Source organism: Onychomys torridus, chromosome 1 (assembly GCF_903995425.1).
Source record: "Onychomys torridus chromosome 1, mOncTor1.1, whole genome shotgun sequence".
Classification (NCBI taxonomy): domain Eukaryota; kingdom Metazoa; phylum Chordata; class Mammalia; order Rodentia; family Cricetidae; genus Onychomys; species Onychomys torridus.
In genome coordinates, this window is record NC_050443.1 from 31,893,507 (window position 1) to 32,036,885 (window position 143,379).

The following is a 143,379-nucleotide window of genomic DNA, read 5'->3' on the forward strand; positions in this document are numbered from 1 at the left end:
TTTCTGTCAGCTCAAGGCCAACCTGGACCCCAAAGCAAGTTCTAGACCAGCCTGGGCTACACAAGCAAACTGTCTTTGCCCCGCCCCCCACAACACACTATAAAGAGAATTACTTTAAACAAGAACACAAATCTTGAGCCACTCACGCCAATGTCTGTTTTATGGTCTTTATTATTGTTGTGATAGTTTTTTGTCACAAAAGACAATTCTTTCCTGAGCACTTACCCTCAGACAGACTGAGGGCTGGCTCGCTCTCTCTCTCTCTCTCTCTCTCTCTCTCTCTCTCTCTCTCTCTCTCTCTCTCTCTCTCCAGTTGAGGCCACTGAGATAAGATGACCTACACAATATTAAGTTTGTGAAGAACAGGTCTTGGCTCCTGGTCCATTTTTTTCCCTTGAAAAACTGATTCTTGGGGTCTAAATGGAGAGAGAGTGGGAGATTAAATGTAACAGTGAATTATAAATGTTTCCTTATTTAGTGGGTCTAGTACACAAGGCGGTGTGCATTTTTTATACATAGTATAAAGTTAGTGTGAAAGAAAGTATCAAGTTCATGGTTTGTCAGGAGACTGAAATCAAACAGTCAGAGCCGGAGCAAACAGCTCCTGCTCACCAGGCCCAAGATGCACTGCGCAAGGAAAAACTCAGGGCAAACATTTGTTTCTCTAGGCAAAGATACTTTAAGACAAAAGGTAACTTTTTCTTTTTCTTTTTTCTTTCCTTTTTTTTTTTTTTCCTGTTTATTTCTTTTTTGTTTTCCCAGACAGGATTTCTCTGAGTAACAGCCCTGGCAGTCCTGGTACTGGTTCTGTAGACCAGGCTGACCTCACAGAGATCCACTTGCCTCTTCCGTCCCAGTGCTGGGATTAAAGGTGTGCACTACTATGACCTGCAGCTTTTTCTTAAAAAAAAAAAAAAAAAAAAAAGGATTTACTTTTATGTGTATTTGTGAGTGCCTGCCTCTAAGTACGCATGTGCACCACCTGCAAGCCTGGTGCCCCTGGAGGCCATAACTGGAGGTTTAGGTAGTTATGAGCCACCATGAGGGTATTTGGAACCAAACCCAGGTCCCCTGCAACAGTAAAGCATACTCTTGACCTCAGCCAGCTCTTCAGCCCCAAGAGTAATTGTTCTGTTACAGTCTTAGCTGGGAACCAGGTATGGCAGTGTGGACCCATGACCCAACCTGAGAAGATCCCGGGAGCAGAAGGGTCAAGGCTATCTTGGGCTGTATAGCAAGTCTGAGGTCAGCCTGGCCAAAATGAGAAGGTCTCCTCAAACAAACAAACAAACAAACAATAAATGAATAAATAAATAAATAACAATTCTTAACTTAAATTTTTCTTCATACTTACTACTACCTTAAAGCAATTAACTTAGAGATGGGGAGATGGTTTAGTGGGTAAAGGTGCTTGCCAGCAATCTTGCCCAAATTGAGACCCCACATGGTAGGAGGAGAGAAGTAACTCTTAAAGTTGCCCTCTGACCTGCACATGCATGCCATGGTACACACACAGAACTAAATACTGAGAATATTTATTGCCGGGCAGCAGTGGTGCACGCCTTTGATCCCAGCACTGGAGAGGCAGAGGCAGGAGGATCTCTGTGAGTTTGAGGCCAGCCTGGGCTACAGAGAGAAATAGAGGACAGGCACCAAAACTACACAGAGAAACCCTGTCTTGAAGAAAAACAAAAACAGACAGACAGACAAAAGGATATGTTTAGTTAATTGGACCCCAGTTTGTCACAGATGTGCTACGGTTTCATGTTCATGGGCCTGCTCCTCTATATGGGCGCCACATGCATGCAGGTGACTGTGGGAGCCAGACCAAGGCGTCAAAGCCTCTGGAATGGAAGTGGCAGCCAGTTGTGAGCAGCCTGATGTGGATTCCAGAACCTGAACCCAGGTCCTCTGCAAGAGCAGCAAGTGCTCTTAACCGCTGAGTCATCTCTGCAGCCCCTGCCACAGATATCAAAATCAATGTTTTTCAAAGCCTTTTCTGAAACCCCACTACATCAGACAAGACACATGTTTAAACTTGATGCTGAACATAGGTATTTCTATGGAGTCTGCAAAGAAAACAAGCAAATCAAAGCCTTTTGAAATTTTAACGACAGGTTTCTTTTCAGGTGGTGTATTTGATAGAAGATGTCTGCAGAGAAGTGAAGACATGCAGCCTGCCCTTTGTACATGACATCATCGGTACCACGTGGTAAAAACAAACAAAGAAACAGCACATTGAACCCTAGCCTCTCTCCTTTATTTTCCAGCTTCTTCACGTTCTCCATTTTTTTCCTAGAACCTGAAACTCAGTGCATGCTAAGAGTCAACAACTGAACAGCATCCTTAGTCCACAACTTGACTTTCTGAGTCTTGATTTTCCTAAATGTAAAACTGAATTAAGCTGGACACGGTGGCTCCTACCTGTAATCTCAGAACTCAGAAGTGTAAAGCAAGGGGATTGCCGGAAGTTTAAGACCAACCTATGCTACATTGTGAGTTCCAGGATAGCCTGGGCTATATGAAACTCTCAAAAAATTAAGTAAGTATAAATTCTTTTCAACACATTGAAAAATGTATTTTTATTCATGTGTGTGTGAGAGAGTGTGTGTGTGTCACTTGTGTGGAGAGTCTGCAGAGTGCATAAGAACTAGAACTGAGTCACAAATGGCTGTGAGCTGCTGGACATAGGCACTCAGAAAAGCAGTAAGCATTTTCAAGTGCTGAGCCAGCTCTCTGCCCACACAGTATCATCTTCAAGAATTCTTTTTTTAGTTTTACTTACTTGTTTACTCCATGTGTGTGCACAAGAGCTCCACAACATTTGAGTAGAAGACAGAAAACACCTCGGGGTTAGTCCTCTTCCATTTGACTTGGATCCTGGGGATTGAACTCCGGTCATCAGGCCTGGCAACAAGCACCTTCACCCACAGAAGCATCTTTTTGTTCCTTCAATACATTTTAAAAACGGACACTTGATCCTTCCAGCTTCCAAATACTCAAAAGAAATAGTTTGTAGACACCAGCCACGAAAAGGTCCTTAGAAAGTAGAACACAGTTTAACATACATTATTCTCTCATTTGTCTGCAAAGACACTGCAACCTGAAACGCAGGCACTGGAAATATTGCCCAGAATTAATGAGCACTGATTTGGAAAGTGTCCTCATTGCCTCCTTGTGATTTCCCTTCACTTCGTATTTAGTGACATAAACCAACTTGGAAGAAGCATGTTGAGAGCCAGGCTCCATGGTCCACATCTGTAATCCCAGCACTCAGGAGGCTGAGACTCAGGATTGCATGCTGAGAGCCAGGCTCCATGGTCCACATCTGTAATCCCAGCACTCAGGAGGCTGAGACTCAGGATTGCATGCTGAGAGCCAGGCTCCATGGTCCACATCTGTAATCCCAGCACTCAGGAGGCTGAGACTCAGGAGAAACCCTCTCTTGAAAAACCAAAGGAAAAAAACCCATATACAGAATGTGTGAGGGGTTGGATGGAGAGATGATGGTTGGGGAAGCAGGGGTTAAGGAAATGGCTGTCAGTAAACTGCTTGCCACGGAAGCATAAGGGCCTGAGTTTGAATCCCAAGCACCCACATAAAAAGCCAGGCTGGCTGCATGTGTATAATCCTAATGCAAAGTCTGGCCAAAAAACTGAGCTCCAGGTCTCAAAAGACAACGTGGGAAGTGATAGAGGAAGACACCTGAAGTGGACTTCTGGCCTACACCCATGCGCATGCGCGCGCACACACACACACATACCACACCACACACAACACACACAACACACACACGTCACACACACACCACACCACACACACCACACACACCACACCACACACCACACCACACCACACACACCACACAACACACACACATCACACACACACACACCACACACAACACACACACATCACACACACACCACACCACACACACCACACACACCACACCACACACCACACCACACCACACACACACAACACACCACACACACCACACACAACACACACATGTCACACACACACCACACCACACACACCACACACACACACCACACAACACACACACATCACACACACACACCACACACCACACACATACCACACCATACACAAACACCACACCACACACACACCACACATACAACACACACACACCACACACACACACACACACACCATACCACACACACATATCACACACACCACACCACACACACCACAACACACACACACATCACACACACAACACAACACACACACAACACACACCACACATACCATACCACACACACACACATCACCACACACCACACCACACACACACACCACACACACCACACCACACCATACCACACACACCACACACACCACACCACACACACACCACACAACACACACACACACCACACCACACAACACACACACATCACACACACACCACACCACACACACCACACCATACACCACACACACCACACAACACACCACACACACACCACACACACACCACACATACCACACCACACCACACACACACAACACACACCACACACCACACACCACACACACATCACACACACAACACAACACACACACACCACACACTACACACACCATACCACACACACATATCACACACACCACACCACACACACCACAACACACACACACACACACACATCACACACACAACACAACACACACACACCACACACCATACCACACACACCACACCACACACACACCACACCACACACATCACACACACCACACCACACACACACACCACACACACCACACACACCATACCACACACACCACACCACACACACACCACACCACACACATCACACACACCACACACACACCACAATACAGCACACACATACACACACATCACACACACACCACACCACACACACCACACCACACACACACATCACACACACACACATACACACACATCACACACACACCACACCACACACACCATAACACACACACACACACACACACACACACACACACACACACACTGTGTGATATGAACAGTAAAAACTGGGAGAACACTAAACACAACAGGCTCCACCATGGGGCGGTGGAGCTACAAGAGCTAAGAACAGCAGCTGTGAGTCCACAGGAGGCAGAGACGAATTTTAAAATTGTTTTACATTTAGTTGTGGACATGCGTGTGGATTCCAAGGACAACTTGCAGGAGTTGGCACTCTCCTACCATATGGGTCACAGGAATCAAACTCAGGAGGACGCCAGGCCTGGTAAACAAAGAGCCTTTACCCACTGAGTCATCTGGATAGCTCCCGGAAATGTCTGACTCACTGCACACAAACGTGATGGAGACTTTCTGTGATGCTACCTGAGATTTCATTTGCAAGTCTAAATGCCCATGATTTAAATTTTCAACCCGATGAACTGAGTTAACCAAGGAACACGTGTTAGAACATTCATTCATTCATTCATTCATTATTTTTGAGTTTGCTTGAGTTTATAAAACTATAACTCACACCTTAAATGAGGAAAACCCCTGATGCAATTTCTAAGGACAAGGTAAAATAATCTGTGTATTGAGAGGATGCCAGGGTTGAAGGCATCTTAGAAAAGGGTCAGACGGGGCAGCAGGCCCTTGGACAAATTGTTTAAAAAACAAACAAACAAACCACCAGCAGATGTGCTGCCCCTCCGCTCCTACACCCAGACAATTAGGAGCTGCACGCCAGATATTTCCTGCCGTAACCTAAAGGATGTGATACTACATAACCCAAGCACCAGGTCTGTCCTGTGGGGTGTTTTCTGCTGTTTTAGATTGTATACCATAGCTGTCAGAGGGAATGAGTTTCCTGAAGATAAAATTGGGATGTCTGACTATCAGAGGAAATGGGTCTGCTGGTGATGTAGATGCGAGCACAGAAACTACTAGAGGACATGGCAATTTCCTCGCAGCTGCAGCTCTCCAATCAGTTCAAAGCAAGCGTCTCTAACCTGAAGTAAGCACCACTACTGAGCTTGTAACTATATAGAGCTAGAATTCCCCCAGACCCCCACCCCTAACCATGTGAAAACCCGCCCCATTGCTACTCAGGGTCTCTCCTGCTCTGCTGCTGCGTCAGATGGACAGAGAGGCCCGAGTTAACTCACAACAATAAAAAGACTCTGCTTTTGCATCAGATTTGCTCTCTAGGTAGTGTTTGGGGGACTCTGGGTACAACAGTATTACCAGAGTCCAATTACTTAACAAAACCAGGCAGGAAAGACCTTGAGAAGCAAGTTAAATAGTCACGGGCCATCTGGTTCAAATGCCTGATACCATCCCATGCTCTTGATAATTCTTTTTTTTTTAAATATTTATTTATTTGTTTGTTTGCTTATTATGTATACAGCATGTATGACTGCAGGCCAGAAGAAGACACCAGATCTCATTACAGATGGGCTGTGAGCCACCATGTGGTTGCTGGGAATTGAACTCAGGACCTCTGGAAGAGCAGTCAGTGCTCTTAACATCTGAGCCATCTCTCCAGCCCGCTCTTGATAATTCTTTAAGGCATCCATCTTAACAGTTTATGATTCCCTGTAGGGAAATCCCACGATCAAACATGACTCTCTGTAACAAATATTTTCATCTAAGCCGTGTGTGTGTGTGTGTGTGTGTGTGTGTGTGTGTGTGAGAGAGAGAGAGAGAGAGAGAGAGAGAGAGAGAGAGAGAGAGAGACTGTTGCCCACGCTAGTATCAATCTCCTAAACCCAGTGCTTAAATGATCCTCCTGCCTCAGGCTCCCCTAATATCTGGGATTGGATTGTGTGGGTCACCAGCTTCTTGCCTCTTGTTAAAATCAAGGTTTTTTTTAAAGGTTTAGTATTTATATTATTCATCCATAGATTTAATAGAGCCTTAAATAAGAAACTTAGATAAAAATATTTAGCTTTCAATTTATGTAGAAGGTACATTAAGCAGTGTAAAAATGTTTCCCATAAATCATCAGACCAGGCTTCCTGTTTTCCTTCTCTCCCACTCTACTCCTTTCTGAATTTGCAAAATAACTGCCCTGTAAGAAGCTGCCAGCACCAACCACAGCAGCCACATCAACCCACTGAGTTAACATTTCGAAGGTGTGACAAGAAAGGGGCATCTCTTTCTTCCCCTAAGCAAAAGGGCTCTCCTGCGCCCAACTTGTCATTTGGGGCCAACTATGCTATGGCTGGCAGGAACTTTTTCTCCTCAGGGGCAGGAGATGCTGGCTTCACATGCCCTGGGAAGGAGCTGTTTTCCTGGGCCTAGCTTTTCTCTGTGGTGCTGGGGGCGCTGAGCATGAGCCCAGGATTGATGGATTCAGATGGGTCCTCGCCAGTGGGCACCCCCTCGCCCACGGATCTCATATGGGTCTGGGTCCTGCACCTGCTCCTGCCACCTACCCAGATGAAAACACAGGTTCCCTCATTGGGGAGGAGCCATGCCTCAGGCTGCAGCAGGAGGCCCTCCTCAGCCCTGCCCACAGTTCACAGGTCCACAGGCACAGCAGGGCAAGCAAGGCCTCTCTCCTGGGACCGTCCAACCTTGCCTGAGTCATGAGCTTGTGCAAGACCTGGCGATCCCAAACTTCCTGTCTTCTTGACCATTTCTCCTGATCCCGCCTCTCAGGAACTTGTCACTGGAGAATGACGTGCCAGCCAGTGTCCTTTCTCTGTAGACTCGTCCCTCTTTCCCTCTCGTTTTACGTCAGACTGTCCTCCCGCTCCACTTCTCTGAGACTGTGCTTCATAAAGTCACCTTTGACTGGACGCTCTTTCTGTCTCCTTTTATTTCCTTTCACACACACACGCACACACACACACACACACACACACACACACACCCTCAAAATAGAATCCTGAAGCATACTGTACTCATTACATTTCTCGTTTTATGACAAAATACCAGACAAGCAACTAAAGGAAGGCTTTAACTCAAGAAAGGCAGGCTCACATTTCAGAGGGGATCCATGAGGGTGGGGGTGAGGGTGGGGGCACAGGAGCAGGAGCATGCAGTGGCTGGTCACATTGCATTCACAGCCGGGAAGAGCAGCCAGACTATAAAACCGCAAGGCCCATCCCCAGCAACCCATTTTCTCCAACCAGGCTCCACCCTCTAAAGGTTCCTCAACCTTCTGAAACAGCGCCACCAGCTGGGGATCCAGAGTTCAAACATGTGAGCCTGTGGCGGAGCACACCACACTGAAGCATACATAGTCTATTACAAGGACTACAGCAATTTAAAATAAATTCTAGGCATGCAGTAAGAAATGTTACCCAATAGAGTTTGTGTGTTATGGTCATACTTTTTGTTTTATGCCAAGAAAAGACCTTAATGAGAAACTACAATGATCGTAAGCCCAGATCTTCATCCATAAAGTTAAAAAATATAATGATCCTCTCCCCCTTAGGAATAAATGGTATATGCAGTGAGCCGTCTCCTCAGAGAATGCCTGGCATCCTTTACTATAATAAAGGCTGGGGCTGAAAAGCGGTATAATTGATAGAATACTTCCCAGGGTACATGAAGCCCTGGGTGAAAACTTTCCATACACTGACATTAAGCCCAGCCACTGACACAGTAATCCAAATCAAACCAAATTAAGAAAAAATTCCAGGTTTAATGAGTATAACACTCCCAGATGATTTTCCAGCTCCCTGAGAGATGAGACCGAAAAACCACGTGTCTGTTCTCTCCAGGGCAGTTTAAATACCCCTGTAGGATTGATCATGAGCATCTCTGGGGGAGGAGTCGTGTTTGACGGGCTTTCTGATGGAGCAAGGCATAGAGAGAGATGGAGGAGGGGGCTGAGGGGGAGCTTCCACCTGAACCCTGGGTTTGCTCTCCAGGCATGCTCTACCCCCAAGTGGTGTGGACTGCCTCCCCAGCTGGTCCCTGATTCCATCTTTCTAAACCAAGAAAACAGAAGTCTCCTAACTCCAAAACAATCTCCGCTGTCCCCAGGCACCATTCCTACCCCCCTAGCTCGCAGCCAGTTCTACTGTCCTCCAGCCAGTTTCTACTCAGCTGCCCTGCTCTGTTTTTACGCCTCTCTCTTCCAGGACTGTGCTCAAGCACCTGTCCCCCACACCCTCCCCCACTTCCCTCTACCCTATTATAAAAGTAACATGCTCACTTCGTACTAGGCTGGGGAGGCAGGCAGCCTATTCTAATAGGTGAGTTCCAGGCTGGTGAGAGGTGCTGTCTCCAAAAGTTAAAGTGAATGTGCCTAAGGAATGACGGGTGAGGTTGTTCTCCGGCCTTTCCGTGCAAACATACATACATACCTGGGAATACACACACACAGGGAAAAAATTCAAATTATGCACTTTGGCTTGTTTTCAATTTGCAGTTTACATGGAACATCATTCTTTCTCATTTCAAGATCTTCCAGAACATTCTTAGAAGTGGCGAGATGATGCAACTGCAGTCTGATTGACCTCTCCCCTAATACTTTTGGATTCTTACTCTATCATAAATAAACCATGTTCCTAGATTTCTGTTTCCCTGGGAGAGTCTTTCTGCTGGGGACATTTCTCCACTCTCCTCTTGTATCTCTGACTCCTTTATGTCAGCTTTTGTCCCACATCATCTTGACAAAGATGTCTGGAGACCAGGTTTATGGGTGCAGGCATACCCACTGCCTCAGATTGCAAGGCCTCCTTACAGGGCAAGGGCTGGGCAGCCCTTTGGGAAAAGACCAGAATTGCTAACCCAGGGACTCCTTAGCTGGGAGGCACATTCAGATGCACACCACCATGTTGGTATTGTGTCTGTGTGCTGGAGATCAGAACGGAATTTTCTCTAAAGTCCTTGGGACCATTTTATTAAAAGATATCAAACTGTTTGACCTTCAGACCCCACAAAATCTGGGTCTGGCTTCTTCAAGGTAGTATGTTCCCTGTGGCATTTTTGGAGAAGCCCTGCTGCTTCCCATTCCTGGGACAGAAGCAGGCTCCCACTGTTGGGAAAAGAGGTCCCTAACCTAGCTAGGAAAGATGCAGGTTAGCTGGATGCTGGAGGGATTGGCTTTGCAGAAATGTCCTGAAACGATTAGTTATGTTCACAGAAAGAGCACCAGTATGCAATGTCTGGGTCCCCAGTTCCTTAGCCTCTTCCTCGGGAGGAGATGAAGGGTGGAGAAGGGAGGGCCCCCGCAGCTGGTGCACAGCATACTTAACTAAGCCACTCTGTCCTGAACTGATTTTTTTTCCTTAGGCAATATTGGAAAAGTATCAAAAACACCCTCCACTTTGTCATGTAATAGCTAAGATAACATTCACTGGCTGTTACAGTCTTGACAGACATCCAGTATTCCAATATTCAAGCCACTTCACAGCATAGTTACAAGGGTTTTGACCTCCCTGTGAGGAGGTTCAGCAATGGTAAAAACCCACACTGGTGGAAGGAAACACTAGAGTATCTGTAGGCCCAATGAGGCTTTTTAAAAAAGAAGACATGAATTTGGGGAGGCAGGAAGTGGGGGTGGCTCTGGGAGAAGCTGGGAGTGCATACAAGCAAAATACATTGTATGAAATTCTCAACTATTTTTAAAAATGGTTTTAAAAGATTTAAGCTTCCATTTTTATTAATTATGTGTGTCTGTGTGTGGGCATGTACATGAGTGCAGGTGCCCTCAGAGGCATCCATCCGACTCCCTCCCTGGCTGAGCAACTAGATATGGTACTTGTACGATGTAGGGAGGTCCTTGTGCTCACAGAGAAGCACTAGGGGAACCAGGAATGTTAAACACACAAGGTTGTCCCTTCAAAGGGAGAGATGTACAACCTGCTTTCCACCCAGAGGGCTGGGAGCAGAGGTGGTGGCCAGGCCACACCAGCTCCCCCAGATGCTTATCTTGAGCCTGCTCTTTTCAATCTATCTATAGGGCTATTCTCCCTCGGACACTTATGAGCATGTTTATCCTGAGCCTCCTTCCTTAATTGACAGGCCATCACCTGTACTCAGTCATGTCCTAAGCGTCACTGAGTTCATTATCACCAGGAACATTTTCCAACTGTACTGTTGCTGTGGAACAATCCTCTTATACACTATGAATATGCATTATATTCACTGACTAATAAAAGCTGCCTGAGCAGTTAACTCTGCAGTTCACACACAATTGAGCCTGTATGATAATGAGTATTCAGAGATGGGTAATGCCTGGGGGGGCGCTCACCAACCTAAGACAGAGCACCTGTGTAGCCTGGACAGGTGTCTCCATGACGAATAAGGTGACCTGCTGACGTCCCACGCAACCTAAGTCAGAAGCTCATTTTTTTAGTAAAAAGGGGGACCTGTAGGGCCCTGGCCCCCGTTTTGGGTAACTGTGGCCTGGCTTGCTGATCTTGACCTTCATATCCTCCCCATGCTAATTCCCTGCGAGATTCCATCCTCCTGAATGCTTTAGGGAAGCTCCTTGTCTGTATATCCTGCATATTGGGTGTTAACAGCTTAGATGCAAGATTGTAAAACATTGGTAGCAAACTTCTGCCCTCTGGGGTTCTCCCATTGTGCTGTAAGCCTGTATTTAAGACCTCCTCCCTCCTTCAATAAATGGCATTCAGCATTCAAAAAAAAGTTAAAAATAAATAAATAAATATATAGAGAAATAGAGAAAGGAAGGAAGGAAGGAAGGAAGAAAGAAGGAAGGAAGGAAGGAAGGAAGGAAGGAAGGAAGGAAGGAAGAAAAGGAAGGAAGGAAGGAAAGGAAGGAAGGAAGGAAGGAAGGAAGGAAGGAAGGAAGGAAGAAAGGAAGAAAGAAAGAAAGAAAGAAAGAAAGAAAGAAAGAAAGCGAGCGAGCTGCCTGGCCAATAGCCAGGCAAAAAGTATAAGTGGGCAATCAAACTGAGGATAAGGGAGAAAGGAGGGTGGAGTCAAAGCCGAGAGGAGACACGGAGAAGCAAGATGAACATGCCATGCTAATAAAAGGTACTGCCACGTGGCAGAGTGTAAAGAAGGAATATGGATCAATTTAAAATGCAGGAGTTACTTAGTAATAAGCCTGAGCTATTGGCTGAGCATTTACAATTAATATAAGCCTCCATGTGGTAATTTGGAAGCTGCTGCTGGGACAGGGAAACTGCCAACGTACTGAGGGCTTTACTATGCCTATTTGGGGTCAGACTCTGGGTTTGAACCAACACTGGCTACTGAGTTGTGTTGAACTGGATTTCCTTCTTGCCTCATCTGGACTAATACTCTGCTGGCTGTAGTGTTTGCACACACACACACACACACACACACACACACACACACACACACACGGTACTGGCACAGAATTTGGGAGTCTCTGGAAGAGCAGTATGCATTCACTGCTGGTCCCTAAAGAGAACTGGAGATACAGATGGCTGTGAACCACCACATGGTGCTGGGAACTGACCAAGACCCTCCAGAGACTTGCTTCCATGGGATTCTAAATCCCATTAAGCTGACAAGATAAACCATCATAGTGATTAAGCCAGCTTTGCCCCCTGAACTTGCCCAACTTTCTCTTGGGCTACTCTGACCTTTAGGGACGCGCCCTTTCCTGCCTTTGGGTGCTCCCTCATGTGACTCTGCTTCCACAGCAAAGCTGATGAACAGTGGAAGGTCCTTGGTCACTTGCAGCTGTTGTAACCCACCTGTCACTGTACCTACCCGCACACATCACCCATTTACTAGACACTGGCACATCAGTGCATTTTTATGTTCCATGTGGCAGTGGTGGCGGAACACAGTGGTCAGGGACTCTTGATCTGAGTTCCAGCTGTAACTGTAGAACAAGCTGATGATAATCAAGGTCCCTGGAGGCTACACACCAGGACCCAGCACAGAACCCAGGGCGCTGGATAGGAGTGCTGAGCTACATCACTGCCCTCTTTTTAAGACAGGGTCTAAGTCCCCTAGGTTGGTGAACTCCCTCTGAAGGCCAAGATGGCTTTGTACTCTCAGTCCTCCTGCCCCAGCCTCATCCATGATTGGGGTCACAACGAGCCCATGTAAAGCCAGGAAGGGATACTGCTTTCCTTCTACTTCATTCACCTTCCTTTCCAAAATTAGGGACTTAGAGTTAGGCACAAGGATGGCCCCTTCCCCCCAAACAGGAAAGAGCAGAAGGAAAACGTGTGGCATGGCTTTAGAAGGGTGCCGGCCAGCTTTCTGAGGTGTCCTTCCTTAACCAGCTAGGGGTGAGGGTTGTTTTCAAGGCATTTTCTCATGTAGCGCGAGCTGGCCTCAAACTCATTTTCTAGAGTTAAGGATGACCCTGAATTTCTGATCCTTCTGCCCCAACCTCCCAAGTACCAGAGTACAGGGTGTGCACCTTTCTGCCCAGCCTTGAGAATGCTAGGCAAGCACTCTACCAACTGAGCTGCATCCCCCAGCCTCCAAGAGCTGAACACAGCTAAGTGTCTCATGACCAGTGTGGGTCAGAACTTGTGAATCGCTCACTATAGACAGAAATGTTTACTCACTGCAGGGGAACTAGTGCTCTGCCCCATCGATCCAACAAACGGAGGAAGTCAGAACAGGACAAGCCCCGCTTTCCAATGGACTGAGAAAGGGGGCTGAACCAACATCAATGGTGACCCATGAGTGACACGGTGAAGCTGCTACATGATGACCACTTTCAGACCTGGACAGAGCCCACTGACATTTAACTGTCTCTCACAAGCTTTTAACCTTTACAGAGTGTCAATAAAAAGCCCATTAAACTTTCAGGGCGGTATCCACTTGGAGTGAGAGTTAGAAGCACTCTGGATGTGGATGATGTCTCATCTGTCCCAGAGGCTCGTGTGGTTCACCATCCCATGCAGCGAGCAAACTCACACAATGGCCTGTGTCAAGTGGCCAGTCAATTTAGACACACAGACAGACAGACAGGCACACACACACCAAGAAGTAAAATAATTTTAGAGCCTAGCAATACAAAGTCTTTCTGGCTCTAGACTATAGAACATACATTCCAGGGGCCACAGTGAGCCTGAGTTCAGCCACAGTTGTGCCCTAACCCCCGTGTCTTCTGTGCAGTCGCTGTGCCTGAGTGGCCACACTCTCTGCATGCACCAGCACTCTGCCAAGCCCCTGAAGATGCACTGAGATGATCTACAACACACGTGAGTGGGTGACTTTATTCATTCCGGCTCTCGACAGATCCTTCTGTGTGGACAGACGCTGCTGCAGCTCCCAGAGGGCCAACTGCAGAGGGGAGTTTGGGAAAAGTCCAGCAGGCGCCTCACCACGCAGACACATGCCAAATTTACTGGACTCTTTTTGCAAACGAATGTGGAAGATTTGAATTAGGTTCTCACGCCACCAGCTCGGCTTAAATACTTCTCTGACAAAAATAATAATAATAAATTATCTTCAACTCAGAAAATAAATTGTGTTCAGCAGGGTGACAGAAGGGTCCAATCGTCGCATTGCACCACAGGGCTACACCGGAGAGGACAGACAGGAAGGACACCAACAGGGGTCACAGGGCCCAGGGCCTGCCTGAAGTGAGGGAGCATGTGCCTTTGTCCCCTGGTGGGTGGCAGCCCTGGCTGTGCCATCACAGGGAACAAGCCTCCTTCCTCCTCACGTGCGTCTGGTCTTCTGTTTCTTGGTCTGTCTCTTCATGTCCTCGGGGCCGCTGCCTTCAGAGGCTGCCTGGCCAAGGGCTCTGACTCCCTGAAGACGACTCGTCAGCTGCAGCAGCAATGGAATGAGCTGGAATGAGAGAGACCGTGAGACCAGGAAGGCTCTGCCCTCACAGGCACCGGCCTCTGCTATGGACACTCCAGGGCCCGCAGAATGCTGTCAGGGAGATTCTACCCCAGGGTGTTACCTCTCCAGGGCAACCCTCCCTAGATGGGCTGGGCCTATGGGTTAGGAATGCTGCCACTGGAGTTAATAACCCCAGAAGGAGACATAGGGCCCCTACAACCTTCACCTTCTTCTTCTCTAACTTCTGAGACACTGGGCACACTGCAGCGGTCTGTCTCCCGACACCTGGCTCCCTACCTTGTCGTGGTTGTAGCCCGCCAACAGCAGCAGCAGTGTCAGGGGCAGGGCAATGTAGGAGCCTTGGGCAATATCCTGCTCAGGCAGCTTCCTCTGCAACAGAGAACCGTGACTCCTTATGATGATGTCAACCACTGTTATCCAGAGCTTCAACCCACTCAGCCACCAGTACACTGGCACCAAAGTTACCCATAATCCCTTGATACCAAAGAAACTAATCAGGGTGTGGGTGGGTGTGAATGTCCTGACTCAGATCTGGAATCCACACACAAGGAGACGCCAGTGACCAAGAACTCTCTCTTACTATCACAAATGAACTCACTCTGGCTGAGGATGACCTTGAACCTCTGACCTTCCTGCCTCTACCTCCTGAGCGCTGAGATTAAAGATGTATACCAACTTGCCTGGTTGCTGTGGGCTGGGTATCCAATGCAGAGCTCTGTATGTACCAGCAGGGCTACATCCCCAGCCCTGCACAGCCTTGACTGACAAGCACTCAAAAGCATGCATGACAGCAGAAAAGCACAGCAGGCTGCATGTCCACACCAGGGGATGAGCTGGGCATACTGTGTGCTGTGGTTAGGAACACTGTCTCCCCAGACTCCTCTGTTGAGACCTATCCCATCTGAGCCAATGTGACACACTGACACAAGGGTCTGGGACACCACTTTTAGGAGACGATGAAGGAATGAGAGAAGAGTCTTCATGAATGGGGTCAGCAGCCTCATAGATCAGGCTGAGAGGAACTGGTTCACCCATCTGTGGTGCGGGAACAGCCACAGTGCATCATTTATGCAGCAGAGGGACTTGGGCTCTCATTATCTGCCAGTGGAGTCTCGAATCCCAGCCTCTAGAACTTCGAGGAGCAGTTGCTGTTTGCAGTTACCTGGTCTAACGTGGAAATTTGAGTACCCTGAAGAGACTGAGAAACACAGTGCCTCCAGACAGTGAGGACCGTGCAACTAGGGAACCGAGTGATCCCTAGGCTTCTCAAAGAAACACATTCTTACTTTTCCCAGAAGCAATGTGTAGTAGAATATTATTTTAAGGTGTGTTACTTTTGTTGAACTCTGTGAAGCTGTGTTACTGTGCCTCTCTAAAATACCTGATGGTCTAATAAAGAGCCGAATGGCCAATAGCAAGGCAGGAGAGAGGATAGGTGGGGCTGGCAGGCAGAGAGAATGTATAGAAGGAGAAATCTGGGAGCAGAAGAAGTAGCCAGAGAAGGAGGTGGACTCTAGGGGCCAGCTACCCAGCCAGCCACACAGAGTCAAGTAAGACATACAGAGTAAGAGAAAGGGGAAAAGCCCAGAGGCAAAAGGTAGAAGGGATAATTTAAGTTAAAAAAAAAAAAAAAAAAAAAAGCTGGCCAGAAACAAACCAAGCTAAGGCCAGGCATTAGTAAGTAAGACAAAGCCTCTGTGTGTGATTTATTTGGGAGCTGGGTGGCGGGCCCCCAAAACAGCAGAAATCACCGCTAACAATGACCAACTCCATAGCTGTAAAGTGAGGCTTTTCTTTTTCTGCACCCGTGTTTTGCATTTATTTAGTGTGAGTGTGTGTGTGTGTGTGTTTGAGTCTATGTCTGCATGTACCACACATGTGTGTGTTCAGAGGATAACCTGTGGGAGTTGGTTCTCCCCTTCCACCACGAGAGTCCCAGGACTGAACTCAGGTCACCTAGTGTGCCGGTGAGTACCCTTACCCGCTGACCTACTCAATGGTACTTCTCTTTTGTAAGGCAGTCTCTGGGGCTCCACTCGCAGGCCCCCGACCTGAGCTTGGGCCTGGAGCCCACCACTGACATCTCAGTTAAGTTCACAGTGACTCCACCACACACAAGCTCCCAAAACCAACCCCAATGATCTCTGAATGTAGAATACACACACCAGCTTTGCTGGCCACAGTGAAGCCGCCTACTATAGGGGAGGCAAAAGGGACCAGGTTCTTCTCCCGTGGGCATCCCTTCCACCTGTCTGCTGTTTTCTCTTGCAGTGTGTACTGGTCTAATTATTCAGGCTGCACTAGATCCACACCTGAGGACTCTACCAACTGTCCTCTGCACTGCCTGTGAAGCTGCGCTGCTCATAGGGGAACAGTGTCCCTCTCCCTCCAATCCCAAGCCAGACCGAGCAATTCTTCCCCCATGACTAGTCTCCCATAACAGGCATCCGTGAGGGAATAGAGGAACGGTGTCCAGGGAGATCCAAGATGGGAAAAATGGCCTGGGGGGGCGGGGGGGTCGAGGAGCCCTGCAGACGGCTCTGCTCACACCCTCCAGCCATGGATTTTGTGTTTTTAAACTCTACCCTCTTACTTACCGTGGGACTGAAAACCAGAGTGATGTGTTTGTGGTAGGCCGCTGCTGTGAAGGATACTCGTGGCAGGACGTAGTCGTACTGGGATCTGGGGAGCGTGGAGTCCAGCAGTACAACATAGCTCTGTTGGTGTAGGACAGACAGCTCAGGCGAAGCAGGGACACATGCAACCGCGTGCAACACTTTACGTCTGTGAGGAAGCCCCAAGTCTCTGCATCTAACCCAACCAAAGTCACTAACTTTCAGGCTGTGGCAGCCGTGGACCTCCAGTGCCTCTGAGCCCGCTTCCTCTAAGACTGTGTGGGCCTCGGTACTTTATGAGCATGCATATTCAACCTGGGTAATTACAGTCCCTCAAGGACCGGCTTCAAGAGACACACAAGTTCTTACAGGTGACTCTGATGAAAGGGGTGTGACGGAGCCGAGGAAGCCGCCGGCAGTGACGTAAAACGAGGTTGAGTGCTCGGGACGCGAGTTGATTGGCTCAGAACCGGCAAGTTCTAGAAAAGTGGCATGTCTACCATGGTCATGGTGAAAACTGAGGCCTGTGCCAAACTCTGGCACCCTGACTGTGACGTGGGGAGACCGGGGTGAGCACTCTATTTCACAGGCAGGGAGAGCAGCAGACAACCTCAAGTTCACGACAGCGGCCACTAGTGTAGACACAAAGGGCACTGTGGAGCAGCCCCGCCTGGGGAGTAAGGAGCTACAGGACAGAGCACCGCACCCAAGGCTCACAGAGGACAGCCTCAAGCTAAAGCCATGGGAAGCAAGTTCTCTGCAAAGCCCACAAGTGACAGTCACTGACAACTGTGAGGTGGAGGACAGACCCCCCAGGCTGAAGCTCAAAAAATGCCAAAGGGGTAGAAAAGAGATACACTGTAACTGCCAAACAGAATGGGATGCTGCTCTGCGGCACAGCACCGAGCTCGCCAGACCTAGCAACAGGAAACCAGAGAGCAAGAGACCTGCCACACAGGAGCGAAAGAAGAGCCATCATGAGACCAAGAAGTGCAAGAGAAAGAGAGACGGGCAGCGGGTCCAAGTGCCAAGATACGTATTACTTTTATAAAGAGAAAAACAGTGACTTGAGACTCGTGCCTGAGGGGCAGACAGCAGTGTTAGCCTGAGCGCCCCGGGCCTGGCAATACCTCGCCGTCTCGGAGCAGCGGTGGGAAGTGGAAGAAGAGCGACTGGCCCAGTGACACCGTCTGGATGGGGTTGTCGAGATTCTCACTTCTGTACAGTTTCACCTGGGGCCGAAAGAAGAGGGCAGTGCTTACGACCCTGAGGTGACATCATTCACATGGGATGGCCTCTCTCAGGCAGGATGGGGAAATGTGGCTGACGTGAGCCATCCCTCCCAACCCCAGGACTCCAGCGTGAGCAATGCAGAGATGGCAAGTTCAGGCGGATCTTAAACAGCCATTAACGCCATCAGGGCAGGGGCAGAGAACAGCTTCCATGTGCCAAGTGTGTAACAAGCACTTTATTTTTGTATTTTTTCTTTTATTTTATAATTTGATTTAATTTTACATATCAGCCATGGATTCCCCTGTCCTTCCCACTCCCCCACTTCCCATCTCCTCCAGGGCCAAGACTCCCCTGGGGATTCATTTAAACCTGGTGGATTCAGTACAGGCAGGTCCAGTCTCCTCCTTCCAGGCTGAGCATGTGTCCCTGTGTAAGCCCAAGGTTCCAAACAGACAGCTCATGCACTAAGGACAGGTCCCGGTCCCACAGACTGGGTGCCTCCCAAACAGTCCAAGCTATTCAATTGTCTCACTTCTTCAGAGGGCCTGATCCAGCTGGGGGCTCCACAGCCTTTGGTTCATAGTTCCTGTGTTTCCATTCGTTTGGCTATTTATCCCTGTGATTTTCCAATCTTGGTCTCAACCATTCTCGCTCATACAATCCCTCCTCTTTCTTGACAACTGGACTCCTGGGGCTCCATCTGGGGCCTGGCCGTGGATCTTTGCATCTGCTTCCCTCAGTCATTGGATGAGATTTCTAGCACAACAGTTAGGGTGTTTGGCCAGCTGATCACCAGACTAGGTCAGTTCGGGCTTTCTCTCACCATTGCCAGTAGTCTAAAGTGGATGTATCATTGTGGATTTCTGGAGACCTGTCTAGCACTTTGCTTCTTCCTATTCCCATGGGGTCTTCATTTATCATGGTCTATTATTCCCTGTTCTCCCTCTCTGTTCTTGATCCAGCTGGGATCTCCCGCTCCCCTAAGCTCTCTTTCCCTCGAACCTTGCCCTTCATTACCCCCACTCACGTCCTGGTTGTTCATGTAGATCTCATCCATTTCTCTAGTCATTGGGCGATCCCTATGTCTTTCTTAGGGTCCTGTTTTCTAGGTAGCCTCCCTGGAGTTGTGTAGCAGTCTAGTCATCTTTGTACATCTAGTATCCTCCTCTGAGTGAGTACATACCATGTTTGTCCTTCTGAGTCTGGGTTACCTCACTCAGGATGATTTTTTCTAGATCTATCCATTTGCCTGCAAACTTCATGATGTCATTGTTTTTCTCTGCTGAGTAGTACTCCATTGTGCATATGTACCACATTTTATTTATCCATTCTTCAGTTGAAGGGCATCTAGGTTGTTTTCAGGTTCTGGCTATTACAAACAATGCTGCTATGTACATAGTTGAGCATGTGCCCTTGTGGTATGATTGAGCATTCCTTGGGTATATGCCCAAGAGTGGTATAGCTGGGTCTTGGGGGAAATTGATTCCCAATTTTCTAAGAAAGCACCACATTGATTTCCAAAGTGGCTGTACAAGCTTGCATTCCCACCAGCAGTGGAGGAGAGTTCCCCTTGCTCCACACACATCCTCTCCATCAGAAGCTGTCTTCAGTGTTTTTGATCTTAGCCATTCTAACAGGTGTAAGGTGGTATCTCAGAGTCGTTTTGATTTGCATTTCCTGGATGATTAGGGATATTGAGCAATTCCTTAAATGTCTTTCAGCCATTTGAGCTTCCTCTGTTGAGAATTCTGTTTAGTTCTTTTTTTTTTTTTTTAATGTGGAGCTGAGGATCGAACCCAGGGCCCTGCACTTGCTAGGCAAGCACTCTACCACTGAGCTAAATCCTCAACCCTCTGTTTAGTTCTATAGCCCATTTCTTAATTGGACTATTGGGCATTTTGAAGTCTAATTTCTTGAGTTCTTTATATATTCTGGATATCAGCCCTCTGTCAGATGTGGGGTTGGTGAAGACCTTTTCCCATTCTGTAGGCTGTCGCTTTGTCTTGTTGACCGTGTCCTTTGCTCTACAAAAGCTTCTCAGTTTCAAGAGGTTCCATTGACTGATTGCTGCTCTCAGTGTCTGTGCTACTGGTGTTATATTTAGGAAGTGATCTCCTGTGCCAATGCGTTCTAGAGTTCTTCCTACTTTCTCTTCTATCAGGTTCAGAGTAGCTGGATTTATGTTGAGGTCTTTGATCCACTTGGACTTAAGTTTTGTGCACGGTAATAGATATGGCTCTATTTGCAGCCTTCTACACATTGACATCCAGTTATGCCAGCACCATTTGCTGAAGATGCTTTCTTTTTTCCATTGTACAGTTTTGGCTTCATTGTCAAAAATTATATGTTCATAGGTGTGCGGGTTAATGTCAGGATGTTCAATTCGATTCCATTGGTTCACGTGTTGGTTTTTATGCCAGTACCAAGCTGTTTTTATTCCTGTAGCTCTATAGTAGAGCTTGAGGTCAGGGATCATGATGCCTCCAGAGGTTGTTTTATTGTACAGGATTCTTTTGGCTATCCTGGGTTTTTTGTTTTTCCATATGAAGTTGAGTATTATTCTTTCCAGGTCTGTGAAGAACTGTGTTGGTATTTTGATGGTGATTGCATTGAATCTGTAGATTGCTTTTGGTAAGATTGCCATTTTTACTATGTTAATCCTGCCTATCCATGAGCATGGGAGATATTTCCATTTTCTAACATCTTTAATTTCTTTTTTCAGGGAATTAAAGTTCTTGTCATATAGGTCCTTCACTTGCTTAGTTAGAGTTACCCCAAGGTATTTTATATCATTTGTGGCTATTGTACAGGGTGATGTACCTCTGATTTCCTTCTCAGCCTGTTTGTCGATTGTATATAGGAGGGCTACTGATTTTTTTTAGTTGACCTTGTATCCTGCTATGCAACAAGCACTTATAAACCATGTTGTCCACCAAGCTCCAGAGAGCTGAAGGACTTATCCTGAGGCGGGCTCAGCATCTCCCAGCTTATCTCACCCTGTGACCTAATCCACTGGGACCTGATGGAGAAGTGTGTGCTGTAGCCTTTGGTCTGCAGCTGCATCCAGACAGGCTCCAGTTCTGCACTGACCTGTAGGGACAGTGGCCATCCTCTCTACCGTGACTGGGGTGCAGGAGGGAGCCACAGTCCTGGCCCACAGCAGAGGCTAGGAGGACTCCATCCTTGCCTGCCTCCAGGCCATGCCTAAGACCATGTCTGTGCTCTGGCTGCATTCAGTATCACAGGTAAATTTTAATCCATTGGCTACATTAAAACTTTAGGTGATTTCAGCTGACTCTGATTTCTCGGTTTTTTAAGATTGAAAAGTGATTTGAACCCTGAGCCAAAATTTTAGCATGGCAGCAACCAGGCGGCATGAGGCCGTGGTGCCATCCTCACCCTGCACCAGCCCCTCCCCGGCAGAGTGTGACCATTCAGTCCACACTCACCTCCAGGGCATTCTGACACTATCCACCCACCCCACACAGACGCCATACAGTCCCGTGCCGAGCAGCCAAATCTTTCACTGCATTCTGAGTGTACCGCCCAGACCAGGGACAAACCATGAACCTCCCAGAGATCATAGGCCTGTTATAAAAGCTCTCCATTTCCCATGGATCTTGTCAGAGCTGGGAGAAAGGTTCTAGTTTAAAGGAGAGACCCAAGGAACATGGGGTGCTATGTGTAGCCAAGACAGGAAGATGAGCAGTCCCCCCACTGCCCGACTAGGCCATGCTCAGCACCCGGCTAGGAGAATGAACTGCATGAGGTACACTGTCTAAAATTACCCTCCAGTGGGCACTCCATTGTGCTGAGCCTTCGTGGGACTTCACTGCAATCTGCCCGATTAAAGACATTCTGCCACCCCAAACTGGACTCTCCCCCATTACTCAATAATCAGCTCCAAATCCAGCTGTCTGGCCTGCTCCCTCTATAGCAAACTAAAGCCAGAGCCAGCTGGGACCAACCTGTCTCCCACTGAATCTGAGGACAAACTCTGCCTCTGAAGGTGTTGGTCTTACCCACAACGTGGAAAGATACTCAGAAGAAGTAATCACATTTCCACTCAAGTCGAACTGGTTGATCTGCCGGAAAACTATGATGTTCACGTCATCCACGTCATTGTTTCCAACCTGAAGCGAGAGGGTGGCACTTACATCTATAGAAGCTTCTTCCAACCTAGGGAAGGAATGGGTCTGTCCAAGGTCACACACAGCGCAGCCTCTGCCTGGCCCACAGACCCAGCGGTACTACACAAGTATGGTGTTTATTTTCTAAGTTTTTACTACCCACCAACCTATTTTAAAAGCTTGCCTGGCTGTCCATGCCAACCCTGTGTGGTGACCAGAGAGCTCACCTTTCTTTCAGACCTGCTTGACTACAGTCCACACTGCTGCCTGGGAGCCTGGCCTGAGCCACCAGAGCATGAAAAGTCCAACTATGAAGCACGCTGGTGTGAGATGCAGTTGCCCAGTTGTTTAAAATGGCAGATGCCATCAACTCAGTTCCCAGCAGCAAGTCCTACAGGGCCTGCCCCTCTATGCCAAGTGCCTTCAGGCCTCCACAGGCAGCTCAGGGCCCAGAAGCCCTCCAGTCCAGCCAGAGGGAAGAGCAGCACTGTAACGGTGTCTGAGCTGCTTCCTGTGAATGACGGGGGTCAAAAGCCCGCAGCTGATAGGCCCCGCTACTGTTGTTTCATCAAACCTGTTTATGCCCACAGACCTGTGCCTCTCTCAACCTCGGCCAGGGCGGTGTATTTTTGTGGTGGACAGTGGCTAATGCAGACTCACAACGGATCACAGTCCTGAGAGCCAGCGACTGTGAGTGCTCATGCCTAAGGGGCATCTGCATCAAGTCCCCACCGCCACTCAGGACTCGGGACACAGTGGGAAGGACAGCCATCAGGTGCTATCTTCTGGCGTGAGACGGCAGCCGTACAGGATGAACTGACAGCAGCTGTAACAGCTGGACAGGACAAGCCAGTCAAAACTGTAGCACAGATGGGAGGGTGGAGCTATAAATCCCAGGACCTAGCTCAGGAGCTGTGAGCAGCCGGGCTCCTGGGGAAGGAAGAGGCACTTTCCTTTGGGGTGTGGCCACCGACAGGCAGCCCTGCTCCAGGGGACGGCCACACAGCGTGTATGTGTGGACAGCACTGACTCAGTGGGCCATTGAAATAAAAAGACAGGATTTGGGAGGGGGTTAGAAGGAGGGAAGGAGAGAGGCAGATTTAAAATACATTGTACATATGCACAAAGTTATCAAAAAATAAATAAAAATATTAAAAAGTTTTTTAAAAAGACCCTCTCCTTTGTGGGTTGTGGAGACAGGTCGGTATGGTGGCCAACCTGTAATCCCAGCACTCAGGAAGGGGACACGGGGGTCCCCGGGGCAAGCTGGCTGAATCCGTGAGTTCCAGGCTCCGCAAGAGACTCTACTTCAGTAAACAGAGCAATCAAGGGAGATGCCTGACACTGACCTGCGGCTTCCCCACACATCTTCCTATGTGTACACCCCACACATCTTCCTATGTGTACACCCCACACATCTTCCTATGTGTACACCCCCCACATCTTCCTATGTGTACACCCCACATCTTCCTATGTGTACACCCACACATCTTCCTATGTGCACACCCACACATCTTCCTATGTGCACACCCACACATCTTCCTATGTGTACACCCACACATCTTCCTATGTGTACACCCACACATCTTCCTATGTGTACACCCCACATCTTCCTATGTGTACACCCACACATCTTCCTATGTGTACACCCACACATCTTCCTATGTGCACACCCCACACTAGAAAGAGCCTCACTCGTGCGGATGCTCTCTGAACTGGGGTTTACAACCCTACCCCGCAGGAGCACTGCAGGGTCTCAGATCAGGGAAGGAAGCCAAGGCCGAGTCAGGGCAGGAGCGGTACTTACCTCGATTACCCGATGGTGGGGCAGCGCCCGCTCGATGTGGTCATTGCCTTCCGCCTTCAGCTGCACGTGGTACATGCACCCTGGCTGCGAAGACACCGGCTGTTACTTCTCCACAAAGCCTGTCACGCATGCCCTGAGTGTGGCTTTGCTGCAAGTGACACCACACAGCACATCTCTGCCCCCACTCCTCAGCCCACACCCCACTCCCCAGCCTGCATCCCCACTTCTCCCACTTCCCAGCCCGCACCCCCACTTCCCAGCCTGTACCCCCACTTCCCCCACTTCCCGGCCCACACCCCCACTTCCCGGCCCACACCCCCACTCCCCGGCCCGCACCCCCACTCCCCGGCCCACACCCCCACTCTCTGAGGAGGCCCTGTAGACGCCATCCCTACTGCGGTCTCTCCAGTCATTCACCCACACTTCCTGACTCAGAGGGTTAAACGTGGCTTGTTCCCGATTTCAAACTTTATCTTTATTCTCCTAGACTCTTCCTCCTCTGTGCTCAACCCTGACCTGTACACGGGTCCAGTGATTACTGGAACCACACTGCTGATCCTTACAACAGACAAGATCTCAGGCAAGCAGGATTTGAGGCTTTTTTCTTAGAAAAATAAAAAATAAAAATAAAATAAATGTTCTGATTCACATCTGTTCTATTACGCAATTTTACAGGACCAGAATATTGTAAAGGCTCTGGTATCAACTTCCAGCCACCAAGAGCACAGCTCTAGAGTCAAGTCCTAAAGCACCGGGTTAAGGCCTCAGGTGTCTGTGGGCCTCTGGGAGGAGAAAAACCCAGGGCGGATGGTTATTTTAGAGCAGCCCAGACTGGGTAGCGGAGCTCTGCAGCTCTGAGCACTGCTGTGCGGGCAGAGTGAGGCTCAAGCCCACAGCAGCCTCTGGCCTTCTCCTTTTAGGTCATGTTTTTATATGTTGCTTGAATTCTACAAAGAGCAGATGAGGCCTAACAAAGACAAGAAGTCTCTTACTAAAAACAAAATACTATGCCAAAGATGTCCACAGACCCCAAACATCACTGCTATTGGCTGCCTTCTACAAAATAAAAATACTATGCCAAAGATGTCCACAGACCCCCAACATCACTGCTATTGGCTGCCTTCTACAAAATAAAAATACTATGCCAAAGATGTCCACAGACCCCAAACATCACTGCTATTGGCTGCCTTCTACAACTTGGTGGTAAGAACCTATTGCTAAGATACCACCTACTGATGTCACAGAACACTGAGAGATCTAGTTGGTACTCACCTGGAAGTCTCATCCCTACTGGCTAGTGTGGTGATATTTTATCTGTGTCTCCCAATAAAGCTTCTCTGAGGATCAGAGGAAAAGCCAGCCACTACAGAAAACACAGAAGTCAGGCGGTCGTGGCGCACGCCTTTAATCCTAGCACTCAGGAGGCAGAGATCCATCTGGATCTCTGAGTTCAAGGCCACACTGGGAACAGAGCCAGGCATGGTGGCACACACCTTTAATCCCAGCACTAACCATAAACGTCTGGAGGTCTGTACAGACAGACAGGAAGTGACAGAGCTGGGCAGGAAGAGGAAGTGATGTAGCTGGGTGGAGAGGAAGTGAGATGGCAGAAGAGAAAGGCATATAGACATGGGTATACAGGAAGTAGTCTCTTTGGAAGCTGTGGAGCTGGTGAGATGAGGTTAGCTGTGGATTTCCCTAATTCCTCTGATCTCTCAGATTTTAACCCTGATATCTGGCTCCAGGTTTTTTATTAATAAGACCACTTAACACTTTGTTCTACAGGCTAGCATTCTTAGGGCTGGAAGATGCTGTGCACAATACCAGAGGAGAAGAGTAATTCTCAGCCTCACCTAACTGCAAACCCCACAAGCAGGAGTAAGCAATCACATTTCACTTTATTTTACGATTTCTGGGTTTAGGGCCCGCTCCACAGCATGGAACCCACACCTGACAGGGCAGTAGACAGTCGTGGCCTGGGGAAACCGACTGCCAGTATAATGTAAATGAGCACAGCAATCAAATGACTCCTGCTGTAGTCACAGGTCAGGCCTCACTAACCCACACCCGAGAAGCTACTTCCTCCTGCAGATGGTAATTAACATGGAAGTTCACCGCTGCACAACTGCAGCAAGAGACTTGGGATTGCTCAGCCCTAAATGGGATGTCTGTGCCCAGAGGCCTATGTAGAAAAGCAGGTAGGAAGACTCTAAGAGCCAGGGGTAGTACATGGCGTCAGGGAAACAGTTTTCTGGATACAATAGTGCAGACATACATATGAACTCACAGACTATGACAGTATGCATAAGACCTACTGTGTAAGCCAGACAAAAACCCAGCATGGAGAGAGGGGCCCACAAAGACCAACCCATAACCAAGAAGCTCTTTGTAACTGCTACTTTTGGGGATGAGGAAAAATCAGTTTTTTCCAATCAACTGACACCAGGTACATCATCCACACTCCAGGTCATGTCCTGTGCCCAGGAGCAGTCAGCCAACACAAATTGAATCCCATAATTTATTTCAGCTTTTTTGGGAGTCTTTTTGAAGAGAGAAAAGACATAAAATTGGGTGAGTAGGAAGGTAGAGAGGAACAGGGAGGAGCTGGAGGAAGGAAAGAATATGATCAAAATACATTGAATAAAACCTTCAAAGAATAAATAAAACATTATTAAAAATAAAACACTGTGAAGCCAGTTAAAAGTAAGACCACACTCAGACACGTGTTCAATTAGGCCTAGGAGTTCTAGTCAGTTACTGGCACCTTGAGGGGAGGGGACTCAAAGAGAGGAGAGATGGTACTATTGATCTAGAAATAGTGGCCACTGCCAGGGCTAGGCTACAATCCTTCCCAACCCTTAGCTAGCTGTCCCAGGGATGTGCCTACAGCTGGCTCTGGCGGCTGTGCTGGCCAGCTACGTCAACCTGACACAAGCTAGGGTCATTCAGGAAGAGAAAATGCCTTCACAAGATGAGCCAGCAGGCTACTCGGCAGAGCAGTTTCTTAGTGACTAATAGGGAAGGCCCAGTCCAACCAAGGTGGGTAGGCCATCCCTGGGCTGGTGGTCCTGGATGCTGGAAGCAGGCTGAATAAGCCAGAGGGAAGTATTGTGCAATATATTCAATCACACTGTGAACCCCAAATTTCCATAATTAAATAAAATTAACCTTGGTTCATGGGGTAGAGCCAGCAATTCCAATTGACCGGAATTAGCCATAGGGTCTAGAGGAGCCAGAAATATGGATAGAGAGATGCACAGGACAGAGCAGGGTGGGACTTGGGGTTTCAAGTTTTTCTTTTTGGGTTGGTACTGGTCTCTTGCTGGGTCTTTGTCCAAAAAGGAAGGTCAGCTGGTTGCTTCTCGGCTTCTCTCATCTAGCAGGTTTTCACCCCCACATCTGACTATCAATCTTTGTTGGTAAACAGAACGATAGAGACTTAGTTTAAACCTATATCTCATGACATCAGCGGAGCCAGGGCCATGGGACTGGAAGTCCCTCCAGGCCATGAGCCTCAGTGGCTGGCAGGGCGCTGACTGCGGGACCATGGGGTCGCAGATGGGAGTTGAAATATCAGTACATTAAGGTACAGCCCCTAAGCTGACAGAAAGCGTCAGGGAAGCAAGGCAGTAAGCAGCACTCCTCCATGGCCTCTGATCAGCTCCTGCCCTGTTTGAATTCTTGCCCTGACTTCCTTTGATGATGAACAGTAATGTGAAAGCATAAGCAAAGTAAACGCTTTCCTCTTCAGCTTGATTTTGGTCATGAAACAACCCTGACTGAGAGAGGCCATGTCTAAAGGTGCAGCTTTTTTCCAGAGATGCCTCCACAGGCACTCCGGCCTTCGAGGCGAAATGAATAAATGCAGCCAGGAGCTCACCACCTAAGTGGAGCTGAAATCCTTCACCTAAGAAGGCATCGCCAGCTTGCCCCGCTCTGGAGAAGACTCACACGTGGTGTGAGGTCTTTCCTCTGGAAGCACACACTGCCCCCGTGAGCACGTCACTAAAGAAGTACCAATGAACTAACACGGTGGGGGAAGACAGCTGTGGCGAGCAGGAATCACCACCACGGAGAAGGGGGCCGTGTTCAGTTTAATGAAATCAAATGTGTTAACTGGGAAATGAGAGCAAACCGGGCCAGCAGGACCCTGGGGACAAAGGTGACACACAGCTCTCACTCTACAGCCCCAGACGGAAGAAAGCTGCTCAGTGCAGGGAGGGCCACCTGGGGAGGCTCTGCTCAGCCTGCACCATTACCATTACTACAGACAGCCGCGCTGTCAGGGCCAATACTCTCACCTCACTGCAAACACCAAGCGAGCAGATGAACGTGTGCACAACTTAAACTGCAGGATAAAGGCACCACAGTCCCAAAGCCAAGAGTCGTGGTTCAGTGGCCCGATGAACAAGTGGTTCCTTTGTGCCATACAGTGAAGCCATGTTTTTATTTTCCCTTAACTAGTTAACGTTTAAAAATCAGGAATTGGGACCGTGTAGAGATGGTGGTTAAGGAATTTTTTTCAATAAAATATGGTGAGGAGGCTTCTCTTTTCAAAGTTATAACCACTTGGCAATGCTGTTTATACTCATAGTCAGTGTAACCTGCAGCTGAGCAACAGGCCCAGGCCTTTATCCGTGCCATGCCCTCCAGTCCTGACCACTCCGTTTTCCCAGCACCTTAGCCAATCACTCACAGTGCCCCTCGGTTTCATAGCCCTGGCATACACCACAAGCACTCAGCCCCGGACAAAGCTACACCAATCCCCCTTTAGAGGCCTTATTTTCCCACTGACCAAGCCAGGCATGTTGGCTAAACACACCGTGTCAGCTGCAATGGGGACTCTAGAGTCCCACCTCCATCCTGTGGCCCCAGGCTGTCCCACAGGGACACCACTGACAGCGAGAGGAAAAAGCCAACAAAACACACAGCCTCCCTCACCAGCAGTCCACGTAACCGGAACCTGCCATCCTCATCCGTCACGGTGTCTTCTCCGTAAATGCTACAGTCCTTCTGCCCCACAGCTTCCACCGCGACACCCTGCTCTGGGTCTCCATTTAAAGAGGACACTGTGCCGTAGCAGCTGGTGCGACAAAAGAAGAGGTGGCACATGGCACCCTCAGTCCTCGGAAGCACAAGGGACTGTGTTTACCGAGGGTTAGAGGGCAGAACCGCTCTGCGGGGACAGGTCCACAGCCAGGCTCTGCAGCGGGACCGGCCAGCAGCAGGACATGCTGTAATCAACTGCTCCTGTACATGTGGAAGTCCACTCCAGGAGGCTATAACATAGGGGCTAAACCGCCTTCATCCTTGCTAATCTTCAATTTCAATATGAAGCATTCAATAATGTAAATAACTCATGAGGATTTTCATACCACATAATTGGTTGAAATGGTCCATTTTCTATACCTAATCTTTCTGATTATCCTTCATCCCAAGTGCTTATGTAAACATGTATGTGTGTGTACATGTGCACAGGCTGTACCTATCCTCTGTCCAGCCACTCAACTGTAGTTGGAATTTGCATACATCGCCTCGGGGACTACTGAGAAGAAATGCAAACTCTGGGTGTCTCCCGGAAACGGAGCTGGGGATCAAGGAGGCAAGAATAAAAATGTCATTTATTCATTTACTTGTTTATTTGGAGGGATTTCTTGTTGCTGTTGTTTTGGTTCCATTTGATTCGGGATGTTTTGAGGCAAGGTCTCTCTATGTAGCCCTGGCTGTCTCGGAACTCAAAACTGGCTGGCCTTAAAACGTGGAGATTTCCCTGCCAATGTCTCAGATTCAAGGAGCGTACCATCATTCCCAGCCAAGAAAGGTAATTTCCATTGTCTACCCTTTTCCAACATTTGCAAGTTCTACTTGAGTTATATTTCCTCCTCTTTAAAAATGTAATCATAGAAGCTGGGCAGTGGTGGCACACGCCTTTAATTCCAGCACTCGGGAGGCAGAGCCAGGTGGATCTCTGTGAGTTCGAGGCCAGCCTGGGCTACAGAGTGAGTTCCAGGACAGTCAGGACTACACAGAAAAACCCTTACTCGAAAAACAAACAAACAAAAAAAGTAATCATAGTCATAGTATCATAGTTAAAACATTTTTTAAAAACATACACTTTGTAGTAAGGCACTAGACTTCTACAGACTAGTTTTCAAAAAGCATGCTGGTGATAGGACAGCAGGTGACACACTGGGGCGGGGGAGACCCTGGAAAGAGGGCAGGAAGTGGGGGACACTGGGAGGAGGGCGGGAAGTGGGGGACACTGGGAGGAGGGCGGGAAGTGGGGGACACTGGGAGGAGGGCGGGAAGTGGGGGACACTGGGAGGAGGGCGGGAAGTGGGGGGCACTGGGAGGAGGCAGGAGGTGAAGGACACTGGGAGGAGGCAGGAGGTGAAGGACACTGGGAGGAGGCAGGAGGTGAAGGACACTGGGAGGAGGCAGGAGGTGAAGGACACTGGGAGGAGGCACAGCAGTCACCTATGCATTGCAAGGAAGAAGAGTCACCTCTCTGCTCTCTACCTTATCTCAAATTCCTCCCCCAATTCAGTCACCGTGAAGCCTGGGGGAGATCTGAGCCCCAGTGCGCCCACCTACAGCCTGGGGGAGGGCACGCACCTGTAGGCAGTTCGGAAGCCAGTGATGGTGATCCTCAGGTTCTGCCCCTCCTGAACTTCTATCATCTGCGAGGATGGTTCAAAGCGGAACTCCTTCATCATAGGTTTGAAGTAGTACTGGCCCGGGCTCTGCCAAGAGACAGGCACAATCAAGATGGCTGCCACACTGTAGATGGCTTTAATCACAATGAGGCACAATCACTGTTGGCATTCTGGCCCGCCCCTGGGGGACTCGCCCCACGTCCTGGCGTAAGGCCTCCTTTGGGGAAAGACCCCTTCCTTCTTCCTCTCCCCGTTTCTTGCCATGAGGTGTGCACACCTCTGCTTCCTCTCCCTTTCTGTTTTCCTCTCTCCCTCTCTTTCTTTCCCTATCTACTTTTCCAACGGGAGGACCACTGGGACTCTTCACCCTATTGGTAAGATTCCTCCCTCCCCTTCTGGCCACTTTCCACGAGTGAGGGTTCATCTAGACTGTGGTTTCTCGAAATTCCATTACTGGCAACCACTTGTCTTGGGGCTTCCAGCCCTCCAGCCCCATACGGTAACAGCTTGCGCCCACTCACTCCACGGCCCATAGCAATCCAATGGCTATCTTCAGCTGTTATGGTCTTTGATGACCCTCCAGGACATTGCAGGTTAGTCTGCTGGACCTTCTACCTCACTGTGGAAAATGTGCCTACCACCTACCCTCTATCCAGGCTCTAGCCTGCTGGAGTCCTTCCCTAGCTGGGCTCCTCACACTCCTCTAGTCTCTGCCAAAGCAGTTACATCACCACCTGTCACCAGGTCCCTTTCTACGGCATGTACACCCTTTAACACTGCCCACCAGGCAAAGCCCATTCTCTTTGCCTATCGCTTGCCTGTGACTGCTCTCCTTCTTTGTAGGTTCATCCCCAGCCCCTTGCTTAATTCTGGTTCCAGGACCTCATATTCCTGTTCCGCCTGCGGACCCTGGCACTGCCATTTTCCCGCAGCTGTCTGTCCTTCTTGCCCTTCGAAGCTCCAGCTGACCAGGGAAGGGTTGGGCTCCCTGACTTGCTGTGGGAGCCAGCGGGGGAGGGGGGAGGAATGGGTACGAGACACAACGACAACTTCAGCCAGGGCTCTCCTGGTGGATGATGTGCACAAACCTGAGCCTTGCCCCAGGTTGACAGGTGGGCCAAGAGCTGGTACATTGGGAGACCCAGGCCTCTCCGGCAAAAGGGATGGTGGACAAGCCGCAAAAACGCCTGGCCACTTGACTGTATTTCTGCCTAATTTTTAAACACTTGAGGTTCTCTGTTCCTTATGTGTTCAATTGGCCTTGGAGGAAAAAACAAAACAAAAAAAAAACCCCACATGACTGTAGTGGGTAGCCAGTCCAGCTTTGACTTGGAAATACCACCCCCTTTGAGGCTTTGGCAACTGTCACACCTACAAGGCGGAGCCAAGAGAGGACCCTTGAAGACCTGAAATTCAGATGGGCCGGCTCTCTTGGTTCCTGGACCCTGGACGCTGGAGATAGACCGAGCAGAGTTCTCCAGAGAACACCGCTGGACTATGCCATACCTTTCCCAGACCCTGTTACCTATCCCTTCATATGTAAGTTACCCCACAAAATAAACCTCCCTTTTAACTATGTGGAGTGGCCTTAATAATTTCACCAATACATTACCATGTATATTTGATAAGGGCAATCACGTGGTCGGGGGCATCTGAGGTCAAAGACATTTGGCTTTGTTACCATTTTTGATGTGGTCGCAGCCTGCCTCTCCCAAGTCTCCACCCTGTTATGGCAGATCTGCTCCCTTCCCGCCCATACCAGGACTGCTTTCTGATTTCTTTCTGGTAGCTTTCCAGTTTGCTATAGTATACGAGTCAGAGAGGAAGAGGCCAGCTTCACCCTGCTCAGCACACACTGATTCTTCCTTACCTTAAGATTTATAAATTTATTTTATTAGATATGATTAAAAAATCTGTTAAAATTAAAAAATTAAAACTGTTAACACTGGGAATTAAGACAATGCTTGTTGAATTAAATTTAAATAAAATTAAATTTAAAGATATTAAAGCTACAGCTCAATGCTTTTATACACAAGATTACACCTTGCTCTGGCAGCCAAACTTTATATCTTAAGAGTCACCCAGATGATAATGGTTTGATTATGGTTGTGCCATATTTTCTTCCTTTTAAAATAAAAGAGAATACTTTATTTTTGATATTGCAGGAAGATATTTGAGAGATTTAAGTGCTTCAGATTACTTTTCAAATAGATGATTTAAATGCTTCACATTACTGTTGAAATGGATGATTTAAATGCTTCAGATTACTGTTCAAATAGATGATTTAAATGCTTCAGATTACTTTCCCCTTCTATGATATTATTATATTAAGGTTTCAAAAGTTCAGATTTTAACATTAATAGAATTCTGATACTGCTTGGGTCACAAGCTCAGGATTTAAATTTTTTCTTGGTTGTCTTCTAAATATAAACTTAAACTTCTCATCAGGCCAAAGACATCTCTGTCCAATCTGTACCTGGCTCTCTCTAAACAAAAAATGTACATATCCTTTAACCCAAATCTGTAATTTTGCTAAGACTCAAAGGTATGAGCCTAAATACCCATTGTCTGCTTTTCTATGATTTGGATTTCAATACTGATTGGTAATACTAATATATCTAAGTCCTTCTATAAAATAAGAATTCATTTAAGCTTCAGAGGATCAAAAGAAGCCAATGGATCCAGTTCACAGAGGTCAAAAGGACTCCAGATAAGTAGTAGAACAGTCCAGCTTGAGTTTTCAAATTCCTCCCCATCCCAATTACTAAGGCTGTAGGCATAAAGGTTCCAAATAAGTTAGTAAATTTTAACTTTTACCTCTAGTCTGTCTGCTTTAGCAGGCTTCCACTTGGCTGGCGCATCCAAGCGTCAATGGCTGACTGCAACCTGCCCAAGGACCACGAGCTCTGACTTGCTGAAGGCTGATACGAGGGTGTCAGTTCGCCCAAACGTAATTGTTCCCTGTCTCTACAGCCAGCTCAGATGACCGCATACTTCTGATAAGTAGCCCATTGCCTGGGTTCCCTCCTTACCTTTGACGAGGCTCTTGGCCTACCTAGGCTCTGACCAGCGGTGCCCCATTTCAGCTTGAAGCAGCTATAGAAGAGTACACTGTCCTCCCACCCCCCAAAACAGGCTAAAAGGCTATGTCAAAGAGAAACTCCCTGGCATAGGGGAAGAAACATCTACCTATAGTGCCCACTGATACCCTAAAAAACTGGGACCAGAGTTGTCAATTAATAGACTTATTAACTAAAATGGTTCTGCAATAAGATAAGACACTTGACCTTCTTTATGCAGAACCAAAAAGGTATTATATGACCTTAAGAAATTATTATTTCAGTATAAATCATTCAGGATTATAATCAGGCTGTACTCAAAGATCAAAATTACAGGCCCTTAAAAAATAATAGTACAAGAATGTATAAATACAAGTAGCCTCCTTGTCTTTGCTACCATTGGTAAGCTTGTAACTGATTAGGAAAACTGTATATCCAGATTTAACTTATATATGCTCTTGGAGTTAATTTAGATAGACCTAACAGATTTTGTTCCCCGAGTTCTCAAGCACCTATAGAGATCTGAGAATATGGCATTTAATATAAAAGGTTTTTTATGACAGAGAGACGTGTCAGCTCCTGGCAACATCCCGTATCTCCTCCAAGAAGATGGATGGCTGCAGAAGAACTTCCACCCGGAAGCTAATGGCAAGGCTGGCCATGCAGTAAAAAGCTGAGATCCTGTCCAGACTGTGAATAAGTGAACAATGGAGGACCCTGATTGCCCCATACTGCAAAGTCAAGATGAGTCAGTTTCCCCAAATTTCTACTCCACAAATCTGATAATCTGTCAGATCTTCTGGGCTTAGCTGCTGAACAAGTGCTGTCTTTGGAGAGACTTGGGAGTGCTACCCTAGGTAGCTGGAAAGCTGCCTCACTTCTTAAATTTATCCTTCTAGATCTGACGATGCTTGAGTAGGGTACCAGTTTAACAGCCCCAGCCCCAAGACTACAAGCACCTTGATAGCTCATTTGTAAGTTTCCTGTTAAAAATACAGACGGGTATGCCTCATTCACAGGCTTCATGGTACAGGATAGACTGGTTTCAGATATAAATCTGGAGGTTCAAAGTTTTAATATTGATAAATGCTGTTTTGATAAACTGATACAGCATTGGCTACAAACAGTTCTTAAGAGTCTTAAATTTCTATGAACTTTTATTCCTTTTGCTATGACACCAGGATGTAAATCTGTCCCCGCTGTCTGACAGATACATGCAGGCTTCTGGGAAAAGTTCTGCTACTGCATCAAGACATCTGGCCTGATGAAAACTGACCATCTCCAGAGCCCATTTTGACCCTGCCCATTGTCCAGCAGATTTGCAGTTTCCCCCTGCCTGGGCCAAGGCCAACCCACAGAGGGTCCTCCAGACACGCCACCAGCCCCTGCACCAGCTCTGAGGGGGGACGTCAACCACCAACAGGACACCAACTGGGATGGATGCACCCCCACCTCCAGAGAAACAACAGATATGATGGTTCCTGTACTCTTAAAAAACACGTCATCCTTCCAGGCGGTGGTGGCGCACGCCTTTAATCCCAGCACTCGGGAGGCAGAGCCAGTCGGATCTCTGTGAGTTCGAGGCCAGCCTGGGCTACCAAGTGAGTCCCAGGAAAGGGGCAAAGCTACACAGAGAAACCCTGTCTCGAAAAACCAACCCCCACCCCAAAAAAAAAACACGTCATCCCTCAATTCACTGTGGGTACCACCTCTCCAGGCTCAAGCATGCACCTACTCAGCAACCAGAACGTGATTCTCCAAGATGTCCCAATAAAGGGACTTCTTGTGTCTCACACCTTCACCCTTGCCTCTTCTGTATAACCAGGGCACTCCTCTGTTCCATTCTCTCTGGCAGTTACCACTCTTCCCATGGCTAGGCCCCTCATGAGGCCAATGATAACAATCCGCTTTTTCCCCTTGCAACCTGTCTCCTCAGCTCCCTCAAAGAACAGATGCCTGAGGTCTCCACGCCTGAGATCTTCACAACGACAACGAACTGAACTCTCCGCTCACACCTCCCGCTGTGTGTGACCCAACTCCCAACTTCCCCCCATACTTCACTCCTTGTCAGCAGGAAGCAGTCTCCGAGAATTCAGCGCCCTTATTCCCTCACTTGCTATCTATAACTCACCTTTTTACAATAATCAAAACGGAGGAATGTTGGCATTCTGGCCCACCCCTTGGGGACCCGCTCTGCGTCCTGACATAAAGCCTCCTTTAGGGAAAACCCCCTCGCTTCTTCTTCTTCCTCTCCCCCTTCCCCTCTTCTTGCCATGAGGTGTGAACGCCTCCGCTTTCCCTCTTCCTCTCCCTTTCTTTCTTCCTCTCTCCCTCCTTCCCTCTAGCTGTCTATTATAATAAACTTCTTCGTGGATGCTGTGCCTGGGGTATGAGTAACTTTCTACTGTGCTATGCTGACCACCCCCATGTCTGCATGGCATGTCTCCCCCACCCACTGGGGCATCTTGGCCCAGCCCACCAGGGCCTCCCATGCGCCATATCATTATTATCAGGACAGAGCGCCAGAGCCTCCAGAAACACAGAATGGCCACCCTATTCCTGCAATGTGTAGACCGGGAGTTGCTGCTCCCACCATTAGCCCTCAACAAAGCACTGGCCAGGCCTGGGACTCCACCTCCAATGAAAACTTGGTCCTTTACACATGGAGTGGACTTTGAAGAAGAAACACAGGCAAGCAAGCCACTGTCGCACAAAAACAAAAAACCAAAGGGCCGTCTAGGGAGGAGCTGCTGTGGTCAGACAATTGATTATCGGCTGGTGGCAAGTGCATGTGTCAGACACCATGGATCAGCAGCAGTGAGTCCCAAGTAAGCCAGGCTGTAGCAGGTGCACCTCTGGAGCCTAAACCATCCACATCACAGTCTGTTCTCACACTGTCCAGCCACACGCCTGTGCTGTGTCCCACCGGGGCGTTGTAGAACACAGCCTTACCAGGTTTGAGAACGTCAGAATGCCATTGTCTTGGGTCAGGAGGTTGGAACGGAACACACCACCACTGAGGGATAAGAGGACCCCAGGGAGGGGCTGGTCATCTTCAGCTTTTATCTGGGGAGGAAGGAACATCAGGACAAGGTCAAACTTAACCACAAAAGCAGCGCTTCCCAAGGGAGCAGGGAGTGGTTAAGGACAGGGGACTCTTCTCTTCCTCCCACAGGTAGTGTTAAGATGCTGTGGAAGCTTCCAGAACTCTTTCTATGGCCCATACTCACAATGCTGGTATATCAAGGGGCTGGGGCTATGCTGGGCTGGGGGGGGGGGGGCGACGACGCAGAAATGGCAGCTGTGCACAGAGCTCTGCAACTTGCTCTCAATGGCTCACCCAGCTCTGACAGTCCCATCTTGCAGCTGTTTAACTGATCAGAACATTCTAGAGCAGAGGAGGCCATCTGCACACTTCTGTGGCACAAAAGGGGAGACAACCAAACTGTCCCCCAACATGTACACCTTTGCTGGAGCAATCAACCACAGGGAGTTGCTGTTACGGTCTGAGTGTCAAGTGTCAGCACTTGCTCCCCCATTGGCAGGTGATGTGGAGGATGTGCAAACTTGGGGGGTGGGCCATGACAGAGGATGGGACTTGCCATCTTTCCTCTGCCTCGAGATCTATGAAGATGTGAGCCAGTGGCCTCCCCACCCACACAGACTGAACCCTCAAACTCTGAACCTCAACAAGTCCTCCTATCCTTATCACAGCAGTCCATAAATTACCTCTCCATGGCAAAACAGGCGCACCCCAAACTAAACACTGGACTCAATTATTACAAGTCCATCCCCAGAGAGTGTTCCCTCAGTGGCTGCCCAAGCAGAGTGTGTCTTCCGGCTTCCTAGTCATTGAGTTACTTCCATGGATACCCTATTCTTCCATGTCTGTGCTGGTCTTCTTTTCCTTGAGGCTGTGTGTTCTCAGTCACTCTAGGAGTGTCTTATAAACCACAGATATCATCTATGGTGCGTAGTTCTTGCACATCTGCACCTCCTCACTCTAGTCTAACCTGCACTCAGCAACGGTGCTTCAGGCTGTGTGTGATGTGCTTCACAGAGTCACACTCAACTACTTCACAGCCTGTGCAGGACAATACACTGCACAAAGGACTAGTGGACAAGAGCAGACACTAGGCATCACCATGGGAACACAGAGCCAGTGAGAATGACAATCTAGGGCCCAGGGAAATGGCGTGATTGGTTGAGTGCCTGCCCAGCATGCGCAAAGCTCTGGGCCCCATCCCCCAGTACCAAATATACTGGGTGTGGATGCACAGACCCGTCATCTCAGAACTTGGGAGATAGAGACAGGAGGATTAGGAGTTTAAAGATACATCCCACTACACAGGGAGTTAGAGGCTTAGAGGATAGTCTAGGCTAGACACCCTGCCTCCAAAGAAAAAGAGTGATAGCTGAAACATGCACAACCGTGTGAAATCCATGTCTCTCCAGTGTACCCATGTGAAGGAAACCATGGTACACAATTCCACTTATATAAATGCTCCAAAAGTTGGTAACTCACTGACAGAAACAGGTGACATCAGCATCAGCATGAAGGACAATGGGGACAGGAAATTTGCTATTTTGACAGTGGTGGTATCTGCAATATGTGTGACTATGTGTAAAACTGACTGTGCACGTTCTGTGTGGTTTATCATCATGTGCATTACCCTCAATGAAGTGGCCTTTGAAACGTTACCTCGAAGCTCACGCCAGCCAAGGCATAAGCCTTGAAGTCTCCTACAGTTCCTTCCACGGCAGTCAGCACATAGCCCTCCTTCTGTGAGGTCACAGTGTATTCCAGGTCACTGTGCAGGGGGCCAACGCTGCAGGAAAGAGAGTCAAACACTACTAATGGCTGTTTGCAGCTTCAGAGAAAGTGTAGCCTTCCCCAGGAAGCCTGAGCCCCACCTGCCTCAAGAGGCTCCCTGCTGGGGCCAGGCAAGCGTTTTCTCCTTGGGGACATACCTGTAAGCACCTTTATCATCAGTGAAGACAGTGATCAAAGGTGAAGTTGCTCCCTTCTCACTGATCACAATCTCGACTCCCTCCAGCTCTGGGTGGATCTGGCCTTCTAGGAACAAGCCCGCCTTCCCGTGGATCTCAATCAACTTCCCTGGGCAGTTTTCTAAGGAGGAAACAAAAGGATGGGCAGGTGCTACAGAGGGAGGAGAGGTACCCACTGGAGCTCTCAGAAGAAAGAGGACCTAGACCCGAGACATTAAAGATGGAAGCTCTGGCTGGGGAGATGGTGCCGTTCTGCAAGTGTGAGGACATGTGTTTGAATCCCCAATACACACGTCAAAAGCCAAGTTCAGCCATGGGTCTATAACCTTGGGGGATGGCTGTCAGTCCACCTCCAGGTTCAGTGAAAGACTCTATCTCACGAGAGTAAGGTGGGGACAGAGCAAGACACTTGCAATATTCTGAGGGGTGCTGTTCACCTCAGACCTGGTAGGAAGATGGAAGGGGTGGGGTGGACACACCAGAAACTCACTCTTCCAGCATACTCAACCCTAAACACACACCACACAAATGTTCCACAGGCAAGCACTGCGATAACTCTTTCCTGGAAAAGGCCTTCCCTCCACACCTAGGAAAAGGAAGACCCAAACCATTCAGAAGCAGCAAGCTCAAGCAGGTTTGGCAACTGGTGGTATGGCTTTTCCTCTACCTTTTGGATGGATCAAATCAAAGGAAGACAGGTCCTTCTCCCAAAACACCTCACCTACAGTCACAGAAGCTGCCTTTACTTAGACCATTCATTTCTTTTCTTCTTGGTTTTTCCAGACAGGCTTTCTCTCTGTAGCCCTGGCTGTTCTGGAACCCGCTCTGTAGACCAGGCTGGCCTCCAACTCACAGAGATCCATCTGCCTCTGCCTCCCAAGTGCTGGGATTAAAGGCGTGCACCACCACACCCAGCACCCATTCACTTCTTTATCCATGCAGCCAACCATCCGTCCATGGGGCCCGTCTACTAGTGACACCAAGAACCAAGAGGCTTTTGGGTGGCTTACAGACATGGCTGTGCAAATTAACACAAAACTCACTAAACACCTCCAAAGAGAAACAAAGGCAGGACACTGGCTCACGGAGTGGACACATACCTCCACTGACAGTGGCTTCCATGGACGGCGGGAAAAAGAGGAGCTCTTTGGATGAAGGTGTGACTGTGATTTTCTCTCCAGACCTGAAGGAGTGAGAAAGGCTCAGGTTGGCTGGCTGGTTCCCTCCTCAGAAGAGAAGGCAGTGGAGAGCACAAGCTCTTACCGCGCCCAGTAGGAGAAGTCGTAGGAGAAGGGGCCCTGTAACTCGTCCACCATCTCTTGCCCAGGAGGCCTGGCTCTGCCCGTCTTCTCCCTCTCCTGCCTGCGGGTCTCAATCTCTGCCAGCTGCTGTTCCCTCCGCAGCTCCTGTGCAGACTTCAGAGGGCCCAAGACCAAGGCTGGTTCGCTGTCGATGGAAGACCTGGAGAAGAGAGAGAAGAGAGGTTGGCGATGGCATGTGGTGCTCATCCTGCACTGAATGGAAAGTGACATTCCCATTCCTGGGGACTCATGAGTAAACGCCAGACACCTTACAGTGACACCACAGTCCCACAATCTTTCAGTTTAAAATCATTAACTAGGGACAGGAGAGAAGGACCAGCTGTTGGCTGCTCTCCCAGAGGAGCTGGGTTTGACTCCAGGCCCTCTGCTGGCCTCTACATGCACATGGTAGACATAGATGCTGGTAAAACATCCCATATACAGAAACTAAAATAAACTCATAATGAACATGAATTAGTTTAGCAAAAAGGAAAAAAATGGGGCTGAGGAAGGTACTTGCTTGATGTATAAACATGAAGATGTGAGCCCCCAAACACACATTCTCAAAAGAGCCAGATGTGGTGGCAATGTGCTGATAATCCCAGTGTCTGGGAGGCTGAGACAGGTGAACCCCTGGGGTTCCCTGGTCAGATGGCCTAACCTGATCAGCAAGCTCCAGGCCAGTAAGAGACCCGGTCTCAAACAAAAGGTAAATGGCTTCCAAAGAACAACAGCTGAGATTGACTGCTGTGACCTCTACACATGTACCTGCATCTACATGTGTGCACACACACAACTGTAAAATAGAAAAATAAAAACTGAATATTTTGATGTGGCATAGCAGAAGATGATAGCAGAACGGGCCGGAATACAAGACCCTACAACTTGATGGCACCTGGATTCATGCTCTAGGCCTCTGCCCTTTCACACCTTTCTTGAATCTAAAGAAATGAGGAGCTGGACATGGGTGCACACCTTTAATCCCAGCACTCGGGAGGCAGAGGCAGGGGGATCTCTGGGTTTGAGGCTAGCCTGGTCTATAGAGCGAGATCTAAGTCAGCCTAGTCTACAAAGTGAGATCCAGGAGAGCCAGGGATACAGAGAAAGCCTGTTTCAGAAAAACAAAACAGAAAATCAAGAGAAGCAGCAGTGGGACCCCCGGCTGAAGGGCCAGCCCACACTCCCTGACCCTGAGAAATCGCACTCTAGGAGGCAGGCGGGGACGTTGGCAGAAAAGGCACACCAGACACAACGCCCGGAGAAGACAGCAGCCATGGGACACAGTGAGTGGAGGGCACGGTGCACCGTCAAGATTCTGAGAAGGTGACCCTGGGCAGAGGACGTTCACTGGGTGTTCCAGAGATGGCAAGATCAAAAGCCTGGTGGAAGACTCATGGGAGGGCAGACGGGTCAGAAAGGTCAGAGGGGAAGCAGGGGTCACACATACTTCAAAGACCTGTGTGGGCTCTAGATGAGTCAGGGTGGGAGGCTGCTGGGTTTTCAGGGGAGGAAAGACTGGTCTCCACACCGGCAGAGCCACTCTGGCCACCGCGTGGAGACCCCCTGGTCCCGAGGCACAGCGGGACAGGGCGGCGGGCGGCTGCTGCAGAGGCCACCGTGTGGAGACCCCTGGTCCCGAGGCACAGCGGGACAGGGCGGCGGGCGGCTGCTGCAGAGGCCACCGTGTGGAGACCCCTGGTCCCGAGGCACAGCGGGACAGGGCGGCGGGCGGCTGCTGCAGAGGCCCAAGCCCAATGCTATGGCGAGTGGAAGAGGACGGGAGTCCAGCACTGGACCAGAAAGACATCTGAACATGCTTTCACTGTAGTAGAGGACTTCTTTGGTTTTTAGTTTATTTTATTTTCAAGACAAGGTTTCTCTGTGTAGCTTTGGAGCCTTTCCTGGAACTCACTCTGTAGACCAGGCTGGCCTCGAACTCACAGAGATCCGCCTGCCTCTGCCTCCCCAGTGCTGGGACCGGCAATACTTTCACTGTAAAGGCAACGGTTTGCTGAGGGGCCGGCTGGAGCAGGGGAGCGAGGGACAGTGACCAGGGTCAGAAAACGATGGGAGCCGCACTTCTGAACAAGAGAGCACTCTACAGAGCAGGGCCATGGGGCCAACAGCCAGCAGGTGGGTAAAGCCTAGCAGGTCAGATTCCCAAAGGGTCCAGCAGAAACACAGCTCCCACAGTCAGCACAGGCTGATGACACGAGGGCAGCCACCCTCAAGCTATGCAGGTTAATACAATGACGGTGCAATCAGGGACCTGGAGCCACTGTGGCCAACACTGACCACTGACCGCAGGATGAAGGGCTGGGCACCTGCAGCGCCTGCACCATGCTGAGACTCAACAGTGGGCCCTCACGTACAGCTGGGTCCCCACCTGTCCAGCCCTGCAGCCAAGAGGCACAGGCCTGTTCCCACTCCATTTGGTGCTCTACCTCCATTTCGCAGGCCTGTGCCCGGTAAACCGGACTTTGAAAACCCAGAAGATGGTGGCACGGCTCTAGGCCCCACAGCAGGAGAGAGATGTTTCCACCAACTCATAAAATCAAGAGCACTCTCTTCCAGTCCAGCTGTCTGCTCCCCATCCCCCAGCCTCCTCGCCAACCCTCCGTGTCCTTAGCTGGCCGAGACCCTGTCCCTTCACTGGGCCTCTGCAGAGCTCCCTCCGTGCCTCAAGCTTCTCCCACTCCTAAGCCTCCTCGGTCCATTCTCCACTCAACAGGCCTGGAGTCACACGATGTAAACCACGACAGCGGTGTGTATGGGTCAAAGCCTAAAACCCTCAACACGGCCTGCCTGCCAGCCTCCCTTCTCACTCGTTCAAAGGTCATAACTTTAGAGTCCCGTGTTTGCTTCCCCGTGAGACTGTCAGGACCACATGGGTATTTACAGTGGCCTAGGAAGCCCAGGGCAGCATCCTGACAATTCTCAATCGTATTTTCTGGATACGGCACAGTTTAGTCACCTCAGTTCTGAAGGATGCTGAGAGAATGATCGATCACACAGCAAGTTCAAGGTCAGCTTGGACAACTTGGCTGATACTCTATCTCCAAGTGAAAATGAAAGAACGGACTGGAGGTGCAGCCCAGGGCACAGCAACTGCACAGCATGTGCAAAGCAAGCCCTGGGTTCTGGGTCAATCCCTCAGAACAATAAATTATTCTGTGCATGTGTGCTTATCTGTGTGTGTGTCTGTGTGTACATATCTACGTGTGTGCACGTGTCTGTGTTTGAATGTTCTCAGCATCCGTGGCAGATGGGCAGGAACACGGGAACTGGATGGAGACAAAGCCAACTTCAACTGGAGAGGGGAGAGAGCGAGGTCCTCAGAATTCCACCTGCGTGAGACAGCTGCCCAGAGTCTGCCACTTCCGGAGAAAGCTAGGGTATCAGGCACACCCCCAGCAAGGACTGTCTCCCACACACCTCCTCCGACCTCTACAGGAGCCGCCTCCACTCCTCCAGCCCTCAAGAAAAGAGCTCCAGAAAAGAGGCGATTCTTAAAAGTCACTAAAACACTTGAACTATAATGAACAAAGAACAAACCCTGAAAGTTTTTTCCCTTAGCGAAAAGCATCAAGAATTCCAACAGACTTAAAGTGGGGTGCCCAGCTGTCAGGGATGTCACTGCTATGGTTTACAACTGTATCATCTGAGTGTAAGAGAAGGAGGCCACTGGTGTATACCCTTAGAGATGAGAGTTCAAATCATCCCAGAGCCCGTGAGAGTCTCCCAGGGCCTCTCCACCAGCCCCGCCCCGCCCACACAGGACACCATCTTACTTGATAGTCACTGTGACGTCCATCATTTTGTCTGTGGTGATAGTTCCCAGGACATGGTGGCGAATGGCGGTCAGTGTCAGGATACTGGGTGAAGACCTATAATCAGAGCACAGAGAAGCTGCTAGCAGCAACCCCGAGACTCCAGGCGGTGGCGTGTTGCCTTGGGCCCTGCCCACCCCAATACACTGAGAAACAGCCCACAGGCTGGAGTGAGACAACTCAGGGAGCCTCACAAGTACAATCAGAAGACAGCTCTGTGGGGTCCATTCTCTCCTTCACGGTTCCAGGTTTTGAACCCTGGTCTCCAGTTTGCCTTGGCAAACATCTTTACCCAGTGAGCCCTCTTGCAGACCCTTGAGTTTATAGAATTCTCAGGAAGGACAGCCTGCTCCATTTCCTCAGTAACATCTAAATATCATAAAACCCATTTCTAGAAATTCACCTTAACGCCTAATCTTACCTCTTCCAAAAGAACAAAAACCCAACAGAAATACACCTGTATGCTCACATGAAGAAGACACAAAGAGACAGAGAAGAGGAAGGTAAACACCAGAACACCCCCACCACAAAGCACTGTCGTCTCTAGGCTTACGTGTCATAAGTGTAGAAGGCTTGCTCAAACCGGTGGCAGGAGCGAGGGGTGACTTTGTACACACCTACACAGAGAAAACCAAAAGTCGTTTGCTGAGAACAGAATGCATTATGTCAGGCAATTCCAATTCCCACATGTGTGCTCAGAAGGCAGCACACCTCATTTGAAAGCTCAAGCATATCACAACCTGAGATAATGAGACTGGAAACACCAGGCTGCTTTCCTGAGCCACAGACCCCTCCCTTCACAGCCTGCTCAGGAGTGTGCCTTCACTGTCTGAGACTTAAGGACTCTCTGTGGCTGCACCTGCTCACATGCAGCTAACGTGCACATATCCAGCAAGGACTGAAAAGCAAATCTCTCCTGTGAACCAGACTGAGAGGAGAATTCTCCAACTTAGAAGATTCAGTTAAGGAGCCTCAGGGTAACCAGGCATGTGGTTCTGAAAAGGAACGGGGGCAGAGGAGGCCTGCAAAAGCACACACTTCTCAGCATAACCTGGGGAAAGGGCACAACTCACCACCTGCTGGAGGAATGCAGTCAAGCTGAGGATGAGCAAAATTAACAATTTAATCTCTCACAGCTCATTCATGGTGACCAGACTCCTGCAGAAGCTTCAAGTCCCTTTCTGCTCTCACTGCACAGCAGGCCCAGCGCAGCGGGCAGCGGGGGTCATGATTAGCTCCCCGACTCCACATTTGTCAGCAGATACTGACTGACCCCTACTACAGCCCAGTACTATACTGGGTGGCCACACGTGGGCTGGGCACCACACTGGGGAGGGCAGCAGGTTGGCAGCAAGTTGCACATAAATTTACCATATGGTTAAGAGGTCCCATTCTTAGGAACTAAATAAGAACTAAAATACACAGGCACAAAGCCATGCACACAGCTCACAGCCATGTTATTCCTAACACCCCAAATGGAAACCATCTCAGCACCTCGAATGGCAAACGGCCACACACACAGAATGTGGACTATTACTCAACAACAAAGACAAAGCTGGGCCTGCTGTGCAGCGAGACTGAACACGACAGCGTGGCCCACCTTCAAAACTTAGATATAAGAAGCAAAGCACAGAACCAGGCTCAGCGGGGCAGCAGGGCTGAGCTACTGTGGGGGGGGGGCATGCAGTGAGGACTGCACAATCTGGTGAGCTTACCAGACACCACTTGGCACACACATCCCACTCGAATGAGCTGTGTTGTTTGTGTGGCCTGGGGATCCGCCCAGGCCCTAAGAGCACACTGGCTGGTGCCCCACCACTAAGCTCCCAAGCAGGTGAACTTCCTGCTGTGTAAACTCTATCCTAATAGAGCTAAGAGAAGTCAGTGGAGGACCAGAGGACAGGCCACTGGCCAGCCACCTCATTAACAGCTCTGAAGGCGAAAGGACCCAGGGTCTCTGCCCTTCAGGCCCACCCTGGCCCCACCCTCCTGCCTCCCAGGCTCACCAGGCTTGGACAGGCAGAAGCGGTTGACTCCTCTAGATAGGTTGTAAATCCCCACATTCTCGGGGCCGTTTCCGTCTTGATGAAACTCCTGTGGGGCCAAAGTCAACACAGTGACTTGTGGGAAGACAGAAGCAGTGTGGTGATGAGTGATGTTCCTGTTCTGAGCCAGTCATCAGTTTGGCCCACTAATCATTTTGAGCTGATGGGTGCCACAGAAACACTGAACCTCCAAACTTTCTGAAATGTGCTATTTGCACTCAGTCGGCTCCTATTTACTGAGTACCTGCTACAGGACAGACTCAGGTCAGGGTCGAGGGAGGCATGATGCGGCCCCTGCTCTGAGGAGGGTGGGGAAACCGACAAATCAAACAAAGGAACAGGAGGTTTCAGGTAGGGAGACAGAGCAGAGAAGCAAATGCAGTGAGCGGATCACCACCTACCATGGGGAAGAGCGCTAGAGCTCTGGGGCCTGGCGCAGCACCACCCTCTCAATAGGAAACTGCTGAGGCCTCCGTGAGACAAGAAGAATACCTGCACTTCTGGGGAAGGCTCAGCTCTCTGGGCATCAACAACGGAGACAACAGGGTCGGGTGAACTGGGGGAGCAAGTGCTGCTGGGGCCCAGAACAGGTGGACGAAGAGGTCAGGGGGCGAGTGAGGCAAACCCAGGTCCCTTGCCATCTTCCTTACAAAATGCAATAAAGTGGGCACTTCAGTGTTAGCAGCTGAGGTCCAGCATCACAAGCAGCCCTGACACTGTCATTCGCTTCTCGCTGGGATCTGACAAGGACATTTGCTACTACCCCTGTGGAAACTACAGGGATCATTCATTCCCTGGAGCCCCTGGGACCACAGACAAGCAGACAAGCAAGAGCCTACATCCCACCAGCTTGGGAGAGAAGCAGGAGAATACAAAGACCAGCCTGGGCAACTCAGCAAAACTCAGTCTCAAAAACAGAGAGTGAAAAAGAGGGAGCTGGAGAGATGGCTGAGCAGTGAAGAAGACCGCTTCTCTTCCAAGAGACCTGGCTTTGATTGCTCCATGGAGATTCACAATCACTGCAACTCCAGTCCTAGGCGCTCCGGTGCCCCCTGCTGGCTTCCATGAACACTGCACATGGGCAGCAGTACAGACACGTACAGGCAAAACACCCATATACACAACGTAAAATAACAACAATTTAGGCTGGGCCCAGTACTGCCCATCTTTAATTCCAGCACCAGGGAGGCATAGGCATTGAATTTGAATCTGTGAGTTTGAGGCCAGCCTGGTCTACATAGTGAATCCCAGGACAGCCAGGGCTAGGAGACCAGACCTCAAAAAACAATAAATAAAATAATAACAACTTAAAAACGTTTTAAGGGCCAGCACTACAACTCAGTGATAAGTGCTTGCTCAGTATATTTGAAACCCTGGGTTTAGTCCCCAGAAGTAAAAATCAAATAAAAACAAAACAGTAGAGGATAAGTAAGCAAGCTCTTCCCACTGTGGGAAGCAACAGCCTAGAGAGAAGCACAGCTCCCTAGTAAACAGCAGACTGCTGCGCCCAGGAAAGGTTAAACACAACACAGCTTGCAGAGCCTCCCCACAGCCTGCAAAGTGCGCACATGATCTCAAAGCTGCAGGAAAAATAAGGGGCTTGCTGAAGCACCACAGCACCGCGGCCCCTCTGCCCACAGGATGAGGATGCCTGCCCTAGCAGGCGGGAACTCAGGGCAGAGTAGGAGCCTGGCTCGACTGTCATTATGAATTCATGCTGTGCCAGGCTCAGGCAATTACTATAAGCCAGACCTTTTAGAGAGAGAGAGAGAGTGAATGTGTGCAGTGTATGTATGTGTAGGTCAGAGGGTGTGTGTGTGTGTGTGTGTGTGTGTGTGTGTGTGCTGTACATATGTGTAGGTCAGAGGGTAACTTGCAGGATCTGGTTCTTTCCTTCCATTGTGTGGGTCCCAGGGATCAAATTCAGACCATCTGGCTTGGTAGCAAGTGCCTTTACACACTGAGCCATCTTGCCAGGCCCCCTGGACACTCTCTTCGACCCTTCAGGAGCAGTACATACCAGAGTGATGGCATGTGACAGCGCACACCGCAGCATATAGCCCGTCTGCCTGAACTCCACTGAAGACACATCATCCTCCAGAACTTCCACTTCCAGACTCTTGTTCCTCCAGCACCAATCCTCATGCATGATGCTTACTGCAAAACAAACACCGGGGACTGTGCCACGTACCACAAGCAACCGGGACCTGCTGCCTAGTTGCTGCAGAGTGCACATGTGCTGAACACGGTGCTGTGCACTTGGAATCCCAGCACTGAGGCAGGAGGACAAGGAGTTCAAAGCCAGCCTGGGCTCTAGAGTGAGACCCTATCTAAAAAGAAAATGTTGTTCTTTATATAAAAACACCTGGGCAGTCAACAATGTTTAGGACAGGTCACTGCCAAAGAAAAACTTATTACAGTGGCCACTGTGGCTGCCCACAAAGAAATCCATGATGACTGAAGATGCCAGGCTACAAGATATCCAGGGTCACCAGACTTTGCATACATATTTTCTTTCTTTTTGGTTTTTCGAGACAGGGTTTTTCTGTGTAGGTTTGGTGCCTTTCCTGGAACTTGCTTTGGAGACCAGGCTGGCCTCGAACTCACAGAGATCCGCCTGCCTCTGCCACCCGAGTGCTGGGATTAAAGGCGTGCGCCACCACCGCCCGGCGTGTAAATATTTTCAACTGATTTTTGTTGTTGTTTATACGGCATGCAGTCCTGGCTGACCTTGAACTCCTTGGCCTCCCCAGCACCAGGCTTTCTGTCAGCCTGGCAGGTGTGGACTCTGAGCAACAACAGTCAGTACACGCACAAGGGTGTGGTAAGACTCCACGGAAACTATAAAACAGGCAGGCAGCTGCGAGTGCAGTTTGCCAGCTCTTTCGGAGACAGAAAACCACCCCAGAGAAGGAAGCCTACTTTCCACGAGCCAGAAGTCTAGTCCAAAAAGGAGGCAGGAGCTGGCCTGTTGAGGACAGGAAGGGCACCTGCGTGGGACTGCCCTGCTGATCAGGCTCTATGCTTTGCTTGGTCTCTCCTTGCTGAGGCTACTGTACCATCTCACAGATGAGGAAACAGTCTGGGGAGGGGAAAGAGTGCCTGCCTAAGGTCACTCTAGAGCAAGGTGCAGACGTGAGAGGTGAATTAGCACGCTCTTTCTGGCATTGAAAAATAAGGTGATTAGTCAGGGCACCCTCCCCAAAGCAGATGCAGAGCAGGACCTTCTGGACAAGGTCTTACTTTGCAGGCCATGGTCCCAGGACAGAGTTCCCATGGAAAGGCCTACAGTAAGCACAAAGAGGAGCAGGCTTGGGACAGCTCACGGATGTATCATGCTCCATCTTACTTTTGTATTTCCCAGGCAGCACTTTGTCAAACGTGAAGGTCATGGAGTTGACCTTGCCGGAGAGCTGGAGGCTGCGTTTCTCACCCTGGCGGCTCAGCGACTGCAGGGTCACCAACAGGTCCCCGCAGGTATCTGTAGAGGAAAGGCCAGAGGACCTCACATGATTGCCATCACAAGCCCTGACAAGTTTCTGAGTGCTTAGCCTAAGCACTAAGTCCTGGAGGCAAGAAAGTTAAGATCATTCTCAGCCTTGTACAAGTTAGAGGCCAGCCTGAACTACACGAGACCCAGTCTCAAAAAACCCACTAAGGCCGGGCAGTGGTGGTGCACGCCTTCAATCCCAGCACTCGGGAGGCAGAGGCAGGAAGATCTTTGTGAGTTCAAGGCCAGCCTGGTCTACAGAGCAAGATCCAGAATAGGCACCAAAACTATGCAGAGAAAGCCTGTCTCAAAAAACCATAACACACACACATGAGGCTGGGGAGATGACCCAGCTGGTGAGCTGCCTGCATCACTAGCGTGAGGATCTGAGTTTGGCTCCCTTAATCCCACACAAAAAGCTTACAGCCCCAGCACTGGGAGTGGGTAGAGAACCTGGGAGCCCTTTGTCCAGCCAGCCTAGCTGAACCGATGAGTTTCGGTTCCAATATATAAAACAGTGCAGAGGAATCAAGGCAAGACATCCAATACTACCCTCTGCCTCCACATACAGGCACACATGTGCAAGTATGTCCATACACACTGTGCCCGTACCTACACACATGAGCTAATACTGAAAGCAGGGTCTGATTTCAGCCTAAAAAGAAACTTGGCAGTTACTGAGAAATCACCATTCACAACCCTGCAGCCCCCCCAGAATGGCACTGCCTTTACTGCTTCCCCATTCAGAAAGGCCTGGTCCCAGCCCCTCCCACTGCCCAGTTCTCTGAACTAGAGGCTCTCCCATGCAGTGGACAGCTCACCCAAACAGGAGACTTTTCCAGAAACAGACGCCAAAAACTGCACAAAGGCCACATCCATCACAGGCCTGTTGGTCACAGTGAGAGGGAAGGCCTGTGGTTTCAGCATCAGCCCGGCTCTGGTCTCGGCCTCAGGCACCACCACCTGTGAGAACATGAGACAGTAAGGCAGTGGTCCTCAGCCTTCCAAATGCTGAGACCCTTTACCAGTTCCTCATATAGTGCTGACCCCCAACCATAAAATTATTTTGCTGCTACTTCATAACTGCAATTTTGCTATTGTTACGAATTATAATGTAAGTATCTGATATGCAGGATATCTAATGTGTGACACCCCCCCTCAAAGGGTCTGTGACCCACAGGTTGAGAACCACTGCACTAGAGGCTACAGAGAACATCTCTCCCCAGTCTGAGGCACTAGAACCTTCATGTTGGCCTCAAGGTACGCAGATAGAGAAGGGTGAAGGTTCACTTTGAGCCCAGATGTGTAATCATAACAAATGTAAGAAGTAACTGTGTTTGTTTGTTTTCAAGACAGGGTTTCTCTGTGTAGCCCTATCTGTCTTGGAACTCACAGAGATCCACCTGCCTCTGCATGCTGCGATTAAAGGCGTGTGCCAGCATGCACAGCCCGAAGTGATACTTTTGCAGTAACACAGTAATAGTATAATAACTAAACCGGGCATGGCAGCACCAGTCTGTAATCCCACACTCAGGAGGCGGAGGCACAAAGGACACCCCAAGGTCCAAGTCAACCTGGGCTGTTGTGAAAACAAGTCTCAAAGAGAGAGAGAGACAGACAGACAGACAGACAGAGAGTCTGATGCCTCCCCAAAGGCACTTGTGGGATTAGGTCATTTTCTTTTTCCAAGTACTTCTTTTCTTGTGTGTTATTTTAAGACCGAGACTGTGCAGCTCAGGCTAGCCTGAAATTCACATTTCTCCTGCTTCAGCTCCCCAGTGCTGGGATTACAGGCATGTGCTATCACTCTTGGCTCCTTTTCTGTGTGTCTTTCCCAAGCTCAGAAAAGGATGGGGAGGGGCAGAGATTCCCTACTTTATTCCCAGTAAGGAAGTGCCCAACTCTGAGCTTCCCGCAGAACTTCAAGAGCTGTGGATGTGGCATCTTCAGATAAGCTGGGCAGGTGTTCACAGTGACAGCTGTGCCACCCACGAATGTCCCCACTTGTCCCCACAGAAGGAAGGGCCCACCCAGAAGACCCGTGCTTAGTGGACACTCTGGTCCTCCCTGACATAAGCCGGGAGCAGAGCTGATTCTATTGGCAAGCCCTGCTAGCTGCAGGGACACGGCCTTCCCACGCGGGCACACCTCTGCCTGTCTTGTCGCTGGCCCAGCTGTGCGCAGGCGACTCCAGCCAGGGCTGCCCTGCTTCTGGGCCTGGATGGGCAGGCTCCCTGGGGCCTGCTGGTTGTCCTGGAGTCAGGGTGGGGAAGCTCCCCCTCCTTGGTCTGGGCTCTCCGAAACGGTACCATGAGGTTCTGAATGGTTTGAAGAACTGCCTCTGCTCTGCTTTGGCTCCATGAACCTCTGGGAGCAGCCAGAAGCAAGGAAGGAACAGGAGGCACCGCGTGCTCCTAACCTGCACACACATCCAAGGGAAAAGACAGGCCTGTGCCTATTGACAACACTCACGCGTAGGAATGAGAACGCCTCAGAGTCAGGAGCCAGGACCTAAAAGGCTCCTCCCTGTGTCCCACTGTGGCTCCTAACACTCTGGAAAACCCTTGCGTTTTCTCGAGTTTCGGGGCTGAGAGTGTGTGGAGGCCAGAGGTCACCTTGGGTGTTATTTCCTCAGGAGCCATCTTTCTTGGTCTTTGAGATAATCTCTCAGTGGCCTGCAGCTTACCTAGCAGACAAGCCTGGCCGGCCAGTGAGCCCCAGGGATCTGCCCGTCTCTGCCACCCAGCACTGGGATGACAAGCTCACGCCAGCCAGCACACCTGCCTTTTGATATGGACTCTTGGGATCAAAGGTCCTGATGCTTTTAGGGAAAACATCTACTCATGGAGACACCCTCCCCATATACTCTAAGACAAACAAAACTCATGCACCTGGACTTTGTAGGTCCCTGGCTTCGCTTTAAAGCAAAATGATCCATGAGCATCCGTCTCCACGGTGACCAAAGGCTTGTCCTTGTCTTGAGAGGACAGGACCACTTTGTATTTACTCATCTGCTTGACAGCATCAGGGGAGCGGATGATGGATATCTGGCCACAGATGCTGAACCTGCAAAGAGAAGTCTGGTCATTCTAGCAATGACAGGTGCGGCAGGGCAGGCTCCCAGCAACCCTGAGACAATACTGTCTACTGGGTAGACTTGGTGACTGTCCCTTTAGAGCCCCATCTGCAAAAGTCTGCAGCTGGGCCCAGGGCAGGGCTGTTCTCTAGGTAACATACTCCCACCCCCAGCCCATCTCCACAGAAGCCACGTGAAGTAAATCTACAGTAATAAGAACATTTCAGGTAATTGGACTGCTGATATAACTTGGGCTAACCCTAAAAAAGGAAGAGCTGTTAGCTTCCTGCAAAAACAAACAAAAACAGTACCATTAACCAGGCCATAAAACTACCAGAGTCTCCCTCATTTGTGGTTAGCTGCCATGTGGGTGTAAGAGCAAACGCAAAGTTGAAACTGAACTCCCTAGGAGTTGAGAGCCACAGAATGCCCCTCATAAAGGCAGAACCCTACGGATGGGAATGACTGGAACGCCAGCTTCCAGCTGAAAGACGTCTCTTCAAGAAACTCACGGCAGGCCCAGCCCCTCCCAGAGGGGACCAACAGCAGCACCCGCTCCATCTGTGGTGGCTGCAGCTAAAACACCATCTGTCCAACTCACTAAAGGTCCAATCTTCTCATCCTAAACAGTCATGGGATATAAACATGAACAGACAGAACCACACTAAAGAACTTTCTGCCTCCAACAATCATGGGCCAAATAAAACGCTGGAGAAACATGTCTGCCCCAACTGGACAGTCAGGGACAAGATCAGGAATGGCTGAGGATGGCTGTGTCTTTCAGGAGCCAGTGAAGCTGCCGTCACCACCTTGCACCCGGAGGCTGCCCCAGGCTCACCACCTGCTTCTGTGTGGACTGTCATCCAAGGGAGGTGTCTACATTCTTAACTGGTTACAAGATCTAAAAAAGGATCAGGGCTGGAGAGATGCTCAGTGGTTAAGAGCACACAGTACTCTCCAGAGGACCTGGGTTCAATTCCCAGAACCCACCTCAGAGGGTCCACAACCACCTGAAATTCCTGTCAGGTCCCAAAGAACTTCAGGACAAATGGCTGAGGTGCCTACTAACATATCAAAGGAGATGCTGGCCACCAGGCTCTCCACCAGGCTCTCCACCAGGCTCTCCACCAGGCTCTCCACCAGGCTCTCCACCAGGCTCTCCACCAGGCTCTCCACCAGGCTCTCCACCAGGCTCTCCCAGCATAGCTCCAGAGTTCTGGTTCCTCTCAGCACTTCTCATCCCCCCCCCCACCCAATCTCTCCAGCCCCAGCTTCCATTCCATTGCCCCAGCTTCCATTCCATTGCCCCAGCTTCCATTCCATTGCCCCAGCTTCCATTCCATTGCCCCCCCCATTGCCCCTCCCCAGCTTCTCTGGCCACTCGCTCTCTTGGCCCCTCTCTGCTCTCTCGTTTCTCCTACTCTCCATCCCTCCCCAACCCCACTCTGCTCTCTCTCCTCTTGAGGCCTGGTCTGTTCTTCTAGTCTCTCCCTTGTGTCTACAATAAAACCTTCTCCGTAACCACACCTAGGAGTGGTCATGTGCTCACTGTCATTCAACTCCAGGAGATCTGATGCCTTTTTCCGGTCTCCCTGGGTGCATGAGCATGCGCGTGCGCGCACACACACACACACACACAAATACACCAAAAATAAAAATTAATTTAAAAGGAAAAGAAATAAATCTTGGGTCAGAAAATGGTTCAGTGAGTAAAGGCACTCACTGCCAAACCTGAAGAACCTGAGTCCAATCCCCAAGACTCCTGTTGTAGAGGGAGAGAGCTGTCTCCACGTAAATGCCACAAGACATACACAGACACGTGCACAGAGAAAGAAAGAGGGAAAGAGACTGACTCATAAATAAATGAGTAAGTGTAATGTTGTAAATATTATTCTAAGGTGTGTTACTTTTGTTCATGATGCATTTGTTTAACTCTATGAAGCTGTTACTGTGCCTGTGTAAAACACCTGATGGTCTAATAAAGAACTGAACCGCCAATAGCAAGGCAGGAGAAAGGATAGGCAGGGCTGGCAGGCAGAGAGAATGTATAGAGGGAGAAATCTGGAAGGAAAGTATGATTCCAGAGGCCAGCCACCCAGCTACACACACAGGCCATGCAGTAAGAGTCAAATACAGAAGTAAGAGAATGGGAAAAGCCCAGAGGCAAAAGGTAGACAGGATAAGTTAAGGAAAGCTGGTTAGAAACTAAGCCAAGCTAAGGCCAGGCATTCATAAGTAATAATAAGCTTCCATGTGTGATTTATTTGGGAGCTGGGTGGTGGGCCCCCCAAAAAGAGTTAAAAAAGTGTAATAAAATTTTAAAAATAAAATAGGGGCCGAAGAGACGGCCAGCTAAGAGCACTGGCTGCTCTTGCAGAAGCCCTGGGTTTGATTGCCAGCGCCCACATGGCGACTAACAACTGTTTGCAAGTCTAGTTCCTGACACCCTCTTGTGCCCTCCAAGGGCATGGAACGGACATAGTGTACAGACATGCATGCATGCAAGACACACTCATAAAATAAATAGAAGTAACTCTAAAAAAATTAAAATATATTTTTATAAATAATTTTTTAAAAGAAAGGTAAGAAACATCAATGCATTAAGGAGGCAGGTGTGGGTTGGGGTGAAGCTCAGTGGCAGTACATTTTTGCCTGTGTGCTCAAAGTTCTAGGTTTGATCCCCAACACCATTCAAAAATAAAGTAAATGTCCCTAGGCCGCTTCAAAAAGAAATGAGTTTTTCCAAAGATGCTCAAATGTCATTTTTTTTCTTGCTTTGGTTTAAATATTTCACTTTAAGTAAGAAAATTATGAGATATACACACACACATCAGTTGTTCAAATAAGAGGCTGGGGCCTGGCAGTATGTGCCTATTGACTTTCTGCATTGGATCATTTATCAAATCCATCTGTTTCCCATTTCCTCTCCTGCCAGCACCCAGTGCTAAGGCATCCCCAGCCGATCATCTCCAGATAACTGCCACAGGCCCCTATCTGCACCATCTGCCAACACCCTGGCTTCCCACCAATCCCTTCCCACTCAGCAGGCAGAAAGCCACATCTCTATCATGCCCTTGCTGACCCCATGGTCTCAGTGGCAAGGCTGTCTGTCTCTGTACCTCAGGTACATGGTCAAAGGCTTGCTGACCTCATCACAGCCTCTGGACACACTGGCTCAGCCCCTTCCATTCAGTTTCCTTCCCTCTGAACACGCTGCTCTGCATCTTCTCCCCTTGGTCCTCCTAAGGCCTCAGACTACCACCCCACCCCAATCTACCCCAGGTCTTCTCCCCAGCCTCTTCCTGGCACAAAATTGCAGACCTCTCTCTGTGGCCATCTTCCCAAGGAGCTGAGAGCTGGCAACCCCGTCCTTACCACTTGGGCTCGGCTCCTTGTTACATGTGCAGCCCTCGCACAGCGGCTTACCCGAAGGGTGAGGAACTTACATCTGCTTACCTAGCACGGATGTTCTAGCACAAAAGCAGAGGGACAGGAACAGGACTTGAACCTGAGAGTTATTTTCTAAGAATGATTGATGTCCTCATCTTTCAAAGCTGAAAGGTGACTAGGTGACATGGTGACTAGGCTGATGGGCTGTCTGCCGGGGCTCTGCTCCCTAGCTCTGGTGTCAGCAATCACCTCTGTCCCTCCTGTGACCTCACCCACTTAGGCTCCCCAGCCCACCCCTACAATGCTGGCATTCCACTTCCAGTTGACTAGCCACTTAGGAGTGTCAAGCAGGATGTACACAGATCCAAACATCTAGGTGAGTGTGCCACCAGTGGTCATGTGACACCAAACCTGAACCCTCATCACCTGTCCTCAGCAACACCTCTAGTAGGCTGAGAACCCTTAAGTATCTTTTCTTTCCGTCCTCGACATGCATATAATCAACGACTACATGATTAACTCTGCCAATGGCCAGAAGCATCTCCAAGCACACCTCCACACCATCAGAGAACCTAAGAAAGCCCTCTAGGATCAGACAAGGAAAATGCTCTCAGGGGAGGGCTAATCTCAAAGATCTTTTTCTAATTTAGATAGATATTAGAGAGAGAGAGAGCGAGAGCGAGAGATGGACAGAGAGATAGATAGATGATAGATAGCTAGAATGAGAGAATGATAGACAGATGATAGATAGATAGAACGATAGATAGACAGACATGATTATTTATTGTGTTTGTACACGTGTGGAGGTCAGCGACAACTTGTACAAGTTTGCTCCCTTCTTCCACAACATGGCTCCCAGGTATCAAACTCAAGTTGTTAGGTTTAGCAGAAAGCACATTTACCATCTTCTTTTTCTACTTTAACAAACCCATTCTAACTTGAAAGCAAAAAAAAACAACCTTAAGTGTCCAACATGTAAGTGCCTTCAGCTACTACGATTCAGCACTCATGAGCTGGCTTTCTGGAGCCCATTCCCTATGGTGGGACGCCTTGCTCAGCCTTGATGCAGGGGGAGGGTTCGGTCCTGCCTCAACTGAAGGCTTTGCTGATCCCCATAGGAGGCCTTACCCTTTTGGAGGAGGCAATGGGAGGGCATGGGGGGGGGTGACTAGGGAGAAGCTAGAGGAGGGATGAGACAGGGATCTGTGGTTGGTATGTAAAATAAATTTAAAATAAATTTTAAAAATTATTTTTTCTGTTTTTTCAAGACAGGGTTTCTCTGTGTAGTTTTGGAGCCTGTACTGGAACTCTCTCTGTTGACCAGTCTGGCCTCAAACTCACAAGATCTACCTGCCCCTGCCTTCCAAGTGCTGGGATTAAAGGCGTGCGCCACCACCGCCACCACCATCTGGCTTTAAAAATTTTTTTTAATTAAAAAAAAAAAACAAAAACAAAAGGTTCAGCACTCATCTTTCCAAAGAAAGCCAGCTTGACTGTCGACAGCTATTGGAACTGGATGTGAATCCTGGACAGAAATGTAGTCAGGTCAAAGCTCATTTCCTTCTCCGCTGCTGCCAAGAGGAGCTGGGGTGTGCCCAAGACCGCACACAGCCCATGGGCTGGCTAGAGGAGCTGGGGTGTGCCCAAGACCGCACCAGCCCATGGGCTGGCTAGTTTGATGCCAGCTTGACACAAGCTGGAGCCATTTGGGAAGAGGCCCTCAACTGAGAAAAACGCCCTCAGCGGACTGGGCTGTGGGCAAGCCTATGGTTCGTTTTCTTGGTTGGTAACTGATGTGGAAGGACCCAGCTCACTGAGGACAGTGCCACCCTTCGACAGATAGTCCTGAGTTATATAAAGGAGGCTGAGCAAGACAGTAAGCAGCCCTCCATGGCCTCTGCTTCAGTTCCGGCCTCCAGATCCCTACCTGGCCTCACTCAGTGATGGCCTGTGACGCGGTTAGCCAGATAACCCTTTCCTCCTCCTGCTGCCTTTGCTCACGGTCAGCCGTCAGCTGACAGATGGCACTCACCCTGTAGCAATGAGGTCGGCTAGCTGTGGAGTGTTGGGCGCAATTTTGACGGTAACCGTCTCGAAGTAGAGATGCTCCTTCTGAGCGTGGATGGTGTATGCCCCTGTCGTTATGTTCTCCAGGCGGAAGGAGCCGTCAGCCTTCGTTCTGACTGAAACCGAAGCATGTGAGTAAGAAATGCGCCCCAAAGCTACATCCCAGCAGACACGTGGGAATGCAGTTTTTACAAGGTTTTACACTGAGATTTTGTCACTCGTGACTGTGATTCCATGACAGAAAACAAGCCCTTGAGGAAGCTCAGGACCACATGCCTACCCACCTTGAATCTGGTTGTTCAGGGTGACCACAGCCTCCGGAACGCCTTCTCCTTCAGGTCCGTTCAAGACCCTCCCAGTGACCGAGAAGCCCATGACGTGGAACACGGGCTGCAAAGTGAAGAACGGATGTTCACACGCTCATGTCTTGGCCAGCACCACGGCTCGACGTGCTGGCCCCTCTCCCTCTCTCTCACAGCCTCCATCTTCTCAGCTGCATTTCCAATGCAGGCATGCTCGTCAGAGTTGAATGAAGACAGTCTGCAGACCGGCCCCAGCTCCATCCCTATGTCCCCACTTTAGTGAATCCCATCTGTCTCCAGCCTCTTAAACACAAACCACAGCATCTCCTGGGACCCCAGACCTGTCACCCCACATTGCCTGGGCCCCATGGCTTTCCCCTTCACCTGCAGCATGTCCTTCAGCACCACCTGAAGCCATCACCTAGTCCACCATTACCACCTAAGGTCAGCGACCTACCCTCCCCTTCCAAAGTCCAAGAGCCCTCACCTAAGAGCCCTGGCCAGGCAGATTCCTTCCAATCCACCCTTCCTCTGGAAAGTCGCTTACCACACAGCCCTGTGCCTCGTCTGTGTGTGCCCTGTTTGCTCCAAGCACCAAGCCTGGGCTCTCCTGGGAGGCATTGAGCTCCAAGCCCCTGACCTTTGGCTGCTCAGGTGAGCTACCCAGGTGAGACATCACCAACCTAATTATATCTTCATCAAACTCCTCAGGGTCTGATGCCTGACTGATTCCCTGTATCTCTTCCCTTTCTCATTAAAATGTGACTCTGCAGCTCAATGGAGCCTGTCCTGCCTCAGCTACCTGCTACAAAGCAGTAAGTGCCTCCTGGATGAATGATGTAGGAATTATTTGAAAGAGAGCTTCAAAGTGGCAGAACTTTAGCCTTGCATGACAAGACACCCTTGTAATGCCAGCTCCAGGTGTGACTGTACAGGGCACGGTGGCACACACGTGCCATCTCAGCACTCGGGTGGCTAAGTCAGGAGGATTGTAAGTTCAAGGCCAGTGGTACTGCCTCAAAAAAAAAGAAGGGAGAGTGCAGGGAAGGGAGAAGAGGAGTAAGAAAATGGCTTCCTTTTCATTCGGGATAATCCTTCTGAAAGGAAGTGGTGAACTAGCTGTTTATCCACTTATTAACTCACATATCCAACAAACGTTTTCAACACTTACTATGCACAAGGTGCTAAAGCAGAGATGAAACGGAGAGGCTTCCCTGACATGATGGAATGTTCTAGGCCCTCACTTGAAACTCCACACACTTCAGGTTAAAGCTTGCATTTGATCACCGCCTGGGTACTTTGCCCAAGTACCTGCCACACCCTTCCTGCGAGGTTGTGCAGGTAATCAAGGCCCACTGCTCTTTCTTCCCGGCCTCCTGGCCTACATTTAGGTGTCCTACGCAACCTTAGAAGGTGGGGCCAGCTCCCCTGACTGCGCTGTTTTAGTGGATTGCTTTTCAGTGCATTATAAAAACCAGAGAATAACTTTTCACTAGCACTACTGCCAGGTACCCTTGGGCACTTCCTCTCAGTTGCAAGCTGCCAGCTTTCTGTAACTCTACTTCTGTAATTAAAGACTCAGAAGAATGATGAAAACACATTTACCATGTCTTCTGAACATCTCACCATCCCCTCCTTCCACACGGGCCATGCTCTCCTGAGCTCACACGGTTATGGCCAGGCTAACTTTCCTCAGCAGCACAAGAGGGAAGTGGGCAGCCAAGCTCTGCGCCATCACCTCCCCAGGCTTCCATCCTCCCCTCCATGCTGGCTCTCCTGGCCTCCTCAGGGTGCCTCAAACTCGCTAGGCATACTCTTGCCTTGAGACCTTTGCATTCACCACAAACTTTAGGTATAACCCTGCTGCCCTTTAGATGGTGGCTCAGTGTCGCCTTCAGGGAGAGGCCTCCTGACATGACATGCAGCCCTGTCCCTGTCCTGCACAGCCCCTTCTTCTGTTCCAGAGAGCACTTACCCCTTCAAACACACTAACTTGCTTATCTAAACAGGCACTGGCTCTTCCCATCACTAAAATGCAACGTCCAGAAAGACTGTTGACTCACTAAGCCCCAACTGCACAGCCAAAGCGGAACAGAACTCAAAGCACAAGCCACAGGCCTTCTGGGGCACATCTCACTGAAGGAGCAGCACCGACCAGGACTCCAGCTAGCGCTGCAAGACGAAGATGCTGTGTAAGAGAGGTGGGAGATCTAGTGCAGCCCAGGCTAAGCCAGAGTCCCACTTCCTCCAACAGCCATTCTGGACAGGTTGTCGAGGTGGACGTGTTTGTGACATCCGTGCCCAGGGCCGGAACCCAAACGCCTGCCTGCAGAGCGTCACCTCGATTCTCACGCTGTCGTGCTCCACGGTGAAGTCAAGCCTGGAAGGTGCCACGTCAAAGGTGATCCTCTCCCCTCTGTAGAATGGCACCTGGAAGAAGGGGTCAAGTGATTATGAAGATTGTACAGCACAGTCCTAAGTCAGTATTCACCCAGTCTAGCAGCCAGAACACCCAGGGGAATGTGACTCCAGCTGCTGGTCTAAGGGAAGCCCTGCACTACACTGTGACAGAAGAGCCCATGTCTCCTCTTCAGTACAGGCTGTGATCACCAGGGTAAACATGCTTGCAATCGTAGGTGTTCCTCACTGCAGAACTGTTCGGATGTACGAATGTCTGCATGTGCATCCTAAGATACCTTACGGACAGGTCCAAGTCTGACTGAGAGCCACTACATTCCACACACACCTTACAGACAAACAGACAAAGGCTGATGGCAAACCCAATAGTTACTTAGATTTGGGAGTGTTTTCGATATGGGTTTTTGGGTTTTTTTAGTTTTAGGGGCACTCAATCTATCCTTACTAGGCCGAGTGTTCATGAATGACAAGCCCACCATTTGGCCATTCATTATCTACTACTGATTTGGATCTTAAAGGCCCCCAAAAGCCCATGTGCTAGCAGGCATGTCCAACATGCAGCCTATGTGCCACATGTATCCCAGGATAGCTACGGATGTGGCCCAACACGTCTGGAGATAACAGGGTCATGTTGCATGTCAACTCCTGTGCTAGAGGCATGCTGGTCAGCACCGCTGGGAGATGACAGCAGCTGTCGGAGCCAGGCCTGATGGAAGGAGTCAGGTCACTGGCAGTGTGCCCTTGAGGGTGAGTCAGAATCCCAGCTCTTCCGCTCTCCCCAATCCTGTCACCCCAGCCTCCAGGAAGTAAACAGATTTCCTCTACCACAGGCTTCAACCACAGCCACCGCCTCACCTCAGTCCCAAAAGCCAGAGGGTAATCAGCCAGAAACCGAAACCATGATCTCAGAGAAGTGTCATCATACTGAATGCTGATTCACCCAGCGCCCAGAAGGCATAGGCTCTTCTCACACATAATGTCCTGTACAGGCAGAAACCTACTCACTCACCACAGTGTAGCCCCCACTTGGCAAGGAATAGAAAGAAAATGAGCCATCTTCTTTGGAGACCGCATAGCACAGATAAACCAGGCTCTCATCTGGGGGCTGGAACCCAGACACTGGGGACACATTGCAGCCCAGGACGTCCTATGTCAGGGGAAGAAGAAATTTCCATGTTCTGATTACCCAACAGCCACACACAAGGCCAGGCCAACCTGTAGAGGTCAATGCATGGGTTTCTTGCAAGGACAATGCATGGGGTCAATGAAGACAAATGGAACCCAAATCTCTACACCAGCCTCAGAGTTAAAAATGAGCACTCTTCCGGCTGGAGAGATGGCTCAGAGGTTAAGAACATTGCCTACTGTTCCAGAGGTCCTGAGTTCAATTCCCAGCAACCACATGGTGGCTCCCAACCATCTGTAATGAGATCTGGTGCCCTCTTCTGGCCTGCAGCCAGAACACTGTATGCATAATTAATTAATTAATTAATTAATTAATTAATTAATTAATTAATTTTTAAGATTAAAAAAATGAGCACTCTTCTTAGGAAAAATGGTGAGGCTCCTCCCCAACAATAAGAAAACTGGCCGAGGAAGAGAAGTAACACCCAAGGTGCCACAGAACAGCAGGTGTCAGAACCTGATACTGTTGAACCTGGTCAAAGCCCGAGCATCTCCCCATCCACAGCCTCACGGTGAAGACAGTCCAGGAGACTGTGTTCTTAAACATCCAGGTCACAAACCAACAGTAAGCCCCAGCCTGCCACTCCCCAGCCCCCCAGCACACCCCCCCCCCCCCGATCTTGGCTCTTTATTTTTCTATGCTTACCTCTTTGCTCACTAAAGAAGAAAAGAGAAGAAACTTCACCCCTTTCATGGGTTCCCCGTCACTTCGGACAGAGCCAGATACATTATAGCCAGCCACTATAAGGGGGCCAGCTGCATTAGCGTTGGAGTTCGTCACCCGCACTGTGGTACTTGCCTAGAAAAAGGAAAAGGTCTTAGCTTCAATAGCACTAAACCCTGACAGCCCGACACAGTGGCTTACACCAGCAATCAGGAAGCTAGAGTAGGAAGATAATTGTGAATTTGAGGCCAGTCTGGGCTACAGTGTGACAGTCTCAAAAAGAAATAGACAAAATAAATAAATCCTTTCAGAATATCCAACAGCACAAGGACATGCTAACATTTTTAACTAAGAAAGCAGTATGAACACACAGTTCCTAATAAAATTACAGACACAGGTATCCCTCCAGAGCCACAGGAACTGACCCTGGAACTTCAGACTCAGACACCTAGGTGCCCATGTCCCTTTTATCTAATGGCATACTGTGTGTGCAGAGGCTATGCACATCCCCTGAATACTAAACCTCCATCAGTTACCATTCCCAACACAAGGCCAAGGCTAAACAAGCAATATTTACCATCTAGGACTCAAGAATAAGAAAAATGCCTACATGGGTGTCCAATCCCAGCTGGTGGAATCTGAGATTGGTTGAAGCAATGAACAGAGCCCCAGTCAAGGAGGGCTGGCTGCAGAGAAGGCTGCAGCTGCTCTGGTGGTGCAGACAGGCATGCCATGGAGTACGTGTGGAGGGCCAGAGGCCAAGGCCAGTGTCTGTCCCAGCCTTCCACCTGGTCTAAGGCAGAGTCGCTTGTGTTTCAGCGGTGCACACCAGCCTGATGCCCAGGAGCTGTGAGGGATGCCCGTCTTGGCCTCCCATCTCCCCATGGGGCACGGGGATTACAGATACATCCACCAGTCATCTTTTACGTGGGTTTTGAGATTCAAACTCAAGTTGTTAGGTTTGCACGGCAAGCCTTCACCCACTGAGCCATCTCCCAGCCCTACAATACTTTTTCTATGCAAAATGGATGACAAGGAGTGTGGGAAAATGGAAGTAACTGCCTGTCTGTGTGGTGACTCTGCACCGAACAGTTCCCTTCCTTCATGCTCTTCCTACAGTCCACCTTCCCACATCTGAAATATTTCTCTGTTGAGGGGTGGCCATGCCAGAGTACACAGAGTCTCCCCTCCTACCACATGGGTCCCAGGAATTGAACTCTGGTCTTTAGGCTTGGCAGCAAGCACCTTTATCCTGAGCCATCTCTCTGGCCCCTCCAAAGTCTTCCCCCCGTTTTCGTTGCAGTGCGGCTTTTATACAGCATGCAATTCCCAAAAAACAAGCAATGCCCCTGCTAACAAAACCTGACAGACACAAAGTGAGGGCCAGAACCCCTGCTCCCTCAGGGTAACCAACACCCCACAATGACATAACAGAGCCAGGGCTACAGGCACTGACCCCTGCCAAATGATTGTCAGCCTCACTTAACGACACCATGCTTTGCTTTATTGTTTATCTGTATTCAAGAATATTTAATTACTATAGTATTTTATAAATCACTCTTTGTATGACATTTCAAACATTTATAACCTTTTAGATAGTCTTTGGGCTTTTTGATAGTTTTTTTGTTTAGAGATAAGGCCTCACTCTATTGCCAAGGCTGCTTTAGAACTTACTATGGAGCCCAGGCTGGCCAAAACTCACAGCAATCCTCCTGTTTCAGCATCCCAAGTACTAGAATCACAGGTATACGTTATCAGGCCTTGCACAGACACTCTTTCAATGAACGCTGCTACCACTCAACCATGTTTGACTAAAATTTCAAATACAAAGCAGAATAAAGTTGAAAATTGAAACCAAAAACGAAATAACTGCTTTTTTCTTTCCTTGAAGGAAGGAGCTTTCTCTGGCTGACACAGCCACCTCACTGCTGCTCCTGACACGGGGATGTGACAGCATGCAGCCATTCTCTCCTTAACAATCACAAGGCTGTTTGAGATCTCCCTCCTGCAGGGGGCATGGGCAACAGGCCTCTAGCAGAGTTAGCATATGTATAGTTTTCTGTTTGGGACAGAAAAAGAAGAAATTCCCTGGGAATTTCTGGTGTTGACCACACACTGTTAGCTCAATACAGTGATAGTGGAGGAGGGCTTCACAGTGACACCTAAAGAAGCCAGCAGCAGAGGCATCCGCTGTGGTGGGGAGTTCCCCAATAACACGTACACTTCAGCACCCCAGCTCCCCCAGATTCTGGAGAAACTGTGACTTCATTTCACACCCTAAATTCATCTCCACATTTGTTTCCAAACTGTAGCGCACACACAGGCACGGGCCAGAGCTTACCTCCGTCAGAGCCCAGGTCGGATGAGTTGCAAGGATTTCATAATCTCCAGGAAGAACTTTAAAAAACGCAAACCTGAGAAACACAAAATAGCACATCACTTAACCCAGGTTTTAGACAGGGATTATGTGGGAATTATTGTAGGCTTCCAGTAGCTACTCAATCCAATTCTGTCCAAACCCACTCACTGAACACTCCCCATGTGCCAGGAAGCAAGAAGCCACTGCGCACACTGCTGGCAAACAGAGGGCCAACACTCCCAGTGTCTCCAGGAGTCTTGGCATGCGCTCACAATCAGCAGGTTTGATTGGCATGAACAGGAAGAAGAGGGAGGAGAGAAAAAAGAGCTAAAAGCTAGGAAGTGGGAATGGAGGAGTTGTGTGGGAGAAGAAGGCAAAGGCCAGGCTGGGGCAGAAGGCTAATATATAGACTGACCCTAAAGCCAGGCAGGATGACATGCAACCTGCAATTCCTGTATTCAGGAGGCTGAGACAGGAGAGCTAAAAATTCAAGGTAGGCACTAGAGAGATGTCTCAATAGCTAAGAGCACTGACTGCTCTCCAGAGAACCCAAGTTTGGTTCTGTAACTATAGATAATTCCAGTTCCAGGGGATCCAATGCCTTCTTCTGCTGCCCGAGTGCACCAAGTGTGCATGTGCTGCCCAGGCACACATATACAGGATTCTAGAGACTCCAGGTAAGCTAAGGTCACACTGAGCTGGGGCCACAAACACCACAGCCAGAGTCCTGCCAGGCTCAACCTGAACAAGGCACCCGCCAATCCAAAGCTAATTTTGCCACAAGGAACTTACTACGGGCGTATCTGCATTCTCCCACGGCCTATCAAATGCTGTCTGGACAGCGCTTCAGAACCCCTCTGCTACAACAAAGCTGAGGGGCCACTGGCTTCTGACACTGTTAGTTCAGCCTTTCTACTCCCCGGGTCCCCACGTGTGCTCTGAGCACTGCTTAAGACAGTGCAGGGCAAAGAAGCTCAGAAGGATGAAGGTAGTTCCCAGCAAGGTCTGCAACAAGCTACAGCTGGGACCTTCATCTGAACATAAGAAATCCTCGATCAAGAACTTTGTGAGTTATTAATGCCATAAAAGTGGAAAACTCTTTACCATGAAACTGTTTGGTGTAAGAATTATTTAAAATTCTGTTTGAGTACTTTCAGCCTGCAAACTTAAGATATGAAGCAGACATAGTGAAAAGTTCATGTTCAGATATGAGCCCCATCCCTGAAGGCACATGTGTTGAAGTCCTGGTTCTCCGGTAGAGTGTTGGAGGTGGAGCTCTGGAAAGTGACTGGGTCAGGCCTAACCAATAGATCAGCTTGCTGATGGACTCAGGACAGTGTGAACTATTGGGAGGTAGTGGGGAACATGGAGGGAGGAGCCTCACTGCAGGAAGTGCCTCACTGGGGTAGGGAGCCCAGAAACATGAAAGCTAACACACCACATGTATGAAAACATTCCAAATTCTGGAAAACCCCACATCTGAGGCCCTTCTGGTCCCAAGAATTTGTCTAAAGGACACTCAACCAGGGCTGGGCCAGGAAGAAGCACACCCCTGCCAACAACAGTAATCTTTAAGTTGGATAACACACTAGAAGCTGACTATCAACTTCAGGTACCATTTTGGTTAGGTTTTGTGTACTGAAGTAATAATGCTCTAAATGTTTTCAAAAGTATCAGCTCCGAGTATTCCAGTATTAATCCCAATATATATGCTAACAGTTACAGCTGAGCTCTCCCAACTGCACAGCTCAATTAAACAGCCTTTTACATTTCATTCCGCAAGGTTAACTAAATAACCATCAGGTCCAACTACTAAATGGTTTCCATGTAAATGATAAAATGCTGTCTTTAATCCCAACTGTGTTAGTCTGTAGTTGGCAAACACTGATCTTCCCAGTGACCTCTAATTACCTTCATCTGTCAATTAGAAAGGCAAGCAGAGGAATAAAGTGAGCTGTCCGCCCCCAAGCCAAGGAGCAAACCCTGGCCTGGAGCACTACCTTCACAGACAGCAGCTGGTAATTAATCACCCACCTCCTGCACAGTGGGTCAGATGACTCCCACTTCAAGAGTAACCTGGGTTCTGAAAGCATGAATTTGCTTAAGAGGCCAGATCAGGATCTGAGCCCAGCCCCCTCAACCCAAGCTCCCTGTGCCCACCACGGCCTGGCCTAGCAGCCAGCCTAGGCTCTAGGACAGCACTCACTTTCCGCCAGGCTGCGTGACTGTGGACTGGATCTTCGTGTCAGTGCCTGTGCTTCTCAGGGACACCTGAACTCCTGCGGGACCCAGGGGCTGCCCTTTGCTGAGGACCTGTGAGAAGGAGGACATTAGGACCCAACGGGCAGCTCAGGCAGTCTTTATTCAAGCATCTCCCCACAAGGGACACCTATACCATTTTTCTTTGGGTCAGGGCCTCGTGGAGAGATGTAGTCGTGAGACCTTTGAGGAGGGCTGGGTGGGGAGGGACAGTGTCAGTCAAACACCGCACCAGTGAATCTATGACAAAACATGTATCACGCTGGGCTGGAGGCTGCTCGGTGGATGGACAGAGGACACGCTGCTCTTGCAGAGACCTGAGTTAAGTCCCCAGCACCCACATCAGGCAGCTTGTAACTCTTTCAACTCCAGGTCCAGAGGGGATCCAAAGCCTCTGGCCTCCAAAGACACCCACACTCAAATATACATATCCACACATAATTAAAAATAAAATAAATCTTTTTGTAAAATGTATCACTATTTTACAAATCTCTAAGAACGAAAACTACCCAAGACTCCCTCTCCCGGTAAGAAACCCACACGTGAAACAGCTGGTGACCTCTCTCTCTCTCAGCACAGAAGCACACTTCTAAGTCCATACACTAGAACCCACCAGCACAGGGCCTTATCTCTACTTGAGGGCTGGCTGAGGGAAGAAGAGGGCTCTAATGAGAACGGAGCTGGGGGCAGGCACAGCACACTGGTCAACACCACAGTCACTACCTGGCCCCCAATACCTCCCCGGAGCAGCTCCTAAGACGACAAAGAGGAGGCCCCTCTGGCAGGAGTCCCCGGAAGGGACTGAGCTCTCACGCAGCAAGTGTAACAACTCAGGTCCTGGGCACGCGCCCCTCCCTTCCGGCCCCCCACCACAGGCCACTCCCCACAAGCAAGCTGCCCCCAGGCTTCCATGTAGCCCAGACCCCTGAAGCTCACTGTGGGTGACCTAAGAGCACAAGAGCCCCACTTGTGCAAGGCTGAGAGGAGGTAGCGCACAACAGAGCGATGCAGGGAGCAGCAGACAGAGCCTGGAGCAAACCTTTCCATTCACAGAGAAGCCAGTGAACACAAAGTTGACGTCCCCGCCCTTCGTACAGATGTCGCTCACGCCGTCCACATGCAGCTCCACACTGGTTGGCTCTGGGGGAAAATCGGACAAGAGACAAAAGGTAGCGTGAGGGCTGGGAACACACTTCCCAGTCAGACAGCTTCTAGTATTCCTACATGTGATGCCCTTACACGATCAGAACTAAAATAAAGAGCACAAGTCTCCTGCCCCCCACCTGCCCCCGGCACTCTGCCAGGGAAGGAACGGGCTCCCCAGTGCACTGAGGATTCAGCGCCTACAGCAGCACAGACGGTTGTTGGTGCATGTATGTGTCTGTGGTCCATGTTCCTGTGGGTAAGTGGACATGGAATGTGGAGGCAAGCTGTCAACCTTGGCTGTCTTCCTCTACAGCTCCCTACCTTACTTTTCTCTCTCTCTCTTTTTTTTTTTTTTTTTTTGAGCTGAGGATCAAACCCAGGGCCTTGTACTTGCTAGTGCTCTACCACTGAGCTAAATCCCCAACCCCCCTACCTTACTTTTGAGGCAGGGCCTCTCACTGTGTCTGGACCTATCAATGTGTCTTGGCTGATTGAACAGCAGCCCAGGGATGATGTTCTTCTCTAACGCCCAGTTCTACGGTTACAGACACAGACCACCATGCTTGGCTTTGACGTGAATCTGAACTCAGATCTTCAGGCTTACACAAGACGCATTCTACCAACTGAGTCATTCTCCAGCACCAAAGAATTCACTATGTACCAGGCACCCAGTCCAGTGCATTCTTCAAAGATACAAGAATTTACCAAGAAGTAAACTGAGTCAGGAAAAGGTTAAAGGCTCTTTCCAGAGTGTGTGACACAACTCCAGTCTCACATACTAGCTCCAGCTCTAAAGAGGACCATCAACTCCATGGCAACAGGAAGCTCACCGGGAGGACATGAGCATTGCAGGCCACAGGAACAATGGCAAGAGAAGAAGGCAGCCCCGACTCACCACCACCCCACCCCTGTCTGACCAAGCTCCCAACCCTCACAAACCTGGGTGTGGAGGGAGACCATCTGGTCCTTCATCACCAACCCAGTGGGTTTTCTGGAGAAAACCAAAAGGCTCACCATGATAGAAATCAAAGTTGAGCTTTTAGAACCCAAGAAAGGGCTGGGGAGACGGCCAGGTCAATGAAGTGCTTGCCATGCACACAAGGACCCAGCACAGCAGCACAGCAGCATGCATCTGCACCCCAGAGCTGAAGAGACAGAGGTGGGGTTCCTGGGGCTCACTGGCCAGCCTGCTTAGCAAAATCAATGAGTTTCAGGCTCAGTGGGAGACCTCACTTCAAAAACTAAGGTGGGAAGTGACTGAAGTCAACACCTGACGTCAACATCTGGACTACACACACACACACACGGGGCGGGGAGGGATGCACACAGGTTACTGGTTCTTTTTGTCAACTTGACAGAAACCTAGACATATCTCTGAAGAGGGAATCTTGAGAAAATTCCTCCATCAAAATAGCCTATGGGCAAGTCTGTAGAGCATTTTCTTGATTAATGATTGATGTGGAAGGACCCAGCCCACTGTGGGTGGTGCCACCCCTGGGCAGGTGGTCTTAGGGTGTATAAGAAAGCAGGCTGAACAAGCCAGAGAGAATAAGCCGTTTTGTAGATTTTCTCCATGGTCTCTGCTTTAGTTCCAGCCCCAAGTTCCTGCCTCAACTTCTCTCAGTGATGGAGTATTGACATGAGAGTGTGAGCTGAAATAAACCCTTTCCTCCCCAAGTTGCCTTTGGTTATGGTGTTTTATCACAACAGCAGAAACCCTAACTAAGTACTGAAGTACACCCACAAAAAGAATTCTATACAGCAAAGGAAATGACCCAAAGTCACACACAATAAAGACAAGTACCATAAGAAACCAGACATGAAAAGCAGCCTGTATAATTTTATTTAGCTCAAGTTCAAAACAAAATGCACAGAGTGTGGGGGTTCAGGCTCTAATCCCAGATACTTGGGAGGCTGAAGCAGAAAGATTATAAGATCAAGGCCTGCATGGGCAATGCAGAGTTCAAGACCAGCCTGGAAAACTTGAGTCACCCCATAGCAAAATGAAAACACACACACACACACACACACACACACACACACACACACAAAGCAAAACTGTTAAAGGGTTGGAGACATCACATACAGAAGACCCCTGGGTTCAATCCTTAACACAGAAAGAAAATAGAGCACCTGTCCTTCTGGATGGTGAGGACAGGCTCACCAGTAAGCACTGCAGGAGGTCAGTGGACACTGTGGCAGCTTTCTGGGGTCTAACAGTTCTATCTTATCATCCAGCAACTAGGCAGGTATGTGCACTTTGTAAAAATTCCCTCCATTAAAAAAAGAGAGAAGAGCTGGCAGGCCTTTAATCCCAGCACTCGGGAAGCAGAGGCAGGAGGATCTCTGTGAGTTAGATCTCTAGAGAGAAAGTTCTAGGACAGCCAGGGGCTACACAGAGAAACCCTGTCTCAAAAAGAAAAGAAAAGAACAGAGAGAGAGAGAAGAAAATTTGGGTGACTCTGTTACAGTCCCTGCCCGTATCTGGAAGCATAGTCCAATAAGAAGCCCAGACAGGAGGGAGCAGAAACAAGCCTCAGAGGCCAGGAAAGTGGCCTCTGCTCCCATCACCTGGCTGGCCCCCTCCAGTTTCCTGGGATGCAGTAATTGGTGCCCCAACTTTACTGAAATAGGGCTTCCCTGGAAAAAGGAGCTGCAGGTGCCCTTCTGTCGTGGTAAGGAAGCCCTCAGGTGCCATTCTCGTGCCCAGGCTACAGATGGGCTCATCCACTGCCCCAGGATGAGTCTCCCCTCCACAGAGCCATCAACTCCAGTCCCATGTACATCTGGAGTCTGATAGCAAATGTGACAATGTTTAAACACTCCCCTTATTTTAGAAGGAGGGAAGGGGCCAGACACTGTAACACACATCTGTAGCCTCGACTGCAGGAGGCTGACACAGGAAGACGCTGAGTCTGAGGCTAGCTTGGGTTGCACAGGGAGACTCAAGAACATATATAGCCCTGGCCCTGGGACAGGAAGAAGGCCCCAGTTCATGTCTAGACTGTGTAATGAACTGAAGCTGCCAAGGCAGTTTTTCCAGAAAGAGGTACAGACCACAAAGGATGCCTTTTAAAGAAAATGTCAGTCAGCATGCAGTGTGATCCCCCTGCAAAGTGATCTGTTACTCAGCTCACTTACCAAAACTCCAGCCCAGAGGAGGCTCAATCTTCAGGATGAAGTCCCCCTACAAGGCAAACCATGAAAGGTGAAGGCAGAAGACCTGAAGGGCCTGGTGGATGGAGTACTGTGATCATTTCACCCCAAACAGCGTCATCTGAAATATAACCTACACCAGGCTCTTCTAAATGGTGACAGCTGGATTCCCTTCCAGGAGCAGCTGGCTGAAGCTGGACACCCAGAAATTTCCATCTAGCAACAAGGAGACTGCCATGTGGAAGCCCATTTGGGAGTTGCAAAGACTTGGGCTGGCAACATATCGCAGTGGATAAAGAGCTTGCCATGCAAGCCTGATTTCCTGGGACCCGCAAAAAGGTAGAAGGAGAGAGCTGATTCCCAAAAGTTGTCCTCTGACCTAAACACACACACACACACACACACACACACACACACACACACACACACACACACCATGGCAGGCAGGCCAGTACCCATCCCCCCCCCCCCCCCCTACACAGAACATAAATGTCTCTGACATGCAAACACAGGATTCTCTGAGGTCGAGTCTTTCGATCCTGGCCCATGTGACGGCTGGAGTAAACTGCAGAGCTAAGAGCTGTCCAGCTCGCTCCTGCTGTCCTCCTCTTGCTAAGTTGCCTGCAGCATCCCCTGTGAGGCTGTGAGGCTGGAATGTCTGGAGATACTGCCAAATGTGCCCCACTGGATCCACTCAACCGTGAGGAATCTGCATGCCACTGGTCATTACAGTAAGAATAAGTGTCTGCACGTGGGGGGAGGCCATGCTCCTGGTCACCACAGTCATTTGGGGATGCTAATTAATTACCTCCTATCATAAGCGCCACTCGATAAGACTCTTACCTTATCATACAGGGGGATCATAAAGTAGCCGTTGTTAGGAGCACAGTCCGTCTGATACTTCAAAGTCCCATGCTTGGTGTACAACCTTACCTGGAAAGCAAGGAAAGGAAAGTCCTAATGCTGCCTTAGAGAATTAGTCAGCATGTGACGCCTGAGGGCCTGCCATACGCTAGCTGCTGAAACAGCTTTGGGGACAGAGGGGAAGAAGACAAAGCACCCCAAAATAACGTTATTCACGGTTCTTTTATTGAAAGCACCGCAGTCAACCCCAAAGTCTTGTTGTTTGAAGCTTTTCAGTTTGCTTAAGTAGCTGTAGCAGCGTGTTTGTGTAATTTCCGAGTCTAAAACTTTCTGATTTTGCTGTTAGCAAGGCACCAGTGAAAATCAGATTCCTAGGCCAACAGGATGCTCAACAGGCTGAGCGTCTACTGCACAAGCCTGGAGACCTGTACCCAAGTCCCGGAACCCACATCAAGGTTGAAGGAGAGAACCGACTCCACAAGGTCGTTCTCTGACCTCACACAGCATGCGTGGACACACACAATAATATGTGCTTAGACCCATGACTGCCTGGCCCTCAGTTCCCCCAGCACTGCAGTTTAGACACAAAGGCAAGTCAGCAGGCAGATTCCTGAGCTGCCCCTCAAAGGCTTTACCCAGAAAGTCTAGGATGAGCATGAGGCCCCAAATGATTCTAGATGCTTAGAGGAATAGTCCCTAAACGCTTCCCCTGCCATCATCAGAACAAAGACTGATATGGAAGACATCAGATGCATTTGCTCTCAAGGCCCGATACAACTGCTGCACCCTAAGCATCTGCAGACACAAACCTCTCAGCTGAAAGGCACAAAGCCATATCATCAGGGACTCCCCTACAGTGGGTAACCTTGACAAAGTCATGCTACTTCCAGAAGCCGAGCTTCTTCATGGTAAAAATAGAGACACCCTGCTTCAGGACGGCTGCGCTTACTCCCAGTGGTGTGGTAAGCAGCAGGTACAGGCACACACTCCAAAAGAAGAGTGTTCTATGTAATCCGTCTCTGAAGGAAAGCCACTCAGCACCATCAGGCAGAGACACACCAGAGGGTTACAGGCAACTCCCTAAGACGGCCTGCACGGCTTGATGACTATGAACCTCAGTGTCCCAACCTGTAAAGACACATTCGGGTCAGACGACATCAAAGAGCCTCACCTCTAAAATATGAATGTCGGGGCTGCAGAGAAACTCAGCAATTAGGTGCACTTGCAGCTCTTGCAGAGAACCAGAGTTCATTTCCAGCTCTAGAGGATCCAATGCCCTCTTCAGCCGCTAAGGGCACTGCATTCATGTGCACATAACTATATACAGATACACATGAACGCATTTTTTAAAAAAAGAATATTGTGTGGCAAAAATACAGGTATGATCCAGTGGAGGCTTAGAAAACATATAAGCAGCACTCTTTGGAAGGGGCAGTGTGAAGCAGGGAATGGACTGTAGCACTCATGGGCAATAATCAGGTCACACTCCACATAGCCCAGACATCGACTTATTTACTTTAGAGTCCGGCTAGTCAGTGAAGTGTGAAAACAAATTTGCTCTAGGCCATAAAGAAATCCAGACACATGCACTGCATATACACTAGCTAGAGGACCAGGAGGCAGCAGCCAAGGGTGTCGCCACCTCCCTGCTCCACCTAAGCCATGCCCTGCAACTTAAAGATGGCTGCTTATCAGGAGAAAAACTGTGTGTGTGTGTGTGTATGTGTGTGTGCGCGCGCGCGCGCGCATTTTTAAGCCAAAGAGTAACTTCAGCTGCCACTCCTTGGGAGCTGTCCACTTCGGTTGTTGAGATAAGAGTCTCTCAAAGGCCTGGAACTCACCAAATAGGCTAGGCTGGCTTTTTTTTTTTAACCACATGGGTTCTGGGGATAGAACTCGGGTCCCTGCTCTGCACAGCAGGCACTTCAATGACTGGATGGTCCTCCCCAAGTCCAAGAACCCGGTTTTGATGGGAATTCTGACTGTTAAACCACAGGAACCTATCATTTTTAAAAAGACTTGTTTACTTTTATGTATGAGTGTTTTGCATAAATGTCTGTGCACCACGTGGGTGCCTGATATCCACAGAGGCCAGAGAGGGAGCTGGATCCCCTGGGACTGGAATCACAGATGGCTGTAGACCATCGTGACAATGCCGAGAACTGACCCTGGTCTTCTGCAAGAGCAGTAAGTATTTTCAAGCACCGAGCCATCTCTCCAGTCCCTATAACGCTTGTTAGCTGTAGCGGATACTATGAAAGGGCAGAATGTCAAGTCCAGAGCTCTGTCTGGTCCTTTGTCTGCACTGGGATTCCCCATCTGAGACAAGCCTTCAGTATATGCTAGGTGCATAGTTTTTTTGAAGGAAGGCACCTCAGGCAGAAACCGAGGGAAGAAGGCTGGAAAGAAGGATGGGAGAGCAGCCAGGTGTGGCTGCACAGCCTCTGCAGGCCAGCATCTGGGAGGCCAGGGCAGGAGGACCAGGAATTCCAGACCACCTGGGCATGTCTCAAAAGACAAAAAAAAAAAAAAAAAAAAAAAAAAAAAGAGGAGAAAAGGGGAGAAGGGAAAAAGGGAGGGAGGCCGGAGACTGAAAAACCCAGATTACTTACATGCTATAAGATACATTGTATCGGTCAACTGGGAGGGGGAGACTGAAAAACCCAGATTACTTACATGCTATAAGATACATTGTATCGGTCAACTGTCAGATGCTGTTTAAGCTCACTGAGAAGTTGGCTGTGGGAGCAGTGTTGTCCCATCTCCATGGGACCTAAGCATGTTGTCTAAAAGTGTCTTCCCTGTGACAGGGAGGGAAAAGCAGAGCAAAACACCCCAGGAGTAAAACATCACATCATCGAGAGCAGCTGGAAGGTGAACTATTCCTAAGAGATGTCACTACTATCCATCCCATGATACTTTTAAAAGTGCCTGGGAAGCCACGAGTTCAGCCATAGGAAGCTGGAACATGGAGAAAAAGCTCAAGCAGAACTCCAGCTGACGCCCCAACTTCCCCAGTCCGTTTCTGCTGGCTGCTATAAGCCCTTTGCTTGATGGTGTCATCTCTATACGCTGCAATGTTCCTTCACTGTGTTGAGGACTCCAGCTGACTTCCTCAGTCAATGTCTGCCAGATGTTTTGAGTGCTCCGTTTAATGACGGACAAACTGCTCTGTGTATCTGCTAGTTGCTGTGTATTTAGGAAGCCCATTCATTCAAAATCAAAAGTATGGCTTCCATACTTCACTCTCTGGACCATACAGTACATCTTTTGTAAAGTACAGGTCAGAAAAGGGCAACATACATCTACGCAGGGATTATATACATGAAATGTCTGATGTCGTAAGCAGAGATTACAAAAGGATGGTTGCTCAAGACATGTGGACAAGGAACCCTGGGGCTCGAGAAACAGTTCACAACGGGCCACAAAACCCATTTTCTGCTCTCTTTATCCCTGTTAGTGCATGGGGGTGAGGGCACCCGACTGCCTTCTCCTTCCTCCCAAAGCTGCAAGAAGCCCAAATTAAAAAGTCTTTCCAAAGCAGCTTCTGAGATGCCCAATGCTGCAAAGCCAAGAGGTGGCAGTGGCACCTGGTAACATGTCACCACCAGTTCCCAAGGAGCCCTGGGCAGAAGGACTGAGGGCATACTCCTGTAATCCAGCCCTTTGGAAGCAAGAGAGTCCAGAGTTCAAAGCCAGCCTTGGGTATATTGAACTTGAGGCCAGCTTGGGCTGTATGAGAACCTTGTCTCAAAAAAATTGGAAAATAAAATATGAACCAGCCAACCAACTAGAGAGGCACACACAGAAAGCCTGGAAGACAACTGATTCTCCGCCTTAGGAAATCATGCCTCTCAGGTCTACCACTTCTAACACCATCTTACACAGACTGGGGTTTGGACAAAGGCCAGCGGGAAGGCAGGGTGGGGACGGCTGCTTACCTTTCCCCCGGTCCTAAGTGACACATTAAAGGTGGCCATTGCCAGCACTGGGACAGCTCAAAGAGGCCTCACATACCCTTCTCTTTGGCACCCCCCACCCCGCCCCATTTCTCCTCCCGATGGGCACCTGTCTACTTCCTCCCCTATCCCTCTCTTCTCTGGCCCCACTACCAGCCTCCTTGGGAAAACCAGGCCTAGCTCTCTCTCCGGTCCCCTGTGTCTACTTCTGCCCACCACCACCACCCCCTTCTTCTTCTCACGAGCTTTCTGGGTCAGGATCCCACTTGGGCTGATAACCATTTCATACAACTTTCGACTCAGTCAAAAACAGCTTCACAAATCTCTAGTGTAATTCCAGCAACTACGCAGGGTGGCTGGCAACTCTGCACTTAGAAGAGGAAAGGAGTGGTGGGGAAGGGGAGGCGGCTTCACAGCCCCAGAGGTTGCTATACTGCTCCATGTCAGGACTTAGCGATGGGAATCGATCCTCTTTAAAGGCACCCCAGGAAGGACGACGGAACGATGGGTCCGAACCTTGGGGTTTGCAGTACAGAGAGTGACACGTGTGGTCTCCAGGTTCTACAATATGGTCGGGCAGATCTGAAGTTCAGGGGTCTTGGTCTGGGAGAGCCGGGGTCTGGCAGGCCCTCTCTGTCCCCGCCCCTCGGTTGCGGCTGGGGAAGGGTGCACAGCCACCGAGAGCCTGGCCCGGGGTCACCCAGCCCGGGCCGCCACGCGCGGCGGCTCACCTCGATGAGGGAGTAGTTGATCTCCACGTCCGACTTCACGAAGCCTCCGCAGCCGACCACGATGTCCTCGGAGCCGCCCGCCCGCCCCGCGCCGCTCAGCAGCAGCAGCAGCAGCAGCAGCAGCGCCGCGGCACCCCGGCTCGCACGCATGGCCCGGCCTCCGCGTGCCTACCCTCCGCAGCCCGCCCGGTCCCGCCCCTCACACCGCACGCAGCCGGCTCCTTCCTCCTCCTCCTCCTCGCTGGCCTGACAAGCTCGGGCCCCGCCCCGGCGCCGCTCCGCGCAGGCGCGCCGCGGCCCTGCGCCACGCCCCCCAAGGAAGACCGCGGTGACTCGCGCTCCGCCAGGAACCGCGGCCGCTTGCGCCTCTGGCGTCCTGGAGGACTCCGCGCAGGCTCTGGAAGGAGCGGCCCAGACAGGCTTTCTCCACTTCAGATTCAGTGTCCACAACTGAGCGCTTTTTTGTGGATTGACGTAGTCAGCAAGTCCCAAATCTTTTGACTCACATACTTCACAAGTCAGTTGTAATTTCAAAAAGCCCTTTAGACATTTGTTATTTGGTTCTCCTTCCTGCATTTCCCCCTCCTGCTCTGTCACCGGCGCTTAATTCTATAACAAAATCTCGTTTTAGCCAGACAAGTTCAAGGCCTGCCTGAGCTACAGAGCAAGTTCGAAACCAACCTGGACATCTTTAGACACAGTCTGAAAATAAAATGTAAAATATTTAAAAGGGCTGAGGAAATAGCTCAGTGCATGCCTAGCAAGACCCTAAAACCACTCCCCCAGCACTGGTACATATGCAAGTTGAATGTGGCTTATAATCAATCCCTGCACTCATGGGGCTGAGGCAGGAAGTACCAGTGTAACCAGAGAATAAGGGGTTGTGGGTGTGGGGAGCCCTGAGGGGGTGTCCTGGGCCCATGGCACAGCCAGTAAAGTGTTTGCCTTGGAACCTAAGGATCTGAGTTTGATCCCCAAACCATGCCAGCTGTGGTGGCCAGCGCTGGGGAAGTGGAGACGGGAGGACCCTGGGCCCACGGTCTGGTCTAATGGGTAAGCTTCAGAACAATGAGAGGCTGTGGACCCCCTTCCTGAGGATGATACTCAAAGCCGTCCTCTGACTTCTGCATGCATGTGTAAACCTGTGAACAAAAACTCCTGAAAAGAACCTGGCTGGTTAGAATGTCAGTAGTGGAGAGACTGGGATGTTGCAGGCCCAGAGGCTAATGGCCTTATCTTGGGCTAGTTCTGGCCCTCTGGAACAGCCACACCATCCCCTGTGCCCTCTCCTTCCCTGTGCTGACGCTAACATCTTATGACAATAGAGAAAAAAACCTTGTAGAATCTATTGATTCCAAAGTGAGTAGAAGTGGGCAACTATCTTCTACAAATCTGAGAGCTAAGAATGTCCTCAGCATCTTGGACCTGTAGGAAAGGCTCCTCCATCTTGCTGCACCTGCCTCTCTGATGTGCTCATCAACATATTCTAAACTCGCCTTAATTTATGACTTTTCTGTTCTGTAAAACTATAAAAACTTCGTGAAACTGCATGTTGGGAGACTATAGTGAAATTCTAGTCAAGTCACTTGTGTCTAGAGCAAACATCAGAATGAAATAGCTGTTTGTTGGAGGGATATTAGACCTTGAAGAAACCACTGTAGAAAACAGCGACCATTTTCTGTTATCTATAGTGCTGTTTTTCTGAAGGACCTTTACAACCTTCGCATGACTTCAGTCACAAGAGGGCCCTGGAATGTCTGGCATTATTGAGTACTTCAAACAGTGCACAAAAGGGACCAAGGTTGCAGGGGTGTGATGCGTTCCTTCACAAAACACAGATTAGATCCGGGCCTTTGGTATGAGGAACTTGTTTTACCCTCTGCACGGCTGTTTGAGGTTCAGTTTGCCTAGGCTGGACCTCCCTGCTGCCTGTAAGGCCTAAATTCATCTTGTCCCATATAACTTAGAACACTAACAGAAGATGGGATCTGGGATGACTCAAATTTGTGTTCCTGGGCCGTGGCTCAAATTGGCTCCAGAATAAACTATCTTCTTCCCTTTAAGATAAAAGCTAGGATCTCCTTCGATAGCCGGGCAGTGGTGGTGCACGCTTTTAATCCCAGCACTCGAGAGGCAGAGGCAGGCAGATCTCTGTGAGTTCAAGGCCAGCCTAGTCTCCAAAGTGAGTTCCAGGAAAGGCGCAAAGCTACCCAAAGAAACCCTGTCTCAAAAAACCAAACCCCCCCCCCCCCCCAAAAAAAAAGAGCTAGGGCTGGAGAGATGGCTCAGAGGTTAAAAGCACCAACTGTTCTTCCAGAGGTCCTGAGTTCAATTCCCAGCAACCACATGGTGGTTCACAACCATCTGTAATGAGATCTGGTGCCCTCTTCTGTATACAAAATAAATAAATAAATCTTTAAAAAAAAAAAAAAGATAAAAGCTGTGGTTTTGTGTCAACACACCTCATACATGCACATAATGAAATGAAATCTGTGATCTGGCTTCTTTATTATAAAGGATGTATTTCTGTTGGCATGGCTTTTCTGTTAAAAATGATGCTGTTGGTCCTGTTTTTGAAACGGCATCTAACTAGGTAGACTCACTGAGATCAACCTGCCTCTTCCTCCTGAGAGCTGGGATTAAAAGCATATGCCACCTGTCTGGCTAATGATGTTTTCTTAATCAAAACATATTATTGAAGTTCATAATAATATTAAAGGAGATATTTACATTTTATTTTCATCCCAACTCTAACACTTGCACAGAAAAACATTCTGAAGGCTTTTTCCCTCTCATATGCCTGAGATTTGTTCAGTTGATTTTCCTTTGAATTCATTCTCTCAAATGAATTCACACACTTGAATAAGTAATTTTAATTCCCCCAGCCCCACCCCTCCGAAACAGCTGTGTAACAGCTGTGGCTGTCCTGGAACTTGGTCTGTAGACCAGGCTGGCCTCACACTCACAGAGATCCGCCTTCCTTTGCCTCCCGAGTGCTGGGATTAAAGGCATGAGCCACCACCGCTTGGCATAAATATTTTTAAAAGTAAGACTCTTTACATTCTTCCCAGCACCCGCATCTAGCCCACATTCATCCCCAGTTGCTCAACACTTAGGTTACTAAGTCTGTTGTCTTTCCTAAGGACACCCTCCTGCGATGGCCCGGCCCAGAGTGTGCAGGAAGTTTGGAAGGGACTTCCCATAGAGAGGAAGTGTGGAGGTGTCCCGGCACTTTTCGGAGGTTCCAGAATCACCTCACCAAGCACCAGCTCCACCTCCCTGTGCTGCTGGACCTTGCCCTGGGGCCTCTCCGCTTCCCAGCTCCAATCCCAGTCAAACCTGCCTGGTCCCGCCTCTTCCCCAGTCTGGAGCCTGGCTCTGAAGGCTGCTGCTCTAGGACAGACAGACCGAGGGTTGATGGACAGAGGGCGCCCAATGGCTGCGCCTGGAGAGCACTGCATTGGTCTGAGGGTGAGTCCCATCTGCCCCACTCCTTTCCCTGGTGCAAGGAAAACTCAGCTGCTGGGAAAGGTCCCAAATTCTTGCCCTCAGGAAGCAATAAGGCCATTGAGCTGTGCAGCAACAAATCCAGACCCCTTCACCCAAGCCCGGGGCCCCTGAAGAGCCCAGCATGGTTTAAGACTGGGGACTTAGATTCTTATTTGCATAAAGCTCCTGGACGGCATCTCCTCTGTCCCTGCCTTCCTCATCTATACCCTACTCTAGGGTCTGGAGTCCAGCAGATAAAGGCCAGATTAGCAGTGAAGAGCTGCTGTTCACAGAGGGCTTGTTCAGTGCAGGGTGCTGAGTTCAGCAAGGTAGGCTGCTTCAGGCAGCTTGTACAGGGAGATTCTATTATCCCTCCTTGACAGAAAGGGCACAGTCAGCTCTGCCATGTCCTGTTTTGGGGGGCAGTTCCCTTTTGGTACCTCAGCCTACTGGTCTATGAAATGGGGACAGTAGCAACTACCACCAGAGTTCTTACAAAGGGTACCAGCCAAGTTGGACATGGTGTCACTCATCTGTAAACCCAGCACTTGGGAAGCTGAAACCAGAGGATCACAAGTTCAAAGCCAGCCCCAGCCCCACTGCCTTTCAGCTGACTAGCGTTAGGCAAATTCCTTACCTGCTCTGGGCCTCTCCTTCCCCATAAGCTAAGTCAGTGTAACTTTATCTGCCTTATGGAATTGATGTTAGGATGAAAAGAGTTGAGAATGAAAAGGCACACCAGAGAAGGCTTGGAAGATTTTCATGTAATGTCTGTCCCCACAGGCTGGTGAGATTGTGGTCCCATGGCCACCATCCTAATGGTGTCCCTGCTGTTCTGTTCAGGTCTGGAACCAGACAGAGCAGGAGCCTGTGGCCCATCACTTGCTCAGCCTGTGCTTCCTGAAAACAGCTGGGGGCTGGGCGCCCCCCTTGTACCTCTGGGTCCTCGGCCCCATCTACCTTTTCTACATCCATCACCATGGCAGGTGCTACCTCCGGATGTCCCACCTCTTCAAGGTCAAAATGGTAGCCACTGGGAACCTGGAACCAGGGAGTGGGGAGGCAGCTAGCTGTGTGTGGGGCAGGCTGGAACACGGCAGAGTCTCCACACCTCCCGTGAGCAATAACATAGGACAGAGGCAAGAAGGGACGCTGTTAGCCAAACAGGTCAATAGTGAAGAAGGCCAGAGATAAACCCACGGGTCAAAGTTCTCACAAACAGATTTTGTGATTGTGCAAATCTGCACACACTCTCACCAAGCAAAGCAAATAGCTACAGTGACCTGGCATTTCTCATTTACTATAGGTACATTGGGGTACAATGGTAATTTTAGAGCCATACAAAGATGAGTCTTGGGTTGGGGATTTAGCTCAGTGGTAGAGGCTTGTCTAGCAAGCGCAAGGCCCTAGGTTCGATCCTCAGCTCCAAAAAAAAAAAAAAAAAAAAAGATGAGTCTTTTTGTAACATTTTTTTTGGTAAAGATTTATTTATTATGTATACAGTGTTCTGCCTGCATGTGTCCCTGCAGGCCAGCAGAGGGCACCAGATCTCATTACAGATGGCTGTGAGCCACCATGTGGTTGCTGGGAATTAAACTCAGGACCTTTGGAAGAGCAGCCAGTGCTCTTAACCTCTGAGCCATCTCTCCAGACTGTCTTTTTATAACTTTAGCAGGTATTTTGTTCATTTTGTTGTTGTTGTTGTTTTGTTTTTGTTTTTTTGGTTAGGACAGGGTCCTATGTAGCACAGGTTTGTTGCAAACTCACTATGTAGCTAAGGATGGCCCTGAGCTCCAGACCCCCCCTGCCTCCCCTCCCAATTTCTGGGGTCATGTGCCAGACATTCGGTTTACTTATTGCCCTACTCCATTATGCTGGGGGTAGATCCCAGAGCCTCGTACTTACTCAGCTACCACTGGGCTACGTTCCTGAAGTTCCGTGCTTGTTTTCTTATAGTCCAGCTGAACACTTTTACATTGCTGCACAATTCTTCTACCATTCCTTAATGAACGCTGACGTAACAGACATCCTCCACTGAGCCACGCACACAGCCCCGTCCCTCTCCTGAACTTCCTAGCAGAGATCGCATGCCATGCCCATAACCCTTAGCTCAGACAGACCAGTGATGTGGGTATAAAAGAATTCACCAGGGCGGAAAAGAAGGAAAGGTTATGGGATAAGTTGGGGCACAGCGCAGCACTGAGCAGGCAGGGAGGCTGCATGGGGCATTCTGGGGGTACGTTTCCTTGGGGAGGTTCTACAGAGAGATCAAAGCATGTGAAAGTAGCACCGAGGCAGGGAGCAACCCGGCCTTGAGACAATGATGGTCCTGCCTTAAGTGAGGTCTGGTTCAATGTGACCACCATATGTATCCTAAATCGGCAGCCACACTGCACCCCACAGATGCAACCATGTCAAATCTTTGACGTTTGAGTGACGGTCCCTTAAGTCGATTCTTCCAGCTGAGCAGATGTGGTCCTGTCTATTGTTGGTCTGACAGATGTTCCTCAGAGGGACAGGAGTTGAGGACGGATGTATAAGATGGCCCATTCCGAGGGACAAAGTTGTGAAGACTTGGGGGGGGGGGGTTGGAACCACTGTCAGAGTGCTTTCTGTGGCGGAGTTGTGGGTTTTGTGGGTGCAACACCCTGTCACGTATGTGGGCATTCAGGCTGGTTATGTTGAGGATGTGCACCTATTGGTTTAAGTAATAACAACCATTGTAGTGGGTAGCCATCCCAGCCTTGGCCTGGAAGTTCCAACCCCCATTGAGGCTTCAGTAATGGTCACGCCCACAAGGCAGGCCTGTGGGAGGAAGCGGAATACCCAGGATCGAGAGGAGAGGTCTCTCTTGGTTCTGGGACCCTGGACGCTGGAGGTAGACCAAGCAGAGTTCTCCAGAGAACACTGCAGGACTGCGCCATATCTTTGCCAGACCCTACAACCTATCCCTTCATATGTAAGTTACCCCACAAAATAAACCTCTCTTTTAACTACATGGAGTGGCCTTAATAATTTCACCAATATCTGGTGCCCAACATGGGGCAAATTCCAAAGACCTGGGCAGCTCCCTCCTTCAGCTTCTTCCCTCAGCCCCGCCTTGTGGGTGTGACCATTACCGAAGCCTCAATGGGGGTTGGAACTTCCAGGCCAAGGCTGGGATGGCTACCCACTACAAACCATTTTATTGACAAGAGGCTCCCTGGAAGTTTTTGTCCAATTTGGTCCAGTGTAGAAATTGCAGCCAGGTGGTGATGGTGAATTCCTTTAATCCCAGCACTCGGGAGGCAGAGGCAGGTGGATCTCTGTGAGTTCGAGGCCAGCCTGATCTACAGAGCAAATTCCAGGACAGCCAGGACTACCAGTGAAACCCTGTCTTAAAAAACAAACCAAGGGCTGGAGAGATGGCTCAGTGGTTAAAGAGCACCAACTGCTCTTCCAGAGGTCCTGAGTTCAATTCCCAGCAACCACATGGTGGCTCACAACCACCTGTAATGAGATCTGGCACCCTCTTCTGGCCTGCAAGGACACATGCAGACAGAACATTGTATGTATAATAAATACATAAATCTTAAAAAAAAAAAAAAAAAAAAAGTTGGCACTTCAAGATCCACCTCAGCAAAGATGGGCTAATATTAATATCTTGGTTGTAAAAAAAAAATTTTTTTTCTTGAAACAAGTTCTCACTAAGTAGCCCAGGCTGGCCTTGAATTCACAAAATCCATGTACCTCTACCTCTCCAGGGCTGAGATCAAGGGCATGAGCCACCATGCTTGGCATGTGTGACTATCTGAAGTCAGTTCTGTCGACTTTTGGAAGAAACAAACTTGATTTGTTTAGAAAACTGAAAACACAAAGCAGTCAGTGTTCGAAGCCTGCTAGAGGGGTAAGAGGCCGTCATAGCCACACTCGCCGAAGCAGTGAGGAAAGACGATGGCGGAGGGCTAAAGGCAGCTGCCAGAGCCCGGTGGGCCACTTTCTGTGACACCTCTGTAAATGGGTGGCTGTCACCCTGACGTGTTGGGGGTCCTCCTGGGTCTCAAGACTCACAAGAGAAGCCAAGAGATACGTTTTGTTTTGTTTTTACCAGCAGTGCTCTTTTTAAAAAATACATTTTTAAACTTTATTTTGTGTGCGAATGTGTGTGGGCTCACAAAGCAGCAGTTAGTGTCCGTCCTTCCTTTCTTGGGTCCTGAGGCTCGAACTCAATTGATTAGGCTAGGCCCCTTACCAAAATAAGTAAGTAAATAAATAAATAAATAAATCTCACTGGCCCAAGGAATATGTTTTAAAGTCTGGAGTAAAAGGGGCTGTGTAGGTCAAGCCTGGAAATACATGTAAAAGATGCAGCAGGGATGAAGAACCCTTTTGTCAGTTGTTTTTTTTTTTTTTCAGTAATGGAGGGTACCCTAAAAAGGGACCCCAAATTTTTATTTGTTTAAAGCCAAATAAATTTGTTTTTACTAAGAACAGAACATCTTGAGAAGATTTTTCAGGGAGGTTAAGATAGGATTTGTTGGTAGGGCACTTGAGAGGCACAGGCAAGACAATCATTTCAAGTTTGAGGCTAACCTGATCTACCTAAGAGGTCCTAGGACAATTCGAGCTGACATAATAGGACCTGTCTCCAATTTAAAAGGGGGTGAAAACGGGGGCACACCTTTAATCCCAGCACTCGGGAGGCAGAGCCAAGCAGATCTCTGTGAGTTCGAGGCCAGCCTGGGCTACAGAGGTAGATCCAGGACAGGCTCCAAAACTACTCAAAATAAATAAATAAATAAATAAATAAATAAGTAAGTAAGTAAATAAACAAACAAATAAATAAATAAAAGGGGGTAAGGGCAGGACAAACAAGATGCCTCAGTGGGTAAAGGCACTTGTCCGAAAACCTGATGATCTGAGTTCAAACCTCAGAGTCCACACAGGAGAGGAGAAAAAGCACTCCCCCATAGGTCGCCCTCTGACTTCCACATGGGTGCTGAGGCATGTGTTTGCACACGCACTCATGTATGCACACGAACACACATGTAAGTAAATAATGTTATATTTATTTATATATAATACAAATAATAAAAATAATGAATATGCTAAACAAGAGCTGTGTATCTTAGACCCCCAGATTTACTTCTCTGAAGTTGGCTGGCCTACAGTCTCCTTTGAAAGGAAATCTAAGTCCTCAGTTGGTTTATCATTCCAGGAGAGTTCTCATGATTCTCACCTGGAAGGCTTTTTGAAAAGTACAATTTTGTCTTCCTGGGATTTGAGAGCTGTTCCGGTCAGGACGTAGTAGGACCTGATACTGCTCCTTTAAGTATGCGGTGGCTCTCTTTTAAAAGCCGTGAGAGTACCATATGCCCAGCTAAACTGGGTTTTGATATCAATTCTGGTCAGGATCTGGTGAAATTTTGTTTTATAATTTTGTTATTAGAGATGGGGGCCAAACATTAACTTTCTTCTTTTTTATGTTAAGGTCAGCCGAAGGCTTGGTAGTGTTTCCAAAGCAACATATCCTTATATCCAAATTTTGAAGTCAAGGTGTCTTTAAAATTTACATATTTGTTTAACTCAACAGCTTCTATGATCAAATCTTTTTTTGTAGTTAAAAATCCCAAAGACAATATAAACCAGATTCTCTGTGTAATATCCATCTTTGTAAGACTGAAACGCTGCTGTGGCTGCTGGCTCCACCCACCTCAGCTTCCCAACATGGCAGTGGTACAGTTTACCACCAGCTCTGGGTCTGGAGCCATGTGTACCATCAACTATCAGAAGCAGTTCTATCAAAGCAGTGCAAAGCCCAGAAACCTTTTTTTCTTTTTTTAAACTAGCAAAGGCTAAATCCACCCTGCAGCAGAGTAAAGTGCTGCTTGTAGACTCCTCATTCCCGCCACACTGCAGGTCAGACGCACACGCCAGGAACCCGCCATAGAAGCTCAAACCGGCAGGCTACCACTAACTTGAGAGAGACACCTAGGAAGCTGTTTTTAGCTCCGTCTTAGAATCTTTTTTCTCAGGTTTTAGGTGGAAACTCTTGCCAACACATTGGGCGCCATTTGTAGTTAGAGTTTTCCTGCCTGGCCCACAGTCAGGACAAATCTCTCTCACCCGCCAGTCCCACAGTCGCTCAGACCCAACCAAGTAAACACACAGAAACTTACATTGTTTACAAACTGTATGGCCGTGGCAGGCTTCTTGTTATCTACTTCTTCTATCTTAAATTAACCCATTTCTGTTAGTCTATACTTTGCCACATGGCTTGTGGCTTACCAGTGTCTTTACATGTTGCTTCTCATGGCGGCAGCTGGCGGTGTCTCTCTCCAGCCTTCTACTTCCCAGAATTCTCTTCTCTCTTGTCCCCCTTATACTTCCTGCCTGGCCACTGGCCAATCAGAACTTTATTTACACAGAGTGATATCCACAGCATGGTAGTATTGCTCTTAGGGCCTTAGGAGCCTGCTGTGGGATGTTCTGTATGTCAAATGTGTTGCTCTGATTGGTTAAAATAAATAAAGTGCTGATTGGCCAGTAACCAGGCAGGAAGGATAGGGTAGGCGGGACAAGAAAGAGGAGAAGGCTGGGAACAGGAAGGCTGAGGAGAGAGAGACTGCCAGCTGCCTCCATGACAAGATGTAAGGTACTGGTAAGCCACGCCCCACGTGGCAAAGTATAGATGAATAGAAATGGGTTAATTTAAGATAGAAGAAGTAGATAACAAGAAGCCTGCCACGGCCATATAGTTTGTAAGCAATGTAAGTTTCTGTGTGTTTACTTGGTTGGGTCTGAGCGTCTATGGGCCTGGCGGGTGAGAGAGATTTGTCCTGACTGTGGGCCAGGCAGGAAACTCTAACTACAGGAGCCCCTGACCCTTTACCTTTTCTCTATACTTACGTCACCTGAGGATGGAACACAGTTTTGCTCACCATGTGAGCTCAGCTTCCCTTAAGCACACAGGGGCCTCTCTCCCTGTAATCATTTTCTTGGCACACCCTGGTTCGAGCCTGGCCTCTTGCATCTGTGGCCTGTCTAATCAAGAGGACAAAGTGGCTTCCAGGGTCCCAGGGCCTTTTCAGAGGAAGGCTTGTCACCCCCTAGCTGATCTTGTATTGCTCTCCTCTGTCTTTATCCTCGTTTGTCTCAGTTCTGGTTGCTGATCCCTCAGAAAGAGACTTAGCCAGGTTTGTGAAGGAGGCAATGGATTTTAGTTTTAACGTTCATGTAATATTTAGATGCTGTGTACACTAAAGCAAACAGATTTCCGATAAACTTTTATCAGAAGACTGTAGTTAAAAGCCAGGTAAGGAAGTTAGTGGAAAACGTAAGTAATATTCCCAATCAAGCATAAAATGTTTGTTCCTTAAGTTGGCTTTCTGTAAGGTCGCCAAGAGCAGATTAGTGTCTGAAGCTTTGCCGAGAGGCCTGTTTCAGTTGCATGTGGGTGTCCTGGGGTCCGACAGTGTGTTCAGTTATCGTATTTATGCCATCTTGAAGGGTCACCACTGCTCTGACTCATGACTTACTCTGCCCTTGTGCAGCATGCTGAAGCTTTTCATTTGTTCTCCAGCTTTCCCTTTTTATTTTAGAAGCGGCCAATCATTTTTACCTTAGAGCAAATTCTAATTGTATCATACAAAACCCTTGCCTATCCCAAGCTAATATTCCTTCTTCAACAAAACTATCTCCTCCTACTTCCTGTCTTGTTAGGGTTTCTATGGCTGGGAGAGATACTGATGAAATGTTTTCCTTTTCTCACAGCCATAGAAACCCTGACTAAGACACTTTTTATATCTTTTGCCTTTTTTTTCTTTTTAAAGATAAGGTCTCATGTAGCCCAGGTTGGCTGGAAGTTGCTAGGTAGCTCCAGCTGACATTGAATGTCTGCTGTATGTACCTCCATGTCCCCAGGGCTGATGTTACAGGTGTATCTCCTCCACTCCCACCCCCAGTTCCACATTGCTAAACTCTGAGGCTCTCACTTGTTGTGGGTCTCAAGAGGACTTTATTGTTGAGTGGATTTTTTTTAAAGTTTTTTTTTTAATTTTAATTTTAATTTTAATTTTATTTTGTTTTATTTTTTCTTTGGAGCTGAGGATCAAACCCCGGGCCTTGCGCTTGCTAGGCAAGTGCTCTACCACTGAGCTAAATCCCCAACCCAAGGGTTTTTTTTCAAAGTGTTGACCTTTTTTTTTTTTTTAAAGATTTATTTATTATGTATACAGTATTCTGTCTGCATGTATGCCTGCAGGCCAGAAGAGGGCGCCAGATCTCATTACAGATAGTTGTGAGCCACCGTGTGGGTGCTGGGAATTGAACTCAGGACCTCTGGAAGAGCAGCCAGTGCTCTTAACCACTAAGCCATCTCTCCAGCCCTAAAGGCTTATTCTTAAACACCTTTTCTCCTTCACCTTACAAGAGTCTGAGAGTTTCAGAGTGTTGCATTTTTGCAAAAATTAGTAAGGATAACTGATGACCTTGGACACTGAGTTATGTCAGTATAAGCATAGAGAAAGGGGAAATATAGACAGCTAAAAATGTTTGCACGTCGAGCCTGAGGCTCCAGTCTAGGCTACAAGGGCATCTGTTCCCACGGAGGATGGGAAGTGCTAGCCAGTGGCTACCGTTTGGGAGGAAGAAAAGAGCAGCACTGTGGTGCAACCTAGACAGGGCACTGGCTGCTGGCGCCAGCCACGGCCTGCTGGACCCAGAACACTTGTCTTCTTGACAATACGTTTACTTTAAAAGATTCTGGTAGAACAGGTCCAGCTGCAGAATGTGAGATGGTCTAGAGTGCCTCGGAGGGCTCGGGTCTGCTGATACCCATTTTGTTTTTGTTTTTTGTTTTGTTTTGTTTTTTTGTTTTTTTGTTTTTGTAGACAGGGTTTCTCTGTGTAGCTTTGTGCCTTTCCTGGAACTCATTCTGTAGCCCAGGCTGACCTTGAACTCACAGAGATCCACCTGGCTCTGCCTCCCGAGTGCTGGGATTAAAGGCGAGCCCCACCACCGCCCGGCCTGATACCCATTTTGTAGTCAGGTAACATTACACGGGAAGGTTTGGTGTCTCTTCTGTAGAGGCTAAGGGTAAAATTTGTGGCAGTTGGTAAGAATACAGCACGGAGGGGATCTGGGAGGGACAGCAATGACTGTCCCATGACACGTCCGAGAGTGGGTGTTCCTATGAGGTTCCTTTTGTGGTCAGTATGCCACTCTGGTCACCCAGAGAGGACCGGAGGCACCTCTCTACAGGGACATTGACTCATGGACAAACTGTCTACAGGCACCAGGCCAATCTACAGCTCGAGGCCATATTATTCTGATGACCAGTCGGGTTCATACAGGAAAGGAGAGGTTCCACTTACTGGATGGGAGGCAGAAGATCCAGCAGAGGCAAACTCAGGTCCAGAGGCTCCGCCCGGGACGGCTCTCACTGAGAGGCAGAGTGGAATGGGACAGCAAGCGTTAAGAGGAGTCCCACAGCATGTGCAGCTTAGCCTGGGACGAGCTGAGGGGGCTCCCAGGAGGGAGAGTGACGACCTCATGACTGGCCACCACCTTTTCCTGCCACCTTCAGTTTCTACCGAAGTGGACCCTTGGCCGGGGTCCATCCATTGCAAACAGGAAGTAAGGCTTTCCACAGGAGCTGGAAGGAACTTCTTAGTTTGTACCCTGACAGGTGACGATCAGCCAGAGACCTGCAGTTGCTGGTGGGCTGATCCGCTCACCACCACAAACATGAGAGAAAAGAGACCAAGCCAAGAGTGGAGAGAGGTCCCAACACAGGCCACCAAAACAGCGTGTTAGGGTGACCAAATACAGATGTGGGTGGTAAAGAATCACCAGGACCAGAAAGGCAGAAGTAGAGAGTTCATTAGCTCTACGCGACACAGCTGCAGCTGGCTAGCCCTGGACAGTGTCCCAGAGAGGCATTCCAGAAGTTGGGGCTTGCGGTTAGCAATAGTCTGGCATTTGGGCAGTGTTGATCTCTGCCTCAAGTCAGAAAGAGACCAGCAGGACCATTCATCCTAAAGTGGCATCCAAAAAAGGCATAATTTTTCACCTAGTAAATAACCCTACGTCATCCCAACAAGCACTCTTCCAGCTTCTTCTGTGGTTTGCAGGACACTGGATAGGCGCAAGCTACTCCTGAGCGTTTTTGACATGAGCTGAAGGTCAGGATGGGTCTCAATGCCTCCCGAACAGGGATAACACATGGATGATGTCATTGACAGAGCCCACGTCAGGCTTCTCCAGTCTGCCTCCATTTTCCTTTTCCCCTGACAGTCTTATGAGTCTGTTTCTCCAGGTGCTTGGCTTTGCCCTCATACTTCTATACACCTTCAATGTGGCCATGCCTCTGTGGAGGACCCACCAGGGGATGCCCCAGGCACCAGAGCTTCTCATTCACCCTACCGTGTGGCTGACCACCATGGTAATCACTGCCTGTGCAGGAGCCCAGCTTGCCCCACCTGATGCTTTCCTGTGGTGTGGGAGCATGGAGAAGGTGGGGACCTTGGGGGCTTCCCCTTCTGCCCTCCACCCTTTCTTGTCTAGAGCTTTGCCACCTTCTTGATTCACATGGAGAGGAAGAAGGGAGTCCGGGCATCTGGGGTGCTATTTGGATACTGGCTGCTTTGCTGTCTCTTGCCAGCTATCAACACTGTCCAGCAGGCCTCTGCAGGGGTGAGTGGGGCCCTGGGGAAACCCATAGGGTGGCGTCAACTCTTTTCTGTCCCGGTTTTCCACGACACCCTCCCCCACAGGTATTTTATTTTTTGAACTGATAGGTGGTTATTATACCATTTGTGGGGTGGAGTGTGTTATGTACATATGTAGATGTGCCTGAGGATGTGCTAGTGCATATGTGTGCAGAGGCCAGGAGGATGTCTGTGTCTTGCCCACAACTCTCTGCCTTATTCTTTCATTTCTTGTTGTTGCTGTTTTGTTTTGTTTTTCTTTTCTCCTTTTTTTTTTTTTTTTTTTTTTTGTTCTTCGAGACAGGGTTTCTCTGTGTAGTTTTGGAGCCTGTCCTGGATCTCACTCTGTAGACCAGGCTGGCCTTGAACTCACAGAGATCCACCTGGCTCTGCACACATATGCACTAGCACATCCTCAGTGCTGGGATTAAAGGCGTGTGCCACCACCGCTCAGCATTTTGTTTTGTTTTTGAGATTGGTCTCACACTGTAGTCCAGACTGGCCTCAAACTCATGATCCTCCTCCTGCACGTGAGAAGTTTGGGTGTGTACCATCACATCCAGCTGGTGCTGGGGTAATCAGGGCAAGTTGGACATGGTAAGATTGTGGAGAAGCCAGTGCCGAATGGATGCTGATAAAATCGGCTGAATGGGAGGTTGGGGCTTGTCTTAGCCATTCTGTTCTGTGAAGAGACCACGGCAACTCTTATAAAGAAAGCATTTAATTGGGGCTGGCTTACAGTTTCAGAAGTTAGTCCATTATCATCATGGTGGGGAGCGTGGTGGCAGCCAGTCAGCCATGATGCTGGAGATGGAGCTGAGAGTTCATCCGGCTCAATATGCTTGAGAGAGAAAGACCCTGGGCTTGACATGGGATTATTAAACCTCAAAGCCCACCCCAGTGACACACTTTCTCCAATCAGGTCACACCTCTTAATTCTTTCAAACAGTGCCATTCCCTGGTGACTAAGCATTCAAGTACATGAGCCCATGGGGGCCATTCTTATTCAGTCACCACAGGACTAGAGAGGGAGAAGACGCCCAGTGCCCCTCCTGTTACTGTCCCAGAGCCTGTGACTCACTCACACATTAAGCCACATGTTTGTGAGCCAGGATGACTACTAACACTAGGGCCGTGTCTTCATGAACCAGGGCTCGGTCCCTATCTAGAAAGTTCTCCAGGTCTCAGGACCCATGTTCAGTCTCTATCTAAACCTCTAGAACCCCTTCACTGTTCCTGACTACTGCTCCTGGGCTCAGTGGAGCTTCTCTGTCCCCACAGAGCTTCCACCATGAGCCCCTCGACCACCTGGCCACCTACCTGTGCTTGGTCCTGGTGGTGGCAGAGTTCACACTGTCCTGTCTGGTGGACCAGCCACCCTTCTTCTTGGAAGACTCCCAGACACTGGTAAGTCAGCCACTGTGTACTGAGCTCAGCACCTCCTTTATCAATGGGTCCCTTCTGATGCCAACAGCCCCATGTGGTCAAAGGCAGTTGGCCCAGGACACAAGCTGTGTTTTCCTGTTGTTATTCATTCAGCCATTTAGCAAAATGTGAACCGCATGGCCCATCATGGAGGCATCTGTTGTGACCTCAGCACTGGGAAGGCAGGAAGATTGTGAAGTCCCAGGACACATCTTCCTTGTGAATGGTGTATTAGTTACTGTCGTATTGCTGTGACAGATATCTGAAGGAGCAGCCCAAGGAGGAGCTTATCTTGGCTCACAGTGGTAGAGGTTTTCAGTCCATCATGGCGATGACAGCAGCTCCGTCTGGGGTGGTGGAATTGTGTGGAGGGAACTCCTCACACCCGGGGACAGGAAGCAGTGACGGGACTGGAAGTGACAGCCCTCAGTACCCCCTCTCCCCAACACACACACCATCTCACTCTCATCACTGGGCCCCATGTCTCATATTCATAACACGGTCCTTGCTTTGAGGGTTTTTGTCTTTGTTGTTTTTAAGGCAGGCTCTCACACTGAAGCCCAGGGCGGCCTGGAATTCACTAGGTAGTCCAGGCTAGCCTTGAACCCACAGCAGTCTTCTTACTTCAGAGTCCTGAGATTATAGGCATGAGCTACCATGCCAGGCTATTTGAGAACTTCCTGGTCTCAGTAAAGTACCAGCAATTCTAATGAGTACCTCTTGTTCTGCATTATTGACTCCATTAGCCCACTAGCCCTTCTGATCTCACTAGGCAGCCTTGGCTGACCTGGAACTTGATATGTAAGCCAGGTTGACCTTGAACTTGTAGAGCTCTGCCTGCCCCTACTGCTGGAATCAAAGGTATGAGCCACCATGCCTGGCCTTCCAGCCCTTATTGCCTTGACTGCTTACTCATAGTTCTCTGTAGTAAAGAGACACCGGACTTCACCCCTCCTTAAGCTCCAGGTCAGTTCACCTGTCTCCCTAACCTTGGCCACCTGCTCACCATGGGCTGTGAGACCAAGGCCAGTCTGTCCTTTGTTGGGATAGGGCCTTACTATGTAACCCAGGGTGGACCTGAGCTCTCTTTCCTCCTGCCTCAGCCTCCTAAGTGCCGGGACCACAGGTGGACACCATCACTGTTTCCTCCCCAGCCTGTTGTCTTTTCCAGAATCCGTGTCCAGAGACTGAGGCCTCATTTCCCTCCAAGGCCATGTTCTGGTGGGCTTCCGGGTGAGTTAGGCATGGGGCTGGAGGGGTGCCCCTGACCTATGTTACTGCTGCTCTCGCTTGTCAGCGCTGCTCACCCCAGAGTTCCCTCCCAGGCTTACCCAGGCCTTCTCTACCTGGCCTCTGAGCTTGAAACACCAGAGCCTGTCTTACCCTCTGTAAGAGGGGGACAACTCTACCTCCACCAAGCAGAATAGACTCAGTTTGCACATAGCAGGTGCTGAAAATCACATCTAAAATCACATCTGTTACTCAGCTTCCATCACTGCACTGTGTTTAATTAGCACCTACTGCATGCTGAGCGCCAGGAGTGAGTAGAGAGGCCAAGTCTCTGCCCCCCCAGGGTGGGGGAGAAAGCAACTCTCGACGTCTCCCATGCACCAAGGCCACAGCCACTCACCAGGGCCCATCCTGCTCTCGCTCCAGTCAGACCTCAGGTGAAGCAGAGCAGGTTGACCTGAGTGAACTCCAGGACTCAAAGCCCTTGCCCAGGGCCTGGCCCCTGGCAGTCATTCAGCAGGTGAAAGACTCAGCCCTCTGGGTGCACAGGGGTCTTCCAGTAGCTCCTTGAGGGTCCTCAAACCCTGCTTCCCAAGCATAGCGTTCATCAGCCATGTTATTTTGTGCTGTACTGGAGTGTCACCCAGATTCTATGTCAAATCGCTTACCCTCAGGACCCCCAAACAATTAACCATTTGCAGACCCTCTCTGGGAGGCAGAAGTCCAGTGTCCAAAACTTGTTTCAGATCTTTGATCTTCCCAACAACACGAAGGGGAAGCTCTTGTTCGGGGCCGCCTGGGGGAGCTTGCTCTGATGACCCCGCTTTCACAGGCTCCTGTGGAGGGGCTACAGGAGCCTGCTGGAACCGAAAGACCTCTGGTCACTTGGAAGAGAAAACTCTTCAGGGGAGCTCGTTTCCCAGCTGGAAAGGGAATGGAGGAACTGCCGTGTGGGGCTGGGGTGAGTGGTGCTGAGCCTGCGCTCCAGCCGGAGCCTGGCAAAGAGCTCTCAACAAATGACCCGCACCACCCAATCCCGCGTCAGCTCCCCCAGCACACGCCCAACCCGGTTCCCATCAAGCACCAACTGATCACTGACTGGACTCAAGGTGCACTTCTTCCCAGAGTGCTGTGTGTGAGCTAAACAGAGATTCTAAATGGGGGTCGTCTTCAATACCCTGAAAGTGGGCATCATTGGAAAGCCCCTAGGCAGTGCCCATCTGAGACCCAGAGGCCCTGCAGTGCTCACCCAGGGCCCCTAAGTCCTATCCAGGCCCCCGGAAGTGCTGAGTTCAAGGTTAGCCAGGGCTACAGCATGACCTTGTCTCAAACAACAATAACAATAATAAAACAGCCAGAGTGTGTTGGCCTGCGAGAGCCACTGAGTCTAATGGCCCCACACCCATGTCTCCTCTCTACCAGGCACCCCAGGGTGTTTAAAAGCAAAGGGAACCGGGGTGTGGGAGCCCCCGAGACTCAGGTCTTCCTACAGCCAGAGAGGAGCCAGCGGGGCCCGCTGCTCAGGGCTATCTGGTATGTGTTCCGGTCCACTTTCCTGCTGGGGACCCTCAGCCTGGTCATCAGTGATGTCTTCAGGTTCGCTGTTCCCAAGCTCCTCAGGTGAGGACATCCTTCTGGGATGAAGAATTTGGCCTCTTTCTGCCTCTCTGTGGACATCCGGGACTCAGGAGAATAAAGCTGCAGGAGTAGGGAAGCCATGGAGGAGAAAGTGACTGACCCCTAGAAGGACAAAGAACCGAACCTGTCACCTGACTGTTCAGTTAGCTTTTCCTGCTAACCCATCATCCCCAAGATGAGAGGCTTAAAGTCACAGGCACTCCCCTAGCTGGTCAGGATGTGTGGCTGGGCAGTTTGGACTGCCTCCCACTGAGGGGGCTCACTTGTGTTTGTGGCTAGTGGTTGAATAGGCCCAGATGAGCTCATCTGAAGTGGTCTTACCTAGGCTACATGTCTCTGCTCCATGCAGTTTCCATCCTCTAAGAGACCATCGCAGACCTACCAGTGCTATGATATGGCCCTGGGGGGCAGGACAAAAGCCACACACACCCAAGCAAAGCCTGATGTTGGCACAGTATTATCTCCCCTTGTCTGAAGAGCCAAAGCTGGTACCTGGTCCAGATTTAAGAGGTGGAGTGTTGAGCCAGGCCTGGTGGTAAGGGGCTGTCATTCCTACTCAGGAGGTTAAAGGAGAAAGACTGCAAGTTCTAGCCAGCCTGGGCTACACCATGGGTTCTAGGCTAGCCCAGGTCACTTATTGAAACCTTGTCTCAAAATAGAAAGTAAAGCCGGGCCTGCTGGTACAGGTTTGTGCTCACAACACTCAAGAGCCTGAGGCAGCAGGACACAAGCTTGAGACCTGAACCACAGAATGACATCCTGTCCCCAACAAAAACCAAGGCAGGGCTTGAGTTTGGTTTGTAGCTCAGTTGGTAAAGCATTTGCCTGGCATGCACCAAGCCCTGGGTTTGATCCCTAGCGCCACACAAACCAGGAGTGATGGATGGTACACGCCTGTATCCTAGCACTCAGGAAGCAGAGACATAGGCTCAGAGACTCAAGGTCATGGTGGACATAGTGAGTTTGAAGCCAGCCTGGACCACATGACTCCCACACTGAAAAGAAGTGGGGAGAAGGGTGGAAACAATTGTGGCCATTTATTTGTTCAGTAGATCACCACTGACTGACACTGTGGTACAGCCTGGCCTCACGGCCTGTTTATCTTCCCGCACCCCAGCCTGTTTCTGGAGTTCATGGGCGACCGCGACTCCCCAGCGTGGACGGGCTGGCTCCTGGCTGTGCTGATGTTCTTGTCAGCCTGCCTACAGACGTTGTTTGAGCAGCAGCATATGTACAGGGTCAAGGTCCTACAGATGAGGCTGCGAACAGCCATCACAGGTCTGGTGTACAGAAAGGTGAGCCCCGGGGCAAGAGCATGCAGCATCCGTACTGCGTGCTCCAACCCTCACACAGCTGAACATTCGCTTACCTGCTCTCTTACCTACTCAGTTAATGCTCTGTGTGATCCGGCCCTGAGACTTGCCCAGCCACATCTCTTCTGTCTCTTAGCCCCTTCACTGGCTTTTGTTCCGTAGGAGTGAGGGCCAGAGACTGCAGCAAAGGTAGTGGTTCCTCGGGCTTGAAGCATCTCAACCAGGGAGAACAAAGGTTACTAGAATTGTTGGGGTCAGAGCCTGGGCCGCAGCCCCAACAAGCTGGGCGGGGCATCTTTCCCAATAGGCCAATTAAAGAGACAAGTGACAAAGGAAGGCAGAGACAGGAGGTTTACCCAATGTGGCCACGTTGGGAAGAGAAGCAAAGACACCCAGTGGCCAACACCCCAGAGTCCATCTTTGGGATCCTGACTGCGTTGTTTAGATTTAAACAGAGGGTAAGAGGTAAGAGCTAAGCAGTTCTGGTTGGGTGTGACCTCACCCATCTAGTCTTTTCTGCAAAGTGCTCAGGCAAGTTGTCAGGCCCCTGTGAAATCTCTCCCAAGGACAAGTTCCCCTCCAGCACCAGGCTTCTGTCTTTTCACTCTCCCAGCATGAGACTCCAGGGGACGTGCCAGTTTCAAGGGGTCCATTGTTTCGACAGCTGGTTAGGTGCATTCCTGTGAGGATGCTGACATCCCACAAGAGTCTCCCTGTCTGACTTCCCTTGACCTCAAGAGGAAAGACTGCCTACCACAGCAAGGCAGCCTTTGATCTTCAGAGGTCTGACCTGCCCTGACCTTCAGGGAGACACCTGCCTGGCCCTTGGCATAACTTCCATTGAAATGAACTATAAACCCCTTCGAGCTCTGCTTCCGGCTGTGCCAGTGAGCCTATCTCCACTGAAATTCTCAGGAGGCTGCAGGGGTGGGGAGTCAGGGATAAGAGCTGAGTCACGGTGGGTGGGGCTGCAGCCAGCCCTCTGTAAAGACTAGTCGAGTGGAGAGTTCTACAAGCCATGGATCACAGGCAGGAAGAAGCAGCATTCATCATGCCGAGGGGTCCCAGGACCCCAGGATCAGATAGATCAGAAGGCCCCAGAGAAAGGTGTTGGAGCCAGAGGGGCTCAGAGAGAATCTGACACCCTGTGTGGCCTGTGGCATGGCCCAGGGGTCCTGAATTCTTGGCCTACAGGTCTCTGACTCTGGGCAAGTTGCTCTGCTTCTCTGGACCTCAATTTCCTTAGCTGTAAAATAGGGACCGCACTGAATCAGGATGCTTTTTACTTTTTAACAACCCTTGAGGTGCAATGTAACCACAGACCTAGTTGCCTTCACCAAAGCGACTCTAGAGTCTGGGAGAGAGAGATGAGCACAGTGCAACCTGCCTCTGGCCCTGGCATCTGGGGAAAGGAGGCTGCTCTGAGCATGGGCACAGGCATCTCTAGCATAAGGCGAATGAGCCAAGATCACCACATGTCTAGCTTTTTTATTTTCATTAATGTGCTCCTGCGCCCCAGATCCTCATGCTCACCTTGTGAGGTTGGCTTGGAGTTTACAGGTTCACTGCACAGATGGTAAACTGAGGCTGGGCCTGCACTCAGTGCCCACCCCTATCTTCCTCACCTCATGCCCTCTTCTCCATACCTGCCCAGGTCCTGGTGCTGTCCAGTGGTTCCAGAAAGTCCAGCGCAGCAGGGGATGTGGTCAACCTGGTGTCAGTGGACATACAGCGGCTGACGGAGAGTGTCCTCTACCTCAATGCGCTGTGGCTGCTCTTCCTCTGGATCATCGTCTGCTTTGTCTACCTGTGGCAGGTGTGAAGCAGAGAAGTGGGTTTGAGCCTCCATTTCCTCCTCTTCTTCCTTCTGGTTCTTCCTCTCTGGTTCCTCATCCTTTTTCTCCTCCTCTTCCTCTAGCCCAGTCTCCATCTGCAGAATACAAGCTGACGAGATGGGAAGAGTCTTGGATAGAGTGGCCTTGGCTTGACTTATAGCAGAGGCTAGCCCTTTCTGGGACTCATTTCCTTTCATGAAATACTGCTGGTTATACTGATGAACTTGTCCCCACTTCGGAGTTTTAGTTTGGTTCCATTTGGGGTTTGGGTTTTTTGAGGCAAGACCTTGTGTAGCCCTGGCTAGCCTCAAACTCCTACATAGCTGAGGCTGGCCTTAAACACCTTCCGAGTGCTGATTGCAGGAGTGTGCCACCACACCCATACAGATCTGATCCTTACCATTCCTACTGCTTGGTGGCTTCACAAGGCACTCAGTAGGTGAATCCATTATGTTTTGGAGTAATTGGTGCCACTGAAGTGTGGTCACCAAAAACAAACAAACAAACAAAAGATAAAACATAATGCCAGGGGAAGGAATTGCCACCATGTGCAGAAAGCACAGAGCCACGGCATCAACTGTGGAAACTTTTTTGACTTTCTTCCTTCTGCTTTATGGTACAATGATGATGATGATGATGATGGCGATGATGATGATGATGATGATGGCGATGATGATGATGATGATGATGATGATGATGATGATGATGATGATGATGGCGATGATGATGATGATGATGATGATGATGATGATGATGATGATGATGATGATGATGATGATGATGGCGATGATGATGATGATGATGATGATGGTGATGATGATGATGATGATGATGATGATGATGATGATGATGGCGATGATGATGATGATGACGATGATGATGATGATGATGGCGATGATGATGGCGATGATGATGATGATGATGATGGCGATGATGATGATGATGATGATGACGATGATGATGATGATGATGGCGATGATATGATGATGATGACGATGATGATGATGACGATGATGACGATGATGACGATGATGATGATGACGATGATGGCGATGATGATGATGATGATGGCGATGATGATGATGATGATGGCGATGATGATGATGATGATGATGGCGATGATGATGATGATGATGGCGATGATGATGATGGCGATGATGACGACAATGATGATGATGATGATGATGATGGCGATGATGATGATGATGATGATGGCGATGATGATGATGATGATGGTGATGATGATGATGATGATGATGATGATGATGATGGCGATGATGATGATGATGATGATGATGGCGATGATGATGATGATGGCGATGATGATGATGATGGCGATGATGATGATGATGATGGCGATGATGATGATGATGATGGCGATGATGATGATGATGATGATGATGATGATGGCGATGATGATGATGATGATGATGGCGATGATGATGATGACGATGGCAGTGGCAATGGCAATGGCGACGATGATGATAGGCTCTGACTCTGTGTGGGAACTGCCTGGGTTCAAATCTTGCTCTCACCATTTGCTTGCTCTTAGAACTTCACACTAGTAACTCACCCTCTCTAGGCTCCTGGTCCTACATGGGTGACAAGCAGTTGAGCAGCCTCTGTCTGAAACGCTTGGGTCTGGGGGTGGTTCTGGTTTTGGATTCGGGAAAGTTAGAAATGCATTTGAGATCTTGAGGATATATCTCAAGTTTAATAAGAAAATTGTATGTGTTTTGTGAATGCCTTATTGACCTAGCCCAAAGGCCATTTTGAACAATGCCTTTAACAGCCCTGCACTTTGACTGTGGCCTACTAAGAGATGAGGTATGGAATTTTCCACTGTGACATTGTGTTGGTGCTCAAAGCCTTTCAGATTTTTGAGCACTTCAATTTCAGTTTTTGGATTAGGGATGCTCAGGCTAAGTATGCAAGGTGCTTTGAAGAGCATCCGGAACTCATCTGCTGCAGTGTTGTTAGCTGTCTGATGTGTGAGGGGGAGGCATTACCACAATCACTGAGGACCATTGGGTGTTTCCTTATTTATCTCCGTGGTACCTTGAGTATGCCACACAAACAATTTTCCCCTGAGCTACATCTCCAGTCCTTAAAAAGGCTCTGTTTTTGTTTTTTTGTTTTTTTTAAATTTTGAGACAAGTCTCATTAAAAGCTGCCCTTGACCTTGCTGTATAGAAAGGCTGGAGTCTGTGAGTCTCCAGCATCAGCCTCAAGAGTTCTGACATGAGCTGTCATGCCCGGATAAAATTCTACTTATGAGCACTGACATTTGACCATCCCAAGGCTTACACACAGTAGGTGTTCAGCAAGCATACACAGACATTCAAGCAGTGCCTGTGTGCGGTATCAAAAAGCTGGCTGTTATTGTGGGGGAGTAAGAGACGGAGGAAGGAGCTGTGAAGAAATCGGGGTGTTGAGCAAACTGAGGTTGATAGTGGTCAGAGGCCACAGAATCCACAGATAACACCTTGTATACCGCCTCTGCCCTGGCCTCAGAGGACCGCCATGCAGTCTTGCTAAGATGGTGGGCATTGTGGATGCTGTGGCTAAAGGAAAGCATTTGAGCTGACGAGGGGGTGGGGGTCGGCCTGGCTTTCCTTAGGACTGTTTTCCGGGCTGTTAGTTGCTTTCCAGGCAGTTCTCCATGGAGCCACTAGGTGGTGGAATTGTTGCATGAATAAAGCAAGCAGGCCGGCTTAGTCCGGGGGATTTACAGGATAGAGTTCCTTTGTTCGGAGAGAAGAAACACAGACTAGAGTAGGGGTGGAGAAAATCTCAAAAGCACAATATTTTTTTTTAATTTTATACTTTATAAAATCATTTATTCTATCCCCACCACTACATCTCCCAGGTACCCGGGCCCCGAAGTTCCAAAGCTGGTGGAGGGGCGTCAAACAAAACAGATGTCCAGTTAAATGGGAATTTCAAATAAACGGAGTAATTGCTCAGTATAACTACATCTCCAATATTACACGAGGCATTATTTTTGTAAAAGATTTACTTATTTATTATGTAGTGTTCTGAATGCATGTATGCCTTCACGCCAGAAGAGGGCACCAGATCTCATTACAGATGGTTGTGAGCCAACATGTAGTTGCTGGGAATTGAACTCAATACCTCTGGAAAAACAGCCAGTGCTCTTCACCCCGAAACCACCTCACCAGCCCCATTAAAAAATGTATTTATTTTTGTGTGTACTGTGCTTTGCCAGCTTGTATGTCTGTGTACCATATGCATGCAGTGCTCACAGAGGACAGAAGAGGGCATCAGATCCCCTGAATCTGGTGTTATAGATGGTTTTGAATCGCTTTGTGAGCCCTGGGAAATGAACTCGGGTCCTCAAGAAGAGCAGCCAGTGAGTGTTCTTAACCATAAAGGCACCTAGCATGGGGCATTCTTATGCCAGATGCATATGTCTATATCTATCTATCTATCTATCTATCTACCTCAGAAACCCCAAATTTGTGTGTTGATTTGTTAATCTGGTGACTGACTCCCTACTAAGAGGTGAGATGGAAGCTAAATTAACAGTGAGCCCTGAAGGTGGGTGTGGGGTGCAAGCCTGCAACACTTGCATTTGGGAGGTAGAGGCAAGAGGATAGGATTTTTAGGTCGGCCTCATCAACATATGACTTTGAGACCGTCCTGGATTAAGACTTGGTCTCTAGAGAATCAAAACACAAAAAAGGGGCTTGTACATGGCTCAGGGGGTCAATTAAGGCGCTTGCTGTCTGGTGACATGAGCCTGGGGACCGAGGCTGGATCCTGGGGACCCATGTAAATGTGGAAGGAGAGAGCTGACTGCGAGGTCATCTCCTGGCCTCCACATGGTGCTACGGCCATGCCACCTCAATAAAAATAAACAACCGTTTAAAAGATCAGGGAGGGAAGCTGATAAACATGTAAACATGAGGGCCGAAGTCGAGATTCCCATAACCTATATAGAGAGCCAGCGCAGTGGCACGTGCCTGAATTCCCAGCCCTGGGAGGTGGTGTGGCCAAACCCCTGGAGTCTCGTGACACCTTGCTCCTCTGTCCCTAGCTCCTCGGACCCTCTGCCCTCACAGCCATCGCTGTCTTCCTGAGCCTCCTCCCTCTGAATTTCTTCATCACCAAGAAAAGGAGCTACCATCAGGTTTGGCATTTGGGAATGGGGACATCCTGGGCAGGGGAACAGTCATGGGGGTCCTGGTTGGGGACAGGGAGAGGGAGAGGCAGGAAGAGGCTGTAGTCCTGGCTTTGCCTTTTCCGTGTTCAGACATGGTCCCTGGATAAGCCTCTGTTCCTTTTAGAGTGTGGCCATTCCCATGGCGGCCCCAGGTTGTCCTTGCTGGCTCTTGCTTTGGCCCCTCATTCCCACTCACCACCCGGAAGGGAAGTGTGGCAGCCAGAGACGCCATACCTCACCCCGCCACGGTCCGCTGTCACCTGCCCTTACCTCCTCCCTCTGTCCCTCACCCCACTCTGCTTCCTCGCACAGCCACACAGCCAGTCTTGCAAGCCGGGTCTCCTTTGCCTGAATTTTTTGTTTCTACAGCACTTGTCCCAGTATTGAGCTCACAGCCCTAAGACTAGACGCTCCCGAGCACTGGGGACTGAGGCTGACTGGGCATTTGGGGCAGTAGGTGGGGCTGGTGAGGTGGCTCAGGGGTAAAGGCTGACAAACGTGGACACCTGAGTGTGACCCCAGGACCCACGAGGTGAAAGGAGCCCTTTCAAGTTGTCCCCTGAACTCCACATGCTCCCTGTGGCATGCACACCCCCAAACACATATTAAATAAATAAACAGCTAGAGAACCGTGTGTGAAGACAAAAGCGGTTGAGCCGGGTATGGTAATGAACACATAAATAAATAAATAACATGTGCTCAGTGAGCTTGCTGTGGGGGCACAGCCCTGTCGTCCCAGTGCCGGGGAAGCTGAGGCAGGAGACTAGCTTGAGGCCAGCCTGGACTACACAGCAGCCCCGGTGTTGGTGGAAGGAGAGGAAAGTGTTGGGTAAAGGTGGTGAGCTGCAGGAAAGGGGGTAGATGAACTCCCCCCTCCTGGCTGTCCCGTCCGCCCTTCACTGTCACCTGGCCTCACTCCACTCTGCTGCCCCACCAGCCTTCCTGACCTCTACAGGCAGGCTCCCCATCCCCCTGGTTTTGCTTGTGCAGATCCCTGGACACCCTCCCAGCAGATGGCCCATGCCCCGTCTCTCCCCTTGCTAACCAGCTTGGCCAGTCCCTGGGTAGCCTCAGAGACACTCTTCACACAGCTGCGCTATGGTCTCGTGCATGGGGCATGAAACCCCAAACGCTTCCGCCTGACCTTCAAGCCTGTGGCGGTCACCCCTCTCCCTGAAGAACCCAGTCCACTGTCTCCCTTTCCAGGGGTCCACCTGCATTTCTTTCGAGTCACACTGTTCCCTCTCTGAAGGCCCCCTCTCCTGTCTGCACCCACTCCAGCTGCCTATTTGCTGTGTACTCAGTACCTCCAGCCTCCTGTCCTCCTCACTTGGGATGTAGTTCACCCTTGCCTCCGGGAAGCCTTCCCGGTAGCACTACCACACAGGCTTCTTGTTAGCACAGTAAAAGCAGGCTCAGGAGGCTGAGACGGCTCTGGGGAGGGATGGGAGTCCAGGGTGGGTGAGGGTGGTGTGGCTCAGGACCCTGGTGAAGAAGCTGGGTTGGTGTGTGGCTTGGAGAAAGAATCTGGGGCCCCCAGGGATGGAGAGATCCAGGCTGGTCCCTCTCTTGCCTCTTCTCTCCTGTCTCAGGAAGAGCAGATGAGGCAGAAGGCCTCCAGAGCACGGCTCACCAGCTCCATACTCAGAACTATGAGGACCATCAAGTCCCATGGCTGGGAGCAAGCCTTCCTCGAGAGACTCCTTCACATCCGCGGCCAGGAGCTAGGCGCTCTGAAGACCTCCACCCTCCTCTTCTCTGTGTCTCTCGTGTCCTTCCAAGTGTCTACATTTCTGGTGACGTCATTCCGGCCTCACTGCTGAGAGGGGGCTGGGAGAGGGCATGCTTGGGGTGGACAGCCGGTGCCAGGAGCATTGCAGCTTAGACATACAGACACTAGAGACGCCGCAGCGGCTCTGCCTGCCTCGGGACAGCAGACTCAGTGTCACCCATGTGCTCCAGCAGGTGGCGCTGCTTGTGTTTGCTGTCCACACCCTGGTGGCAGAGGACAATGCCATGGATGCTGAGAAGGCTTTTGTGACCCTCACAGTGCTCAGCATCCTTAACAAAGCCCAGGCCTTCCTGCCCTTCTCTGTACACTGCATCGCCCAGGTGAGGGGAGGGGCAGAGTGGAGGGTGGCTCAAAGGAGCTCAGGGAGCTTGGCCTCGACTCGGTACCCCTGGACCACTGCTGGCAGAGGAGTGAGGGGAAGGTCTAGAGTTCAGCCAGACGCCATTAGAGTGGGTCAGAGGGTGCAGGGAAATCTCAGCAAGCATCCCTGGAGAATGTATCACCTTTACATTCAAGAGTTCATCCTGGGCCCCCTCCTTGAGCAGAGCCTTTTATTTCTCTGTCTGTTCTATCTTTCCCATCATGCATCTGGGTTGCTAAAAAGGAGGAAGATTGCATAATTGAACTGCTTCCTCCTCCTTTGTCCTCTGGTGTGTGTGTGTGTGTGTGTGTGTGTGTGTGTGTGTGTGTGTGTGGTGCCTGTGTATGTGTGGTGCCTGTGTATGTGTGCAGGTGAGGGGTAATGGCCTTATCTGTCACAAGCTGGGTTTGTGCCTAAGTATGGTCAAAAGCTGGGTGCTTAGGCAGGGGCCTGGTCGGCTGGCAACTTCAGGGGAGGAGCTGCCATAGCTGTCATGGATGCAGAACTGGGCTTTTGGGCCTCTTTCCTTTGTTTGGAGACTGAGCGGGCAGGGTTTGGAAAGAGAGACAAGAATGGGGCTTCCCAGAGTGTGCAGGGGCAAGTTGGAGGTTCCAACGGAACATCCATAAGCTCACCAACCATGGTTTATTGGCCAGATGCTTAGTACCAGATGTGCCTTTCCACCTGTGGAGCGGGCTTTAAACCCATCAGAAAACTGTTGTTTACCCCATAACATTAATGCCACTATTGCACCCACGAGCACATCTTTCCACGACAGTCATCTGTAGCACACAGGATTCACAGCTAGGTAAGAGAGTTGATTGCTTTCTCCTCTAGCAGCCTGCATTGCTCCTTCTGGTACTATAAAAGCCAGCCAGCAGGGAGGAGGCTGCCCAGCCAGTATCAGCTTGGTTTCTCCATGCCCTATGACCAGAGTACGCAGTGCCTTCAGCAATAGTGTCTTACTCTCAAGTTCTGGTGGGCATCTGGTCTTTTAGGGGTCTCTCACTGACCCCAGAGATCCATTTGACTAGACTGGCTGGCTGGAGAGTTCCAGGAATCCATTGATCTCCACTCTCCAAATGTTAGAATGACAGACATAGACTGCCATGCTCAGCTTTTACGTGGGCTCTGGGGATTTGAACTCAGGTCCTCATATTTGCACAGCAAGCATGTCACCCCCCTGAGCCATCTTCTCAGCCCCAGGCCACCTGTCTTTTAACAATCACTGTCAATCACCAAGACAGGTGTGCAATGGGTGCTCAAGAAGGTGCCCCCAATGGACAGAGTTGGAAGCTACTCCACATCGCTACCAGATGCTGTTGGAAAGGTGTTGCCCTCTTCCCAGGCCTTAGCTGGAGGCAGCTGGCTTGTTCCAGTCTCTCTCTTTTAGATTGAGGAGCAGAGAGAAGAACCCACCCCTGTCAAGGTCATTGCTTTTCTATGACCTACAAAACTCTGTCCCAACATCCAGCAAATGCAAAGTGTTGGGCTGGGTCCCCAGGAAGCCTCCCCCTGGCATTTCCAGGCACCCACCCAAAGTCCTTTCTGGCCTGGTGATCAGCCCACTCTTGTATCTCCAGGCTCGAGTGTCCTTTGACCGGCTGGCTGCCTTCCTGTGTCTAGAAGAAGTAGACCCCAATGGCATGGACTCAAGTCCCTCCAAATGCTGTGAGTGCTGAAATGGGCAGGGGCAGGGGACAAAGACAACACATGTAATGCAGATTCCACCACCAGCCATGGCACCTGGCACCCACCATTGTGAAGCTTCTGCTTCTGCCGCCTGTACAGTGACAGTCAGTGGAGCACTGTGGGATGCCACCTAGACACTCAAGAGTGGGTACCCCATCAAGTCCTTACCCTTATGCAGAAGTCTAGGAAGAGAACCATGGACACATTATGAAGCTAAAGTTTACTCAGATCAGGGCCTGGAGAGATGGATCTGTGGTTAAGAGCACTGGCTGCTCTTCCAGAGGACCCAGGTTTGGTTCCCAGTACCCACATGGCAGCTCACACCTGTTTGTAACTCCTGTTCCAGGGAGTCCAACTCCATCTCACAGACATTCATGTAAGCAGAATACCAATGTCCATAAAAATAAATACATTAATTTAAAAAAGACTCAATGAGAACATCAGTGTGGGGACTGACTCACAAGCTCTAGTTAGCTGGCTCCTCTCCTCAGTCCTGGCACTGTCACCTACTGCCTATGTGACATTAACTGCTGCAGGGAGTGGGAGGGAGGGCAGAGAGTGGCCTGTCACCAGCCAAGGGCCTCCCGCCCAGTTCATATAACTGAGACATCTGGTCAACCTGCTTATCTAGACCATACCCACATAGTACATAAAATCCTGCCCTTGGGATGGGCGTCCCACCCCAGAGACACATTTGAACCCCAGCTCTGATGTGTTAATCTCTTGGAGCCTCAGTGTCCATCTTCAGAATCCAAGTGCTTGCAGCAGGGGGTTGTCTTAGGGGTCACATTAATTTAAGTACCACAATTAAACTAGAACATATACAAAATTAATGCATTTTATTTATCATTTATTTAAATTTTTGTCTTAAAATTGGGGCAAGGATTGTTTATTTTTACTTTATATGTATAGGTGTTTTTCTTGCATGTGTGTCTGTGTATCTATCTGTGAGTGCCTGATATGCAGAGAGGCCAGAAAAGGGTGTCAGATCCTCTGGAACTGGATGGTTTGTGAGCTGCCATGTGGGTGCTGGGAATTGAGCCTGGGTACTCTACAAGAGCATCCAGTACTCTTAACCACGACTCGTCCCTCTGGCCCCTTTTTCTGGCTTTCTGAGACAGGGTGTTGTAGCCAAGGCTCTACTTGAACTTGCTTTGTAGCCAAGGGTGGACTTGAACTCATGATCCTTCTGCCTCCACCTCCCAAATACTGGGATTATAGGCACAAGCCACCACACTAAGATTATTTATCTATTTACTTCAGTATATGAATAAATAACTTTATTAGTGATCTTCATTATGTAGCCCAAGCTAACATCACATTCGCTCCATAACTCAGGCTAGCCTCTGACTCATTACCCTCTTGTCTCAACATCCCAGCTACTGGGATTACCGGCATGAGCCACCATGGCTAGTTCAAATTTTCTTTATAAAAAGCAACAAAACAAACAAACAAACAAAGGCAGCCAACAAGATTTGAATCACCATCTGAGGCTTGCCTGTGTCCAAATTACTATGACAGGGTCACTGCCAAGTCAACAGGTAGCAGGGCAGGGCCTTATGAGGCTTCTAGCTGAAACTTGATGCTTCGAGGGCAGAGCAAAGGGCCGAGGTCTTGAACACTGAACCCTGGGATGCCAGGAGGGCAGGACCAGCCCCTGTAACTGTCTTTCTATGTCCTGCAGCCTCCAAGGATCGAATTTCTGTACACAATGGCACTTTTGCTTGGTCCCAGGAGAGCCCTCCCTGCCTGCACGGGTATGAAACCCCACTGAAAGACGCTCTTAGATTCTGAGAAACAGTGTGGCACCTGGGACTGGAGGATAGGATAGGCTACGCCGGGGTTCTGTGCAGGGAGGCAAGGGTTCTTGCATGCTACAGCCCTGTGGAGGGGACACAGGGTACCTTAACCCCCACATTGGGCACTCCTCTGCTCCCCACCTGACTAACAGGGGGCTCAAGGCCCAGCCTCATCAGCTGTGACCTCCTTCTGTGCCTCTTGTATCAGTTCCAAGGCCACTGTCACTCACCCAGAGAAAGGAAATCTGGCCGTTTCTGTCTCCCTCTACCCACACTCTCCGGAGTGTGCACTGAGTAGCCACCTGCTGTGTGTCCTCTGTTCTGGATGCTGGGGACAGAGGGAAGGCTGGGGCTCTGCTCTCCTGGAGTGACATTTGGATGGGCAGGAACACAAGTGGAAAACCTAGGGGAGAGACAAAGCCCATAGTGTGGGAAGGCTGGCATTCTAGCTGAGGGTCCAGAGGTCAGGGGAAGGCTTCTGGAACTGTGGAAAGACCCTGAGGCAGAAGCATGGCCAGGTTCTCAGTCTTACATTGTCGGTGTCTGGGGCTGAGAATTCCCTACTGTGGGCTGTGCTAGGCCTTATAGGATGCTTGGCAGAACTAAGCGCTGAGGAACTCCAGTCCCCAATCAGCTGTGTGAAATAAATACCTCTAGATGTTGCCAAATGACCCACCCAACTGGAGCAAAATTCCCCTGCTGAGAGCCACCGGACCGCCTGAGATGCACTAAGAGTGCCCGGTCATAACTCTATTCACCAGGACTTTCCTTCTAGCCCCCAGTCAAACTGGAATGCTGGATGGTGTAGCTTGGGAGTATTAGGAGCTGATTTGGGTTTTTGGTTTTGTTTTTTGAAACATAGTCTCACTCTGTAGACCAGGCTGGCCTCAAACTCATAGGGATCTGCTTGCCTCTGCCTCTCAAGTGCTGGGAGGTGTGCACCATCACACCCAGCCTTGATTTGGTCTTTAGTAGGTCCCCGTGTCTGCTGGGTAAGGGCTGACAGCAGAAATCGGGCAGGAGTGGGCAGGGCTGAGGCAGGAGGCTACAGTAGCCAAGCAACCCACATCATGATCCCCTCTGTGTGTGCATGTGTGCGTGGATATGCACGCAGTGGTGCACATGCATTTTCTGCATCTGTATACTGGCTGTGCATGTGACTGTGTGCACTAATGTTTGTGGCATGTCTGTAAGTGCTTGTGTGACAGGTACATGTGTGCTTGTGTGACAGGTACATGTGTGCTTGTGTGACAGGTACATGTACACTTGTGTGGCAGGTACATGTGTACACGTGATGTGCTCAGGTGTGAGAGGGAAGACAGACAGTTCAGATAGCCAGGCGAGGATCAGGGGAGGAAAGGCCCATCCTCTTAATGGTCTTCCCAAGGCCTGAACAGCAGGATGGGGTGGGTGTGTCTAGGGTTCCAGCTTCTGTACACATCCAGGCTGGACCTTCAGGGCTGTATCTCCCCTGGGTTGTCAGGATCCACCTCACCGTGCCCCAGGGCTGTCTGCTGGCTGTTGTGGGTCCAGTGGGGGCTGGGAAGTCCTCCCTGCTGTCTGCCCTGCTTGGGGAGCTGTTGAAGGTAGAAGGGTCTGTGAGCATTGAGGTAAGGCCACCCCTGTTCCTCCCTGCCCCGGCCACTAAGACACATCTTCAGAGACCCCTCGCAACCAAGATCGCTGCCATTCACTGTCAGCCTCCCACCCTGAGTACCTGGTTCTCCTACTTTCATATGGATCACATACAGTGAGGCGTGTTTCAGGGTTCCATGGCCTACGTGCCCCAGGAGGCCTGGGTCCAGAACACCTCGGTGGTGGAGAATGTGTGCTTCCAGCAGGAGGTGGACCTGCCCTGGTTGAAGAAAGTTCTGGAAGCCTGTGCCCTGGAGTCTGATGTGGCCAGCTTCCCTGCAGGAGTTCACACCCCGATAGGGGAGCAGGTGAGGAGCCCCTGGGGTCATATGCCTCCCTGATCTGGGGGCAGTATGATGGGAGACAGTAGGGGTGGGAAAGGGGGAGGGAAGGAGGCCCCAGGTCAAGTCCAACATATCGCAGCTGTTCAATTATTGAGAGAAACGGATTGAACGAAAAATAAAACAAACAAAAGGAAAGCAGAATGCCCTGCTGGGTAATGTCAGTCAAATTGCTTCCCCTTTCTCAGCCTCACCAAAGAATCTAAGCCAGATGGTCCCCACACAGGACACTGTCGTCTGAAGCTACAGACAGACAGAATCAGAAAACTATGTGCTAAGGACCAGCCCACTGCTTGTTTTTATTAATAAAGTTTTATTGGGACACAGCCATCTATCCACAGCTTACGGTCTGTGTCTGCCTTTGCATTCAGAGGTCAGAGCTGGGCAACTGGGCCAGACATCAAATGGCCCTCAGACTTTACAAGAGCTGTTCTCTGGCCCACCCTAGAAAATGTGGCCTGACCCCTAGGTTAGGGGACTGGGAATCAGTGCTAGGGATCAAACCAAGGTCTTTGCAGATTCTGAGTAACTGCTTCAGCTCTGAGTTCCAGCCTGTTTATTTGTGTTCCAGACACGGTCCAGAGCTTGTGATTCTCTTCCTCGGCCTCTTGAGTGCCGAGATGACTGGCCTGTGCCACCACTGGCTCGGGCCCCTAGTTTCTATCCTTTCTCCCTTTCGACCAACCCCAGCCCAGCAGACAGAGAGCTCTGTGCCAACAGGTCCAGCCACTCCCTTCCTCTTCGCAGAGCTCCCAGGGTTTCCTGTTTCCTCAGAGTCAGAGCCAAAGTTTTGACCAGCCCCAGAAAGCCCCCGTGTGACCCCATTTCTCTCTCTACCTCATCTCCTGTCATACTTCCATGTTCCTGCTCTCTCCAGCTACAGGGACCCCACCATGCTCACCGGATCTCCCAAGCACACTCATGCTCCAGGGCCTGTGAACACTGTCTCCATGGAACACACAGGGCTTAAGCCCTGCGTCACCTTTGAGGACAGGCCTGATCTTGTCACCTTTCCCAGCACATACTCATTAGAAGACAGGGTCAGGAGAGCAGGTTATCACTGCTAGATCCCCACAGCCAAGTACATCCAAGTAGAGCCATGGGTGAGCATTAGCTGAGTGAGTGAGTGGCTGAAAATAAGGACTAGCAATTTAGACAAGGGAGTGAGTGGCGTCCTCCGGGAACACGTCGTCAATGGGGAAAGGGGAAGGCGCGCTGGGTAGAGAGGGATGGAGTCAACCTGGAAGAGAGGGAAGAGACTGAACAGTGCAGACAGACAGCATCTCCAGAAGGGACGCTGGGAAGGGGAGAAGAAGACTCAGGCCAGCAAGAATCCTGGCTCAGTGTTTAGAGACAAGTGTGACTCAAGGACAGGCACCTTGAGCTGCCCCTCACTGAATGAGCAGGTGTGTCCCTCACCCATGTTACTCTGGTTTTGTTGTTGTTGTTGTTGTTGTTTTGTTTTTGGAGACAGGGTTTCTCTGTGTTGCCCTGGCTGTCCTGGAACTCACTCAGTAGACCAGGCTGGCCTTGAACTCACAGAGATCTGCCTGCCTCTGCCCCCCACCCAGAGTGCTGGGATTGAAGGCGTGCGCCACCATCACCACCAGATGTCACCAGCAGATGTATTTGAGTCCCTGTCTCATGTTCCCAGGGCATGAATCTTTCCGGGGGCCAGAAGCAGCGGCTGAGCTTGGCTCGGGCTGTGTACAGAAAGGCTGCTGTGTACTTGCTGGATGACCCCCTGGCGGCCCTGGATGCCCACGTCAGCCAGCATGTCTTCAAACAGGTCATCGGGCCCAGTGGACTGCTCCAGGGTACGGTAAGTGAGTGTCAGGGTGAAGCTGGGGAAGTCCTGAAAGTCTGTCCTAACTAAGGGTTGTCTCATCAGCCCTTCTTGAGTCCAATTTTCTTTTTTGTATCAATCAGCTTTTCCTGCAACAATGCTGTGTAACAAACAGCTCCCCAAATCCTAGTGGCTTACCCTTACTTCTTTATTAGGGGATTTGTGGTTAAACTATGTATAATGTTTCAATTTTATGATCTAAAATATTTAATTTTTTAAAGATTTTTTTTAAAAGGATTTTTATCTTTTCCTGAGTAGCAATTCTTTCTCACAGTGCTAGTTGGTGGTCATAGACTGTGGCTCCATCTACTGTGTAATCCTGAAGACAAAAAAACAAGCTCTGAGAAGCACTTTAGAGTTGAGCTCTGATGCTCTCGATACGTTAATTGTAATATATTCCCATACCAGGGTGCCACGCAGTGGTAGCATTACGTGCACAAGGCCCTGGGTTCCAACCCCAACACCTCATGAACAGCCATGGTATATGCCTGTAACACTACCCCTTGGGAGATGGGCGCAGGATGGTCAGAATTCAAGGTTATCCTTGGCATCTTGGCCAACTTAAACTGTTAACTTAGCATAGCCCAGTCATCTGAGAGGAAAGCCTTGACTGAGGAATTTCCTAGGTAAGATTGGCCTATGGGCATGTCTGTTGACTGATGTAGGAGGGCCCAGCCCACTGTGGACACCATACCACTATCCCTAGGCAGGCGGACCTGGGTTGTACAGTGAAGCTGTAAGCATGGTCCTGTGAGGGAGCCATCCAATAAGCAGCATCCTTATGGATCTTGCTGTACTTCCTGGGCTGTGAGTTCCCTGATAGGAGCTAATAGCACATGGAGGAACAAGCAGGCCTGCCTTCAGGTTCCTGCCTAGAGCTCTGTCCTGACTTCTCAGTGGTGAACCATGACCTGGAAGTGGAAGTCAAATAAAACCTTCCTCCCTGAGCAGCTTTTGGTCCTGGTGTTGTCATAGCAACAGAAATGAAGTTAGAACACTTGGCTACAGAGTGAGTTCAAGGCTAGCCTGGTATACATGAGACTCTGTAGCAAGAGACATTTTAAAATGTATTTCCACTTGTTATATTTTGGTCTTAATGTGGGTTTCTCATATCACCCCACAACACCATCAGAATGAGAGGCTCTCAAAGGTTCACTTTAATCCACATCTTCTCGATTGGAGATACCTCACTATTCTCTTTGGATATGGTATTCTCTAGAACAAGGGCAGGTGCACAGGAAGGGGTGCCTGTTCCCCCTTTCTGACCTGGGGACACTTCAGTACATGTCACTTCTGCCCCTGCCTTGCCCAGACTCGGATCCTTGTGACGAACACGCTGCACATCCTGCCCCAGGCTGACCAGATCCTGGTGCTGGCCAATGGGACCGTCGCAGAGATGGGCTCTTACCAGGACCTTCTGCACAGGAATGGAGCCCTGGTGGGTCTTCTGGATGGAGTCAGACAGCCGGCAGATGGAGGAGAAGGAGGTATTGGCTGGGCATCACTGAATCTCTGTGCCCGGCTCTGGGAGAAGGCTGCAAGGGTCCCACTGATATGGGTAGAGTGTCCTGACCACACCCATCTTGAGGGCCTGCCTGCAACGGCTGGCCCTGCAGACAGACCACCCCACCCCCATGAAGAGCCAAGGATATTGCCTGGGGCTCACGGTGTCTCTCCTCATACTTTTGGTTCTCTTTGTGTGTTTATGTGTGTAGGTGCACATATATGTTCCAGTGTGCATGCATGTGTGGTTGGAGGCCTGAGGTCAATCTCAGCTGTCATTCTCTGGAGTTGTCCACCTTGCTTTTAGAGCCGGGGTCTCTTATTGGGACCCAGGGCTCACTGATTCAGCTAGACTGGCTGACTAGGGAGCTCCAAGGACCTTCTGTCCCCACCTTCCCGGTGCTGGCATATGCTATTGAGTGTGGCTTTTTATGTGGGTTCTGGGGGTGGAGCTCAGGTCTTCAGACCTGTGAGACAAGTGCTTGACCAACTTTATCATTTCCTCAGCCCTAATTGTACATTATTTCTTTTGATCCTCAGAAGAGTCCTCTGAGGTGGGGGCTGCCACGACCGTTCTTGTACAGAGCAAACTGAGGCCTCTGTCTGTGGTCCCAGAGTAGAATTCAGGGTGTCCCACTCAGTGTCTATGCTCAAAGATGCCATGAAGACACCTCAGAGAGCATTTGATCCTAGGGTCCCTCTGCACTCAAGAGGGTAAATAACAAACTTCCCAAAGTAATACATAAACATTGTATTAGTCAGGGTTTCTATTGCTGTGAAGAGACACCATGACCACGACAACTCTTATAAAGGAAAACATTTAATTGGTGTGGCTTACATTTTCAGAGGTTTAGTTCATTGTCATCATGGTGGGACATGGTGGTGTGCAGGCAGACATGGTGCTGGAGAAGGAGCTGACAGTCCTGCATCTTGACTCACAGGCCACCGAGCTGGGCCACGAAGCCAAGCTACTAGGTGACAGAGAACACGTTTTTTAATCTGTCGGCCATTGGTGTCCTCCTTGTTCCCCATGTCCTCAAGACTTGCTTTAATGTTACCCCTGGTCTAGGGCTCTCTGCCTCTTCTAGAAACATTTGCACAACAGCGGCTCTAAGTGATAGACCTGGGAGATAGCTCAGTTGGTAAAGTGTTTGCCTTGTGAGCAGGAGGACCTAAGTTCAATCCTCCACACCCTGGTAAAATGCTGGGCATGGTAGCACACATCTGTAATCTCAACTTTGAGGAGGACTGAGACAGGAGGGTCTATAGGACTTGCTGCCCAGTCAGCCTAGCCTGATTAGTGAGTTCTAGGCCAGTAGAGACTGTCTCACAAAACAAGGTCGACAACATTCCTGAAGATGACACTCAAGATTGTCCTCTAGCCTCCTTGTGTGTGCACACACAAATGCACATGCATGCACACATACATGTACACACACACACACACACACACACACACACACACACACATGCCTACACATACATACAAATACAAACAACAACAAAACTGTCTTAGTTACTTCTATTGCTGTGATAAGATGCCAGGACCAAGGCAACTTACAGAAGAAAGAGTTTATTTGAGGCTTACAGTTCAAAGGGTTAGAGTCCATGACCATCATGGCAGAGAGCACGGCAGCAGGCAGGCAGGCATGGTAGCTGAAAAAAGCTCCATTTTGAGACATAAATCACGAGAGAGAGACAGAGAGACAGACAGAGACAGAGAGACAGAGACAGACTGGGAATGACTTGGGCTTTGAAAATTCTCAAAGCCTGCCTTCAGTGACATACCTCCTCCAACAAGGCCACACTTCCCAATCCTTTCCAAATAGTTCTAACAACTGGGGGCCAACTCTTCAAATGTCCGAGTCTCTGGGGACTGATCTCATTCAAACCACCACATCACTTACTGTTGGCTCACTGTGTTATTGTCTTCGAGCCTGAAGATGGGACCTTGAGCACAGAGCTTGCACATTTGTATTGAACAGCTTTTACTGTGACCATGCTGCATAACAAACAGCACCCATATTTCAGTGGTTGGTAATAACAGTTACTTCTTGTGCACAGGTCTGGGGATAAGCAATTGTATTTCTGCTTAGATTTCTGGCCCAACCTGGGTAACATCAGATAGGAGATTATTCTTGGGGGATCTGGCACTTGCCAGATTTCATGTGAGTTAGTGAGGACAGGACATTCTAGGCACAATGAACTGCCTGAGCAAGTGTGTTGGGGATGCTGAGACAACTTTTTTCCAAACCCATAGCATGTGCTCAGTATTTTCTGAATGAATGAGTGAATGAGGATGAATGAATGATGCTTCTGAGTGACCCCAGGGGAAAGAGTGAGAGCAGAGAAAGATTGCTAGAGCAGCTGCAGGAACCATGTTAGAAAATGTTTGTTCCGAGAGGTTAAGGCACCACAAAAGTGAGTGTCCCACATCTGGAATCTCTCGTGTAGCCTTCACTGATATCCTTGACCCTTGCAGGTACACATGCTGAGGCCACCAGTGATGACCTTGGAGGCTTTCCTGGAAGTGGGAGGCCCAAGCACAGACCAGAGAGGTGGGTTCCCTGGTGCTGAGCAAGGGAGGGCCAGGCTGAGGCCAAAACAGGATCTGCTATGGCTACCGTGCCTCAGCAGAGAGGACGGCCAAACTCACATATGGGGTGCCTGCTGAATACCCCTATGGGCTCAGTGATGGATAAGTCATTCACCCGCAATGATCCATCAGTTAGTACTTCAAGTGGGCCAATGCCAGTCAGTAGAGCAGGGCAGGCTGGCTTCCAGGAAAGTTCCTCAACATGACTGGAAATGAATGTGCTAGACTCCACAGTTCCCATTCTGCAGGGCAGGCTGGGCTGGAGTCTGGCTGAGCACACAAGTGGGAGCACCAAGGGGGAATCCACTGTTCCCCTTCCTACCAATCCTCTGTATCTGCGGCACATGTGGAATCACTGTAGACCTGGACTTTGACCACAGGTCACCATGTGCCAGACAGTGTGGGTTTCTATACCAGCAGGTGGGAGAGCATACAAGGATAAGCTGAGGGTCTTTGGGCCTTGTGGATACTGAGCATGGTGATAGATCCTCTGACATCATGCCGGCTGGCCACCCTGAGAGTACTCCTGAGCCTCAGGGTGATGCACAGGAACCTGAGTAAGATCAGGTAGAAGTGTGTATGTAGACATGGGAATGGATGGAGAAATGGATGTGTGATGAGGACATGTTCAGCATGAACTGACAGGTGTATGGATGGGTAGAATGAAGAGAGAATGAAAGAGTGGACGGTGGGATGAATGAATGTGTGGAAATGGAGCACGGATGGACAGAAGGATGGATGTTAGATACACGGATGGACAGAAGGATGGAGGGTTAGACACACGGATGAACAGAAGGATGCAGGGTTAGATACACGGATGAACAGAAGGATGGAGGGTTAGATACACAGATGGACAGAAGGATGGATGTTAGGTACATGGATGTACAGAAGGATGGATGGTTAGGTACACGGATGAACAGAAGGATGGATGTTAGATACACGGATGGACAGAAGGATGGATTTAGATACACGGATAAACAGAAGGATGGATGGTTAGATACACAGATGGACAGAAGGATGTATGGTTAGATACACGGATGGACAGAAGGATGGATGTTAGATACACAGATGAACAGAAGGATGGAGGGTTAGATACACAGATGGACAGAAGGATGGATGTTAGATACACGGGTGAACAGAAGGATGGATGGTTAGATACACAGATGAACAGAAGGATGGATGTTAGATACACAGATGGACAGAAGGATGGAGGGTTAGATACACGGATGAACAGAAGGATGGATGGTTAGATACACGGATGAACAGAAGGATGGATGTTAGGTACACGGATGAACAGAAGGATGGGTGGTTAGATACATGGATGAATGGACAGATGGAAGGATGCTGGGGTGATGGTGGAGGGGAGGAAAGAAGCAGGGATAGATGAATAGAAGAAAGGACGGGTGGATACAAATGATTGATAATGCTAGGGAGACAATAAACAGGTATTAAATGGTAGATATTCCCATTTTAGCTAGGGAAACTGAAGCACAGAACAGCTAAATCAGTCCAAACTTCCATAGATGACAAGAATACAGATATCTTTAGCATCACAAATGTGAAAAACTGACATTCAGACAAGCTGGCTGATGAGTCTGAGGGTCAACAGCTGGAGCAAAGCTTAGGCCAAAATGAAATCGGAAGACAGTTTGCTATCTGAACGACTGTTTCATTTCACAAAATCGCATCAGGGGACAGGCTTGTTTGACTCTAGAGTGATGGAGCTGGGAACCATGTAGAAGGGAAGTATGGTGCCTAGATCATGCGTCCACCCATGTATCTATCCATGTATCCATCCACCCACACCTCCATGACTGCATACCCCCCTCCCTCCTTCCTGGGTGAATGAATGAAGAGCTAGGAAGAACACTGCAGAGCTCACAGGCTGCCCTCTGAAGAAGCTCATGGTCTCCCATGGGAAGATACACTGACATGTCCTGATTTCCTCTAATGACAGGTGCAGGCCCATCGTGTCGGCCCCTGTGAAGGACAGCACCACTTCAGAGGCACAGATGGAGCCTTCTCTGGGTGACCCAAAAGGGACAGGATTGACAGCAGGCGAGGACAGCGTGCAGCGTGGCCGGGTAACCACCAGTGCTCCTGCTTCAGCCTGACACACTGGGGAAGGCACTCACCTCTCTCAAGCACCTACTATGGGCCGAATGGGATTCTAACCTTGCTGTTTCTTAATCCTTACAATCTCCCACCTCACCCTGCCCCCTTCCCCAGAAAGCTAGATAGTAATAGCCTTTTATTCTCTCTGTCTCTCTGTCCCTGTCTCTGTCTCTCTGTCTCTGTCTCTGTCTCTGTCTCTCTGTTTTTGTTTTTTGATTTTTTTGAGACAGGGTTGCTCTGTGCAGCCCTGGCTGCCCTGAACTCACTCTGTGGACCAGGCTGGCCTCAAACCTACAGAGATCCACCTGCCTCTGCCTCCTGAGTGCTGGGAATAAAGGCATGCACCACCACCTCCTGGCAGTAACAGCCTCATTTTAAAGATGACAGAGCCAGGGTGTATTGAGCTGACCCTTGTCTTTATGACCAACACTCCAGTCTAGGGAAGCCCAAATCTGAACTACATAGTACCTAAAGCCATGTGTGGGTCCCCTCGCCTGTTCTTTCTTCACCTACCCACCCAGATCAACTAGTAGCTACAGCTTCCCATGACCTACATGGGTCTCTAGCAGAAGGGTCCTGAGGCAGGGATCTGTAGGGGAGATGGTGTGCCCAGTGAGGCTCTGTTAATGATGCCTTTGGGAGTTTGACCTAACCTAGACCCAACTCACTCTCCTCGGATCCCCTTCTCTGCCACCCTTCCTCAACATGTCTTATAGGTGAAGACCACCACGTACCTGAGCTACCTACAGGCAGTGGGCACACCCCTCTGCACCTACACCCTGTTCCTCTTCTTCTGCCAGCAAGTGGCATCCTTCTGCCAGGGCTACTGGCTGAGCCTCTGGGCCGACGACCCGGTCGTGGATGGACGGCAAATGCATGCAGCCCTGCGTGGCTGGGTCTTTGGACTCCTTGGCTGTCTCCAAGGTAACCTATGTCAGTGAGCTCTGCCTCCCACCCAACCCCCTCCTGAATGTGTGCCCAGAGCATCCTAGGACCAAGCATCCCTAGGTCCTTAAGGTGGCCTGGAGGGAATGAGGGCCTGAGGATAGTTCCTTCCCACTAAGAAGGTATCACTGAAGTTAGCTAATGACCTCAGTCTCCTGCCCCAAACCTCCAGACAAAGCCACACTTATACCTCAGCCCAGGCCGCACTCTCTCCCAAATGCACTCTGCTTCCCCTTCACTGCCCCCTTTCCTCCTCCTCCTCCTCCTCCTCCTCCTCCTCCTCCTCCTCCTCCCCTCCTCCCCTTCTTCTTCTTCTTCTTCTTCTTCTTCTTCTTCTTCTTCTTCTTCTTCTTCTTCTCTCTCTCTCTCTCTCTCTCTCTCTCTCTCTCTCTCTCTCTCTCGTTACTTTTAAAAACATTTGTTTACTTACTTATTTTTGGTGTGTGCAGGGACACCGCAGCACACGTGTGGTCACACCTGCAGGAGTAAGTTCTCTCCTTCTCCTGTGCAGAAGTTGGGGCGCTCAGGCCATTAGCCTTGGCAGCAAGTCCTCCTGCTGAGCCTTCTCCCCAGCCCAACTTAAGTTATTGTTCAATTCAAGGCAGTCTTTCCTCAGAGTCCAGGCTGACCTCAAACTCAAGACCCCCCGACCTACCTCCCAAGTGCTGGTATCGCAGGTGTGTACCACCACACTCAACCCCTTCTGTTAAAATAACGATCATCCCTGAAGTGATTGCAGGCTCACCTCTGCCATAAGGCAAGGTGCAAAGTGCTCCCATGTGCCCTCTGCCAAGGACATGAGGCTGCAAAGTGATAGTGCCATATTGCATCAAGGATACTGACTAGGCCAATCCTGTGACTTTATGTGGTTTCTGGAGTTGTCCTCTACACTCAAGCTCCTGAGCATTCATGTGCCTGCCCAGATCACCTATGGTGCCCTCGTGTAGCCTCCTCCTCCCTAGTCCAGTCTTCCCACTGTCTTCAGCCCTGACTCCCCTACATTTCAAATATGGCCACAGTGGAAGGGAAATGCCACTGAACATGTGGGTTTGGCCCCATCATGAAAGTTCCGTGAGTTCTCCAGAAATAGTGATGATGCCTGTGACCCCAGCTACTCGGGAGGCTGAAGAATAGAATGGTTCCAAGTTGATGACCACCCTGGGCTCAAGGACAGCCCAGGTAACTTAGTGAGGTACTATCTCAAAATAAGTTAAAACAGACCGGTGAGGTGACTCGGTGTGAAGGCACCAAACCTGTTCACTTGAGTTTAACCCTCGGGAGGCGTGTGGTAAGAGATCAGACTTCCACAGGTCATCTTCTGACTTCCACAGACATGCTAGGGCGTGGACACACACACTCACTTCAAGTACTTTCTTTACTTAAAAAATGTAATTTTTAAGTAAATGGGAGGGATCTGAGGATGTAGCTTAGTGTAGAATGCTTGCCTAGCATGTGTGAGGCCCTGGGTTCAGCACTGTAAAGAAAAAGCATCGTCACATGATTCACTAGGACTATAGCCACATCGGCAAGATGACATGAGCCTCCCTGACCTTAGGGACCCTGGCAGTTTGTAGACTGTCACCTTTGCTGGGAAAAGCTGATTGAACGCAGATGGTTATTTAATCCACTAGAGTGCGCTGTCAGTCAGCCAAGCTGGAATGAACTTGAACTCCCATTTGGGTGGCACACAGCTGCATGTTGGCTACCTTGAGGTAGGCTGGGGTGGTGGCACATCCCTTAAGTCTCAGCACTCCAGAGGTGGAGGCGGGGGAACCAGGAGTTCAGAGTTATCCTCTGCTACATTACAAGTTCAAGGCTAGCTTGGGCTACATGAGACACTGCCCCCCACCCCCCATCTTAAAAGAAAAAAATATATATCTGTGAACTGGACAGTCTTTATAGTCACAGAAACATATTCTCCCCAACACTTAGGGGGTCCATCTTAAACCCAGCCCCCAGAGGAACTGGTTCCCGGAGGAGACTGGGGGAGACCACCTGGCTTGCCACCTCAGTTACCCCAATACACAGCATTTTGCTCTAGCTCAGGCATCTTCCACCAGGGAAGGCTCTGACTAGCCCATTACAAGTTAGGCGGCCATCATGAGCCAATCACAGAGGGCCCCATCGCTGGTGTGCTCTGACTGGCTAGCTGAGTCGTGTAACTGCCTACGCTATACCATGGGATCATGATTGACAGTAGTGTCCCCTTGGCAGTACCTCGCCTTGCCACGTCTTCCTCCGTTTGTGGTAGCTTCTGCACCCCTTGTTCCCCTTAACTGTGGCTGTCCACTCCAGCCTCTGTGTCTGCGCATCTGCCTCCTGTCTGTGCCCAGTTCTTAGAAGGATACAGGTGTAGTCCCCACCCAAAATCTAGAATTTTTTTTCCATTTTTTTTTTGGGGGGGGGTCTTTTGTTTTTGTTTTTGTTTTTTGTTTTTTCAAGACAGGGTTTCTTGTGTAGTTTTGGTGCCTGTCCTGGATCTCGGTCTGTAGCCCAGGCTGGCCTCGAACTCACAGAGATTTGCCTGACTCTGCCTCCTGTGTGCTGGAATAAAAGGCGGGTGCCATGGTCTGCCTGGCCCATATTCTTTTATTGTACCTATGAAACTCATATTTTTTTTTTAAGATTTATTTATTTATTATGTGTACAGTGTTCTGTCTGCATGTATTCCTACATGCCATAAGAGGGCACCAGATCTCATTATAGATGGTTGTGAGCTACCATGTGGTTGCTGGGAATTGAACTCAGGACCTTTGGAAGAGCAGCCAGTGCTCTTAACCGCTGAGCCACCTCTCCAGCCTGAAACTCGTATTTCTAAATAAGGTTTCTTTTGGAGGTTGTGGTGGGCATGAGTTTGGGAAGACACTACACACACACACACACACACACACACACACACACACACACACACCAGCAGTGGGTCTATCACGTCCTACGATGGTCACCGGGTGCTGGGAGACCTGCCCCAGCCCGGCAGCAGGCTCCACTCCACTGCCCCTCTGCAGCCATCGGACTCTTTGCTTCCATGGCTGCGGTGTTCCTGGGTGGGGCTCGGGCCTCAGGCCTGCTTTTCCGGAGCCTCCTGTGGGATGTAGCTCGCTCTCCCATCGGCTTCTTCGAGAGCACGCCTGTCGGGAGACTGCTGAACCGCTTCTCCAAGGAGACGGACACGGTGGACGTGGACATCCCAGACAAGCTGAGGTCCCTGCTGACCTATGCCTTTGGCCTCCTGGAGGTCGGCCTGGTGGTGTCGATGGCCACGCCTCTGGCCATTGTGGCCATCTTGCCGCTCGGGCTCCTCTACGCTGGGTTCCAGGTATGGCGAGGTCAGAGCCCAGGTCTAGCTGAGGTCTCCTCTGTCAGTCCCCCACATCTGGGCAAGGCTTGGTGGGAGAGGGTCGCAGCTGGGCATGGAATGGGGAGGCTAGAAGCCCCGCCCCACCCTGTAGAACCCACACTTGTCTCTGTCTCTCAGTCACTCCCTAGAATTCCTCATGTCTAACTTCTGGCCTTACATCTGCAGTGTCCCCTCCTCCCGTTTGCACACTGCAAGGCACACCCAGTGCTGCAGGAGGCAGATTATATTGTGTTAAGATGTCTCTCAAGTTGGCCTAACGCAAAGATCAGAACCTGAGCCAGGAGGCCGGCTCCAGAGCTTTGCTGCCCAAGTGGGCGCCGTAGCCCTGGCAGTCTGGGTGGCACAGAACACCGCCTGCCGGTTACTGAGAAGCTCGGAGCAGCTCAGCCAGACCTCAGTTTATACACACTTTTGCCAGGGGCCAAGTGGACTCACCTCAGTTGACCTCTGCTCTGGCTCACCACCAAGCAGGCAGGCCAAGCAGGCTGACAGCGGAGGACACTTGCTGCTCCTTGTTCTCTGAGTGCTCCCTCTTTGTCTCGGCCCCTCCTCCCCTCTCCCACCACAGAGCCTCTATGTGGCCACCTCTTGCCAGCTAAGATGCCTGGAGTCAGCCAGCTACTCAGCTGTGTGTTCCCATATGGCTGAGACCTTCCAGGGCAGTCTGGTGCTCAGGGCCTTCGGGGCCCAGGGATCCTTCACGGCTCAGCATGACGCCCTTATGGATGAGAACCAGAGGGTCATTTTCCCACGACTGGTGGCGGACAGGTAGGAAGAGCCTGGGACCAGAGTAGACCTGGAACTCCCCTCCCCCCAAGAGTTGAGCTGAGCACAGCCCTGCAGGCTGGGGACAGTCTGAGGCTGAGTCCCACTCAGAGCATCTGGGCACACAGAACAGCCAGAGTCCCCGACATCCACTGGATTGAAGGTACAGAGAGAAGTATGGTTGCCAGACCATAGTACCAACTTCTGTTTCCTTGTCGACAAGGCAACGGGAACTAAGCATCCTTAATCTCCCTTGGGGACTAAGCAAGAGCAAGACGTGGGTTCAACTTCCCGCTCTGCCATTTTCAAGCTGTTAGACCCTAGATAAGTTACTTGACCTCTCTGAGCCTCATTTTATTCAACTGCTGTTATACTCCAGGTGGCTTTATGGATTAAATAGTTGCAGGGAGCACTTGTAACGTGCTTATACTATGCTTGGCACTGCTCCAGCCCTTCTCGAGCCTCAGTTTCCCCAGCTGTCAAATGGAAACAGTATCTTCTCCCCTTGCAGCAGGAGGACCAGGCATCACATGGGAGGCTCCCAGTGACACGATCGGTACTTGTTCAGTCTCGGTCCCAGGCTCCTTCCACATGCCGGGCTCCGAATACGTGCTCACTCTCCGTTAGATGAGTGAATGGATAAATGGGTGAATGGTGGAGGGACCATGAGAGGGATGCTGCATCTGCCCATTCAGAATGTGTTTGTTGAGCACATACTTCATGCTGAATGGACTGCAGCTAGAGCCAGGAGTGGGAAAACAAGGTCCCTGTCCCCACAGAGCCCAGGATTCCTAATGGTGACAATGGTTGGTAACATTAAATGATTTGGCTGGCAAGAAAAGCGTGGGGAAGGAGGCCAGGGTGGGAGGAAGGAGAAACAGTCAGGGCAGACTGCCAGGAGAGAACGCTGGAGCTAACTGCATGTGGAGATGAGAGCGAGGCCACACGAGGAGGCAGGCCGGGGACTGGGAGCTGCCTCCATTAGTAAAGAGCTTGCCTTCCAAGCAAGAGGGTGTGGGTTCGATCATTAGAACTCACTTTACAAAAAATCCAGGCCTGGTGGCATGAGCTTGTCATCTCCGTACTTGGGAGAGGGGTCTTGGGATGGAGGCATGTGGGTCCCTGAGGCTCACTGGGCAGAAGGCTAACTCTCTTGACAAGTTCTAGGCTAATGAGAGACCCTGTCTTAAAATAAGGTAGAGCTGGGCAGTGGTGACGCACGCCTTTAATCCCAGCATTTGGGAGGCAGAGACAGGAAGATCTCTGAGTTTGAGGCCAGCATGTTTTACCGAGAGAGTTCTAGTACAGCCAGGGATGCATAGAGAAACCCTGTTTCAAATCACACACACACACCAAAAAAAAAAAAAAAAAAAAAAAAAAAAAAAAAGTGGGTGATAACTGGGGAATGGCTGTTGGGGGATATTTGATCACAATGTGAACCCGAGTTTGCATTTGCATTAAACAAAATTAACCTTGTGCCAGGAGACTAGTTGACAGACAGTGATCATAGAGCATCACCGAGCATCTGGAAGAGATAGAGAGACACCAGAAGTAGTAGGGAGGGATTTGGAGTGGTGAGGCTTTTTTGTTTGGCTGAGTGGAAGGATGCTGTCTTTGGGAGAAAAGTTCAGCTAGTTGCTATTCAACCTCTGAGCTAGCAGGTTTTCACCCCAGCCTTTGAATCGCAAGTTTTATTTATAAATAGAACAATAGGGATTAGTTAAAGCTACCTTTAGCTGAGGCAGAGACCCGCCAGGCTGCGGCCTGAGTGGCCAGGCCACTGACAGAGAAGCAGGCCAGTAACTATGGAGTCTCAGTTGCTGGCTGAAATAGCAGTAGATTAAGGTGCAGCCACTGTGCAAGAGATAAAACAATAAATGACAGTGAGATTGTCCTCTGGCTTGCACACACATGTGTACATGTAGCCACATACCCACCAGGGAAGGGACAGGCTAGAAAATACACGTCTCCAAAACAGGAAGCTCTGTGGAACACCCAGCATGTTCCAGGCCCTCATCTGGGTCATTATGCAAGACAGAATAGTGTTACCTCTCCTCTTGCAGTTAGGTCCCATTGTGGGGCCCCCACTGGGTGCTGAACGTTTACCATGACCAGAGAGGTGGGTCCTGCTGGTCCTGCTGGCCCTGCTGGCCCTGCTGAGCCCTGCTTCCCTTTACAGGTGGCTGGCTGCCAACCTGGAGCTCTTGGGGAATGGCCTGGTGTTCGTGGCCACTATGTGCGCTGTGCTGAGCAAGGCTCACTTGAGTGCCGGCCTTGTGGGCTTCTCAGTCTCCGCTGCCCTTCAGGTACTCTAGCACCCCACCCCTGGCTGGAGGTGGGGCAGAACAGAAGCAGATGGACTCCTGCTGGAGTATTTCCAAGGTCCCCGAGTCTCCGCTGCCCAGCACTGGAGAAGTACGGTTCACAGGGAACCTTGTGTGACCTCAAGTGGCTCAAGACCCTCTATGTGCCCATCCAAGTAATGGGTCAGCACTCTGCCACTTCTGATTAGCTGAAACAGGCGAAGAATGCTGAGAGCAGGTTTCCAGTGGAGTGTTTGTTGTTAGCTCTTGATAATGTGCAGTGTTGGGTTAGAATATCTGTGTCCACAAACACACACTCTCTCACACATACATACACACTATTACATACTCTTTCTTACACACACACTCTTACACATTCTCTCCTCTCATATACACACTGTCTTACACTGTATCTTGCACACTCTTAGGCACGCACACATTGTCTCATCTACACAGCAGCATCAGTTGAAAAAGGTTCTTCATACATTGCTGATCATCTCCTTTGGGGTCAGTGCTCTGGGCAGAATCAGCAGCAGCAGGAAAGGCTCTGTGTGTGTGTGTGTGTGTGTGTGTGTGAGAGAGAGAGAGAGAGAGAGAGAGAGAGAGAGAGAGAGAGAGAGAGAGAGAGGGAGGGAGGGAGGGAGGGAGGGAGAGAGAGGGAGAGAGAGGGAGAGGGAGGCACAGCTTGATAGAGTGAGCCAGAAGAGGGAGAGAAAGGAAAGCAGGGCTGCCGTGGAACTGCTCCTGGGTCCTGGCAAGGCACTTGGAGGCTCTGTGGGATGGGAATCAGGGGAGGCCTAGCCCCTCTGTGGAAGCTGCCTGAATGGAACCCACAGACCCAGGTCTTTCTGTGTGTCCCAGAGGCCAGGCACCCTCTCTGGTCCTGCCTCTCCTTTTTGGGCAGTAGGTTTGGGAGAGTGCCACCTGCTTGCTCCATTTGCTGTCCCACCCCCGAGGGCCCAGGCCCTCAGCGTCCCTGTCCCTACAGCCCCTCTTCCTTTGCCTTCCCTGGCACTTGGCTGGGGAGTGGGCCTGATGAGAACCCGGAGGAGCCCATTGGAGCTGTCTTCTCAAACCAGGTGACCCAGACCCTGCAGTGGGTGGTCCGCAGCTGGACGGATCTGGAGAACAGCATGGTGGCGGTAGAGCGTGTGCAGGACTATGCTCACATCCCCAAAGAGGTGATAACATGGCAGACGGTGGTCCCGCCCATTCCTTTCCCACAGAGCAACATCCCTGTGGGCTGGAGTCACAGCTGGGGTGGCGGAGAGTCAAGAGTGAAAAGCTCTGCTCTCTTGCTGGAGCAGGCAGGCCACTTCTCTGGTGCCAAGCAATAGTGACTGTCACACTTGCAGGGGCAGGAAGGCACTCCCTCAGCTTAGGGATGGCACTAAAGTGACAGCCATGCTCCAGCCACGCAGCAGGGCATGGGACGGGACACCACCAGACTGCCACCCAGGCCAAGAACTAGAGTGACATATTAACCTAGCCGCAACCCAGGGATAGAACAGCCACACAGCCGCAGTGTACCCAGGACAGACCAGTGGCACAAGACACTTCAGGAGTACAGCAGCAGTGCCACAGGAACAGAGCAGCAAGGTAAATGACATGGCGTCAAGCTGGGTGCAGCAGCTCACAACTAAACCTTGGCACTCAGGAAGTTGAGGCAGGAGGATTACTGCTAGGTGGAAGCCATCCTGGACTGTGTAGTGAGTTTACGGCTAGTCTGAGCTACATAGTGAGAAGCTACTCTGGGTAGAAAATTTGAAGTTTCCCTGGGCTACATAGTAGGTTAGGGGCTAGCTTGGGCTACATAGTAAGTTAGAAGCCAATTTTGGCTATATAAAGCAAGCAGGAGCCTAGCCTGAACTACATAAAAAGGTAGAGGCTATTCTGAACTACACAGAGAGTTGGAGTATAGCCTGGGATAAATAGTGATTTGGAGGCCAGCCTGGGCAAAATAGTGAGTTGGAAGCTAGTCTGGGTTACAGGAAAGTTAGAAGCTAGGCTTGGCTATGTAGCATGTTAGAGGCTAGCCTGGACTATATCCTGAGACCTTGTCCTAAAACAATGAAACGATGCTAGAATAACCTGGAGCAATTTCCACATAGAGTGTAGTGTGTTATGTGGGGAGCTGAGGCTCTGAGGGGCAGGCACCCATGAAGAGCTTGAGGACAGCTCCTCTGACCTGTGCCCAACCTGCTCCCTGACCCAGGCTCCCTGGAGGCTGACCACCTGTGCAGCCCGACCTCTTTGGCCTAGCGGGGGTCAGATTGAGTTCCGAGACTTTGGGCTCAGACACCGACCTGGGCTGCCGCTGGCTGTGCGGGGCATGTCCCTGAAGATCCATGCAGGAGAGAAGGTAAGTAGCGCCCCCCCCCCCCCCCCCGACTACATTGTGTGGACACCAGTCTCCACGTCTGAGACCCTGCCCAGCTTTCTTAGCTTCCATCTCCCAGGCCCTGATCTGCCTCTGGGGGTGGCTTCCTGTAAACCTTGATGTCCCCGAATGAGGGGCATGTTGGCTGCCTGGAAGGATGGCCAAGGGACAGAGGGTGGAGTGTGGGGAAGAGTGAGACTGGGTGGGCGTGAATTAAAGAAGGATGGATGAACTGATCAGCAGGTAGAAGACAGAAAGAAGAAGGGCTGGAAGGAGAAGGCACAGGTAGGACAGGATGTAGAAGAGGATTCTGGGAACTGGGAGGGCTCACCGGGAGGGATGGAAAGTGATGGAGGTGGCTAGGACATAGAGGAAAGGCAAGGGGCAGAAATGTTGGGAGGAGGAGGAGCTAGAGCAAGCCCAGATGGAAGGTGGGATGGAAGGATGAGCAGTTGTGTTGAAGGGGCATGCTCAGCGGAGGGTCAGCACAGAGACAAGTCTTGTGCAGGAAAAAAAAAAAAATCTTTCAAATCTGTATCCACAAACCCCAGGGCTGGGGCAGACCTGCTTGGTGTGGGCCTCACTCTTGTTACCTGGCAGGTGGGCATCGTGGGCAGGACGGGGGCTGGGAAGTCCTCCCTGGCTTGGGGCCTGCTGCGGCTTCAAGAAGCTGCTGAGGGTGATATCTGGATCGACGGAGTCCCCATTACTCACGTGGGACTGCACACGCTGCGGTCCCGAATCACCATCATCCCTCAGGTGAGGCCTAGGACCATGGGAAAGAGGAGGCAGAGGAGCGAGCTATGGCATGGCCCTGTTCTGACCCACTGTCCCTCTGGCCAGGACCCTGTCCTGTTCCCAGGCTCTCTGCGGATGAACCTGGACCTGCTTCAGGAACACACAGATGAAGGCATTTGGGCGGCACTGGAGACGGTGCAGCTCAAGGCCTTTGTGGCCAGCCTGCCCGGCCAGCTGCAATATGAGTGTGCAGGCCAGGGAGATGACCTGAGGTATGGCCATACACCGGTGTCAGGGCCAGAGCGAGATGGGCAAGGGCAGGGACAGCCTGGGCTCTGAGTGCACTCTCTCATCCTCAGTCTCCTAACACAGGTCCAAGTCCTTCCCTAAGTCCCAAGCCACAGGATCTCTCTCTGTGCCACGTTCCTTTTCCCATGCCAAAGCCCAGCCTAGACTCTGTCCACTCAGTATTTATTTTGCTGCAAAAATACCATGCTTGAGGTTTGACACTGATCTCAGATTCATTGCAGCTAAGTGATAGTGTGTGTTCTTTCCCTGAAATGTGTGTGTGTGGAGGCCAGGTCCACCTTGGGTGTCCTCCTCCATCACTCTCCACTTATTTTTTGAGACAGGGTCTCTCACTGAGACTGCAGCTCACTGATTCTCCTAGGCTGGTTGGCCAATAGGCTCCCAGGGATCCTCTTGTCTCTGCCTTCCCAGAGCTGGGATTACAGATCCGTGCCATTGTGCCCAGCTTTTATGAGGGTGCTGGGGATCTGAACTCCGGCCCTCATGTTTGCACAGAAGGCATTATCCGGACTGGGCCATCTCTCTAGTAATGCCTTTTGCTAAAGTATTTTAAGGATGAAACATACGTAACATAAACAGAGACTGGGGAGATGCATCATACGTCTTTTTTCAGTGCACGGCATTAACTAGGGGCTTGTGCATGCTGAGGGAGTGTGCTCTGGTGCTGCTGTGCAGCCCTGGCCTTTCCTGGATGGATAGCTTAGCAGTGTGAGGCACAGTTGCACACAGCTAGTCCTGGAGGTGCGGGCTTGTGATCCCAGCACTCACGAGGCTGAGACAAGTTTGAGGGTAGCCTGTCTCAAGAACACAAAACCAGGTAAGACTGTGTTCCACGCCTTTAATCCCAGGATTCAGGAAGCGGAGGCAGGCATATCTCTGTGAGCATGAGGCCTGGTCTATGTAGTGAGTTCCAGGCCAGCCAGGGCTACATAGTAAGACCTTGTTTCAAACAAATAAAACAAAAAAGAGACAATAGCCACCTTCTGTGGCTGGTATCTACTTAAACACTTATCATGGGGACTGAGGAGATAGATGCTCCATGGGCAAGTATAAGGACCAGAGTTCGAATCCCCTGATCCCATGCAAATGCTACGTGGGCTTAGCAGCTGCCTATAATATCAGTGCTCAGAAGGCAGAGATAGGAGATTCCTAAGACAAGCTAGCTGGCCAGGCTAGCTAAGACAGCCCAGGCTGGGTTCAGGGAGACACTCCACTTCTTTTGCTAAGGTTGAGAGTAACTGAGGATGTCACCTGATGCCAGCTTCTGGCCTCCACACACATGTGCACACACATGCACCTACAGATGTGTGTCCCCACAAGTGCCCACATGTCCCCACAATGCACATGCAGTAAAAAAAAGAAAACAGGCTTTTCACAGGCAGAGAAACCAAGGCACAGAAGGTGTGAATGACTTGTCCACCGGAATTGCCCCAAACCCTGTAGACTTTAGCCCTCATGGTGGGGACAACACACAGACACTGTCAGCAGCTGTCCCCAGGGCCTGCTGTAGACAGGCCTACTCTAACCAATGACACCTACCTAGCCTAACCATGCAGCTTATTCACAGTGTGGGTCAGAAACAGCTCCTATGCCTGGCACGCGCACTTCTCCGGAAAACCCAGATCCTCATCCTGGATGAGGCCACAGCCTCCGTGGACCCAGGCACGGAGGTGCAGATGCAGGCAGCCCTTGAATGCTGGTTTGCTCAGTGCACAGTACTGCTCATCGCTCACCGCCTGCGCTCTGTGATGGACTGTGCCAGGTGAGGCATCCCTCCCGACAGTGAGGCCTGGGAGGCACAGGATGGCATACAATGGCTTCATCTGCAAGTGTCCTGAGATGGACCACGAAGGGCCCACTGTCCCTGGGGGGGTGGAGGGGATGACAGTGGGCCGAGGAACTGTGTGTGCATGCAGGAAGCTAGGAAGGTCAGGAAACAGCTTGGAAAGTCAAGACTTCTGGGGAGTGAATTCAAAGTGGAGATGGGTTCTCTGCTGACAGGGCCTCAGCTACCGTCACAAGAACTGCTCCTGGTCTTCTTTGCAGGGTTCTGGTCATGGATGAGGGGCAAGTGGCCGAGAGTGGCAGTCCAGCCCAGCTGCTGGCCCAGAAAGGCCTGTTTTACAGGCTAGCCCAGGAGTCAGGCCTTGCCTGAGTCGGGCCTCGTGACATCCTCCTTGGAGCCAGCCATAGTGCCTGCAGTGGCTGGGAATGCCAGAGAGCCAGGGGCCACTGGGGCTCTGCAGGATGTCCAATCTTGACTCCTCTCTAGGAGAAAGATGGCAGAGAAAGGGACAGAAGATGGGAATACCAGACCCAGAAGAACCCAGCATGTCCAGGTTGGCCTGAGCAAGGTCATGGTCACTCTGCAGCCAGAGTGGACAGTGACTCTCAGCTCAAGCTCTACTTCACCCACCCCTGGCCAATTAGGCTGGACACCCTGGACCTGGGTGACGGTGTACACATTTCCCCTAACTCCTTATTTTGATATCATTGTAGATTCCACACAGTTTTAAGAAACCACACAGAGAACCTATGGACCCTCTGCCCTTTTTGTTCCAGAGGTGACACCTTGTCCAACCCTAGGACAAGATCAAGTGGCACACTGACACTGACTGCCTCCAACAGTCTCTTCACATTTCCTCTGTTGCTTGTCTGTCTGTGTATGGATCCAGTGCTTTTTCTTACTGGTTTTTTTTTTTTTTTTGAGAAAGAATTTCACATAACCCAGGCTGGCCTTGAGCTCTATGTGTAGCTGAGGATGGCCTTGAACTTGTGATGCTCCTGCCTCTCCTCCCAAGTGCTGGGATTACAGGCCTGTGTCACCACACCCACTTTGTGGGTCCCAAACCAAATGATTTATGCGTGCTTGACACCTATTTAAAATGGTAACGGTGAAGGGTCTCTCACTATGGAGAGGCCTCAAACTCAAGATCCTCCTGTCTCCATTTCAAGAGTGTTGGAAGGACAGGCATGTGCCACCAACACACCTTGACTCATCACAGTTATCTGGCAACATTACTGCCCCTGCTGGCTGTGGGCCGGGGCTGGTGAGTCCTGTGCATGATAGTGGTTGAACAAATCCTTGGTTTCTGCTCAGAGATGCCCGTCGATAGCAGTGGCAAAGCTATTTCCACATACTGCCAAAGGTCCCCCGGGGCTGCATCACTGATTTACTCTGCCCTAGTACCACCCATGACTCACTGATACCTGAGCAATGGCTATGTTGGGTGAGGAGAGGAGAGGACTCCTATCTGCTTCTAGGATGCAGGGCTTGTTCTTCCCTGTACCCTGAGGCTTCTCTGATGGGCAGCCTTGATACAGGGTTTGGGGGGTTTCCTTTCAGCCCAGAGTGATTCCCCTTTGCTAGTATAGCCTGCATCTCCTGAGGCTTTCCACATGGCAAGGAACAAGTCTCATCACCAGGGCTACTTTTGTTGTGCAAAAGAAGAAACTGAAGCCAAAAGTGGGGACACGGGGTACCCAGTGGCCAAGTGACAACTTACCCCTGGGCTTCTCACCACCCAGGCTGAATGGTCCTGCGGGCAGTTCTGCTCTGGAGGAACCAGAGATGGGCCACACAGCACTTGACCTGCCGACATTCAGCTGTCTGGCCTGGGACATAGGCTGCTGTGTGTCTGGGGATGCTGGACAGACTCTGTGGAGGCCCCGCCTTGGTCTGGGAATACAGCCTGGGTCACAGGGTAGCCATCACATGGGAATACCTGGCAGGCTGGCAGGGTGATCCAGCCCATCAATCCCTCAGCCAAGGTCACCTGCCAGCAGGGTCCAGCCTGTGGGAGGATCAGGAATCAGCTCCAGCAGGCCACAGGCATACATCTTCAGCCTCTTGCTATCTCTGTAGGCCTTTTACTTTTCTGTAGTGTTGAAGGAGGAACCTGTGCCTGGGAGATGCTATCCCTGATCCATCCACCTCCCTGCCTGACACTGAAGGTGTCTCAGCTGTACCAGAGTCTTCCTCCTCACTGCACATACAGCTGTGTACCAGGCATGGCTGTGAATGCAGGCAACTCAGAGGAGGCAGGTGCTGCCATCCCGCCCCATCCCTCCTATGTCCCTTTGTGGATGTATTTGACAGTCACCGAATCCCTTTGACAGAAAAGAAAACTGAGGCCTTGGAGTTTTAGTGCCAATCTGTGCCCAGCTTCCCAGCCAGCAGGCCTCCCCACCTCCTCAGCATGTGCTCAGAACTGACTTCCAGCCTAGACCCCCACCTCAAGGGCAGAGGCTAAGGGCAAGCTTCCTTCCCTCCTTAAACCAAGAGACTTGCTTGGGAAGCTGTAGGTCTGTCTACTATGTGGTTCCAGAACCTTGTCCAGTACATAGCATGGACACTCGGTGCACACTGACTGGGTGAGCCAGGGACAGGAAAGAGGGACTAGTGAATGCAACACATCCATTGGCAAGTGGTCTCAGGGGCCAGGCACTGTACTACGTGTTTTTTCTGAATTGTCTCATACTCATTAAACCCCCTGCCAGTGCTGCGTGATGACCTCTGTGGCACCAGTGCAGGATCTGCAGTAACTCAAGGGCCCTGGTGGCAACAGGCCTACATGTTGTCCCATTTGAGAACCGTGGCTCTGTGTGGGAGCTGTGTGAGGCACTCCAGAGGAGGAAACAGCCTGGGATAAACAGATAGCAGAGGCCGGTGAGCAGACCTGGGTGAGGACACCAGGGGGTTGTGACAGAGTTATACCACAGACTCGTGTGTTCATGGCATCAGTATGGCTGCTGGGCAGATGACAGACTGTGTGACTGAGTGGGGTTGTCAAGGACAAGTTGGGAGCCCTGAGGAAGAGCTAGCCCCTTCTCTCCTCATCTGAGAACTTGGTTGCTGCTTCCCCAGCTGCTTCTTCACACAGCAGATTAAACTGGACCCTGGCGCCCAGTGCCCATCCCTGCGGTCTCCTCAGTGAGCACTCTGAGGCCTGTTATTGGAACTCAGAAACACACCCCACATGTCTGTGAACACCCTGTAGGCCCACAGGCTCACCTTGTATAGTCCGTGATGGTATTGAGCTGGTGGGCAATAGTGAGCATAGCAGAGCCTTCAGACTGCATCTGGATGATGGAATGAATGAGGTCATCTCTCTCTAGGTCCACAGCTGCTGTGGCCCCATCCAACACTGTTGCTTGGTAGAGCCCAGGCCAGGCACACAAGTTGGCATTGCCTGATGCTAGAAAGGGAGAAAAGCACAAGGACAGGGGCTCGAACTACTCTGATCTTGAACCGGGTCTTGGGTGAGAGACAGTTTGGGAGGCTTTGGGCAAGGGAACATTTCCATTCCTCATGTCCATGCCCATGGCAGACATTACTAATCGATCACACTACCCTTCCTGGTGAGCAGAAAATGAGCTTAGAATCATTCTCAGCACAAGGTTCAGAGATGATATTTGAAGTATCAGCCCAGTATGGTACAGATGACAACGGATAGCAAAAGTGCCTCAGAGCCGGGCATTGGTGGTGCACGCCTTTAATCCCAGCACTCGGGAGGCAGAGCCAGGCAGATCTCTGTGAGTTCAAGGCCAGCCTGGTTTACAAATTGAGTTCCAGGAAAGGTGCAAAGCTACACAGAGAAACCCTGTCTTAAAAAACCAAAAAAAAAAAAAAAAAAAGTGCCTCAGTATCCATGCATCTCACTGAACTATAGGGGCTGAAGCACTGGCTGGGCTCAGATGTGTGCCTGGCCTTGGCCAATGGGATGCTGGCAGAGGCCTGATGAGAGAATGAACACTGAGCATGCTCATTCTTATACATCTCCCATCACCATGACAACATGCCTTGGCCAGTCTTCTGGGGTGGAAAATATAGGCATTGGTCTCATTGAGGCCAAGTAGATCAGCCAACAGCTAGCTGTCCTTCCCACTTCCACCCCACACCCAACCCAGATCAGCAGCACAGCCACTGACTGACCACCCTAGCATGGGAGCAGAATGGAGGCTGGTTGCCCTGGCGATGGATAGCTAAAGGTAGCACAGAGGCAAGAGGGCAGTTTGTGGCTGTGTTCAGGCATCTTTGTGTGCTATTTCACAAGGACATGTGTGATCATTGCTTTAATATTGAATGCTTTATTTCTCTTTCCGTGTGTGCTACTGTAATAGCACATCAGTATGGACTGATGCTCATGAACATCCATGCCTTATGATGTGCTAGTAAATACACGGGCACACAAGTACTAGGACATCACTGGGCACTGCCCGACTTCTGTACCGGTATTTCCATTCCAGTAGCACTGCTGAAATAATATTCTCTTGTATGCTGCTTTCAAGTAAACCTACAACCACTCTGTCAAGTAGATCTGTGTGCAGTGCCTTGGGATTACAACTGCTAAAGATGCTGGACCAACATTTCCATTTTCAATGTGTAGTTGTCCATAATGCACACTGATCTACCCCTAATTCATGGCAGTTCTGTTCAGGCATGTGCAGAGCAGGACATGTGTTTCCATCTGCTTTGTTGTAAATCACATCACTTTACACCACAGTAGGATTACATCAATGGTTGAAAACAGGCCATTGTGTAGGGCTTTAGTACAAATGTGTGTTCAATGCCCCACTAGTCATTCATTTGCAGTGATGTTCTAGTATGTCTTTGTGTGTCCTTGTCTAGCATGTCCTTGAGTGTGGATGTTGTGCGTTCATTAGTCCTGCTGTACTATTCCATTTGTGTATGTTTCTGTAACAGTACATCTGTGTAGTGCTGTACAATAACATCCATACGAGCTGTGTTAGGAGAGCATTCTTGATCATTCACTTAATATTGAATCCTTGCGTGCTCCTTTACATACATTTCTATGTGTGCTGCTGTAATTGTGCACCCATGGCATGGGACTGCTGCTCACAGACATCCACATGTTCTGATGTGCTAGTAAGTCTGTGGACACGCCCATAACAGGCCACCAGTGAGCTCTCCTCACTTCCACGTCCAGGTCACTGCTGTGATAATGGTCTCAATGGGGCTGCTGTGCAGGGGTCTATGGTAAATCCTGTTACCGTGCACCTGTAATGGCAACACAACCCTCCATGCTGCTGTGCCAATACTTCCACTTACACCTTGTCCTTGTTCATCCCAGCGCGGTGCTCTACTCCTCAAAACGTGTGAACTGGTGTTCTCGTCTAGGTCTGTACAAGTACATGTTTGCCGAGTTGTAAGGGCACATCTATATATGTGGCAGTAATATTATGTAGGTTTTTACAAAGACAAAAGTACCTCAGTAACAGATGTGTGTGCAGAGCTCTACTAGTACATTCATGTGTCGTGAGGCCTGTGTGCCCTGTCTAGTACACTTGAAGTGCTGATAGCATACCTCCCCGTGAGTCCTGCTGCAGTTACCCAGCGCACGTGTCTGTGGGCCTGCACCATGTGCACCTGTCCGCGGACATGCATGTGTGCTGCTTTACAAGGACGTGTCCACTCCTATAATAGTGAAGCCATGGGCACTGCTTTACTCGTGTCTCCATGTGTGCTGCTGTAGGGACACCCTCGTGTGGCCTGTTGTTCATGGGCGTTCATGTACTCAGGTGTGCTGGTAAACACACAGACACACCAGTAATGTGACAGCCACTGCTGTGCTCCTGCACGGCACTTCCATATCCGCGTGCCTTGCTGTGGCATCGTCCTTGTATGCAATGCTTTAGTAAGTCGACGGTGACTTCAGTTGCAGTACAACTGTTGTGTTCAGTGCATGGTTAATACAACAGTATTTGGTGTTGTGCAGTCACTTAACGTTTGTACTGAGCACTTGCACAACCAGGTGGCCTGTTCTACTTCTAAAACTGTGTGCGCGTCTGTTTTAAGTCGGAAGCGTGCAGAGCTGCACACCTGTTCTACTGTAAATGCCATCAGTTTACACATGGTAGTAACATATCTGCAAAGGCACTGTTGTGTAGTGCTTTAGAAATAGATGCATTGCTGGGCGGTGGTGGCGCACGCCTGTAACCCTTTTACCACGATTCCTACTATAGTTTTGTGTGTGTGTGTTTTAACAACACATCTGTGTTCGCCTGTGCTCAGACATGCATGTGTGCTGCTTTATGAGAATATGCATTGTTGCACGAATCCTAATTGGTTTGAAGCCGGGCAGTGGTGGCGCATACCTTTAATCCCAGCACTCGGGAGGCAGAGGCAGGCGGATCTCTGTGAGTTTGAGGGTAGCCTCGTTTACAAAGTGAGTTCCAGGAAAGGCACAAAGCTACATAAAGAAACCCTGTCTCGAACAAAACAAAACCCTAATTGGTTTTAATAAAAACCTGGAGCCAGATGTTAGGGTAAATACTGAAAGATCAGTGAGACAAAGGAACAAACCACAACCACTTCTCACCTCACCAACTCCACAAATTCTCTGACTGAAATCCTCTGAGTCCTCCGCAGAAAAGCTCAAGTTCCTGTCTCCTCATGCCTTACATGCCTTTTTCTGCCCAGCCATTTCACTTCCTGTCTCAACCCTGCTAGTGCTGGGATTATTCCCAAATATTGGTAGCAAAGGCATGAGATCTCAAATACTGGGGTTAAAGGTGTGTGCCACGACTGCCTGGCTCTGTTTCTCTCTTAGACTGAGTCAATCTCATGTAGTCCAGGGTGGCTTTGAACTCATAGAGATCCAGATGATCTCTGCCTCCTGAGTGCTAGGATCAAAGGTGTGTGCCATCACTGCCTGGCCTCTGTGTTTAATCTAGTGGCTGGCTCTGTCCTCTGATCCTCAGGTAAGCTTTATTTGATACACAATATCTCACCACAATGCATGACCATTCCTACAATTTAAAATTCATGTACGCCACTTTACTTGTATTTTGTGTGCATGGCTGAAGTAGTACACCCATGTTCAAGCAATGCACACAAACACCCATGTGTTCTGATGTGCCAGTAAATACATTTACACACTGATTCTGAGACATTGTTGTGCATTTGTCTGCTTCTGCACTAGTTAAGTGTCCAAGTGCTGTGCTCTAAGAACATTCCCATACATGCTGCTTTACAGTGAGCTTATGATGGCTTTTGTTACAGTGCATCGGGCATGGTGCATTGCTAGTGAAACCGTTTTTGCTGGATGCTGCTTCCATGTGCACTGTGTGTCATGTCTTGTATGTCATGGTGCACTGCTTTGTTGCTAAAATTGTGTGCGCTGCTGTTCTACTTGATTGGAGTTCAGAACTAAACAAGTACATCCATCTGCTTTGCTGTCGATACATGTCAGTGTATGCTGCAGTAGTAGTCCATTGACTTCACAGAGATGCCATTGTGGAGTGCATGTGTATTTTAGTAATGCATGTGTCTGCAGTCTACAAGAGCATTCACGTGCAGCAATGGACTAATATATCTCCTGTGCTCCCGTCTAGTGTTTTCATGAGTGCTGACTTCACGCATCCACGAGTCCTGCTGTTGTATGGCACTTGGGTACATTTCTGAAATAGCACATCTGTGTATGGTGGTACTTGTCCAACTTGGTGCACTGCTCCAACTCCTGAAATCATTTGTGCTGCCATTGTAGTTCACACAGTGCAGAGCTGCACATCTGTCTGCTCTGCTGTCAATACACATCAGTTTAGGCAGCAGCAGTAGTAAACCGGTTGTTCTAGATAGGCCATTGTGTGGTGACTTAGTAATATACGCACCTAGACATCCTGGTACCAGGACATCAGCATCAGCTGCTGTGCTCATGCACCAGAACGTCAGTGTCCAGTCGTACTGCTACGATAATATCCCACGTGTGCTGCCCGTTTGTGAATCCGTGATCACTTCTGGTACAGCACATCTGTGTGTGCTGTTCGGTAGCATGACTGCCCTTGCTGCTGCACCGTTATTTTCACTTGCATTGTGTGCTTGTCCATCTAGGTGCACCGCTGCTCTAGTTCAGACATGCGCAGAGCTGTGCGTGTCTGCTTTGTTGTAAATACACGAGTTGACACTGCAGCAGTAGTAACCGGTATTTGCAAAGGCGCCATTGTATAGCGTGTTAGTAATAGATGCACGTACAGTGTCCTACCGGCCATTAGCGTACAGTGGTGTGGTAGCATTCCCTTTTGGGCTGCTGCCCAGGACTTCTGTGTAGTAGTTGAACCGAGTGCTTTTCTGTGTTAGCACATCTGTGCACAGCTGTACCGTTACTCCATGTGTGCTGCTGGAGAACAGAAGTGGTCACTGCTGTGATGCCAAGTCTGTGTGTACTCCTTCACTTGTGTTTCCACAAATGCTGCTTTACAGACAACCGTGTGCTCTGATTACTAGTAAATACATGGGCACACGTAGACGAATTTCTAAACGGTCTAATAAATAAAAAACGCAGAGCCAGAAATTTGGGTTAAAGCCCGAGAGAAAATCAGAGGAACAGGACAAACCATGAGCTAACCTCACCTCACCAACTCCGCAGCATCCAAAGAGAGTGACTTCCTGTCTACCCAGGATTATATGCCTTGCTGTTCTGCCATCTGATTTGCTCTCTGTCTATCTACATCACTTCCTCTTCCTGGCCAGTTCTGTCACTTCCTGTCTGTACAGGCCTCCAGAACTCTATGGTTCTGGATAATGGGATTAAAAGCGTGTGTCACCACACTTGGCTCTGTTCCCTAGTGTGGCCTTGAACACACAGAGATCCTGCCTGCTCAGTGATAAGATTAAGGGCATGGGCTACTGCTGCCTGACTTCTTGTTTACTTAAAATGGCTTGCTATTTCCTCTGATCTCCAGGCAAACTTTATTTATAAAAGCACAAATAACATCACCACAGACACACCACTATTAGATCATCTGTGCGCATTGCTCTGCTTCTGAACTATGACCCCAGTGTCCATGTGTGCTGCAGTGACATCCCACGCGTGCTGTTTGCTAGGACCTTTGGGATCATTTCTGTTGCATTCCGCCTGTGAGCGGTCCATTGGGAGAACAACGGCTCTTGTGGATGTGCCGTTACTTCTGCTTGCACTGTGCACTTCCTCATCCCGTGCACTGCTCTCTGCCCGAAGACATGTGCGCAGCTCTTCCAGTGCAAGCATGCACGCGCGTGGAGCTGTAAAGGACGTCCATCAGCTCTGCTGTAAATGCACACCAGTTTGTAGCTTGCTGTAATAGTGTACTCTTTTGTAAATCTGCCATGTGTAGAGCTTTAGTAACAGAGTGTGTGCAGTGCTCTGTTAGTAGATTTGCGGGTAGTGATGTCCTGGGACATTCTGTGTGCTCCTGTTTTTACTTCCATGAGCACTGAAAGTGTACATCCGTAAGTCCTGCAGTGGGACTCCATTTGTGTGTCTCTGTAACAGGACATCTGTGTAGGGCTGTACTGAGACATCCATGCGAGCTGCTTTAGAGAACTTATGATATCAAATCCATGTGTGCTCCTGAACTAGTACCCCATGTGTCCTACTCTTCACAGAAGCCCATTTATTCCGATGTGCAGGTAAATACAGGACATAGAGATAGAAGGATACCAGTTTGCATTGCTCCGTTTCTAGACAGGTCCTTCAGTGTCCAGGTGTATCGCTATAATAATATTCTCATGTACACTGCTGTGTAGCAAACCTATGACCCCTTCTGGTACAGTACAGCTGTGTGTGGTGTGTTATAATACAGCCATTCTCTTTGCTGTACCATTAGTTCCATTTGCACTGTGTACTTGTCCATCCTGGTATACTGTTCTACTCCTAAAAATGTGTTTGCTGCTGTTCAAATTCAGCATGTGCAGAACCACACAAAACACACCCAGCTGCTGTAAATGCACTGTTGACACTGCCATAGCAATCCATCTGTGTTTGCGATTGCACCATTGTGTGGTGCTCTAGGAATAGATGAGCTTGTGCCACTCTGCTAGTACATCCATGTGCAGAGATCCCTGGTGCTGCAGCCCTTTAACACAGTTCATGTCGTGGTGACTTCCAACCCTAAAATGAATTCATTGCTGTTTCATCATTGTGATGTTGCTCCTGCTATGGATCATGGTAGCTGTGTTTTCTGATGGTCTTAGGCGACCTCTGTAAAAGGGTTGTTCGATTCCCCCAAAGGGGTCATGACCCACAGATTGAGGACAGCTGTACTCGAGTATCTTTGTGTGCTCCTGGCTAGTACTTCCATGAATGTCGGTGTCTAATACTCATTAGTCCTGCCGTAGTATTACATTTTGTATGTTTCTATAATAATCCGTCTGTGTACATCCGTGCTTGAATATTGTGATTGCTGCTTTACTAAAAGACCTGTCATCACTCCGCAGCCTGTCTGGGGGAGATGCTTTTCATTCCTGCAGAAGCAGCTTGAGGGAGGTGTCTTAGTTACAGTTACTATTGCTGTGAGGAAACACCATGACCAAAGCAACTTGGGCAGGAAAGGGTATTCAGCTTCCACTTCCACATCACTGTTCATCATTGAAGGAGGTCAGGACAGGCACTCAAACAGGACAGGAACCTGGAGGCAGGCTTGGGAGTGGAGTGTGGTGGTTTGTATAAAAATGGCCCCCATAGGTCCCTAGGGAGTAGCATTATTGGGAGGTGTGGCCTTGCTGGAGGAGGTGTGAACTTGGAGGAAGCGTTTACTGGTGGCGTGCTTTGAGGTCTCAGTTGCTCAAGCCATGGCTACTGTGACAATGTCTTCCCGTGGCCTGTGGATCCAGATGTAGAGCTCAGCTCCTCTCCAGCACCACATCTACCTGCATGCTGCCATGCTTCCTGCAATGTTGATAATGGACTAAACCTCTGAACTGTAAGGCAGCCCCAATGAAATGTTCTCCTTTATAAGAGTTGCCATGGTCACGGTGTCTCTTCACAGCAACAGAAACCCTAACTAGGACACACAGTCACAGTCAAACAATCAGTGTCATAGTCAGACACACAGGCATCACATCCACACAGTATCATGGTCATACAGTCACACAGTGAACATGTCATGTAGCCACACACTTACAGTTATGTAGGACACTGTTTCATAATCACAAGGTGCACATGAGTGTCCAACTGTGCAGCCACACAGCCACCTGCACACTCATACTTACAGTCCACAGCTTAATGTGTGTGTGATGATGAGATTACACTTCCTAATAACACTGAAGCTTCCTTCGTAGTGTGTGATTTCTGCACCGCTCTGTGACTTCTGCACCATGATGAAGGCATGTCCTTGTTGTTAGGTGATGTATGACTGCAGTGGGCTAGCAAATGCTGCACTCATGCTTTCTCATTGTCACTGCTGCTACAGCGGAGATACCGACAGTCACCGCTGTTATCCAGAGGTGGATGACCAGGCGCCGTCCTTCAGGTTCTCCATTCAGTAGTCTACTTGTTTCTCATAAGCACCCTTACAGGTGATGGTACCACTCTCGTTGTTAGAGAAATAAGCAGCAGGCTCATGTAGGTTCAGAAACTTTCCCAAAGGCAGACGAGGAGGAGGTCTTCCCAGAATGCCTGTGCTCTTCATATCAGCTGTGTGTCTGCACAGAGCACAGCTCAGTTCAGATCCTGAGGTCCAGCCTGCTGTGTGACTAGCAGCTTTGTGATCACCCAATCTTCACTTTTTGTATGAAAAAAGATTAACATTAATATGGTGGGTCTGTGCTGGGAGTGGTGGCATATGCCTTTAATCCCAGCACTCAAAGGCAGATGTAGCTGCATCTCT

The 143,379-nt window shown here is 49.8% G+C and overlaps 2 protein-coding genes across 3 annotated transcripts; one reads left to right on the plus strand and one right to left on the minus strand.

The window, feature by feature from the left end:
* Positions 1 to 14,114: 14,114 nt before the first annotated feature.
* Positions 14,115 to 77,785, minus strand: LOC118583598 (nodal modulator 1). Of its 2 annotated transcripts, XM_036187030.1 has the most exons (31): positions 77,490 to 77,785; positions 72,779 to 72,868; positions 71,921 to 71,966; positions 68,673 to 68,773; positions 67,581 to 67,687; positions 65,357 to 65,429; positions 62,998 to 63,150; positions 62,176 to 62,313; positions 61,089 to 61,178; positions 58,731 to 58,836; positions 58,412 to 58,562; positions 52,805 to 52,979; positions 50,735 to 50,876; positions 49,773 to 49,904; positions 48,444 to 48,580; positions 46,385 to 46,472; positions 44,932 to 44,995; positions 44,340 to 44,435; positions 40,511 to 40,708; positions 40,348 to 40,430; positions 39,209 to 39,368; positions 38,940 to 39,066; positions 37,190 to 37,303; positions 31,138 to 31,265; positions 29,464 to 29,605; positions 24,523 to 24,606; positions 22,608 to 22,718; positions 18,483 to 18,584; positions 17,335 to 17,454; positions 15,014 to 15,106; positions 14,115 to 14,719 (listed from the first exon to the last, which is right to left on the minus strand). In XM_036187030.1, exons 1-31 carry the CDS (start codon positions 77,637 to 77,639, stop codon positions 14,588 to 14,590), a joined length of 3,633 nt encoding a protein of 1,210 aa, XP_036042923.1. In that variant the 5' UTR covers positions 77,640 to 77,785; the 3' UTR covers positions 14,115 to 14,587. The 2 variants fall into 2 exon arrangements, with proteins under 2 accessions (XP_036042923.1, XP_036042934.1); XM_036187041.1 differs by lacking the exon at positions 18,483 to 18,584 and having other exon boundaries at positions 77,490 to 77,715.
* A 3,119-nt stretch (positions 77,786 to 80,904) lies between these two features.
* Positions 80,905 to 132,375, plus strand: Abcc6 (ATP binding cassette subfamily C member 6). The gene is made up of 32 exons (XM_036196908.1): positions 80,905 to 80,960; positions 81,822 to 82,004; positions 91,276 to 91,401; positions 91,524 to 91,652; positions 92,948 to 93,073; positions 94,263 to 94,324; positions 95,154 to 95,282; positions 95,531 to 95,533; positions 95,765 to 95,941; positions 97,077 to 97,254; positions 98,927 to 99,088; positions 103,168 to 103,260; positions 104,886 to 105,089; positions 105,259 to 105,405; positions 107,030 to 107,117; positions 108,823 to 108,895; positions 110,421 to 110,547; positions 110,704 to 110,880; positions 112,568 to 112,735; positions 114,072 to 114,246; positions 116,745 to 116,820; positions 118,816 to 118,942; positions 119,690 to 119,897; positions 122,924 to 123,234; positions 123,845 to 124,044; positions 126,221 to 126,347; positions 127,424 to 127,525; positions 128,560 to 128,706; positions 129,325 to 129,483; positions 129,568 to 129,734; positions 131,339 to 131,533; positions 131,818 to 132,375. Exons 1-32 carry the CDS (start codon positions 80,907 to 80,909, stop codon positions 131,924 to 131,926), a joined length of 4,509 nt encoding a protein of 1,502 aa, XP_036052801.1. The 5' UTR covers positions 80,905 to 80,906; the 3' UTR covers positions 131,927 to 132,375.
* The last annotated feature ends 11,004 nt before the right edge of the window (positions 132,376 to 143,379 follow it).

What these genes read in the sequence shown, in the direction of transcription:
- LOC118583598 (XM_036187030.1), bottom strand. Translation starts at nt 77,639, where the DNA reads ATGCGTGCGAGCCGGGGTGCCGCGGCGCTGCTGCTGCTGCTGCTGCTG. An exon ending in GACGTCACAGTGACTATCAA is followed by an intron (nt 40,709 to 44,339) that starts GTAAGATGGTGT and finishes TCTCTTCTCCAG; the next exon opens with GTCTTCCATCGACAGCGAAC. An exon ending in TTCTGACGTTCTCAAACCTG is followed by an intron (nt 31,266 to 37,189) that starts GTAAGGCTGTGT and finishes GTCTCTTGGCAG; the next exon opens with AGCCCGGGCCAGTACTACTT.
- Abcc6 (XM_036196908.1), top strand. Translation starts at nt 80,907, where the DNA reads ATGGACAGAGGGCGCCCAATGGCTGCGCCTGGAGAGCACTGCATTGGT. An exon ending in AGCCCTCCCTGCCTGCACGG is followed by an intron (nt 108,896 to 110,420) that starts GTATGAAACCCC and finishes CTGGGTTGTCAG; the next exon opens with GATCCACCTCACCGTGCCCC. An exon ending in ACACCCCGATAGGGGAGCAG is followed by an intron (nt 110,881 to 112,567) that starts GTGAGGAGCCCC and finishes TCATGTTCCCAG; the next exon opens with GGCATGAATCTTTCCGGGGG.